Below are 121,896 nucleotides of genomic sequence, written 5' to 3' on the forward strand. Positions count from 1 at the left end.
GCCTAACCTTTTTCGTTGCATTAATCTTTGGCGCTCGATAGTGGCTCAATAGTCATGTTAATATCAGGCATATTGTTTTTCCCATTAGCCATTTTGAATTCACAAGGTGGTCACATTCTCGTGGTGCGCGTCTTGAATTCTTGTTTATTGCTTGGTAATTGTTTCATATATATTGCCTATAATGCTTCCACAGAGGGGGTGATAGCACTCTTGTTGAACTTGGTTTACGTAGCTTCAGGTTGACATTGTCTGTACCAGAACTTTTAGGTCTTCACCATTCAAGATATATTAGCCATTTGACAGATTCATCATAGGCTACCGGTTCACACCTCACACCACTTGTCTGTCTTGTGATTTAAATAGTCAAGTGGCACGAGCATTCTTACTCTAAACATCTCCAACAGGAATTAGGTCAACTGACCTAATGCTAGCCGTGCAGCGTACAGATTGGTTTGCATGCTTTCTTGTACTTAATGTTGCAAATCTTCTATCAGATGCCTGTCGCTTACATCTATGTGACTGAGTCACTAACTTCAGTAGACCTCCAATGCCTACATGCGGAGTAACGATACACCGGGCTTCAGCGTCACCTTGATATATGAATGGAAGCTCTTAAAGTGCCAAGAGTATGGAAACTGTTGTGTCTGTCGTATGACAAGTCTTGAGCAGGTTCCAATATTTATTCAGGAATGTTACAGTCGTGCATAACATCTAAGATGGCTGACCCCCGGCGAGCACATGTGTTATATCACACGTGAAGTTCCATACATGTGACACACTTTGTTACCCATGAAGTTACCCAACAGACTGAAGTCCCCTATACCATGATGTGACTGCATAGCACCACCCTCTTCCTTCCTTAAATTGTATGTTCACTACTTCCTATGAATCAAAAATTCTCAATACACATTTGAGTATATCTATATTTAACTAAATAGAATGTCATCATAACAGTAACTGTAATGAGATAATCTACCTGAAGATGTCCACACTCAACAACTGAGCAGTTCAAGTCACAGGCTATCAATCAGTCTCTCAGGTGGTCGACTAACCCTTGTTGACTGTCTCGATGGAGTGTCTTGCTTCACCGAGATAGTGATGCCGGTGGTTGTGACATTGGCAAAGCTTCTAAATGTTCTGTAATCAGAGCTTCTCGTTGACCTGGTATTTCTTGCAAAGGAACCGTACTAGGAACATGATCTGGTGCCATCACTTAGACTTGGTGATTGTTTTTCGGTGTCCTCCTGTGACATGTCACCTTGAAAGCGCAAATGATCTACATGCCTCTTCCACACCATACAGTCTTCTGGCACAACCACATAAGACTTTGGAGCTGTGCGCTCTGCTACATTTCCTCTACACCATGTGTCCTCTCTGCGCAGATCTTTGATCATAACTTGGTCACTTGGAAGAAACTCATAGAGACCCCTTCCCTTATCATGATACAGTTTCTGATCACTCTGCGTGTTTAGAACCTTCGTTCTAACTCTGGTCGAACCAACCACAATGTAGTGCGGATCTCTCGTGCAATGAACAAACAAGCTGGTGTTCTACCTGTTGTCGCATTAGGAGTAGAGCGATAGGTGAACAGAAAACTGGGAATACACTGCTGTGTTGGCTGTCAACTTGTCGGTCAACTTGTCAACTTGAAACCTCTATATATTGCTCTTTGACATGTTTGCTCTGGACCTGTTGTCGAAGCGTGTGTCCAAGATAAAGAAAGATGCAATAACATTGCAGGAAATAGTAAATAAGTTTAGATCTATTGATAAAATATGATAAATTAAAATAAAATACATATTTTCTGATTTTGTGAAACGTGATAGATTTAAAACATGAATGATAGGACAGGTAGGTTCATGAAACTATATATTATTTGACATGGCTATAGTGTGGCCAGTACGCCGGCCTGCAGTGTTGAAAGAGTTAATGAGTACGTTGAAGCTGGACCCTGTTTCACCAAGCAATCTCAGTGTTATGATTCATTTACCATGTTTACAGCTCAAACTAAACTGCAGGCAGTAAAGGCCTGCTGAAATTTAAAACTATTAGCCCAAGAGAAAACTGTTGGGCCAACGTCTATTTCGAACACTGATTCCCCCAGGGCCAATAACCCTCACGAGATCAGAGCCATTGCCTCCACCATGGTCCTCCACAGCAACTGCTCTGTCGGATCCATCATGGAAGGTTGCTTTTGGCGTCCTGACACAGTCCTTGCCAGCCACTACCTTAGAGATGTAGCCTTAGCGGACATGGAGGGCGTTCACAGCTTTGGCCCATTGGTTGTTACCCAGCAGGTCACCAACCCCAAATGCCATTTACTCTTACCAATGCCCAGAGCTGTCCTTTCGACCTCTCTGGTGTTTGTCACCCCAGACTAGAGGGTTTTCATGCTACTAGCGTCAGCTCGGTACGTGAGTTCTGGACCTAAGCTCACACTTTTTTCTATAACTGTACTGTTACCTGGATATCCTGCATCCTTCACACTCTCGGTTCTTTTTGACAAGGATGGTCACATGGCTCTGGTCATCACAAAGGATGCTTTGATAGTTCTTTGGACATTTTGACAAGGGTCTCTTGAGGATCACTTCTGAAGGTATGCCCCCTACGTACTGTCTGATAAAGATGCATTAAGTAGTGATGCAGAATAAATAAAAATGTTTAGTAAAAAAATATTTTTTACATTTGTATACTTATCCTACATCATGTCATCTAAGTGCCCTCTCATCGCAGTGCTATGTCCCCATGAAGTCTTCAGATGTTATGTTCAAGCAGTAATAATTTTTTAATTTGAAGTCACATGACCGCGAAATTGACGTTTATAACTGTATGAACGACACAATTTTTTCCGGAGACAGTTTTCTTGGAATGACGTAAACACTGACAGACTACCTCCACATTCCTGGGGAAACCCCTGGGAATTCCCTAGCACGAAAACATACATAAGCGTTCTTTCTGATCATTTAGAACCTTTCTTCTTGGTCTCAGTTTTTCAGGATACATTGAGAAATGTCAGAGGGCGTGACTGCATGATTGTTCACGAATATCCTCGCTACTGCCTATCCTAATGAACAAACGAAGAAATGCACATCTAAACTACCGTCTCCAGCCATCTATGAATTTACCTTAGTGTCTGTTTGACGCTTTTTTTTAACCTTTCAATGATCGGCCAGTTGATCATTAACAACTTCGGAAATCTCTCCCGTCACGTTTTTCGTGTCGGCCATTTTGACGTCTTGTACTTGATGTAAATGTATTACGATGCGATGTCATTGTGACTGACTTACTGAGTTAATTCTTTACAGAACTTTCTCATCTCATGAGGATATGATTTGAACACATGTGCTGCGTAAGATGTTTCTGAAGAGCAAGTTGTGCATCCATACGCTCATGTCACCTCTCTTTTTGAGGAACTATTTCACTCCGTGATATAGCTGGTTGTTGTATGGCTGTCAGTGTAAACATGAAGTCATACATACTAAATAACATTGTGTTTATATCTTGGCCTACATCCTTTGAGGTAAGAAATTGTGATAATTTGTTTTTAAAATGTACTCATACAAGACGTCTCCACTTCCGAGGTCACATGGCAGCTGTGTGAGGGTATTTGCAGCTCCTTCTTCTGCAGCTGGACCTCTTGTAGTTTCATCTTTCTGTTAAAAAATAGCAAATAATGCATTAAGGAGTCATGCAGGATCAGTATACAAATGTAAAAAAATATTTAGATTTTACTAATATGGATCAGGTAAAAGAGAAAGTACAGAAGGAATCCTCAGGAATAAGAATAATGAAAAAACCCTGGGCAAGACAACATAGAAATAATAAACAGCAATATTTCCAAAACACAGAAGAAGAAAATTGATGATATCTTGAACAGATGATATCTTTAGCAAAGTTTTTTCGAAGACAGAAAAAGATTTAGGCAGTACATGTACTAACATCAGAAAGAACAAAATTGATACTGGATATCATCAACAGTTCATTATGTACCATGGAGAGTTCCTATTCAGAAGAGACAGGAAGTGAAAACACTGGTGGAAGATATGTTGGATCGAGTTGTGATTCAGCCTTCATCACGTCCATGGTGATCTCCAGTAGTGCTGGTTAAGAAATCTGATGGTTCAACAAGGAATGTGCCGCTTTTAGTTCTGTGAATGAACTCTGTGGCAGGGACACCTATCCAATTCCAAGGGTAGATGATGCTTTAGATAGATTTGGAAATGCTAAGTGGTACAGTACACCGAATCTATCTTCAGGATATTGGCAAGTCTCCCTTGAGGAAGATGATGAGGAGAAAACAGCCTTTTCAACACCATATGGACTGTATGAGTTCAGTGTTATGCCCATGGGATTAAGTGCAGCACCTGCAACGTTCCAAAGTTTAATGGAACAAGTCCCGGAGGCTTACAATGGGAAATGTGTGTTATATATTTAGCCGATAACATCGTGTTCAGTGACACGTTTGAGGAGCATTTGAAGAGGCTGGAAGAAGTATTTCAGAAGCTCTTGGAAGCAGAATTGAAGATGAAGCCTAAGAAATGTAAGTTGTGTGGGTCTAAAGTTAGCTTTCTAGACCATGTCATATCCGAGAGAGGGGCGGCAACTGATCCATCAAAAATTGACTTTCGCAAAATGGCCCACACCAAGCAATGTAGCAGATGTACCCAGGTTACTTAGGCTTTCTGGATATTATAGAAGATTCATTAAATATTTGGCAAGTATAGCATCACCACTGTACAGATTGACCAACAAGGGGGAAAACTTCAATTAGAAAACTTCCTTGTGTGAGGAAGCATTCTGTTCTCTGAAACAAAAGCTGACAACTGCAGAAGTGTAAGCATGTCCAAACTTTGATTTCCCTTTCACACTGGGCAGAGATGCCAGTGACTTTGGTCTAGGTGGAGTGTTGTCTCAGAGAATAAATGGAGTGGAGAGGCATTTGCAAGCAGATCTTTTTCTAAAGCTGAAAGAAGATGCTCTGTGGTTTACATGACACTACACATCTTCTTAGTGGGCTGACCATTTCCAGAGCAGAAACAGTAAGCAATAAATTGGTATCTGAATTTGTGTGTATATATGGCGTACCAGAATCTCCCCACTCTGATCAGGGAAGAAATTTTGAATCGGCTGTATTCAAATCACTGTGTAATACTCTTGGTATAAAAGTCCAGTTTCCACCCTTGCCGAACTAAGCTGGGATTATGGAGTTACATTTTGGCTGGACTAACGAGTCTTTGCATAATCCAATCAAAATCGCGTACCGAAATCGAAATCCGGTTCATAAACTGTCATGCAAGGTCCAGTCGATTGCAGGATTTGCAAAGCATGCGCATCGCCAACTTGTTGTCAACAGATATTTTCCAAATCTTTTCATGTTTTTAATCAAGGTGCTCACGTGATTTGATGTACTTCGCGAAGTAAGAACCGTTCTATCACAAAATAGATCTTGATGGTTGATCAGATCGTCTTGACTGGGCGCCGCCATTTTGTTTGAAGCAAATGCACGTGATACGAGAGGTGGAATCTGATTGGTCCATATGGGAGAGGCATAGAATGGACATAACTCATAATAGCCACTGGTGGCGTTTGGATCGAGCCCAGGAGATCCAGCCTAGTTCGGCAAGGGTGGAAACTGGACTTGTAAAGTCAGTTAACGCTCTTGCCTCGGGAAGATGTACACTACACTTTACACATTATCTGATAGAACAAAAATTCTTACACAAACCATACAACATATGAATGCTGATGCTATGTCAAGACTACCATCTGTCCCCATTTTAGAGGATGGAGGTACAGTGACTGGCCAAGAAGTCGAGGTGGTTATTGAAAATGTAATCACAATGCCAACTCAAGGGACAGACTTTCCATCTCATTTAAAGATATCTGAGAGCAAGGATTCGTTTGAAAGGAAGAGGTCTGGTAAATTAAACAAAGAAATGACCAAGTGTTGAGACAGGCCATTCAGTGGATGGAAGATGGAGACCACAGCTGGACACATGGGAGCAATAAGAACCATTGAATGAGGAAGAAATAATTTTTACTGGCTTTTGAAGGATATTGAAAGATGGTGTGAAGCTTGTGATACCTGTGGCTGGAGAAATCTGGGTGGAAGAAAACCAAAAGCCCAACATGTTAGTGGAGAGACTAGCTACAGATATAACAGGACCACTGCCAACTACATCAGAAGGAAACCGATACATCCATGTGGGTGTAGATTACTTCACTTAGTGGGCTGACCATTTCCAGAGCAGAATGTATTCAAATCACTGTGTAATACTCTTGGCATACAAAAGACACACACTACTCCCTACCATCCTCAGTCAAAGGATTAGTGGAAAGACTGAATAGGACAGTAGGAGACATACTGAGTAAATTTGTAAATAATCAGCAAAGAGAATGGGATCAAAAATGACCCTTCATGATGATGGCATACTGGTCCAGCAAACACAGTTCAACTGAATTCTCCCCAAATTTGCTCACATTTGGTCGTGAAATTAGAATGCCTCCAGACATTGTGTATGGCAGTCTAGAAGAGATAACTGTAGATGCTGCCAAATATACAGATAACATAAGGAGAAAGATGAAAGCAGTGTTTAAGGAGGTGTGAGAGAATTTAAAAGTATCTTCCCAAACACAGAGAAAAACCTACAGACAGTACATAGTGGCCTTTTAAAAGAAAGGGATAAGGTGTGGCTTTATAAGCCTATTCCTCGCCGAGGACAGTGCAAGAAACTACACAAGTGGTGGGAAGGCCCATACGAAGTGCTATCAAAACTGTCAGACGTCCTGTATCGAATCCAACATATACAACAGAGGTAAAAGAAATAGGTGGTTCACAGCATAAGTTGAAAATCTTCACTGGGGCACCTGTACAAGTACTAGACATACAGGAGCAATATCCCAGGGAACTAAACATGAAATTACATTAAGTAATGTGACAGCACAGAGATCACTAATGGGGGGTTCAACTGTGATTTGTGACGATTTCTTTGATGATGACAGCAAAAGTGATGTGTGTGTTTCATCAGGAGAGGCTCCATTGCAGTCAGACACATGTGACGGTTTGATGGCACATGCCAGCCCGGGCATAGTTGTCAGAGGACGAAGTGTCACCTGGGCTAACTGTTCGAGACAGGCATCCTTCAGCCTACCTGGACTATGACTGTAAACTATGATATGGTTAAAAGTTAAATGTGTATACATTGTATCAGCTTGTTTCAAGTTTTAAGAAAATACAGAGAAATTTGCAAGTTGACAGAACCTTACATAAGCTGTTGTTCATTATTAATACTTTGTATACAGGTTAGCCTATTGGATTAATTAGGGTACGTTACCATGGTTTTCAAAAGATTCAGACATTTGCAAGATGACAGAAATATGAACATGTTCTTTAGGGGTGGGTGCAATGTGAAGTTATATTCTTATGATATTTTCTAGTGGTCTTTATGTTATCCCATGATGGAGTTATCTCCCTTCCACACAATACTTCTGGTTTCGTTTGAGGCTCAAGGTTTGTTTGTATCCTTGCATTTGTTACAAGCTATGTTGTGTATGTATATAAATTCTATGAGATTGTGATGTAATGGTGTGACATAGGGGGGCAGTTAGTTTTGGGTAATGCTTGAGAGAAGTATGGCGTGTTACGGAGGGCTGAACCGATTGTGTCTGTGTGTGTGCTATTGTAGGTTGTTTCGGTTGATTTGACTGCAGACTTATATATACGTGGAAAATATATACAGATTGCTTCATCCTCTGTTTCCGGTGTAATTCCAACACACGTCTGGTTAGAACATCCCCTTATTAAATGACATGACCAGAAGACATCAATAGGACTGCCATTTGTGGGTGGCAATGTTTAAAGTTGGAGCAATGTTTCAGCTTTATTTGCAATCGGGCTTTAGTTCAGAGAAGTCAAACATTGAAGTTTCCCCATATGCCTAACAATTTTGTGGGTCAGACATTAAAATACCAAACATTGGACACACTGATTATTCATTATAAGTAACAAACAGATTATTCAAACCACCATATGGACACACTGATTATTCAAAACATTATATAAACACTCTGATTATTCAAACTACCATATGAACACACAGATTATTCAAACCACCATATGGACACACTGATTATTCAAAACATTATATGAACACTCTGATTATTCAAACTACCATATGAACACACTGATTATTCAAACCACCATATGGACACACTGATTATTCAAACCACCATATGGACACACTGATTATTCAAACCCACTACATGAACACAGTTGCACCGACTATTCAAACCCACCATGTGAATGCGCCGACTATTCAAACCCACCATATGAATGCGCCAACTATTCAAACCCACCATGTGAATGCGCCGACTATTCAAACCCACCATGTGAATGCGCCGACTATTCAAACCCACCATATGAATGCGCCGACTATTCAAAGCCACCATATGAATGCGCCGACTATTCAAACCCACCATATGAATGCACCGACTATTCAAACCCACCATATGAATGCGCCGACTATTCAAAGCCACCATATGAATGCGCCGACTATTCAAACCCACCATATGAATGCGCCGACTATTCAAACCCACCATATGAATGCGCCGACTATTCAAACCCACCATATGAATGCACTGACTATTCAAACCCACCATATGAATGCGCCGACTATTCAAACCAACCATATCACATTGATGTTGATCATGTTGAATCAAGCAGATCCATGTAAATGCATGAAAGGTATTGCCTGAATTAGACAGCCACCGACACTTTCATTTTGAATCCATGCAGTGCGTGGACATCTCAAGAATATCGTAGCATGTATTTCTTCTTTATAGCCTTGGAAAAGTTATTTTTACCTGTCATAGCCTGAAAAACATTTGTCTACCACCAAAGTCAAGAAGGATTTACTGTAGGTCAATGAAGCTTTGTATGCTTTGTAGGACAGGGCCAAAATTGGAAATGGTCATGAGAGACCTACATAATTTTAAGGTTGTGGTCACAGTGAAGGTCATTCTTAAGTGTATTTGCCTTTTCACTAAAATGCCAATTTCTGCAGATAGTTTTGAAAGATGAGTGCATGTAGTTATTTGAACACATGTTTGACTATTGACAAGTGATGGCAGGTCCAGTGACCTTCCTTCAATGAAGAAAGCATGTGCCATATTTTTGTTATGTTGAATTCCACCAGGGGACATCCTATTTGGTTTATATGATGCACAGCCCTTTGAAATGTTCTTGAAATACTTGCAACTGGACCCATGAAGTTCCAGTTGGATCTTCAGCAAACCATGCTTGGTGAAAGAGGCGACTAACAAGATTGGGTGGTCAGACTACGTTGATGCATGTCATCGTATACCAATTGCGTGATGTCCATCACAGGATTGTCTGCTCAAGCCTTGATTATATAAAGACAACCTTCACATAGCTGGAATATTGCTGAGTGCGACATTGAAGGATAAGTCAAGAAGTGGTCACTGTCATGAAAACTGGTACATATCATCCTGCATGTCAGCACCACTCATTGTCAGGTAGAAAGTAAATCCACAGAATAAATGTGGGATAAAAACATAGTCAAGAATGTAATTTTTGTATTTTTGTTTATTACAAAATAATAATAAATATGTCTCAATATCATTGGTGACATTCACAGACCTGCATATCAGCTCTCAATTGCATTCAAACATCATACACACAACCTCCATGCAGCTGACACTATAACATGTAAGCTGGTTGAGTGGAGTGAGCCCAGACACTGCCACTGACTGTAGGGGATCACAACTGACTCCACACCAACTGTCTACCCTCAACTGTCAGGTCTCAATAAATAAAGTTCTTGTTTTGGTATAGTTATGTAAATAAGTTCCTCTTATGCCAGTTCCTTACTGTAACATTCTATAACCTATGCCAGTTCAGTGAGGTTTGTAGAGTACATTATGCTCAAATCATTGTTTTCTTCATCATTATGGCAAGTTTTTCAAACACATCATAAACATTTTGATCCTGTCTTTTGTCAATCAATTTCATACCATATAAGTCATACATACTTTTTATGTAAAAGTTTACTTACAAAATGTCGAATATTGTAAATCTATTAAAAAAATAGGCCATTTAAAATATGGCAAGGCGCTACAATAATGCCCTGGGCAAATAGTGTTGTCAGTACTGGATGTTGCTGTACAGGAACTCATCAGCTCCGCTCTGTGCTGAACATAAAACATTGGGCACAAATACTTCTTCCAAAAGATATTTTGATTATGGCATCTATGTGAAAAATCTAATTTGTTCAAGAAATCATGGTATGCAGAGTTTGCGAAACCTTTGATAATTTTCTCAATGATTTTACAAGGTAATGAACATATGCAACTTGACAACAGAGGGTGTGTAACTTGTGCTGCTCAGGATAACCAAGCTCATATGGACTTCTCTCAGAAATTCCAACACAACAACTATTTACAGAAATAAACAAAACAGTATTTTTTTAAATACTGATGGATGATTCATAAATAATACAACTTAATGTACAAATAAACAATATGCTCTTTATAATTTACACACATAGCACTTGTAACAACTAGTCACTCACGATGGAGGAATAACACAAGTTGGGATGGTAATTTCATTCCGTCCATCTGTCAACTTGAGGCATACCTCAGGAAGATGTAAATGTCATCCATTCACTCAAAAGTATAACATATCACAGGCCAGGAGATCATATGATCAATGAAAGTAGCAGCCTGTCAATTTCATTGAGTTAGCACCTGAGTTATGAACATGGGATATGTTCAATCAATGATTATGACCTTGACATATACCACATGGGATTTTATCACATATAGGATACTGATTCAGGAAAACCTGGTCATGATTGATTTGTGAGCAAGCTTACTTGAACATGAAAACACTTTGTCAGTGAATTATCTGTAATGCTGTATTCTTTCCACAATGCATTGGGCTGTTTAGTTCAACATATGGCATGGATATTGTTTCTAGTGTTCGATCTGCAGGTTGACGTAACATGCATGCACCTTGGCAGGCCATCTAGGACATGCTGTTTCCCACAGTGTTACTTGATCTTTTACGACTCTTTTTTTTTAAAGCATTTGGTGATGTCATCTGTGTTGCAGTGCGAGGACTCTTTCTTGTGGTGAAAGAATCCTCAAATGGACTTTTTGTGTCATAGTCACTATGAGACATGGAGTAAGAAGAGAAACTGCGGAAATTGCACTTTGAGCGTTTTGTTTGTGGTGAGGGACTAGACTGGCTGCTTGGGGAGGAGGATACCCCAGAGGAGGAGGACTGAGCACAACAGCAGCTGGTGGGGAAGGTGATGCCAGGAGAGGCGGAGGAGGAGGAGGAGGCACCCAGCAGCTTCACTTTGATTCCTCCAAAACTAGACTCTCCATTGCAGAAGCTTGAAAGACATGCAGTGTAAGTGTCACTGTCGGAGTCAATGGTCAGGTCAGAGCTGTCACAGGTCACCATACTGTTGATGGAGTCTGAAAGGGACAAGAAATATTTATACCTCAAGATCAACTTACAAGGAGTACTGCAGAAGCATATGTTTTGATCGATAGATGCTAGTGATTATGTTTAAAGATGAAATGTTTACAGCATCATCCAAGACAAATGATCCAGTAGTTACGTTCATATCCTCACCATTAAGTTCCATGAATGATTCTTCATCATCATCTTCATGATCACCATCATAGCCTGACATCACTGCACTCTCTGGAAACTCCCACTTTTCAACAGTTGGAGTTGAGGCCTTCTCACGTTCCATACTGCGCTTGATAGTTCTGAGTCAATAAACAAGGACAATATACCAACATGTCTTCAATCCAAACTAATAATCAACTAAAGATCCATATTTATTTTAAAATTAACCCTCTCAAGTCATTCACAGCATTAGCCTGCTCAAGTCATTCACATCATTTACCTGCTCAAGTCATTCACATCATTTACCTGCTCAAGTCATTCACTACATTTACCTGCTCAAGTCATTCACAACATTTACCTGCTCAAGTCATTCACTACATTTACCTGCTCAAGCCATTCACATCATTAGCCTGTTCAAGTCATTCACAACATTTACCTGCTCAAGCTATTCACATCATTCGCCAGCTCAGGGTAGCATTGAACTAAACAATGTAAAATGTGCATACCTGTGACTGCGACTCTTGCCCCGTGATGGTGAGACTATGAGTTCATCTGCATTTTTGAAGCGGAGCTTCACATCAGTTCCATGTAGGATGTGTTCTGTCACCCCCATGATGGAGCAGAGCTCTTCATAGCTCATTATCTGTAATCAATAGCAATCTCCTTTAAACCGAAGCTCTCACACCTTTTATTCATGTTTCTATTGTTCTGTGTTTTAGATGTTACAAGAATGATGTCCCAAACAAAGCAAGGACATTATTTATGCTTTAAGTATTCTATGACTTACATCAATGTCGCTGACACAGTGGTATTTCTCGTCTGAGTATCGCTGTTTGACCGCTTGTAGAGTGATGTCACGATGGTCGACAACTGACCCCTCCATGAAGCTGAAGACAACCATAGCAAATTTTTTTGATATCATTAATATACGGTACTTGTAAACATGTTAACTATTAATTCAGGGATTTAGTAATTTAAGAATTAAGTACCCCTGGTTTTCACAGACAATATCTGCACCATCAATGGACTACCTACTTGAGGGTAATTTCAAAATGATTAGCATGTGCGAGATCCACCTAAAGCAGGGAGATAACACTCACCATTTCTCATGGACATGGAAGGCACACCTGCTGATGTCATCAACTGAAAATCCAGTGAACTCTTCCATGATGGAGGGCCAGGGAGTTTCTGAAGCAACAAGATAATACATCAAACTATGGTCCAGGCTATACTTTTTCAAACAACATTGTCTTTTTTAAGATTAATCTTACCAACTTCTGTTAAAAGATAAGATATCTTAAGTTTATGATAAAACGACAACTTCAATCTCAGAGTATTCATGGATTTCTTATCAATCTTTCATCATCATTAAATATATCTAAGTTGCAATCTTTGATGAAGATAAGAATACATTACCGGTATCTTTGGTCTATGATAGTTTCGAAAGTAGGCTACGACTGTATGATGTCCTTATGCTAGCTTCATGATAATCTTAGCCCCAAGATTCTTTCAAAAGTCTAGACCCAGATCTTTAAACAGATACACGCACTTACAGATAGTAGTGTTAGAGTGGCCACGTTACAATCTCCCATGTTTTAACAGCATGTGCAAGTATATGTATGGCTTGTATTGTTCTCTTGAACCACTCTTATTATAACAAAAACATCCACCTACCCATTTTGACTAGAATACGGGCTAGGAGAACACAGCTAGAGGCAATCTCAGCTGTGCTGTACTGTCCCATCTCGGCCTGCAGCAAGCTCAGTTCACAGATGTACTCTGCCAGCTTCATGCAGCGCCGGTCCATGCCTGGTGCCAACACTGTCAAGATGTTCACGTAGTCCAGGCTGGTGGCCACACGAATGTTTCCCCGCACCGTCGCCGTGATCTCTCCCATCATCCTCACAACATCCTCATAGCTGTAGGTGCTGTCAGTGAGCCAGGCTGCCTCACGGATTGTAATGATATCCTTGCCAAGGAATCTGTACATACAACCACACAATCATATGAAGATGCTGGCATGTAAAGAAGTAGCAAAAACATTGTCATACCAAAATGTGAAAGATCTGATAACAGTCTGCTCACATGTGTCTTCAATCCACAACATGGAGGCAGTGAGACATGCTTACAAGCGGACGGATGACAGAATAACCAAGGCAACAGAGCAGTTTTTATTCAAATTTTTCCTCAGTTTTTTTGGGCATGTTTTGTGAGTAGCGAGTGAATGTATTTAATGCCACAGTCAGCAATATTCCAGTTGTGTCTGGGCAAGACAAACCAGTGGTTGCTGTCCTGAGCAACACGTCATGGTGTAGGGTACAATGACATGCAATCAATCAAGTCACATGACCACCAATCCATTTTAGTTGCCCATTATACAAGCATTGGTTACTGGGGACCATTTTAATCCTGGAATCGCCACAGGGTCTTTGAATTAATAAGTACAGATTGTCATGACGACTGAAGGAACTGACCTTGAGCAAATGACCATAGCTGCAACTCCCAGGAGCTGTAGCTGAGAGCGGGGGACAGTGTGCACCTGCAGGAATCGATCCACCAGGTTGACGGCAGCGTGGAGGGTGAGGGTGGAGAAGTCCTTCATGCCCGCTACTTCTACCAGCCAGTCAACAAGGATGTATCTGAAGAGGACATCCAAACATTATACATGTGCTACCAACATGGACCTGCATAGTGTTATAAAGCACAACAGGTGGCTTCATTAATTCCACTGATCTTGTCCTTCATGCTTACCTCATGGACGGGGTGAGGTCTCTATGGTTCTGGAATGTCTTGTGAGTGCCCGTGGGTGAGGTAGTTTGAAAGACTTCTCTAAGGAATGCTGCCACTTGAGAGCGAGATATGCCACCATATTTTCCTGATGCATAATACTTGCACAAATAGAGTCGGGCGTTCAGACTCCCCATACTGGCCACATCTCGCAACTGGCGCATACTTGCTAGTTCAGAGGCTTTATCTAATACCTGCACAAGAAGGAGAACAGAACATTTGGAGGTTATTGTTTTGAAAAGGAACTCTTTTTCAGATATAACTTGTGAACATATACATTTAAGAAACAAATTGTTTACACATAGCACTTTGAATACCTGGTATGTGAGAAAACATCTTACCCTCTCTGAATACTGCAACTCCCACAATGCAAGTGCAGCATCAGCTGAGCCATGTTTGGCAGCTAACTGCAGGTAGTGGATGGCGGCCGTCTCGGTACCTTCCCCATCCAGGAGCTGCAGCATCTTCCCCACACAAACACTGATATCTCGGTTCACTTCCTGCAACAACACAATACTACATACAGCTCATACAACTCCACTTACAGTAATTTCTTTATAATAACTACTACTGCATTCTCAATTTGTTTGTTTGTTGTTTAAATCCGCACTCAGCAATATTCCAGCTATATGACAGTGGTCTGTAAATAATCGAGTCTGGGCCAGACAATCCAGTGATTGGTATCATGAGCATCGATCCAAGCAATTGATATATGACATGCATCAAAGTCAGCAAGCCTGACCACCCGATCCCATAAGTTGCCTCTTACAAAAAGCATGGGTTGCTGAAGACCCATCTCTCCAACAGCATAACATTGTTTGATTCCTATATTTTCTTCTAACATTTTCGTAAAATATTCAAATACTTTGATATTGTTGACACTGACTACATAAGAGTGCATCCTGCAAGTTATATGGTGTTGCAAAGAATAGCAAAGCATAATTACCTTCTTTAGGTATTGTTTCATGAACTGAAAGACGCCCTCCTTACAGCAGGCACCGCTCATGGACCATGGAGGGCGAATAAAGAGCCAGGTGAAAGGGACTGTGTTGGGGGTGAGAGCCTCAGTCTTGCAGAACAGCTCTGCTGCACGATTACCATTGGATGGACACAATTCAGGGGTAGCAGGACTTGGCACTGAAGTAAACAGCTATATAAATAAATCTTGACATGTCAGAAATGGAAAAAAATTGTCACTGTCTTCATCATTACAGAGCAACTATTTGACTGACTACATTAAATTTTTCTGTGGAAAACAACCTCCAATGTTATCTGACATTGAACATGAATACAGATTGAAGAGATACTTACAGCCCTCACTGTAGAGGTATGCGACAGCAAGTTTGATTAAGGCTTCCAGGTTACCATTTTCTTGAGCTCTGTACAGCGGAAAGAAACATTGTCATTAATAGCCCACAGACGTAACACACTAAACTTCGTTTGCCACACTCAGCAATATTTCAGCTATATGACAGCAGTCTGTAAATAATAGAGTCTGGACCAGACTACGCAATTGGGATGCGATGGCATGCATCAACCAAGGCAGCGAGCCTCATCACCCAATCCTGTTAGTTGCCTCTTACGACAAGCATAGTCGCCTTTTATGGCAAGCATGGGTTGCTGAAGACCTATTCATATTCAAACCATGTATTTGACATTTGGTATATTGTCAATATTGTAGAAGTAATTTAAATATTAACTCTCAATCACATGGAATTTACTGCTGTAAACTGTATGGAACAGTTTCTCTGTGAACACTACACTCACCTTTGGAAATGTTGTAGATTGGCCGGGGACGGCCAGCAGTTGTGGAATGTAACTGCTGTCCAGACAGAGGTGTGTGTGTCAATCAGTTGCAGGAAGTAGGGATGAACCTGGCAAGCAACATATTCATCATTCAAACATGCTACTAAAAAGGAAAACAATTGCATCCCAGCAAAATCAGGTAAAAGAAACATAGTAAGTACTTTGCATATATTTCCACTGAAATGATCAAAAGTATTTTCTTTGAATGAGCAGAATTAAGCAGCACCCCTGTTAAGGAATACAGACCAACCTATCAACCTATACAGCCACTGTATATGTGTGCATTAGAAACCATCGCAATACAATTGATAATGAAAATACTTTTATATTATAAGCAACTGGTGATTACATCATGACACATTTGAAAGCATCATAATATGAAAACCAAATCAAGTATGTTATTCACCGTACATTAGACAAAATTAAAACTGTGGACTTACCACCCTCATGTTCAACAAATCTTTTATCTGAAGACCTTTGAGAAAATGTAGGAGTATTTCCTCCGGAAGATGCCATATAGTGACACTGCTGCGCGTACGGGGACGCAGGTGTGTGTGCACAGGGATGAAGACATTTTCAGGTGATCGCTGCAGCCTACTTATACTCTGTATCACTGAAACCAAGAAAGCAAGTACACGTTTATAGATACATGTAGTATAGTTATATGAACTGTTACAGTGCCTTGATCAGTAATATCCCAGTTATATCGAAGTTATCCTTTCTAAAAAATAAGAAGAAACTATTAGTGTGTACAATAAAATAATAATTACCAAGCTCAGTTGAAAGCAAATATATAGGCCTAATTGTTCAAGATATCCATCAGTATTTTTTTAAGTAATACGTAAGCACCTGTCTAAATCAGAGTTTTCACAAAATTGAAATTCCACTGAAACACAAATGTATTTATAAACATAGGAGACGACTCGACGCATAAGAAGGATGATGGTGGTCGCCATGGCTGATTTACAAATTGCAGTCTTGTAGGCCTATACACAAGGAGATGACCCGTTTCTTGTTTGATCGCACGGAACTATGTAAACCATTACATAAATAGCTGTGGATTATGAAAATCTACTTACAGTTTTGCCAAAACATATCTACAATAGACATATGACCGATTGGTAAGACACTGTGGATGGAACTGACGCTAACAGTGATTCACGGTCCTATTTCAAGTCGAGACACGACCCGATCGCACTTGCCATGTGCGTAGCTAAAATTAGCACCGCGTGGGGGCAACAAAGCCTAGCAACCAATCAAGACACGTTGAATTTCATATTAGCCAATCAGAGCGCAAATATTTAGAACTTGTTAACAACAGTAACAAGTAGATTGATATACTTGTCAAAACATTCCAGCAGTACATCTTCAATGGTTCTTTAAGCTTTTGTTACGTTAATTAATGGGTTGTTAATTAAAGAGATTAAGTAGTTAATGAACAATATGCTGCCAATGGGAAGATATTATGTCAAAATAAGGACCTCGCCACATACTTCTTCAGGTTAATATTTGAATTTGATAACACATTTACCCATAGGCCTGTACAATGATTAAACAATTGTGATAACACTTGTTTATTTCTTCACTGTGCACGTTGATATTTCTATTGTATTTGTCATTACATTGCAGATTCAAATTGGCCGACATTAGCCTGATGACATCTAGTAGCCAAACTGTTGATCTATATAGCTAGTGTTTCACGCACGATTATGAAGCAAAATATTATATAGCCTATTTTGTATATTTATCAAGTACTCTCTTAATGTACAAGTATCTGCCTACTTAAACCAATAATTATTCAGGTTAGCTTATAACTGACTGCATGTGTCAGATTCGCAATTGCATAATGCTTCATATTATCTACAGCCCTAGGCCTATTAGCATTGGCCTGCTGAATATTTTGCCACGTTTTTCCTTCGGTATCATATCAACATCGTGATGTAAATAGACTGCACCTTTCGGTAATGATATGTTACTGGCACAACATAATCAGATATGTTTGCAGGAAAGCGCTGTATAATAAACGTCCCTTAAAAATTCGGATGGTTTCAACAAGAAATTGGCGGACACTCGAACAGTTGAATCGGGTCTCGTTCGCTGACCATTGCGCCAAAACGAATGAGAAAATGGCGAATATAGCCGTGAAAAGGAGAACTGGTGACATTGGACATAATGCTAACATTGATGAGTTTAAACTACCTGTCTACTTTACTAAAATGTACACATATTACAAATTATTACACATGATTGAAAATGAACCTGGCGAGTCCGCCTCTATCAAAACAGGCTCCGGCTTAGCGGTTGGGAGATCCCGCCCCCTCGATCAAAACAATACGGCTTATTAACTGTATAGATTAATTAGACTTGAGCTGCATTGTTCACGTGTAGAATATATAATTAACTTACCTTTCATATCGTAAAATTTGCCAAAGATGAATCCAGATTCATGCAAACAGACAAGATAGTTGACTCTGATCGTCAGGTTTAGTCTGTCGCCACTAAATCGCTACGAACCAACGGTCCGCGTCGCTGATTGGTTGAGAGTTGTGACGTTTCTAAACGATTGAGGGTTCTTCCCAATCATTCCCACAATGCATAGCGTTTTGTTGTGTGAGGGGCACGCGGCTGAGCGTGTTTATGTTTTTGAAAATTTGACATTTTAACGGACTGACATCTCTTTTTATTTCAAATCCATAACTCAGTGACATTAATGAAATAATTTGGTAATAATTGACTTTAGACTTTTTGTACCACCCAATCTTATATGGTAGAAATCCATGTGACGCAGAGGATAAAACGGCAGATATACATAGACCTTGTGTATAAGATGTACCTATATATTTCGTGAGCAGTATATTTACCCTCCTGGGAGATTACACATTACTTTCATCATATGTATTTTGGTATTGTGTCAGAATGATGCAGCATTCGCAAAATAATGATGACGAAATAACATATTTCGTTTATATATTTCATATATTATTAAAATATGCACTATTCTTTTATTGTTTATTCACAGTGTACATGTTATCAATAAATACTGAACGATCAAACCACATATGAAGGTGTCAAGATATGTAAGGATTTTCAAAGGAACTATATTAGATGTCCACGAATTAACACTTAAATGACAGGTGTGTATTGTGCATGTATCTGTGTTATAATTTAATGCCACAAGACAGTACAGATCCCTATAGAGTATATAGCCATAGGGGATGCCCGACACACCAATCACTGCCGGTACCCTTTCTATCATTACTTTTTGTTCTATGTTTTTATATTTGACACCACCATTGCCTCGGGGGGGGGGGGGGGGGGGGGGGGGGGGGTTGAACTGGCAATGCATCAACACATGGAAGTCTATATATGTGCATGTGTATAGACAAAAGAAATGTTTCTAAAAAGGAGCATAAATCATTAACTCGCTGTAAGAACACGGGTGGCTGCTTATGCTCAGATGCTTGCTGTGTTAATGTATAATGTCAGAGTCGGTCAAAAAACAAGCTTTTCGGGGACTGTTTAACAATTTGAAGTATGCACTTTGGTAGATAGATGTGTGTAACAATATGGACCGGTTATATCTCCATTGAAACTGCTCATCGTTAGAAATTAGAGTTGCGAAAAACAATGTTGTTCCGAATATACAACTTTCAGTAGTTATTTCTAGTCATTTGACTCATTTGTGTTCTGCGCATTATTCTTGGCGGGTATCAACAAATTGTTAAAAACACGTTTGCACTTACCAGGGACAATAATATCCCCCTAAATACAACTATAAAGTACTGTGTCCACAACACAGTTATTTAGAAGTTAATGATGCCTTTGGTTGTTCACGAATCAGCTATTCTGAATAACTCTAAAAAAACACATATGGAATTTAAAATATGCAATGAGACGTGAAATTACTAATTGCTTTAATTTGGATGGACAATTTGTCTGAAACAATGAAATTACTGCATACAGTTTCTATCATTTGTTTTGACTGCATGGCCTCTAATGAACCAGGGACTGAGGAATTGACCTCTCTTGCTCTTTTGAGAACTCTTTCCCCAACCGTAACCGCGCGGGCCATGTCTACCCCCACCCTCTAATTATCTCGATAACAGGTTAAGCCAAATACTGACCGTTAGGGGCCAGCAGAGATCAAAGGGTGACGCAACTGACCGCTACATGTCCGTGCTTGGACCTCCACCAGGTGGAGACTGACGTAATGACCCTCAACAATCGGCGCGGGACTTATGTCGGTCATCATCAGGTCTCTGATGGTCATTTGTTAAATAAATTTGTCTATGTTACTCAAATTAGCATGTCCTAAAGTGATTAATGATTGCTTCATGTACTGGTCTGCACATTGACGTAGAATATACATCGAGCGTACAGTCAATCATTGCAGACATGACTAATAGGTATATATACTGAATCTACAATTTCTTCATGTTGTAACACCAAATACACTTGGATGGATGGGAGGGTGGATGGATAACAAACAAGGCATCGCAAAGTGTCTAGCTTGTTAATGCCAATCTGACAAGACAATGCATATGCCTTTCACACAACAGTGGATTATGTTATTTCCTAAAATGTGGGTTGATGACAACAGCCCATCTGCCAATACAGTATATTGTATCGTACTCAACTCAGCTTGCGTCAGTACTGGCGTACGATTGGATTACCTCATGATACATCGAGGTTATGCAAACAAAATGTCAGTACTGACACAATGGCCAATCGAATAATCCAGTAACAGACAATGTATGGTGATGTCTAATTCTGTGTTAGCATTAATACTTAATAAGGGGTTTTAAAATGTTAGATATTTTTATCAGTTATTTAACTACATGCACTTTGTGCATTTTTATTGTTATCTTAGTGACACGAGTCTCTCGTGGGCCTCTTTGGCCGCATGTTTTTTTAATATGAATAAAATGTAATGTATCTGCTTATGTACAACATGTGACACTTTATTAAAATATCATTTATTCTAATATGTCAACATATCAGTTCCGCGATGCAATACGTCTGAAAATTGATGTAGAATATACATCGGGAGTAAAGTCAATAATGGCAGACGTGACCATAATCGGTTTATACACTGAATCTACAATTTCTTCATGAGTCAACACCAAGAACATGTGCACCGAGATGGATTGATGGATGATGGTTCTAACATAACATCTTTTTATGCATAGATTGCGATTATACAATAGGAATACAAATACTTCTGTTACTGCGTGAACCTCAGAGCGCATGTTTTCACAAGACTGAAACGAATTTGTTTGTGGACTCAAGTTTATGTCAACTTTACCAAGAACCTGAAATCAACTTGGTTATACTTTACACACCAGACAGATGTCGTTCGTGACAAACAGTGGACTATATATAATAGAAGGCTAGAGTACATCTGGATATATACTTGATGAGGTGTGAGGCCCAGCAAACGTGTGATATACACGCAGCAATCACCGCCGTGTACAACACTGTCCCATGCAGATGGCAGTTTGCTTGACTTTCACGCTTTTGTACTCTAGTTTCATTTTAGTTCTGAAAATCTATGCATGGCATGTTTATACATGTATGTAACAAAGTCCTCATAAAACATTGATGTATATGTGTAGGCAGAGCCTTGTAAAGACTAACCTGAGCAGCATGCCATACCAGTATGGTAGTAACGTATTTTATACAGGACTGGTGATATGGCCTCATCTACGAGGCATGACACCACTTTTGATATGCTTCTTTCAAGTTAAGTACACGCCAGTTCCCACGTAATATTTATGAACGTGGTAGATACTTGTGCCTCTAAGATGTCAAGATGTTGTGTGTTTCGACTGGAAGAGCCTATCGCGGGCGTATTGCATCTTTAGTCATGACACTTACAACTCTGCTCTCCATGCACAGAGTTTTAGTTGTTACAAATGTGAATAAACACAAACTCACACACACACACACACACACACATACACATATATGTAAAACATATTTGCATATATATATATATCGTTTCAGTTATAAGATATGTCTTGTAACTACATCTAGTTAACAGTTTTACAAGTTGCATTATATACGTAATTTTATTTCCAACATACATGTCCTAATTAGAATTGCTCGTGTAACCAATACATGGAGGTCAATATCTCTATATAGATATCAACATGAGTCTCCCCCGCAACAAGGGAGAGAGAGGGTTTATTTACCTGTCACGCGTTACAGCTGTCATGGTTACTAACACAATAGGTAGGTTACATATTAAAGTATTAAAGTAACGCCCAGCAAAAAGACACGGGTACAACATTAATACAAAATGACATAGTATATGTAATATGTACTATTTCGGGATCTTAATGAATAAAATAGTGTTACATATTTTATATATAAATGCAACCACACGATCAGTGTATACAAAATAAAATATCAGTAGTTGCGATATATAATTATGACATAAAAGAAAGTTTTCTTTTATACATGGATATTTAAACAACGTTCAAGATAAAATGTTTACTGAATTATTCTGTAAAATATGTATTAACAATTCTGTCTCGTTAAGGCCGTTAAGATTGGGTACACCATTACGTGCATATATTAAAAGTTCATCTCTTCAGTCAGAATAAAAAGGAAATGGAATTAAAAAGTGCCTCTCATCTTCAACAAAGCGGACATTATAAATACTAAAAGAATGTGGGCAAATGCTATCATTTAAAAGGGTTGGTGGTCAAGTATAACGACCAGTTTCTACTGCAGTGGGAAGGGAACCACATCTAAACATGGCCAAAACTGGGCGCTGGTCTCTAAATCGGACATTTAAAACATATGGTATTACAACAACATAAAATATGACAATTTTTTAGCTTACAAAACCAAGATTTACTATATTTTTGGAACAGTTTACATATTAATTCATGCTGTTGGTGTTCGTACTTGACAAAAGCCTGACAACGTTACTGTGCATATTTACAGGTGAGTTGATCCTCATGTCGCCATAAACAGCGAGATTATTTTTCACACGAAGGAAAGAACGACACGCCATATTTTGTAGGGTATTAATCTCTTTGTATTTAACAAATGTTATATTTGGGATTCCAAACCACACTTGCCAGAGTGATGCACCTAATCGTCAGCACACAAAGTCAGCGATCTAACCCACTCAGCCACCGAGGCTTCCACAAAATGAAAGTCCGACAACTGGTAGTCTAGATCACGTGCTTTGAGTACCCCTCTGACAAGTGTTAACACCCCCATATTGCTTCTACATAAACATTATAGGTTCAACCAGTGTGTAAATGTAAACCAGTGTGTTCAACCAGTGTGTAAATGAGTTTTTGCGTGTAAAACCTGTTTTTTCATGTCTAAAAACTCATTTAACCACGATTCTAGATATGTGTAACAAATCAACATATTGAATGTGATATCACCACAAATAAAATCATAATCGTATGTCGTTACAGATGAGCATCTAAAATGCACTATATTTGTCTTTCTATTGTTTATTGACAGATGCCAATGTAGTTACACCATTCACTTAAAACATTTTAAGCATGGATTGTAGCGACGCTTCATCAGGTGCAGTTAGAGCAATATCCTCGGCATATAACACCATTGACAACATCACAGCATCCATTTGAATACCGCAGTAATGTTTGTTTATATCATCAATCAGATCGTTAATGCACATGGCAAATTATTGAGTCTGGACTAGACACTCCAGTGATTGACATCATGAGCATTGATCTACGCAATAAGGAAACGAAGACATGCACCAGCTAAGTCTGCGAGCCTGACCACCCGATCCCGTTAGTCGCCTCTTACAAGAACAGTCACCCCAACCACCAGCATGGGCTGCTGAAGACCAATCATAACCCGGATGTTCACGGGCCTCCTTCGATGTGAAGGGGCGTAAAATTAAATATGAAATGTGTATTAGTATATGAGTAGTGATTCCATTTGCTAACCATTGAATAAACAAATATGCACGCAGTTGCATGTGCAGTAAATCATACAGCAGTCACGTATGCTTAATTTCTTTTCCACAGCAGGTGCATGGTTACGGAGTTAAGTTGTGAGGGTACTATGTACAAGACACACTAGAAGCAGGTACATCACTTTGTATCTATATCACATATTTATTGTTGTTTTAAGGGAATACCACATTACTATTCTTTTCACGTTAATTAAAATGGATGGTAGACGTTGATGTGTTCTCTTAAAACTATAATCCACGTGCATGACTGGACCACAATGAGTTTAACGAAGCAGCGAGACTTGCATCACTAATGAGATACACTGTTCATATCATATGTGAGATTTGGATTAAAGATTGACTTAAACGCCATAATTAGGCTATAAATAAGCTCGTCTCGAAAACAGTCTGTTCACTGATTGATAACAAGTAGATAATTATGTATTGAGAGGGAGTTTCAACTGTTTCCTTTGAAAATCTCAACTTCGCCGTGTGACTATACCGACAATACTTGTATGCCGGCGCCGACCGTCCGTATACTGTCGGAGGGATATAAGTTATTCCCCCAATTCGCCTGTGTACAAAATGTACACAATATGTCACTTGTACCAGCATTACAATGTGTTCATTGCATTTCTAAATGATATACACGTAGGAAAATAAACACAAACGAAAGAGATCGGTAGACAGAGACTGATCTGACATCTATGTAAATATGTCTTGCTTTCACATTTCCTGGCGGTGAACCATGCTTTGTAAATGCTGTAATACATGACTCAATTTTTGTTCAATTCAATTCTTCGTTGTATGAAAGGCCACAGGCCCATATACAACGGAGGTACATAACATATTTTATAAGATACAAAGTCAAGGTAACAATTCACATCGTAACAAAAACGCATGATATATATACAAAGCCAGTTTATGTTGTATTAGAGGATCCTTACATGATAGTAATGAAGACAATCTTATAGCATTAACATGGGATAAAGACCACTGCGGTAAGTACTTGTTTCTTAGATTTTCGAATATAGGGCAAATGAAAATAAAATAAAATGGTATTCATCTTCGACAACAATGTCACAGAATGGGCATAACATAAGGGATTTCTCAACAGATGAAAATCTTTCTGGGTTAATTTTTACATCATTCAGACCAAGTCTAAAACGAATAATGATATTAAGAAAATTCTGGTACCGTAAGTTTGATAAATAAGATTCTGGTTCAAGCAATGACTTGAACTGACGATAAGTATCGTAGCTTGAACTTTCGTAAATATATATACATGTATAATATGCCAAGGTATTTGTATTCATTCACAGCATTAATAAATTCACAATAAATTCACCATTAAAAAATAGTTTCTGTCTTGCAGCCACTCGACCACCTCTATGAAATATAACAATATTTGTTTTATCAAGATTAACACTAAGTTTCCAATCATCTGAATATTCCGAAAGTATGTCAAGCTGCTTCTGTTGACCAATAATAGTACTAGACATCAAAATCATATCATCGGCAACAAGTAGCATGGAAAGTTGTATTATGTCAGGGAAGAGCTGGATGCCATGCCTACCAGACTGCATGATATCAACATATAAATCATTTATAAAAAATGAGAAAAGTATAGGACTTTAAACACATCCTTGACGTAAGCCAATCGGACAATAAAGAAGTCACTTTTAATACCACCACAGCGAACACATGATTTTACATCTGCATATATAGTTTCAACAGTGGCAAACATTTTGCCTCCTAAACCCTTTGTTTTCAAACAACTCCACAATTTAGCTCTATTTACATAACAACATGCAATTTTAAAATAAAGAAAATCCACATACAACTCGTGTTTGCTGAAGGATGAATATTTCTGAATGACTGCATACAAAGTAAATATGTGGTCAATAGTCGAATAGTCCTTTTTATAAATCCCGCCTGAGTTTCAGGAATCAAATCTCACAGGTTTGACCACTGTGTTAATCTGCTATTGATGATAGAAGTAAATGCTTTACCAAAATACCAGAGAGAGATATACCCCGGCAATTGTCCGGATTGTTTACGTTTCCATTCTTGAATAACGTAATAATAATAATAATAATAATAATAATAATAATAATAATAATAATAATAATAATAAAATTCGACCGGACAGAAAGAAAAACACATGTATCAAAAATTCGATTGAAACATTTAACCAGAAAAGGCATGATATCGGAAAATAAGTATTTAAGCTATTTAGCTATAACACAATCAACATGCACCAACAGATTTACCTGTTTTAAAAGGCGATATATAGAATTAAATATTTCCATTTCCGTGATAGGCGATTCCAGCAGAAGCATTTCAACATCACTAGACTCATTGTCTACCAAATATAAAGAATAACGTTTTGAGAATAACTTCTTGAAATGATGTAGTCATTCTGTTGTCGATGTATACTCACACGCAAAAGAAACCCAAGTCGAGTATGCAGTATACATGTTATTTATTTTCAACAGTAAAGACAAGAAATACTAATAGGGCAAGATTGACAAAAGTTTGACTGAAGACAGTTAAATGGATTAAAAGGCAGATGACATAATTGTTTTTTTCAAATGTTAAGGGCTTACACAGTTTCGGGTCAATACCCAAAATGTCAGTCAATACCTGGTGTGACCAACATTAGCATTGATCACTGCCACACATCTGTACATTGAGTGGATCAGACGATTTGTGAAGGCCCTAGGGATCCTTCTGCACACATCCAGAGCAGCTGTGCGTAGTTCATCGGCAGTTGTAGGGACTGGGCGCACATTGGGCAGACGCCTTTCAACCTCATCCTACAAGTGTTCGATGGGGTTCCGATCAGGACTGAGAGCTGGCCACGGTAGAACACGGATGTTGTGTTGCTGCAGAAAGGCCATGGTAGCTCTGGCAACATGGGGACGAGCGTTGTCCTGCTTGAAAATGTGTTGTTGATGTTGTGCAAAAAATGGAACAACGTGGGGTCTGATCACTTGCTCGATATACCGCTGAGCAGTGACGCCGTATCCCCGACCTTGACCAACATTCAGAAAGCACATGGGTCCAAGTCTTGCATTAAGTCCAATCCCTGCCAATATCATGACGCTATGTCCACACCATGGATCCCTTTCCACGACGTTACTGTCAGCGAAAAGATCACCTCGACGCCGCCAAATTCTGACTCTTCCGTCTGCATGGGAGACACAAAAGCCACTTTCATCAGAGAAGATGACACACCTCCACTCACGATGACGCCATTTGCGATGACCCTGTGCCCACTGAAGTCGTGCTAGCCAATGCCATGGTTGAAGAACAGGACGACGTGCTGGTCGGCGACATCTGAGGTTGTTGGAAAGGAGACGTCGGATCACAATGTCCCGGCTAATGTGTCGATTATGTGTTATGGTCTGTCGAGCACTTTCACTTGCAGTTAGGAACGGATGTCGCTGGTGTTGACGGGTAATCTGCCGATCTTGTGACCCTAGGACGACCGCTCCGAGGAAGGTCATCTGTGGTCTGTGTAGCATTGTATGGATGCAGGAGACGGTAAACTGTGGTTATGTTAACGTTTAAATTACGGGCAACATCTTGGACAGACTCTCCAGCTTCCAAACGTCCGATAGCCTGGTTTCTCTGAATTGGAGTTAGGCGTGGCATTGTTGACCAAGGAGTGGTAGGTCCAAGAATCGGCCACAGTTTTATACCCACTACAGATTGTGACAGTTCCTGCATTTTCGATTTCGCGAGAAATGGGTGCATGATACCCACAGATTCATTGAAATGGTGCGTTTTGGCGATTCATTTTTTATGTTGCGTTTTTACTCGGGGCTTCCAAAATGCAACCAAAAATATTGATAACATCATCAGGCTTCACTACATGCTAAAACTCGTATCAATTCATGGTTCCGTGTTTGTTACCTATTTGCTTAAAACCACTTGCGTTTCTTTTGCTAGTGAGAATAGATCCTCTAGGGGTATAATGTTTCTGAAGAGAACGTTTCCGGAAGAAACTGTATACACAAGCTCACTTTCGTCTTTAATATCCAATATTGAAACTGGTATAACATTGTAGAAGGAGCCTCTTGACATGAATATTATATGGAACAAGCTAGAGAGAAAATAGGCATCAACGGGAAGATGTTCCCAGCCATGTTGTCTCTGTATAAGGATGTAAAGTTTTGTGTGCGACTAAATGGACTTGAAACGCCGCGGTCTAGTGTAACTCGTGGACTGAAACAGGGATGCCGCCTTGTTTTGTCAACGACCTGCTCGAGATTCTGAACAGCATGGATTTTGGCATCTTCCCGAGACAAGGACTATAAAAGTCCAGTTTCCACCCTTGCCGAACTAGACTGGAATTCCGGAGTTACTTTTGGCTGGACTAAAGAGTCTATATGCAATCAAAATCGCGTGACGAACAAGACATCCGGTTCGCAAACAACATGGATTTCAGCGTGCAGATTTCGGTCGATTGCAGGATTTGGAGAGCATGTGTGCCGGCAACTGGGCGTCGACAGATATTATGCAAATCTTTTGATGTTTTTAATCGAGGTGCTCAAGTGATCTGATGCACTTTGTGACGTAAGACCCGTTTTGTTAAATTATAGATCTTGATTATCGATCAGATCGTCTTCACTGGGCACCGCCATTTTGTTTGAAGCAAATGCAAGTGATATGAGAGGTGGAATCTGACTGTCAATAGTAGGGACATAGAAGGGACATAACTCGTAATAGCCACTGGTGGCGCTAAGATCGAGCCTGGAAATTCAGCTAAGTTCGGCAAGGGTTGAAACTGGACTTTTATAGTCAGTTAACGCCCTTGCTTCGGAAAGATGGCATTATAAAACTGGCTTCAGCCTAGACGAATATATGCACAAACATACATACACACGTCGCTATATACAGTAATTTTGGACGCGACGATAAACACAATTTTGTCATGGAACATGTAAAACGCAGAGAAACTGATGTTCACTAATGCACCGTATCCATGCACTTCTATACATAAGCATGTATATTTGAGTACGTGAGTATACTTGTCATGTGAACACATTTACTCATGAACAAATTGGCAACAGCATTGTATTCTGAAGTTGACGCTGTTCAGGATACAGCACTAGCAACTATTATGCGGACATTCATAGCTGGTCGGACAGTGTTTTCTTTGGGTTTAAATTACTAGAAAATTTGTGTACAGATAAAAATCAAACACATGTTGCTTCATGCGTAAATTTCTTAAAGGTAACTCTCTTCTCATTCGACTTGGATTGGAAAACAACCTGTTTCATGTTTCAAGTCGTGAACAGGCACCACTTTAACCGTTCGCATACCTTATTTAGCTACACACCTACTTTAATGTTCATGTGAACGCATAGTACAGTTACATAAACACACGTATGTATAGTTACACGTGTGTAAAATTACTTAGTGTGTAAATGTGCATGTCAACGGGGTATTTTTTATGGGTTGATATCAATCACGCAATCGTGAGTGTTACCTCAAAGTTAATGGATAAGTTTATAATAATACAAACATAAAATATGTATTATAGCATATCTTGAGGAGGCAACATGCAACTGGAATGAATAATACACTGGCATGTTCCCACAAATCCTGCTCAGACTGAGCAGTGGCCGTCAAAAGGTACCAGCGAACATATGGCACCGTGTGTTGATCCTTCTTGTGGTTGTTCGCGATTAAGAGATAGAGTTGTCTCCCTGACATAGCTCTTCCGTCAACATCTGGAGGAGGAGGGGGCAGATCGATCAGTTGTGAAACATATTATGTGAAACTTATTTCCTTTTTAAATATGATACCATGGTATATTTTAAAATTTTACGCCCAGAAGCATGTCAAGTTCACTTCTGGAACAGTTGTGTTGCTTATTCTCACACTGATCTTCTACAGGTATGTTGTGGTTTTGAAATGTGTTGGGCAGCAGCACGCACCTGTCAGACACTGAGACAGGTGATGTAGAGATTTACATGACTCAAAGAGGTTGGTTCATGCTGCATTTTCGTTGTGATAAAATATTGTAACACAGAATGAGATAATCATTCACATGTCTTCTTGAATGTGTCAAACAACCTGGCACAAACTCACCAATTTCCAAACTAGATCATACTCAGGGGCGGAGCCACGATTTTACATAAGGGGGGCTTCCACTAGTGTCATTTGTAACTTCAGGGTTTGGTGGGGTACCTACCCCAATTCCTAACCCCCAAATCACAAACACTATATGTAAACTATTATTCATAATGTTACTTTAACTCAATCAACATTATTGTAGGAAATGTGCATACAAAATATCATCAGATGTGGCCACCCCCAGAACCCCGCCACTGGATCTGCCAGGGATACAAGGCTACCAGGGGTAGAAACTAACATTTTTGGTCCACTAGTCCTTATAATATTATAACATAGATCTATAGCAAAACCCTTAAAAATGGCAAATATCTACTAGGCCTTATGATACCTTAAGGGGCACTGATCTAAAGCAATTCCCTGGGACTGCTTGTTGCCTTTGTTATTGTTTTTTTCCCATGAGCACCCGGATGATATAGCAGAAACCTAGACTATTTCGCGACCTGTGCTGCGCAATTCGTAAACACATTTGTCACTTTTATTGATAGTATGGGCGTATGGTCACATTGATCAACAAAATGAAATACAGTTTTGGAAATAATAAGGAAATGTAGGTATCTTTGTGGGTATATAGCATCGGTAATGGTGACGAAGTTTTGATAAGTCATTTGCTTGGTAATTGTGTGATTTTCGTTTACTCTGTTTTGACTTGCAATACAAAGTAAATATTTTTCCTGAGCATTGCTTATTTTATCGTGTTTATATTTTTACAGTCAAAATGTGCAAAATTTTCACGTAGGAAATTTATTAAACGCCTCAATATTCAGTTATTTTACAAACTGACTGAAAAATATGTCCATCTGTATCACTATGATAACGAATTCCAAACATTTTTACGTTTAATATCATCACCATGAGGCTGAAAAAATGTTGCGATGAAAAGTACATTTCTATATTGTTTGGCTTCTAATCCTACATAATAATCTATTGTGATGTTTTAGGCCCTTTTGATCGTCTTAATCAATCTTAATCATTCTGTTAAAGAAATGGACACATTTTTCAGTCAAAATGACTGAAAAATATTTACACATTTTATAAATTGCCTGAGAGAATCACATTTTACAAATTGACTGTAATATATACACGCTTTCAAAGGAAAGTCTTTTGAAAACAATGTCTATTATGCATCGAAGAATTTCCCAACCAAGACGTAGATGAACAAGAATCTGTCCAATGCTACAGCAAATGAAGGAAAACAAAATGCAAATATCATAATTACAACCTACCAAATTTATGTGTATATTTTTAGGCAGCTTCCTTGTTCGCTGAATGTATCCGTGAATATCCACACAAAGGAACAATTTCCCACATGTCAGCTGCTGTATATAGAAACTAATTCGATGTCACGTTTCTCTGTAACAATCAAATATTTTAAAATATATATATCGTTTCGGGATATTATAAACCGCGTTCGTTTCTGAACTGATCACTTAGATTGTTTCAGGTGTTTCACATAGGTGTCAAGTCTCAAAGGTCGGCTGAGAAAACCCACGTGACAATTATTTTCATAACGTCCACGGTTCCGAAATAAAATCCATTGAGTTAGATAACTATGAGCAACCAATCAACGTATTATCGGTTAACCCTTTGAACAAAGTATGTTGTGTTTACATCGGCACTTCACGCCATGATATGAGTGTATTCCCTTTGTTTTAGTAAACTTATACTTGTAAACACTTACTTTTGACATATTCACTGTGCAAGATAACAGTGATTAATCAATCAATGTATATTCTGTTTGATGACTAGGAACGATTCGTTGATTTACAAAAATGTAAATCAACTGATCAATCATCTCTTGCTGGGCTGCCATGTGCATATAACATAACACACATTTTACCTCACTTCAGACCTGGATTTAGTTGAATAATTACCCCAGACACAATAAATGCCACATTGGAACCTTTGTCAGGTATTCTGAGTGGTGCTACCACTAATTGTACCTGTAATAGATTCATTAACAGAGAATCAAGTGAATGACGACAAATACACAAGTGTAGGGTTATACCAGAAAACGTGGATGACAACAAGGGAGTAGTAATCGTATTGACGCAAACTGAAATCTGAGGATGCTTTCACTGCATGGATACTTTTTTAATATTATAAAGCTATAACAATAAGGGGTATTTCCAAATGAGCTCCACCTTTCTTTTTGTCTGTTTGTTTAGGCTGAAGAAATTAATTAACATGTGCCCTTTATCGAAATCTTTATGGATCACGGTTAACCAATCAGTGTTCAGACATGAGTAAAACAAACATTGCCTCCAAGTTTATTTTGCTGTCCTTGCAGACGGTAGCCCAGTCTCTTGTCACGTTCAGTTGCGTTGCGTATCATCCGGGTACTCACGGGGAAAAAACAATAACAAAGGCAACAACCATGCAGTCCTGGGGAATCGCTTTAGATCAGTGCCCCTTTAACTATTTGGCAGATTGGCAAGGACTATAAAAATAGGACTAGTGCCACTTTGTAACCCTTGGCTAAGCAGTTTTGTGAATATGGAAACAGAATGAATGCTCATGGGGTGGTGTGTATCTAGACATGTAACCAAGCAGCATGATCCACTTTAGCCGAGAGCGGCGATGGATCCTATAGTCAAGACATGACATGTCTAATTGACTGCAGAATCCCATTGCGGCTCTTGGTTAGATCCACTTTTTATTTTTATTTTGTTGGAAAAGTCTCAAAGTCTTATTTCTGTCATGAAGATGGGGGCACGGGTGGCTCAGTCGTCTAAGGCACCTCGATGCGCTGTGCAGAGTTGCGTCCCTTGAGAAACCTATGATTGTGTGTTCGAATCCTGGTTCGCCCTGATTATGTTTCTAGGTTTGTCAGCACCATACCCATGCTTGTGGGTTTCACCAAAGTGGTTAACGTCTGAGACCTGCATCACTTCGGGCTTTCCTCCCACATTAAGCTTACACGCCATGATATAACTGGAATACTGTTAAAAGCGGCATTAAACCCAACTTACTCACTCACTCACTCTCATGAAGATACCAGATTTATTTGCTCGCAAAGCTGTTTGATGAGTAAACACTATTGGCAATGTGAATGTTGTAAAAACTCTCACAGTACAAAAACATATGTGAGGTGGATGTAAAAACCTTCTAGCGCCCTTGAGCAGCAGCTTGGGTTGTATACTCCACAGGGAGTTGACCATGGTAATTGGAATGCCAAAGTATCAACTGGTCGGGGCACAAATAAAAACACATTTGAGCAGATAATAGTACCTACATACATACATACATACATACATACATACATACATACATACATACATACATACATACATACATACATACATACATACATACATACATACATACATACATTGGACTAGGACTAGAAATTGGCACTAGTCCTGTGCCAAACTGTCTAATAGTTAAGGTATCATAAGGACAAGTAGAAATATGTCCTTCTTAAGGGTTAGTATTTGCACTATTGGTTATGTATGAAAACATATTTATTTCAAATATATAAGTCTTAAGGCTTAAGATTTCACAATTTTTTTGGCATAAAATTCAATGTAGGTGTATGAAAATAATATAAATAATGATTTCAACTTCCAAATACTACTGTTGCTAGTGGAGACCTCTTTTTTTCTCTGTAGAACTTTGTGATCAATGATTTCCCAATTATTTCACAGAATGTTTTAGGGATATTTTCCAGATTAATGTTGATAACTACCTACATGTCAGTGTGATAGCATACATGGTCTTGAGGCTGTTTCAGTGTTTCACAGGAGATCTCTCTATTATTGAATGCAGAAAATAGGAAAATATTATTTAAGAATTTTGATAGTTTTAGAATTTAACTAATTCTCTAGACTGATATTTCAACTTTCAATGAGTGAGAACTTTGCATATGATGTTCAGATATACATGATGGTATGATATTTTGTTTTTTATTTTAGTTTAGTCAGACATGATGATCTAACATTGGTACAAATAACGAATGTGTGAGAACTGAGCAATCATAGAGATAAGTGTTTCTTCTGTTTTATCACCAAGAAATATGTAGAATGTATGAATATTTGATTTAGGAAGCCTACTGACAAGACATGGATGAAATCAGCTAATTGAACATCACCAGTCTTTACTTAGCTGTTGATATCAGGAATGTTCATGTTGTTTATGTTTGTCATTAAAACAAATGTGCACTTTGTCATTGCAGCTATCTGAAATGGTTCCTGGCAGTATGGTCATTTGTGGTTGGCATGGCAGTGACCTATGTGTGTGTCAGTCCCAACACACTGCTGCCAAACCTGTTGCCTATGTACAGCAGGAAGAAAAAGGTGAGGGTTATTATTTTGACTTTTCGATAGGATGAATTCATGTTCATGAATATTATTCCATCAGCATACACATGTTACATTTTTGTATATACTATGGCATCATGATGACATTATGAAGATATATAAAAATGCACGGGCCTAAGATTGTGATGTAAGAGGAACTCTGTTAACCATTGTCTCCAGTAAATAATCCCATATGAGAATTTGAAGTATGAGTAGAATTTCCAGTACTACCAAATCAGTTTGATGTGAAACATTTATCCAAGCGTGACGATGCAAAGTCATATTTACAGCTGTCCTCCCAGTCTGACGAGCTGACTCTCATGAAGACAGTGTGTACTGTCTGCGGTCAGAGGAAGTGCCCCAGACACAGGTAACACTCTAGTTACATCTCATATTTTGTACTTATCCTGCATTACTCCTTATTGCATATTACTGCTTGTTCCTGACAAAGAGCTGTGTGAAGGTCTTTGCTTGAAGAAGTTGTTCCAACTAGCTGAGAGGCCAACCCATCACGCAGCTCCCACGTGACCAAAGGAAGTGACGTCATGGATTACTCTTGTCACTTGCTGAGTCAAGACCTGTTTTTTGCTGTAGCATAAACTTGTTCAAACCCTCATGTGTTTGCTATTTGAGTTAATGTTTATTGTCTTTGTGTTGTGCCTACAGTTTGTATTGTACATTCTATGTTTTATAAACATGTGCATAACATTTTTTGATACTTACTGGTGTTTTCTCAAAAGAAAACAATGGATAATGCCAGGTGTCTTGTTGTTTCAAGTAGCCGTCTTTAATATTTTCCATTGGCGTACCCTCGCAAGTATTTTGTCTTCGTTTGTGTGTTGTCTTACGTTTGTTGTTATAATTGTTTCATAAACCCACACAGTGGAATAAACAAATTATAGCATACATAATCGGGCAGGGACGACTTGTGATTTTACACTGCTTCATGCAGATATCATGCCCTCTTGCTCAAAGTGCCGGCGTAATATGTCGGCGTGGGATCCCCACCCCCTTAATTGTACATCTCAATGTCTCCAGGGTCATCAGTAAAAAGACTGTCTCCCGCTTTCCAACAGCTTTTAAACAGTACCTCCATGTGTCCAGCAAACAGAGAACGCAACAGGCAAGGAAACAAGATGTTGGACCATTCCGAGAATTCGCCCACCAACAGATCGGCCATCTCCGACGACTAGCCCCCCTACTATCTTGATTGTCGGGTACCATGGTCTCAGTCTCTATCCAGAGCATCTGACGACCACTACCGTGTCTATCTTTACGGTGGCAGCCACCACCAGGACGCCCGGCATGGTGTTCGCTTACCAAAAGACGCCTATACTATCCACAGGACAGACACTCAGTCTCCCACAGGCGCCCCCGCCTACGGCACAGACACCCATGATAGACACCTCTCTCTTTAAAAACATATCTGTCATCAGGCATGAATGTCCCCATCTTCCCGAGGCAAGAGAGTTAACTGACTTTAAAAGTCCAGTTTCCACCCTTGCCAAACTAGACTGGATCTCCTGGGCTCGATCGGAGCGCCCCCAGTGGCTATTACGAGTTATGTGGCTTCTGTGCCTCTCATATGAACCAATCAGATTCCACCTCTCGTATCACTTACGTTTGTTTCAAACAAAACGGTGGCGCCCAAGTCAAGATGATCTGATCGATAATCAAGATCTATATTGTGATAAAACGTGTCTTACATCGCGTAATGCATCAAATCGCGTAAGCACTATGATCAAAAACATGAAAAGATTTAGAAAATATCTGTTGACGAGTTGCATGAGTGCACATGCTTTGCAAATCCTGCAATCGACCAAAATCGGCTTGATAGTTTACGAACCGGATTTCGATTTCGGTGTGCGATCTTGATTGGACTATGCATAGACTTGTTAGTCCAGCCAAAATGTAACTCCATAATACCAGCCTAGTTCGGCAAGGGTGGAAACTGGACTTTTTTAGTCAGTTAACTCACTTGCCTGGGGAAGATGGAATGTCCCCTCTACCTCTCGTTACTCTGTGGACTTTGCTTCCCCAAGTACATCTTCACGTCGGAGTGACAGTCGATCATCTCGTCGGGGTCTGCCACCAAGGAGCCGCTTGCCTGTTCAAAGACGCTACAGTGGCTATCATTCCGACTCCTTGGAGGGCGCCTTTATCCCTTGTTATGATGACACCCCCTCAGACTGGGCCTAGACCAGGATGCACACTGGTTGGCGGATAGATTGGAGACAGTCGATCCCTCTCCTGGCCAAGAGGTCGATAGCAAGACAGCCATCTGGTTTGGATCCTACCTTGATCCAAACGAACCCGCTGATCAGGGACGTGACCTCCGCCCTGGATGACTTCAGTAAGCTCACTCCGTCCTTCAGGCCTCCACGCTATATTCGAGGCAAGTACCCAGTCCACTCTCTCCAGGTCGCGGACCACGCTCATACCTTAGATGCACCGCATCACTGGGTCTAACCGCTCCACCTCAGTACGAGTTTCTGACAATAAACTCGCCTACATGGAGACCGAGATTCGCCATACTCTCAAGCCTCTCTCACTGATGGCGTTGTCCTCCAGAGCCATTCTTCAGGACTTGTCGGAGGATAACCCTGATAGGATCAACCACCTAACCGCCGTCGTATCCTACCTCCAGCAACAAGTAGAACATATGCACTCCCACATGTGCGTCGCCCTGATTGAGCTCACTACCATGAGGCGCCTGGGCTACCTTGCTCTGTCGGACTGGGACCCAGAGTTCAATAGAGACCTCCTGCATCAACCATGGTCCTCCTCTGACCAATTTAACGGACAGATCTCAAAGACACGCTCCCGAGTCTCAGCCATTTCCTGAGACGAGACAGCTCTCAAGGTGCTGGCTAGGGTGTCACATCCAGCCTTCGCTAAGGCGTCCCAGTCTGGCTCATACCAGCCTCGACGCAACACCCTCCAGCCCCAGGGACAGGGTGCCACCTCAACCTCTCAGGGCAGAGGCAGAGGAAAAGGCAAGTCCTTGGTCGCATACCAGTCCCGCCGCAGCCACCCCAAGGGAGGTAATGCTGACCACAGGACTTCAAGTGAATTGCCAGACAGGCACGACTAGGACCTCCAGTTGTTGACACTCCAGTAGGTGGAAGACTGGGTCAATTCTGGCAGCATTGGGAGATCCTGGGGGACCCTTATGTCACCAACATCATCCAACACGGGTACAAGCTGACGCTTATGGATGACCCGTCACTTACATCGTCCCCCATAGCGGACACCTACCCCCCTACCCCACATTAGCTACTAAGCCAGAACATCACGGCGCTGCTAGACAAGGAAGCAATAGAGGTCATACACGCCCCAGCCATAACATCAGGCTTCTATTCACCTGTCTTCCTAGTCCCCAAGAAGGACTCAGACAAACACAGGATGATCCACAACCACGCCGCTTTCAACAAACGCTACCTGGCACGTCCACCTTATTTCAAAAGAAAAGGATGACCACCCTCAGGTTACTGTGATCCTGGATCCAGGCACAGGATGTACTCATCGGCCTGGATATCGAGGATGCCTACCTACATGTCCCTATACATCCCGACGACCAGAAATTCCTTTGCTTCATCTTTATGGGAGTCCATTATCAATGGGTGGTCTTCCCATTTGGAATTTCTTCGGACCAGTGGCTATTCACACGGCTTACCAAGCCAATAGCCTCTTACCTCCATCTCCGGGACATTCAGTTCGAGGCATACATAGACGCACCTCCTCTCTGTACCCAGAGACTAGTGGGAGCGCATGCAGTTGCACCAGACTCCAGGCCTCCACCTACCACGAAGGACTTGACCTACAGAATAAGGCTCCAACTGCGCCCAGTTCAGATATTCATGGCTCCCTACATCAGGTGCCAGGACCCCTCGGTATCCATCGTCCTCCCAGATCACCTCAAGCAGCATCTCCGGTGGTGGACGGTACAGGGATTGGGTACACACCTGGAGGAACAGGTCGCCTCGGGTCTGTGGTCCGCCAATCAGCTCCTAAGGCATATCAACAACCTCGAACTGGAGGCACTTATCCTGACCATCGCTCATTCTGACCATATCTCCTGACCACTTATCCTGACCATATCTCGGCCAGGCAAGGTCGCTCCCACAGAGTGGAAACTTCACCCAGAAGCCTTCGCTCTTGTTTGTCGAGACCATCGCTCATTCAAAGCAGGCCCTCAGACATGCCCGGCTCTCTATCTTGACGGACAACATAACCGTCATATGGTGCCTACAGAACCAGGGAACGACTCGCTCGACCTCGCTCCTTCAACAGACGTTCCAATTGTTTCACCTGGTGGAACATCTGGGGGTCCAGTTCGTTCAACACAATCCGGGGTGCCGAAACAGCCTAGCTGATGCACTATCTCGGCCAGGCAAGGTCGCTCCCACAGAGTGGAAACTTCACCCAGAAGCCTTCGCTCTTGTTTGTCGAGACCATGGTCTCCCCAAGAGCCAGAACTACTAGATCCCGACCTACATATTGCCGGTCCCGGATCCCCAGGCTTGGGCTTTCAGCGTCCCCTGGGAAGGATTAAGAGTGTACGCTTTTCCGCCACCTGTACTCCTTCCCAAAGTCGTCCAGAAGATCAGATCGACACAGAACCTTGATCTGACTTTAGTCACGCCCTGGTGGCTGGCGAGGGCTTGGTTCGTCGACCTCAGAGAGCTATCCGATTCCAACCCACTCCCAGATTGGCCAAACCTGCTGATCCACCCTCACAGAGGACCAGGACCAGACAAGTTATATTTTCACGTCTGGTCCATTTACAGAGAGCACTGAACGCCAAAGGCTACTCGGACAGAGCGGCTAGGGCCATCACGATGGCGCATCGTCGGACCACAAGGAGCCTCTATGACGACAAGTGGCAATCCTTCGAGAGCTTTTGCAGGGGCAAACAACAAGACCCCACATCTGCATCGCCTCAATTCCTGTCCGAGTTCATGCACTATCTTCGCTACAAGCGTAAGCTTGAGGGTAGTACCATCACGACCTACCTTGTGGCGTTCAACTCCGTCCTGGCAGTTCCGGAAGATCGGTGCATGATGAAAATCTCAGATCTCCAAGCAGGGAGCACACGGAGCCGTGCATCCTAGACTGTGATGGGACTGCTTTACCAAGAATCAATTCCCATGACAGCCAGATAGATCGTTCCTCATCTGTCCACTATCTTCGATTGTGGGCGCGGAAGATGAACAAGAGCTCCATCTATATCAGGTTAGAGCACTCAGTTGCTATGTCAGACTATCCAAGGAACGCCATAGACAACGACGACGCCTCTTCATACCGGTACCTGCGACCTCGCAAGCGGAAGACAGAAGCAACACGATCGCCCTCTGGCTTCGAGCCATCATTCTCCAGGCCTACGAGGCCGTGGGATTGGACCCCCCAAGCTCCATCAATCCGCATGAGACCCGGGCGGTTGCCTCCACGATGGCGCTACACAGCAACTGCTCTCTACGTGCCATCTTGGAGGGGTGTTTCTGGCGACCAAACACAATCGTCGCCAGTCACCATATGCAAGACGTTGCATTTTAGGATGTGCAAGGCACACACAGCTTTGTCCATTAGTAGTGGCCCAACAGGTAACCACGACTACACATCACTACCCTCGCCTCCAGTCCAGAGCCGGCATTTCCACCTTCCCTGGCGTAATGCCCTGGACTAGAAGGTTCATGCCCCACTTGCATGCGACTCGGTACTCCAGTCTAAGGCCTTAACTTGAGGGTTATCGTCGATGGCTGTGTAGTACCAGGACACAACGCTTACCTGACTCTTCCCTTCCATGTTATGGTCATTGATGCCGACCATACAGCCAAAGACAGGCTGAGGGAACAGAGTCTGGAAAAAAAGATGAAAGACCACATCTGAAGGTATGCCCACTACCGATTCCGCATTACTGCATCTAAAGGGACCCACCCATCGCAGAGCTGCCTCCCCTTAATGCCTTCCGATGTCTGGACTCCTGAGTAATGTGAGGATGCGTGACGTCACTTCCTTTGGTCACATGGGAGCTGCTTGATAGGGTTGGCCTCTCAGCTAGTTGGAACAACTTCTTCAAACAAAGACCCAGCTCTTTTCTCTGTCGAGAACAAACAGTAATATGCATTAAGGAGTAATGCAGGATAAGTATACAAATAAAAAAGATATCTAGGATTTAACTAGAATTGATAAAGAATACTTTATTTTGGATTATTCATTTTCTGGTGTTTCAATATGCTGATAATTTACATTATATGATGTTATTCTTGTTATTTTTTATCTTATCCTGCATCACCACCTCAATGCTTCTGAACAAGGAGACGGGAGGTGTGAGAGGTCCTAGCTACAGAAGTTGTTGTACCCACTAGTTGTGTGGCTTCCTTCCTACCACAGCTATCACGTGACCGATAGTGGCGACATCACACACAATCACATCACTGCTAGTCATCGCCCTATAGATGAATGAGAACTAAGCTCCCCAGCTTGAAGAACCAGATAGCATCCTCTACCTATCCTTTTGTTTATCCTTTGATTGCCAATATGTTCTCAATGATGTAGTTTATAGTCTTGTGGACTAGGGTGGTCCTTTCAGGCTTAGGTTAGTGTAATTATTACCTGACTCTGGCTCTTTCCTGGCGCTTACTTTGCGTGTGTTGTACCATCTTGTTTTTGCCACTTTGTCATCTTGACATGTCTTTGATAATTCAATATGTCTATCTTAACTCTTGTTTAATGGGCTAAATACCTTTCTTTCTGTGCTTTCTAACTGTGTGATTATACTCTTTGTATCATATTTTTTCTCATAAACCTTTCTAAAGATTTAGAGTTACAATTACATGCCTATATTTCTTTGATGACATGTGTGTCTATTCTGCTTACAACACTTGTCTAATCCTTTGAATTTATACTCACACGCAAAAGAAACGCAAGTGGTTGTAAGCAAATAGGTAAATAATTGATACAAGTTTTAGCATGTAGTGAAGCCTGATGGTGTTATCAATATTTATGGTTGCATTTTGGAAGCCCCGAGTAAAAACGCAACATAAAAAACGAATCGCCAAAACGCAACATTTCAATGAGTGAGTATCATGCACCCATTTCTCGCAAAATCGAAATTGCACGAACTGTCACAAACTGTAGTGGGTATAAAATTGTGGCCGATTCTTGGACCTACCACTCCTACTGCTCGACAGACCATAGGAACACATAATCGACACATTAGCCGGGACATTGTGATCCGACGTCTCCGTTCCAACTACCTCAGATGTCGCCGACCAGCATGTCGTCCTGTTCTCCAACCACGGCATCGACTAGCACGACTTCAGTGGGCACAGGGTCATTGCAATTGGCGTCATCATGAGTGGAGGCGTGTCATCTTCTCTGATGAAAGTGGCTTTTGTGTCTCCCATGCAGACGGAAGAGTCAGAATTTGGCGGCGTCAAGGTGATCGTTTCGCTGACAGAAACGTGGAAAGGGATCCATGCGGTGGACCTAGCGTCATGATATTGGCAGGGATTGGATTTAATGCGAGACTTGGACCCATGTGCTTTCTGAATGTTGGTCAAGGTCAGGGACACGGCGTCACTGCCCCCACACACCCCCACACACCCCCCCCCTCATGACTTCGCTGTATATATCAGGGTTTTGAGAAAATGACACACCCAACATGCCCACAGGCATTCCTGCTGTCTCAGACCTTTCATTTCTTCCAGTTAGTGGATCGACTGCACATGAGGTTCATCATCCAGCACATCTCCGGTTGTACCAACATCCTGGTGGACACACTTTGCAAACCAGACAAAATGGCTCCCATGGAGTGGATGTTCCACCCCAAAGCCTTCACTCTGGTGTGCCAGCGATTCAGCCTGCCATTTATCGACCTATTCGCCACCAGCTTCAGCCTGCCATTTATCGACCTATTCGCCACCAGCGAGAATTATCAACTGCGGACCTACATCTCCCGACCCTCTGGCTTGGGCGGTCGATGCATTCAGCGTTCCCTGGACAGGTCTAAACGTGTATGCTTTTCCGCCACCTGTACTACTTATTAGGGTTCTGCATCAGATCAAAAACACACCGAATCAAGCACTGCTTTTGATCGCGCCTTGGTGTATGGCTCAGAATTGGTTCATGGATCTTTCGAGATCTTGCCAGTTGCGACCCTCTTGAACTCCCAGGGTGGCCACACCTACCGGTTCATCCCCAAAGTCTGTTGCCACTCCCAGCTCGTTACTAGAGTGGCGAAGGCTATTGCTTTAGCCCATAGACCATTGACACGCTTCCTTGATGATTTTAAATGTGTTTCATTTGGATCTTTTCGTAAGGATAAAAAACAGGATCCTATGTCTGTGTCACCAAAGTTTATGTCTGAATTACTTCTCCACCTCCGCAATAAGCATCACCTCAAGGGTTAGTTCAATAACTACATATCTGGTAGCCCTCAACTTGGTGTTGGCAGTTCCAAAGGAACGCAAAATGACTGCGATCCCAGAATTTCAATCTGTCTTGCGGCCTTTTCATCTGGAAGATCAACGTGCCAAGTTTCATCCCTCAGCTTGGGATTTGAATGTGGTATTGAAGTCTGCTAAACATCAACTCCCAGGACAGCCGGATAGATCATTCATCCTTCCCCCTTTATCAACAATAGTGGGATCCGAAGACGAGGATGAACGACTTCTCCGTGCACAGTTTGAGCCTTAAGAGTTTTCCTCTGTCAGCACCATGCTGTGACCATCCCCGTGGCTGAGGGGGTGACTGCAAGCCCAAATACGAACACTTACGACTGGGAACTCCCACCCCCAGCCGTTCAAGGCGTAGAAACCCCTGTAGGAGAGAGAACTTGGCAGAACTTGGCTAGAATGGGCAGAACTGGCACATCCTGGGGGACCCATACATCACAAACAGCGGCTACATTTATATGCTGCTAGACTAAATGGCCACAGAGATTACATACATGCCGACAATAACGCCAGGCTTCTACTCACTGATATTCCTGGTCCCTAAGAAGGACAAAGACAAATATTGTATGATTCATACTTTCGGATGACCACTCTCAGGCTACCTAAGAAGTCCTGATCAGCCTAGACATCTAAGACGTTTACCTGCATGTACCAATCCGACCCATTGACATGAAATTCCTCCGCTTTTTCTTCGCGGGAGTCTACTACCAATGAGCAGTCTAAGATTTGGAATTTCTTCGGCCCCGTGGCTATTCACATGCATTACGAAGCCAATAGCCACCTACCTTCATTTGAGGGGTGCCCAATTTGAGATGTACATCAATGATTGCCTCCTAAACAGCCTCCTTCATTAGTTGGACTGGATTATCAATTTCCAGAAATTGGAGCTCACCCCTGCATACTATCTCCAATTTATCAGACGCCACTTTCAGACCGGCTGTGACCTCTCTGTACCCAGGGTCATGAGGCGCTGAATCCAATGCCATCTCCTCGCTGTGATACAACAACTCTCCACTAATGACCGGCAGCTCAAGCATCTCCTCACATCAGCGCTGGACCTGACGTCAAGAGGATGGCTTCACCTCCGCCCTATACAAGTGTTTCTCACCCCTTACATCAGGAGCCAGTACCAGTCAGTCTCCTGTGTCCTCCTGGACCACCTAAAGCCACATCTCCATTGGCGGACAGTCTCAGACTGCGTCTCCTTGACCGAGCGAACAATTTCATTACACCTCACTCCAAGGATGGGGAGCACCTCTGGAGGGTCAAGTCACCTCGGGGCTGTCGTCTGCCACTCAACAACAGTGGCACATCAACAACCTACAACTGGAGGCGCTCATCCTGGGTGTCTCACTGGATGCAGATCCTCGATCTGACCTTGATAGCGCCTTGAAGGCTGGCGAGAGGCTTCTTCTCAGAGCTCAGAGAAATCAGACCCTCTACCAGGGCCTCTAAGACAACAAGTGGCGTTCCCTCAAGAGTTTCTACAAGGAATAACACCAGGTTCCTGCCACTGTGTAACCCCCAATCTTGGTGGAATATCTACTATTCCATCACACAAACACCATCTGAAGGTTTGTACTCTCACGACCTACCTTGTGGCCCTTAACTCCATCTTGGCAGTTCCAGAAGATCGGAAAATGACCAAGGTTCTGAAGCTACAGGCGCTATTACGCTCTTTCCGTCTGGAAGATCAGAAGGCCAAGTTCAGACCTCCTTCCTGGGATCTGACAGTGGGGTGCTGAGGGGTGCACCGTTTGAACAGCTTCACTCAGCTTCATACTACAACCTCATAAAAAAGACCATCTTTATTTGGGCTCTAGCAACAGTGGCACAAGTGAGTGAGCTATATGCACTCGACATCACTTGTGTCAGATTTGAGCCAAGAGCACATGGAGCTGTTCATCTTAGGCTGTGCTGGAAATTCATTGCCAAAAATCAGCTCCCAGGACAGCCTGATCCTTCATTATCCTGTCTCTATTATCGATAGTTTGGCTAAGGACGAACAGGAGCTCCTGCTATGTCCGATAGCGGCTGAATTCAGTCCTAATACAATGGCCCTGTGGCTATGTGTCCTCATCCTCCAGGCCTTTGACGCATTGGCTCGGTAAGTCAGTATTAGATTTTAATCCTGTTTAATTCTTTTACTGCAATGATACCTGGACATCATGAATAACAGCCCTCCGCCATACGGTCTGATTTAGATGCATTAAGGTGTAATGCAGGATAAGTTAAAAAATCTTGTAAAATCCTAGATATTTTTTGTTTGTATACTTATCCTGCATTACTTCATCTGGAGTGGCCATCCCATTGCTGAAAGCTGACACCCCTCAGTGCCTTCAGATGCACTGTTTTAGCAGTAATGTGCTGTTCAGTGATGGCACTACTTCCGGGGTCACATGAGAGCTGTGTGATAGGGTTAGCCACACAAACAGTTGGAATAACCTCTTCTTCAGCAAGACCTCTCACAAGCTCTTTTTCTCTGTCCAAGAACAAGCAGTAAATGCATTGAGAAAATAAGTATACAAATATAAAAAAATATCTAGGATTTTACTAGAATCCTGTGGGACAAAGGGTTTTAACATTTGTCTTTTAAACATACATTTTGAGTAATTTATGAATGAAATAGATCTACACATTATAGAACTTTGCAATGTCTTTATGGGTTTTTTTCTGGCAAAAGAAATTATATTTTGTTTTAAAAAAAACCAACAGGAGTATCTAAATTATTAAAAGATAATTATTTGATACCAAGTGATTAAATGTTTAAAAAGAAGAAACTGCTGAGATAAACAGCATGGAATCTTCTGGGTTTTATTTAAAGTATGCTTATTTAAAGAATGAAATAAATAAATGGAGTTCCCAGCTCATTTGAGTCGTTAGAATGTAACTTATTTGGAATATGTTGAACATTGTCCAAAATCCACTGTCCACATTTTTTGCAGTTAACATTAATTGATTTAAGTTTACTATATCAATATGAAAGAGATGTACATTTTTACCACAATAATCGTTATTAATCTGTTGCTGGTGTGAATAGCATTGAGCTGCTGGCTCATCTGAGGCATCTAGAAGGCACATACCCTCTCACCACATTTGATTGGTGTGATGGAGTAGACCCTTTAATACATCATTGATATTTCAAGAGATGGCGCACATTACCGATGTTGCTCATATGTCAGTTACATGGACTTCCATTGAAAGTCTTGAAGCAATGTACACTCCAAGATCGTTCACATTAGCAATGAAAGATATAGGTACCCAATAATCATAGAGTTTGCATGAACTTTAGCATGATTTACAAATAAACCAGCCAACAAAATCCTGTGTTTTTGTCATTCAATTTAAATTTGCTGAGCTACACACCTACAGGTGTGGGCTGCAGCCAAGCAATGCATGAGGGGACACAACTGTTTCTGTTCATGATAACATGTTGGTAATTGATCTGCAGACCTGAGCTGAATATTCTGGCTTTTCAACCATGGACCAACCTCGAGATACGACAGAAAATTGATCAGTCCTTGGAAGAGGTAAGCAGGTTTTTGTAAAATGAACCAACACATGCAATTTAGAGCTTGCTACATTGTTATGTTATGTTTCAATGATGTTTTTAAGGCTTTATATTTCCACTTATCATGTACGCTTAACGGGACAAAATGCACTCACTAACCTTTAGGATTATTTGTGTTCTCTATTTCAGGTGTCATTAATTTTATTTTAATATGCATATTTTACTGATTAAAGTTCATTGTTTACATAAGTCGCGCCGAGTAAAAGCCGGGCCTCGCGCTCAGTTTGACAAGGGAGAGTGACAGAGTACGGTATATGGGGAGATGATACATGGGGAGAGAGGTATATGAAGATATAGTATATTGGGGAGAAAATATATGGGAGGGAGGTATATGTGGATATGGTACCGTATATGTCCGCGTATAAGCTGGATTTTGAGGACCAGAAAAAAGATTCTGTAGAAAGGGGTCAGCTTATCCACGGGATACATTTTCATGATAGTATTTTTCAGATCGTGATCTGTCAGAAACATCGCCTGAATGACGGTCCGATTACAACTTCCAGACAGTTTGGAAGTTGCCACGACTAGAGCCATTATTGTTATAAATTATCAATAAAGTCATTATTATACACCAATGTTGTCATTATTAAAAAAATATTATGCATGTTACTACTTCCGATAATAAGTTTTCAATTGAATGTTCAAAGTTTATCGTTCTTCATAAACTCCACAATCTTTACATGTATATATCTAACAATATATGTAATTCACAGCTATAATATATAATCCCCAGATGAAAGTGCCAATAGCTATATACGTACGTTTTGCAAAGTTCATAAATTGATAGTGAACAAGTGTCTACCTTTATTGAAAGAGGCAAATAAACAACTGTATAGGCGAGTTATTTCGTTCACCATTCTCAAAAACATGTGATCAGCTGTTTCCTGTGACGTCACAAACGGTGACCACTGTGTTTAAAAAGCAACACGGTACACAAGGAAATGAGCACTGGCCGATTGGTATCGTCATGTTGTTTACACAAACATTTTCAAGTTGTGGGTGCTTAGCGATCGTGTTGGGAGTAGGGGCTTAATTCCTTTGATTTCGAGAGATTAGTTTAATAAACTAATCCTAGCCACAGGCTCAGCGACAGGCACCTCACTAGAACCGGCAATATTATCGTTCTGGGGACAAACATCAAACCCTTTGGTTAAAAAGATATGGCAAGACAAAAACACTTGAGATGAAGCCCTAGCTCGAAAAAATCCCTCACTAAAGCCATCTGGGATATTAGTACGTGAACTCATTCGAAGTCACAATTGCGATGACATTCAGCCTCCAGAAAGTCACTACAAAGGTTTACACCCTCCCTGGACTTTAAAAACTCACAAAGTTGACACTGCTTTAACATCAGAAGTCACTAAAAGAGAAAACCCAACCCTACTACGATCAGTAGCTATCACTAAAATTCAAACTACCTGGGACAGCTGGGCCCATATATACACTGATGGATCCAAGAATCCTATCAACAACAGTGTTGGTTACGGGATCCATATCCACAGCTCCAAACCCCAAGCACATTCAGTTCGCATGCCTGATGGTCAGTCAGTATTCACGGCTGAATTGGAGGCAATTCATCATGCACTCAAACTCATACCGGAATTCCCGGAAGCAAAGGCAGTCGTCCTATCAGACTCGCTAAGTGCACTTCAGGCCATCAGTAGCAGAAACTCAAACTCCAGGCCAAACACAGTCAACAATATTCTATACGAATATGCAAAACTATCGGACCAAGGGCAACAGGTGGATCTGTGTTGGATCCCCTCTCACATAGATATTCATGGAAATGAAAAAGCAGACTCACTGGCGAAGCTAGCTCTAGACAAAGCGTATATACAGCCTATTCCCTTTAGTAAACTAGAAATAAAAGGCAAAATCAAAGCCTTCATAGCAGAAAGATGGCAAGCCGAATGGGACGCAAGTAAGATCAGCAGATGGCTATACAAAATTCAACCCAAGATCCAACAAAAGCCAAACTCATACTCAAATGAAAGGAAAATTGAAATTGCTATCTCACGCCTCAGACTTGGTCACAGAAAGCACTATGACAAGGTTTGTTCATCTTGCAATCAGGCTGAAACCATCGACCACGTGTTACTAGAATGTCAAGACCATGCCCCAGCCCGGGCTAGGTTAAAACAAGAATTGCAGTTAGATCCGCTATCTGTCATAGATCTCTTAAAGCCAAGAGATGCAATAGCGAAGGCCAAACTAACTCTATTTCTGAGAGATGGACAGCTGCTCGAACGTATATAAACAGAGCAGCCAAGGATAAAAATGAAATCATATCAATATAAGAAAAAAGAAATCATATCAATGCAAAAACAGAAATTATGTGAACACCAAACTCACAATAGACATGTGAACCCTTCTCACACACAGGAGTCCCAAAGAGGGACAGGTCAGCCGAAATTGCCTAGGCAGAAGGCGACCTCTTAAACACCTAATGCAACAACAACACTGACTGACATTCTCATCATGAGTTTGAAACGAAAACCCCATGCTTAGGATGCTGAATTCAAACTGCGAGTCTTCGCTCTAGCTGATATATTTTCTCACGGGTTATTATTCTATATACACCGATTCACAAAATGGCGCTTGTTGTTGATGGCAACATATAACAATTATTATGAGATTAAAAAAAAACGTGAGAAAGAGCTTCCCACATTATGAAAGTGGATGACTGGTTTGTTAAATATTTATTAGCAATAATAATGACTTTTTCAATATAATTACAACGTTTTTCATCTTATATTTTTGAATATCTGCTAGTACCGGCACATGTCTTGCAGTCCAACTTTGCAGTGTTTTTTGCCTTTCACTTCCTGGTTCGGCTTATCTGTGGGTCACATCATTTCAATGGTCAAGTAAACACCTCGGCTTATCTACGGGGTCGGCTTATCCGTGGTCATATACGGTACATGAGGAGGGAGGTAGATGAGGAGGGAGGTATATGAGGAGGGAAGTAGATGAGGAGGGAGGTAGATGAGGAGGGAGGTTTATGAGGAGGGAAGTAGATGAGGAGGGAGGTAGATGAGGAGGGAGGTATATGAGGAAGGAAGTAGATGAGGAGGGAGGTAGATGAGGAGGGAGGTAGATGAGGACGGAGGTAGGTGAGGAGGGAGGTAGATGAGGACGGAGGTAGATGAGGACGGAGGTAGATGAGGACGGAGGTAGATGAGGACGGAGGTAGGTGAGGAGGGAGGTAGATGAGGACGGAGGTAGGTGAGGAGGGAGGTAGATGAGGACGGAGGTAGATGAGGACGGAGGTAGATGAGGACGGAGGTAGGTGAGGAGGGAGGTAGATGAGGAGGGAGGTAGATGAGGACGGAGGTAGATGAGGACGGAGGTAGGTGAGGAGGGAGGTAGATGAGGAGGGAGGTAGATGAGGACGGAGGTAGGTGAGGAGGGAGGTAGATGAGGAGGGAGGTAGATGAGGACGGAGGTAGATGAGGAGGGAGGTAGATGAGGAGGGAGGTAGATGAGGACGGAGGTAGATGAGGAGGGAGGTAGATGAGGAGGGAGGTAGATGAGGACGGAGGTAGATGAGGACGGAGGTAGATGAGGACGGAGGTAGATGAGGACGGAGGTAGGTGAGGAGGGAGGTAGATGAGGACGGAGGTAGATGAGGACGGAGGTAGATGAGGACGGAGGTAGGTGAGGAGGGAGGTAGATGAGGAGGGAGGTAGATGAGGACGGAGGTAGATGAGGACGGAGGTAGGTGAGGAGGGAGGTAGATGAGGAGGGAGGTAGATGAGGACGGAGGTAGGTGAGGAGGGAGGTAGATGAGGAGGGAGGTAGATGAGGACGGAGGTAGATGAGGAGGGAGGTAGATGAGGAGGGAGGTAGATGAGGACGGAGGTAGATGAGGAGGGAGGTAGATGAGGACGGAGGTAGGTGAGGAGGGAGGTAGATGAGGAGGGAGGTAGATGAGGACGGAGGTAGATGTGGATATGGTACATGAGGAGGGAGGTAGATGAGGACGGAGGTAGATGAGGACGGAGGTAGGTGAGGAGGGAGGTAGATGAGGAGGGAGGTAGATGAGGACGGAGGTAGATGTGGATATGGTACATGAGGAGGGAGGTAGATGAGGACGGAGGTAGGTGAGGAGGGAGGTAGATGAGGAGGGAGGTAGATGAGGAGGGAGGTAGATGAGGACGGAGGTAGATGAGGACGGAGGTAGATGAGGAGGGAGGTAGATGAGGACGGAGGTAGGTGAGGAGGGAGGTAGATGAGGAGGGAGGTAGATGAGGAGGGAGGTAGATGAGGACGGAGGTAGATGAGGACGGAGGTAGATGAGGACGGAGGTAGATGAGGAGGGAGGTAGATGAGGAGGGAGGTAGATGAGGACGGAGGTAGATGTGGATATGGTACATGAGGAGGGAGGTAGATGAGGAGGGAGGTATATGAGGACGGAGGTAGATGTGGATATGGTACATGAGGAGGGAGGTACATGAGGAGGGAGGTATGTGAGGACGGAGGTAGATGTGGATATGGTACCTGAGGAGGGAGGTAGATGAGGAGGGAGGTATATGAGGAGGGAGGTAGATGTGGATATGGTACCTGAGGAGGGAGGTATATGAGGAGGGAGGTAGATGTGGATATGGTACATGAGGAGGGAGGTAGATGAGGAGGGAGGTATGTGAGGACGGAGGTAGATGTGGATATGGTACCTGAGGAGGGAGTTATATGAGGAGGGAGGTATATGAGGAGGGAGGTATATGAGGAAGGAGGTAGATGAGGAGGGAGGTAGATGAGGACGGAGGTAGATGTGGATATGGTACATGAGGGAGGTATATGGGGAGGGAGGTATGTGGGGATGTAGTTCATGAGGGAGGTATATGGGGATATAGTACATGAGGGAGGTATATGGGGATATGGTACATGAGGGAGGTATATGGGGAGGGAGGTATGTGGGAATATAGTACATGAGGGAGGTATATGGGGAGAGAGGTATGTGGGGATATGGTACATGAGTCAGTATATGAGAAGGGAGGTATATGGGGAAGGAGGTAGATGAGGACGGAGGTAGATGTGGATATGGTACATGAGGGAGGTATATGGGGAGGGAGGTATGTGGGGATTTAGTTCATGAGGGAGGTATATGGGAGAGGGAGGTATATGGGGATATAGTACATGAGGGAGGTATATGGAGAGGGAGGTATGTGGGGATTTAGTTCATGAGGGAGGTATATGGGAGAGGGAGGTATATGGGGATATAGTACATGAGGGAGGTATATGGAGAGGGAGGTATGTGGGAATATAGTACATGAGGGAGGTATATGGGGAGAGAGGTATGTGGGGATATGGTACATGAGGGAGTATATGAGAAGGGAGGTATGTTGGGATATGGAACATGAGGGAGGTATATGGGGATATAGTACATGAGGGAGGTATATGGAGAGGGAGGTATATGGGGATATAGTACATGAGCGAGGTATGTGGGGATATAGTACACGAGGGAGGTATATGGGAGGGAGGTATGTGGGGATGTAGTACATAAGGGAGGTATATGGAGATGGAGGTATGTGGGGATATAGTACATGAGGGATGTATATGGAGAGGGAGGTATGTGGGGATATAGTACATGAGGGAGGTATATGGGGGAGGCAGATATGTGGGGATATGGGACATGAGGGAGGTATATGGAAGGGAGGTATGTGGGGATATAGTACACGAGGGAGGTATATGGGGAGGGAGGTATCTGGGGATTTGTACATGAGGGAGGTATGTGGGGATATAGTACATGAGGGAGGTATATGGGGAGGGAGGTATCTGGGGATATAGTACATGAGGGAGGTATGTGGGGATATAGTACATGAGAGGGGTATATTGGGAGGGAGGTATGTGGGGATATAGTACATGAGGGGGGTATACTAGGAGGGAGGTATGTGGGGATAAAGAACATGAGGGAGGTATATGGGGATGGAGGTTGCTCACACCTTTCCAAAAGCAGGAACGAGTCAGTTGCTCAAAGGATCTTTTGGACATGTGCCAAATAAACCAGGCAATTTTTTTTGACAGACTTATCACACAGGATGAAACATGGGTCCATCACTATGATCCTGAGACTAAAGTTCAGTCGATGCAATGGAAGCATGTGGTGTCACCACCCCAAAGAAGGCACGTGTACAACCCTCTGCAAGCAAGGTCATGCTTACGGTGTTTTGGGACCAGCACGGAGTAGTGATAATGGATTTCTTGGCAAAGGGTACCACAATTACAGGAGCTTATTATGCTTCACTGCTGCTGATTTTGTGGGACGCTATCAAGCTTAAGAGGCTCGGCATGCTGACCAAGGGTGTCAGTCTCCTGCAAGACAATGCTCCAGTACAGAAGCGCGGTCCTGTGGCTATGAAATCCTTCCACATCCTCCTTACTCTCCTGACCTTGCACCATCTGACTTCCACCTCTTTCCAACCATGGAAGTCATTTTTGAAGGGAAAACGTTTCACAGATGATGAAACACTGATTTCTGAAGTCAAGTCCTGGTTTGAGACGCAAAATAAGGGCTTTTACAAGCGAGGTCTCCATAGTTGCATAAAACGATGGGAGAAGTGTGTAAATCTTGGTGGTTCCTATGTGGAGAAAGACTAATACCTATGCCAAGTTTCATTCCACTAGGTCCATCGGAAATGGGTCAGGGGAACTCTTTAATGAACACCCCTCGTATGTGGGGATATTGTAGATGAGAGAGGTATACTCGGACCCGTAGTACTGCAGCATTTATAGTATCGCAGCATTTGTGATTTCCGGAAGTTCACGGGGGACTCGCCTCTTTGCGGCTGTCTATTAATGCAAATCAGTAACCAGGAAGTGCTCACTTCGTAAACAATAACAATTTCCTCGGAATGTTCCGTTTGCTGTAAGTAAGGTGTTGTTAACGCGATGATACTTACTTCTGGCTTCTTTTTTAATATTGCCCGACCCCCATCTATCAATGGATAATGATATAACCTGCAGTTCCCCAAGGAAACTTTCTCTATCAACCTGAACAAGATCATCTGCATATTCATGGCGACAACGGAAGTTACATAGTCCTCACATATTTTCTCCTCTGTGGCTCTATTAGGAGAACATAAGGGACATAATGCCATACTGAGAAATATGTTCTTCACTAGTAGCCAAATGATTAATACTTTTGGCATATGAGATGCTTTTTTATATATTTATTCTGAACTTTTTACATTTTTTGGACAAATTAATGTCATCCAATTTTTAAACAAAAATCTTAACTATCAATTCTGATATACTGAACAACAAAAGTTCCTGTGACATTGAATAAGATTTAATGCAAAGTTATGTGTTTTACCAAATCTGAAACAATTTTGGTTTGCAACAGATAAAAGACTCCTGTAAGTGTTCAAATGGTTTAATTTGCCATACTGACTTCAGAAAATACGTGAAAAAAACATGAAAATGCCAAAATGTCAATTTGCAAATCAATAGCGTGTGTGTCCACCTCTGTAGCAGTTCCTTTTTTGTGACTTGATTCCATACATGTACTACAATATTGAAAATCAAACTTTACTTGTTTGAAAAATACACTAAAATATTAGTGTCACAGGAACTTTTGTTGTTGAGTATATTTTGTTACTTTTTAAAAATATTTTTTTCTTACTTTTTAGTAAATATGCCTTGGATCCCATTTACTGATAACACATTCAGAATTTTACCTGTGCTGTCTTTGCACTTGTCTGGAAAAATCACAGAAGTCTGGCATCATCATATTTAGTGGTTGGTAGAATTATGTCTGTTTTTGTCCAATTCGGACCTTCATACATAACTTTTCCCTGTACCACGATACGATGGAGTTCTCTCCCATGTCAAACTGAGCGCGAGGCCCGGCTTTTACTCTGCGCGACTTATGTAAATAATGAACTTTAATCAGTAAAATATGCATATTAAGATAAAATTAATGACACCTGAAATAGAGAACACGAATAATCATAAAGGTTAGTGAGTACATTTTTTTCCGTTTACCGATACCACGAGGTTGCAGGATATGGGAAGGGAGGTATATGGGGATATAGTACATGAGGGAGGTATATGGGAAGAGAAGTATGTGGGGATAGATGAGAGAGGTATATGGGGAAGGAAGTATATGGCGATATGGTATATAGGGAGGGGGGTATATGGTATATGGGGAGGGAGGTATATGGGGATATAGTAGATGAGGGAGGTATATGATGGGGAAGTAGGTATATGGGGATGTATTAATGAGGGAGGTATATGAAGGGGGTATGTGTGGAGATGACATATGGAGGAAGTATGTGGGGAAATGGCATATGGAGGGAATATATGGGGAGATGTATATGGAGGTAATATATGGGAGATGGTATATAGAGAGAGTATATGGGGGGGATGGTATATGGAGGGAATATATGGAGAGATGATCTATGGAGGGAGTATGTGGGGAGATGGTATATGGGGAGGTATATGGGATGATATATGTGGGAGAGATAATATTGGATGGGGAGCTATATGGCGGAGATGATATTGGATGGGGAGGTATATGTGGGAGAGATAATATTGGGTGGGGATGTATTTAGGAGAGATGATATTGGATGAGGAGGTATATGGGAGAGATGATATTGGATGGGGAGGTATATGGAAGAGATGATATTGGATGGTGAGGTATATGTGGGAGAGATAATATTGGATGGGGAGCTATATGGCGGAGATGATATTGGATGAGGAGGTATATGGGAGTGATGATATTGGATGGGGAGGTATATGTGGGAGAGATAATATTGGGTGGGGATGTATATAGGAAAGATGATATTGGATGGGGAGGTAAATGGGAGAGATGATATTGGATTGGGAGCTATATGGAGGAGATGATATTGGATGGGGAGGTATATGGGAGCGATGATATTGGATGGAGAGGTATATGTGGGAGAGCTGATATTGGATGGGGAGGTATATAGGAGAGACGATATTGGATGGAGAGGTATATGTGGGAGAGATAATATTGTGTGGGGATGTATATAGGAGAGATGATATTGGATGGGGATGTATATGGGTAGATGATATTGGATGGTGAGGTATATGTGGGAGAGATAATATTGGGTGGGGATGTATATGGGTAGATGATATTGGATGGGGAGCTAAATGGCGGAGATGATATTGGATGGGGAGGTATAGGTGGGAGAGCTGATATTGGATGGGGAGGTATATGGGAGTGATGATATTGGATGGGGAGGTACGGTATATAGGAGAGATGATATTGGATGGGGATGTATATGGGAGAGATGATATTGGATGGGGAGGTATATGTGGGAGAGATAATATTGGGTGGGGATGTATTTAGGAGAGATGATATTGGATGGGGAGGTATATGGAGGAGATGATATTGGGTGGGGATGTATATAGGAGAGATGATATTGGATGGGGAGGTATATGGGAGGGATGATATTGGATGGGGAGGTATATGTGGGAGAGATAATATTGGATGGGGAGGTATGTGGGGGTAATGATATTGGATGGGGAGGTATATGGGAGAGACTATATTTGATGGGGAGGTATATGGGGGTGATGATATTGGATGGGGAGGTATATGGGAGAGACTATATTTGATGGGGAGGTATATGGAAGAGATGATATTGGATGGTGAGGTATATGGGGGTGATGATATTGGATGGGGAAGTATATGGGAGAGACTATATTTGATGGAGAGGTATATGGAGGATATGATATTGGATGGGGAGGTATATGGGGTTGATATTGGATGGGGAGGTATATGGAAGAGATGATATTGGATGGGGAGGTATATGGGGGTGATGATATTGGATGGGAAGGTATATGGGAGAGACTATATTTGATGGGGAGGTATATGGAGGATATGATATTGGATGGGGAAGTATATGGGGGTGATGATATTGGATGGAGAGGTATATGAAAGAGATGATATTGGATGGGGATGTATATGGGGGTGATGATATTGGTTGGGGAGGTATATGGAAGAGATGATATTGGATGGGGAGGTATATGGGGTGATGATATTGGATGGGGAGGTATATGGAAGAGATGATATTGGATGGGGATGTATATGGGGGTGATGATATTGGATGTGAAGGTATATGGGAGAGACTATATTTGATGGGGAGGTATATAGAGGATATGATATTGGATGGGGAGGTATATGGGAGAGACAATATTTGATGGGGAGGTATATGGGAGTGATGATATTGGATGGTGAGGTATATGGGAGATGATATTGGATGGGGAGGTATATGGGGGTGATGATATTGGATGGGGAGGTATATGGGAGAGACTATATTTGATGGGGAGGTATATGGGAAGAGATAATATTGGATCAGGAGGTATATGGGAGAGATGATATTTGATGGGGAGGTTTTCAGCCCTATGTGTCTTTGAATCATTGTAATAATTGTATATCTTTGAATTTCAGTTTTTCAGTATTATTTTCAAGGAGTTTGTCTACACATGGTATAAGTAAGTTGTTGTTTTGTCCTCTGTCAACATGTTATAACTAACTGATAGCGTAGTAAAACTCTGTAATAAATATATCCCACAATGTATTCAATATTGGAATCAAATACTTAATTGTCACTACTGGGGTCCATCTATTTGTAATGTTAAGATGACTAGAAACAGGGTTTCACCAGGAATAACTTTTGCAGCAGCGACCCATCACTAACATCATTACGTTGGTGAAACTGGTATGAAGTACACCTCTTGTATTGCTGGAATAGGTCTTCATTTGAAAGATAATCATGCTTCAGACTTGTTCATTTCTTGTTCGTTTACGTGAAAGATTGTAGGTGAATCAGGTGTGGGTCTCCTGGTGTGTTGTAGGGACCTCAGCATAGATGAGGAGTTTGCAGATGAACTGCGGAGCAACATCAGATTTATTGCAGCTGTGTTTCTACGCAGAGCTAAGAAGGTAACTCCCTCTCAGTTTGTATTACTTTTCTTAAATCCCGACACTCGTTAATCCGACAATCGGCTTTCTACAACAGTAATGATGGCAACCGATTATGTCAGTGTTATTTGGACCCGTTAAATCCAACAGTCTCACACATCTAATATGCAACAAATTACAAAATTACTCATTAATGAGTCTCGTTAATCTGACACAGTGATCACTGTACTCCATGGTCATCTGCCTGCAAGTACCCAGCCCGTGTTTTGATGTGAGACAAGTCGGCTGGTAGCTGCATTTTACAACGGCTGTAGAGATAAGCTTGCTTAACAATAAATTAATTCTTTAAATAAACAAAACAGGGTTAATCACATGCTTAGATTACCTTAATCTCATTAAAATCAGATACAAGTTCTCGCTCCCGCTGAGAACATCCAATTACAGGTCACATCAGAAAAACCTTCGTGAACTTTGACCAACCAATGAAATGACTAACAGGAAGTCGACATAGCCACTAAGAAAGCAACTTTCTTGAGCTTTGCGACACTGGTTTCAAATTGGCAACTTCCATTCCAGACAAGTATTTTGGATCAGTCATATACCCTGTAACAGTAGTTTTGTGCCTTTAGAGGCTGCATGATTAGAAAACATTTTCCGTTAACTAATTTAATTCTTTTATTACGTGTTTGTATCGTTATCTATCGTGTAGTCTTTCGATTTTCAATCATGAACATTGATACTACTTTGTTTCGTTTATCTGACATACTTGTTAATCCGACATAATTATAGGCAACCAACCATGTTGGATAAACAAGACTTGACTGTATGAACCATGTTGTTTCATATACTTTCAGATTGATATTCCTAACCTTGTAATCCATAAACTGGTGAAGGCAGCGATAGAACACCTAGACTGCTGTATACGGGCCAAGGTACATGGTGAGTTAACTGTTGTATACAGACCAAGGTACATGGTGAGTTTACTGTTGTATACAGACCAAGGTACATGGTGAGTTTACTGTTGTATACAGACCAAGGTACATGGTGAGTTTACTGTTTTTATACAGACCAAAGAACATGGTGAGTTTACAGTTGTATACAGACCAAGGTACATTGTCAGTTTACTGTTGTATACAGACCAAGGTACATGATGAGTTTACTGTTTTTATACAGACCAAAGTACATGGTGAGTTTACTGTTGTATACAGACCAAGGTACATGGTGAGTTTACTGTTGTATACAGACCAAGGTACATGGTGAGTTTACTGTTGTATACAGACCAAGGTACATGGTGAGTTTACTGTTTTTATACAGACCAAAGAACATGGTGAGTTTACAGTTGTATACAGACCAAGGTACATTGTCAGTTTACTGTTGTATACAGACCAAGGTACATGGTGAGTTTACTGTTGTATACAGACCAAGTTACATGGTGAGTTTACTGTTGTATACAGACCAAGGTACATGGTGAGTTTACTGTTGTATACAGACCAAGGTACATGGTGAGTTTACTGTTGTATACAGACCAAGGTACATGGTGAGTTTACTGTTGTATACAGACCAAGGTACATGGTGAGTTTACTGTTGTATACAGACCAAGGTACATTGTCAGTTTACTGTTGTATACAGACCAAGGTACATGGTGAGTTTACTGTTGTAAACAGACCAAGGTACATGGTGAGTTTACTGTTGTATACAGACCAAGGTACATGGTGAGTTTACTGTTGTATACAGACCAAGGTACATGGTGAGTTTACTGTTGTATACAGACCAAGGTACATTGTCAGTTTACTGTTGTATACAGACCAAGGTACATGATGAGTTTACTGTTTTTATACAGACCAAAGTACATGGTGAGTTTACTGTTGTATACAGACCAAGGTACATGGTGAGTTTACTGTTTTTATACAGACCAAAGTACATGGTGAGTTTACTGTTTTTATACAGACCAAAGTACATGGTGAGTTTACTGTTGTATACAGACCAAGGTAAATTGTCAGTTTACTGTTGTATACAGACCAAGGTACATGGTGAGTTTACTGTTGTATACAGACCAAGGTACATGGTGAGTTTACTGTTGTATACAGACCAAGGTACATTGTCAGTTTACTGTTGTATACAGACCAAGGTACATGGTGAGTTTACTGTTGTATACAGACCAGGATACATGGTGAGTTTACTGTTGTATACAGACCAAGGTACATGGTGAGTTTACTGTTGTATACATACCAGGATACATGGTGAGTTTACTGTTGTATACAGACCAAGGTACATGGTGAGTTTACTGTTGTATACAGACCAAGGTACATGGTGAGTTTACTGTTGTATACAGACCAAGGTACATGGTGAGTTTACTGTTGTATACAGACCAGGATACATGGTGAGTTTACTGTTGTATACAGACCAATCCATGTCTTGGAATCTCAGTGGGTTGGCATCACTAGTCTCGACTAGTTCACACAAACGTGCGTGCATGTCACTGTTTAAATGCAATGTGATTGTGTGGTGTTCACCTAATGGTGTTTTATCAGTTGAGGTAACTACACCACTCATGATACTTCTGGATACTGTTCAGTGGGGCAACACTGGAATTTGTACAGTATGGATGTGCTGTGTTTCAGCTGAAGGTTCCACTGACTTCCAGCAGTGTGTGATTGACTACCTTGGGCAAGACACTCACGTAGCAATGTGGAGTCGTAAAGCAGAACTGGAGTATCTCAGAAGAATGGCAGAGAGTCTCTTCCCCTATATCCTCAGACCTCAGGCCCTGCACTCTAAGTAAGTAACATTGATAGAATCTCTTCCACTATGTCCTCAGACCTCAGGCCCTGCACTCTAAGTAAGTAACATTGATAGAATCTCTTCCACTACGTCCTCAGACCTCAGGCCCTGCACTCTAAGTAAGTAACATCGATAAAATATCTTCCACTATGTCCTCAGACCTCAGGCCCTACACTCTAAGTAAGTAACATTAATAGATTCTCTTTCCCTATATCCTCAGACCTCAGACCCTGCACTTTAAGTAAGTAACATTGATAGGATCTCTTTCCCTATGTCCTCAGACCTCAGACCCTGCACTTTAAGTAAGTAACATCGATAGAATCTCTTCCACTATGTCCTCGGACCTCAGGCCCTGCACTTTAAGTAAGTAACATTGATAGACTCTTCCTCTATATCCTCAGACCTCAGGCCCTGCACTCTAAGTAAGTAACATCGATAAAATCTCTTTCCCTATGTCACAGACCTCAGGCCCTGCACTTTAAGTAAGTAACATTGATAGAGTGTCTTTTTCCCCTTTTCAGACTTCCAGTGAACACTGGTAGATCATTTCACAGAAATGTCCGTCCTTGAGTGTGCATGTCATTATGTTTATGGCTTAAAGGCAAGGTAATCTGTATATTTTGTTTGTTTCCAGAAGTACCTGTGCACTGTTGAGGGAGATGCTGGCAGGCTCAGTGCTGTTGCCTGCAGTAGATGCTGTTGCTAACCCAGTTCGTATGATGACTGTATTGTGATTCTGTTCATGTAATATAATTATCTGTGACAGGTGTACATTCATCATGATTGATACTGATTTTCTGAAAATACAAATATTCTAAAACATGGATTTGAGTATTAAAGTTACAACTGAATAGATTTGGGTGTTCATGTTTAGGATATTTCCTTCCTCCTTGCAGGACCTGGTAAACAACTTGATTCTCATCTTCCTGGATAATACTCCTGTGAGTAGCCACCATGTCTCATACTTCACACATGTGTGTTGAAGGAAGGTGCAATACCAAATGTCCATGTTATATCTTACATTCTGGGTCAGCCTTAGTTCTTGTTAAACATACTACCGGTATGTGGTTGTTCAAAATATCTCAAAATGAGTGATTGACTGGACACGGTATTTCTCTGTCAGAATATGCAAACAATACACTTGCCATAAAGAAATACAAATCTTATCTTACCCCTATAAATAGTCCTGAGAGAACATGTTACAATCTGATTTAAAAGCTGCCATCTTCTTTGTTGTAAGATGGAAAGTTGTAAACTATCGGATTGTTTGTTCTGTTATATTTCATTGACTGACTGTCACTGCTGTACTTTCAGCCCCCTGTAGCCAAGGAGCCTCCATCTCCCATGGTGCCTTATCTTGAGGCTTTTGCTCAGCCCCTCAACCAGAACAAATCTGTAAGTGTAACTGTACTCATTATCAATCCAGTTGTGCACATACCCCTGGCAAACACCAGGCCTGGGGCCCCCTTTCACAAACTGTCTTAGATCCAACTTTAGTAAGTCTGTGTCAGGTTGTGGGAGTTAGGACAGCCGTAGGAATATCAAAACTCTGTAAAAGAGGGCCCTCTGGTCATGAAGTATTCATGGAGCTGTACCTATCCTAAGACTATGTTATAGCGTGAGAGTTAGGGACTGAGTCGGCTTATGTATGTGATCTTGTGATACAACATGTCTTGTCTTTTGTTAAGTACATCTGCTACAGATTTCTAAGATGAGGAAATGGTGTTGTGGTGGCAATATTTGAGATGTAAGCTCTGATAATAATCGAAACTTGTATTTTTGTGTACTGCCTGAGGCTGTGAAGCAATATATATGTATTCATATTTTATTTATTAAGGTATTTATGTTTTTATCAGAAAATTACACAAATTTGTGAAAGAGTGGTGATTGTGTGTCTCCAGCACTTTTCTATTTTGATTTGTCATATATACAGCAGACTGGATATTCTGTTTCTTGCATCACATAAGAAAAAACATTATGCATTAAGAAGCGTTGATGAGAGTTGAAACTATGTGTAACATATATGTAATTTTTGTGTTTATTCCATGAAACAATATTTCATTTTGTTCATCCTCAATATTATGCAGAAATAATTACATACCATTGCTGATGGCAAATTTTGTTAAGTTACTGTAAATGTTGACTTTTATACGGTTGACTCCTTATCCAGGTGAGCTACAGTGCCATGGCAGATGAAATTGTACTAATTTATTGTGGCCTAAGGCAGCTTGTGATGTGAGCAGCTGTGTTGTGTGAAGTATTGCCTGTCTGTTCAGTGTGTGAAGTATTGCCTGTTTGTGAAGAATGGTCTGTTTGTGCAGTGTTTAAAGAAGTGTCTGTTTGTGCAGTGTGTGAAGTATTGCCTGTTTGTTCAGTGTGTGAAGTATTGTCTGTTTGTGAAGAATTGTCTGTTTGTGCAGTGTCTAAAGAAGTGTCTGTTTGTGCAGTGTGTGGTGAAATGTCTGTTTGTGCAGTGTGTGAAGAATTGTCTGTTTGTGCTGTGTGTGAAGTATTGTCTGTTTGTGCAGTGTGTGAAGAAGTGTCTGTTTGTGCAGTGTGTGAAGTTTTGTCTGTTTGTACAGTGTGTGAAGTATTGTCTGTTTGTGCAGTGTGAAGAATTGTCTGTTTGTGCAGTGTGAAGAATTGTCTGTTTGTGCAGTGTGAAAAATTGTCTGTTTGTGCAGTGTGTGAAGTATTGTCTGTTTGTGCAGTGTGTGAAGAATTGTCTGTTTGTGCATTGTGTGAAGAATTGTCTGTTTGTGCAGTGTGTGAAGTATTGTCTGTTTGTGCTGTGTGTGAAGAAATGTGTTTGTGCAGTGTGTGAAGAATTGTCTGTTTGTGCTGTGTGTGAAGAATTGTCTGTTTGTACAGTGTGTGAAGTTTTGTCTGTTAAGTATTGCCTGTTTGTAAAGTATTGTCTGTTTTGGAAGTATTGCCTGTTTGTGCAGTGTGAAGTATTGTCTGTTTGTGCAGTGTGTGAAGTATTGTGTTTGTGAAGTATTGTCTGTATGTGCAGTGTATGAAGTATTGTCTGTTTGTGAATTATTGCCTGTTTGTGCAGTGTGTGAAGTATTGTATGTTTGTGCTGTGTGTGAAGTATTGTCTGTTTGTGAAGTATTGCCTGTTTGTGCAGTGTGTGAAGGATTGCCTGTTTGTGAAGTATTGCCTGTTTGTTCAGTGTGTGAAGTATTGTCTGTTTGTGAAGTATTGCCTGTTTGTGCAGTGTGTGAAGGATTGCCTGTTTGTGAAGTATTGTCTGTTTGTGCAGTGTGTGAAGTATTGTCTGTTTGTGAAGTATTGCCTGTTTGTGCAGTGTGTGAAGTATTGTCTGTATGTGCAGTGTGTGAAGTATTGTCTGTTTGTGAAGTATTGCCTGTTTGTGCAGTGTGTGAAGTATTGTATGTTTGTGCAGTGTGTGAAGTATTGTCTGTTTGTGCAGTGTGTGAAGTATTGTCTGTTTGTGAAGTATTGCCAGTTTGTGCAGTGTGTGAAGGATTGCCTGTTTGTGAAGTATTGTCTGTTTGTGCAGTGTGTGAAGTATTGTCTGTTTGTGAAGTATTGCCTGTTTGTGCAGTGTGTGAAGTATTGTCTGTTTGTGAAGTATTGTCTGTTTGTGCAGTGTGTGAAGTATTGTCTGTTTGTGAAGTATTGCCTGTTTGTGCAGTGTGTGAAGTATTATCTGTTTGTGCAGTGTGTGAAGTATTGCCTGTTTGTGCAGTGTGTGAAGTATTGCCTGTTTGTGCAGTGTGTGAAGTATTGCCTGTTTGTGCAGTGTCTGCGCCTGGAGCTGAAGGAGGTTATCAACAAGGACACCCCAGAGTTGCTGTACCCGTTCATGCAGTTCCTCAAAAGCGAGGCAGCAGTCAATGTTCTACAGTTCTGTCTAGCTTGTGGTGAGTCACTGTACTGTGCCTTGGTCATTTACAGCATATAATCGCTTGTGTTACCTGACAAGGAATTCAGATTTCCTGTTCATGTGTGATTTTGTTATTAAGCTTTAACTGATTGTTTTGAAGAATGGCTTTTGGTTATTAGTGTACATGGTATATAACTATCGGCAGACCAGTGCTACAATATGAACTGTCCATTTATCAAAAGGGGATATCAACCTTAGGTATTTGACAGTCTGTCATATCATATCAGTCAAATAGATCCCTTGTGTGGTTGGTTCTTTGTGTGGTAATATGACTAAACAACAGATGATCATGTATGATGGCCAAACATCTTTCAGTTGTGTAGACACCTTTAGCATCAATATTTGACAATTGTTTGCGCTACTAAACAAGTGTTTACATTCCCTATTATTTCTGAGTCTCATCTCCATATCTGGAAACAAAGATATGTTAAATCGCGTTGCATGAAAAACATGGGAGATTCTATGAGTCAGAACAAATCTTGTGAACTGACTAGATGAATATCTGATGCTCCTGGGAAGAGAGACTGAATGTAGTCATGTAGTCAGCAACTCGGTGTGGTGAAACTTGAAACCTCCTAATTTCTATACATTTACCAGCCAATGAGAAAGCAGCATCTCCCATCAAGTGGGAGAATGTTATAGGATTGATTGCCCTGAATGTTATACAAGATATACATAGTAAGTAAGTAGTGCTTGGAGAGTCCACCTACTTAAGGTTTTACAAAGATTTCACTTCTGTGGTGTTGACTGCATGTATGTTATTGAAGCACTGTACATGTTTTATGCATGTACACAACTCATAACAGTACATGTATTATTAATCTTGTGAGATTATGATTCATATCAATTTATATATGAAAATGTAGCACATGTACATGATGGTTATTGCTTAGAAGTATATATACTGGTAGCAAAATTATTATTAGATTACCGGTATAATAATCCTGAACATTGATATTTATGGACAAATAATAATATTAATCTTATTTCACAAAAGTGCGAAAAAAATATTATCTCTAGAAATGGCATTACTCTCATAAAAATCACATTCATTCTGGGTGATTTTCTACCATAAAGACTTTCCGTGTAAGGCCCACGGTCTGTCAGGAATTGAGTGACCAAGTCAATAGGCCTTTACCACCTGATTCCTGTATTTAGCTTGTGCAACAAACAGCTAGGTTGCTAGGGACGTACTCTAACATGGAAGGCCCATGGGATTCCACGTGTCTAGTTGGGGCTCCATGCACATGTATTCAGGTTGTAATATACTGTTGATGTGAAATGATAATATACTCTCCACAAACAGTAGGAGATCATGCAATAATTAGTCATCAGAAGAAAGATCACCTTTTAAAAATAAATGCTAGAGATAAAAGGATTTCGGAACCAAAACATTCCAACACACCCGAAACACTGCACGTGGACCATGCAGCTCCTCCGTGCAGTGAAAGGTTGTCAAATCACTGAACCATTTGTATTGTTGATTTTCATTATCCACAGTAATACATAAGCTCTCTATGCAGTATTTGTGCTCAGATTGGGAACTCATCATCTATAGCGCGTGACATGATTACCACTGATGAATGACTATATGAATAGCAGTGATAACTGATTAATAACAGTGAATTGTGGTGAATAGCTCTGAAATTGCTGATATATAGTAAAACAATTTTCAATCAATGTGGTGAATTAATTAGTATGTATTTTAGATTAATTACTACAACTGTACAAATCTACATGTGCCTGCAGATGACTTCAATGAGCGTATCCTGAGTCCCAGTGTGTCCCAGAGTGAGTTAGTAGAGCTGCACAACATGGCCAAGGATCTCTACAACAGCTACTGTGCTCCCACTGCCTTGGATAGGATCAAGTTTGATGAACAAATTGTCAAAGAACTTGAAGGAGGTTGGTGATGTTTTCATGAGGAACACTGATGTCATACTTTGGCCCAAACCATCATAAACTACAATTCTGAATTAGCATTGGGATTTGTATGTCAAACCAGGCACAACTTGGCACATATAACATTAATAATGAGCCAACTTCATGAATCACAATGACATGTATTTCTGTCCAACCTTTGTATTTTTTATTTGTTGTACAGTCATTAAAGGTCCTCCTGATGGGGTGGTCAAACTGCGGACATCCACACCACTCTTCAAGTAAGTCACATGACTATCTCTTTGTTGCCTAAGCAACTGCACCCTACCATTTTCAAGCTGGTATCACTTCCACATAAGAATGGTTAAAAAAGTATTCGTTTCCAGATAATTTACTTTTTATGAATCACATAAACTCAGGAAGTAATTTCCCTTTGTGTTTCTTTTGATTTGAGTTCAAGGCAAACTTGCTCCTAGTTATCTCGCTCTTCAGTCACTTGTCCTTCCTTTAGTGCAGCAGCATACATGACCTACTCCCTTGTCCTTCCTTTAGTGCAGCAGCATACATGACCTACTCCCTCGTCCTTCCTTTAGTGCAACAGCATACATGACCTACTCCCTTGTCCTTCCTTTAGTGCAACAGCATACATGACCTACTCCCTTGTCCTTCCTTTAGTGCAGCAGCATACATGACCTACTCGTTTGTCCTTCCTTTAGTGCAGCAGCATACATGACCTACTCCCTTGTCCTTCCTTTAGTGCAACAGCATACATGACCTACTCCCTTGTCCTTCCTTTAGTGCAACAGCATACATGACCTACTCCCTTGTCCTTCCTTTAGTGCAACAGCATACATGACCTACTCCCTTGTCCTTCCTTTAGTGCAACAGCATACATGACCTACTCGTTTGTCCTTCCTTTAGTGCAACAGCATACATGACCTACTCCCTCGTCCTTCCTTTAGTGCAGCAGCATACATGACCTACTCCCTTGTCCTTCCTTTAGTGCAACAGCATACATGACCTACTCCCTTGTCCTTCCTTTAGTGCAACAGCATACATGACCTACTCCCTTGTCCTTCCTTTAGTGCAACAGCATACATGACCTACTCGTTTGTCCTTCCTTTAGTGCAGCAGCATACATGACCTACTCCCTTGTCCTTCCTTTAGTGCAACAGCATACATGACCTACTCCCTTGTCCTTCCTTTAGTGCAACAGCATACATGACCTACTCCCTTGTCCTTCCTTTAGTGCAACAGCATACATGACCTACTCCCTTGTCCTTCCTTTAGTGCAACAGCATACATGACCTACTCGTTTGTCCTTCCTTTAGTGCAGCAGCATACATGACCTACTCCCTTGTCCTTCCTTTAGTGCAACAGCATACATGACCTACTCCCTTGTCCTTCCTTTAGTGCAACAGCATACATGACCTACTCCCTTGTCCTTCCTTTAGTGCAGCAGCATACATGACCTACTCCCTTGTCCTTCCTTTAGTGCAACAGCATACATGACCTACTCCCTTGTCCTTCCTTTAGTGCAACAGCATACATGACCTACTCCCTTGTCCTTCCTTTAGTGCAACAGCATACATGACCTACTCCCTTGTCCTTCCTTTAGTGCAACAGCATACATGACCTACTCGTTTGTCCTTCCTTTAGTGCAGCAGCATACATGACCTACTCCCTTGTCCTTCCTTTAGTGCAACAGCATACATGACCTACTCCCTTGTCCTTCCTTTAGTGCAGCAGCATACATGACCTACTCCCTTGTCCTTCCTTTAGTGCAACAGCATACATGACCTACTCCCTTGTCCTTCCTTTAGTGCAACAGCATACATGACCTACTCGTTTGTCCTTCCTTTAGTGCAGCAGCATACATGACCTACTCCCTTGTCCTTCCTTTAGTGCAACAGCATACATGACCTACTCCCTTGTCCTTCCTTTAGTGCAACAGCATACATGACCTACTCCCTTGTCCTTCCTTTAGTGCAGCAGCATACATGACCTACTCCCTTGTCCTTCCTTTAGTGCAACAGCATACATGACCTACTCCCTTGTCCTTCCTTTAGTGCAGCAGCATACATGACCTACTCCCTTGTCCTTCCTTTAGTGCAACAGCATACATGACCTACTCCCTTGTCCTTCCTTTAGTGCAGCAGCATACATGACCTACTCCCTTGTCCTTCCTTTAGTGCAACAGCATACATGACCTACTCCCTTGTCCTTCCTTTAGTGCAACAGCATACATGACCTACTCCCTTGTCCTTCCTTTAGTGCAACAGCATACATGACCTACTCCCTTGTCCTTCCTTTAGTGCAACAGCATACATGACCTACTCCCTTGTCCTTCCTTTAGTGCAGCAGCATACATGACCTACTCCCTTGTCCTTCCTTTAGTGCAACAGCATACATGACCTACTCCCTTGTCCTTCCTTTAGTGCAACAGCATACATGACCTACTCCCTTGTCCTTCCTTTAGTGCAGCAGCATACATGACCTACTCCCTTGTCCTTCCTTTAGTGCAACAGCATACATGACCTACTCCCTTGTCCTTCCTTTAGTGCAACAGCATACATGACCTACTCCCTTGTCCTTCCTTTAGTGCAATAGCATACATGACCTACTCCCTTGTCCTTCCTTTAGTGCAACAGCATACATGACCTACTCCCTTGTCCTTCCTTTAGTGCAATAGCATACATGACCTACTCCCTTGTCCTTCCTTTAGTGCAACAGCATACATGACCTACTCCCTTGTCCTTCCTTTAGTGCAATAGCATACATGACCTACTCCCTCATCCTTCCTTTAGTGCAGCAGCATACATGACCTACTCCCTTGTCCTTCCTTTAGTGCAACAGCATACATGACCTACTCCCTTGTCCTTCCTTTAGTGCAACAGCATACATGACCTACTCCCTTGTCCTTCCTTTAGTGCAGCAGCATACATGACCTACTCCCTTGTCCTTCCTTTAGTGCAACAGCATACATGACCTACTCCCTTGTCCTTCCTTTAGTGCAACAGCATACATGACCTACTCCCTTGTCCTTCCTTTAGTGCAACAGCATACATGACCTACTCCCTTGTCCTTCCTTTAGTGCAATAGCATACATGACCTACTCCCTTGTCCTTCCTTTAGTGCAACAGCATACATGAACTTCTCGTTTGTCCTTCCTTTAGTGCAACAGCATACATGAACTTCTCGTTTGTCCTTCCATATGTGCAACAGCATACATGACCTACTCGTTTGTCCTTCCTTATGTGCAACAGCATACATGACCTCGTCCTTTGTTTTTCCTTTAGTGCAACAGCATACATGTCCTTCTCCCCGTCCTTCCTTTAGTGCAACAGCATACATGACCTACTCCCTTGTCCTTCCCTATGTGCAACAACATACATGACCTACTCCCTCATCCTTCCTTTAGTGCAGCAGCAAACATGACCTACTCCCTTGTCATTCCATATGTGTGGCAGTATACATGACCTCATCTCTTGTCATTCCATATGTGTGGCAGCAAACAGGACCTACTCTCTTGTCATTCCATATGTGTGGCAGTATACATGACCTCATCTCTTGTCATTCCATATGTGTGTCAGTATACAGGACCTACTCCCTTGTCATTCCATATGTGTGGTGGTATACATGACCTCATCTCTTGTCATTCCGTATGTGTGGCAATATACAGGACCTACTCTCTTGTCATTCCATATGTGTGGCAGTATACAGGACCTACTCTCTTGTCATTCCATATGTGTGGCAGTATACAGGACCTACTCCCTCCCTTGTCATTCCGTATGTGTGTCAGTATACAGGACCTACTCCCTCCCTTGTCATTCCGTATGTGTAGCAGTATACAGGACCTACTCTCTTGTCATTCCATATGTGTGGCAGTATACAGGACCTACTCTCTTGTCATTCCGTATGTGTGGCAGTATACAGGACCTACTCTCTTGTCATTCCGTATGTGTGGCAGTATACAGGACCTACTCCCTCCCTTGTCATTCCGTATGTGTAGCAGTATACAGGACCTACTCTCTTGTCATTCCATATGTGTGGCAGTATACAGGACCTACTCTCTTGTCATTCCGTATGTGTGGCAGTATACAGGACCTACTCCCTCCCTTGTCATTCCGTATGTGTGGCAGTATACAGGACCTACTCCCTCCCTTGTCATTCCGTATGTGTGGCAGTATACAGGACCTACTCCCTCCCTTGTCAATCTGTATGTGTAGCTGTATACAGGACCTACTCTCTTGTCATTCTGTATATGTAGCAGTATACAGGACCTACTCTCTTGTCATTCCGTATGTGTGGCAGTATACAGGACCTACTCTCTTGTCATTCCGTATGTGTAGCAGTATACAGGACCTACTCTCTTGTCATTCCATATATGTAGCAGTATACAGGACCTACTCTCTTGTCATTCCGTATGTGTAGCAGTATACAGGACCTACTCTCTTGTCATTCCATATGTGTGGCAGTATACATGACCTCATCTCTTGTCATTCCATATGTGTGTCAGTATACAGGACCTACTCCCTTGTCATTCCATATGTGTGGTGGTATACATGACCTCATCTCTTGTCATTCCGTATGTGTGGCAGTATACAGGACCTACTCTCTTGTCATTCCGTATGTGTAGCAGTATACAGGACCTACTCTCTTGTCATTCCATATGTGTGTCAGTATACAGGACCTACTCCCTTGTCATTCCATATGTGTGGTGGTATACATGACCTCATCTCTTGTCATTCCGTATGTGTAGCAGTATACAGGACCTACTCTCTTGTCATTCCGTATGTGTGGCAGTATACAGGACCTACTCCCTCCCTTGTCATTCCGTATGTGTAGCAGTATACATGACCTCGTCCCTTGTCATTCCGTATGTGTGGCAGTATACAGGACCTACTCCCTCCCTTGTCATTCCATATGTGTGGCAGTATACAGGACCTACTCCCTCCCTTGTCATTCCATATGTGTAGCAGTGTACAGGACCTACTCTCTTGTCATTCCATATGTGTAGCAGTATACAGGACCTACTCCCTCCCTTGTCATTCCATATGTGTAGCAGTATACAGGACCTACTCCCTCCCTTGTCATTCCGTATGTGTAGCTGTATACAGGACCTACTCTCTTGTCAATCTGTATGTGTAGCTGTATACAGGACCTACTCTCTTGTCATTCCGTATGTGTAGCAGTATACAGGACCTACTCTCTTGTCATTCCGTATGTGTAGCAGTATACAGGACTTCTCTCTTGTCATTCCGTATGTGTGGCAGTATACAGGACCTACTCCCTCCCTTGTCATTCCGTATGTGTAGCAGTATACAGGACCTACTCCCTCCCTTGTCATTCCGTATGTGTAGCAGTATACAGGACCTACTCCCTCCCTTGTCATTCCGTATGTGTAGCAGTATACAGGACCTACTCCCTCCCTTGTCATTCCGTATGTGTGGCAGTATACAGGACCTACTCCCTCCCTTGTCATTCCATATGTGTGGCAGTATACAGGACCTACTCCCTCCCTTGTCAATCTGTATGTGTAGCTGTATACAGGACCTACTCTCTTGTCATTCCGTATGTGTAGCAGTATACAGGACCTACTCTCTTGTCATTCCGTATGTGTAGCAGTATACAGGACCTACTCTCTTGTCATTCCGTATGTGTGGCAGTATACAGGACCTACTCCCTCCCTTGTCATTCCGTATGTGTGGCAGTATACAGGACCTACTCTCTTGTCAATCTGTATGTGTAGCAGTATACAGGACCTACTCTCTTGTCAATCTGTATGTGTAGCTGTATACAGGACCTACTCTCTTGTCATTCCGTATGTGTAGCAGTATACAGGACCTACTCTCTTGTCATTCCGTATGTGTAGCAGTATACAGGACCTACTCTCTTGTCATTCCGTATGTGTGGCAGTATACAGGACCTACTCTCTTGTCATTCCGTATGTGTAGCAGTATACATGACCTCATCTCTTGTCATTCCGTATGTGTGGCAGTATACAGGACCTACTCTCTTGTCATTCCGTATGTGTAGCAGTATACAGGACCTACTCTCTTGTCATTCCGTATGTGTAGCAGTATACAGGACCTACTCCCTCCCTTGTCATTCCGTATGTGTAGCAGTATACAGGACCTACTCTCTTGTCATTCCATATGTGTAGCAGTATACAGGACCTACTCTCTTGTCATTCCGTATGTGTAGCAGTATACAGGACCTACTCTCTTGTCATTCCGTATGTGTAGCAGTATACAGGACCTACTCTCTTGTCAATCTGTATGTGTAGCTGTATACAGGACCTACTCTCTTGTCATTCCGTATGTGTAGCAGTATACAGGACCTACTCTCTTGTCATTCCGTATGTGTAGCAGTATACAGGACCTACTCTCTTGTCATTCTGTATATGTAGCAGTATACAGGACCTACTCTCTTGTCATTCCGTATGTGTAGCAGTATACAGGACTTCTCTCTTGTCATTCCGTATGTGTAGCAGTATACATGACCTCATCTCTTGTCATTCCGTATGTGTGGCAGTATACAGGACCTACTCTCTTGTCATTCCGTATGTGTAGCAGTATACAGGACCTACTCTCTTGTCATTCCGTATGTGTAGCAGTATACAGGACCTACTCCCTCCCTTGTCATTCCGTATGTGTAGCAGTATACAGGACCTACTCTCTTGTCATTCCATATGTGTAGCAGTATACAGGACCTACTCTCTTGTCATTCCGTATGTGTAGCAGTATACAGGACCTACTCTCTTGTCATTCCGTATGTGTAGCAGTATACAGGACCTACTCTCTTGTCAATCTGTATGTGTAGCTGTATACAGGACCTACTCTCTTGTCATTCCGTATGTGTAGCAGTATACAGGACCTACTCTCTTGTCATTCCGTATGTGTAGCAGTATACAGGACCTACTCTTTTGTCATTCCGTATGTGTAGCAGTATACAGGACCTACTCTCTTGTCAATCTGTATGTGTAGCAGTATACAGGACCTCGTCCCTTGTCATTCCATATGTGTGGCAGTATACAGGCCAACTTTTCTGCGCAAGGTTCACAGGTACCAGGTAACAGTTAGATTTGCAACTTCTGTTTCAGGGCGTATGAGCATGCTTACAACCTGCTGGAAAACAACTTCCTTCCCTTGTTCCACCAGAGTGATGACGTAAGTCTGAGACTGTCACTGATTCACAATTATTACGTAGCATTGAAACCTTCTTGTCGCTTTTAAGCCTAACTGAATGTATATTAGACACAAGTTACTTTCTAATGATCTATACATATCAACTCTCTTATATTTGGTGTGAGACTCATTTTTTTGTCACAGATCATCTCACACGATCTCTATGAGAAATTGTGCCAGGGGTGTGGAAAATCAATGCACAACTTGTTACATGAGTTTGCAGGACCAGCCAAAACCCCAGCTTCATTTGTCAGTGGACAAGCTTGTAATTTGTAACAACTGTATGTACTTGCGTATTGCGTGTTGACATGCTATTTCCGGTTTTTCATGCTCATGGAAATCTTTGGGCATTTGGTAAATATTCAAAACTCATTGTATGTGTTAATTATGCACACCCACCTTCATACAGACACATTACTGGGGACAGTTGTGCACTGTACAATATACACTATACAGCAATATACACTATACAAATGCCCCCCCCCAGTATATGTAACAGGGCGTGGAGTCATTCTACAGATGACATCCTTCCCTTGTCAACTTGGGTTTACCCCTTATGTCATGTTGACAAGGCCGGATCTCGCATCAGAAGCTCCATGGATCGAATCCCATCAAAGGACTGGGAAATTTTATGGCCGAGCACATTCATTTAAAGTTTGAGCAAAATAAGTCTCAGTACCTGCTATACGGGTCTGGGACATGCCTTCTGTTGACACAACATTAATGATGACCATCTTCTAAGCTGTTCCAGTCAATTCAACTGGTTTCTTGGAATGGACGTCTTCAGTGGGGCTGTCTGAATAAGCCTAATGCCTGCCCCTCGACATCGATTCTCTCCCTTTTTAAGATCCACTCCTCATATGGTCTATGTTGACACAGCTGCTCCTAATAAGGAGACCATTCTGTACACACCTATAGCACTGGACGCCAGACAGTAACATGAGGTAAATGTGCTGGGTTATCAGGGAAATATGGTCCTTTGTCTTGTGTCTGAGATGAGGTAGAAGTGAACTGATCAATCCATGCCTCCATATTATCAATCTTGGAAGGCAGTTTGTCAGTGACCCCCATCAACATTGATACTTCAGATGTTTCCTCTGTTCCTAGTCATACTCAATCTTCCTTGACCAGCGAATCAAAGCAGGTTAAAATCCTGTATGGTGTCAATCTTCAGTGTTGAGTCCTTCAGTTCTTGTCTGAGTCCTGACCAGAAGACTGTCCTAACACCTAGCTTGACCTATCCTGCTGGATGAAGCCTTGTAAGACAAGTCTGTCTAACATGTCCTTGAGTCTGCAACCCCATGCTGGAGCATCCTCGTTTTCCCTTGGCGTGCACCATAAAAATGGGCCATAAGGACTTCACCTTGTTCCATGACTGATGGACAAAATACATGTTTCAAGTCTATTGAGAACTGACGTGATTGAAGCAGTGTGTCCTAAACTCATTATGACACAGGCAGCTTCACTCCTGATGGCCATCCTGAACGCCTGTAAGATCTCATCCTCAGAATGAGTCTTACTGCAAACAAACCTTTCAACCTCATAGTGCCAAACATCTAATGATGTTTCACCTTCAGCATTTTGAACATTTGGTCCTCATCCAGGTATATAATTGGGTATATTGTGCCTCAGAACTAGTACTTGTGGAATATTGATTTCTCCAGAACCAGTGTTCAGGTGGATCATATTTACCCTCACATACAGATTCAAGTGTCTCTGTTGACAAGTGAGGAGAGTTCATGTACACATATTCACACATATTTACACATGTCCCTCGGTGTCGGGAATGACTTCATACAGTGTCACTGCAGGGGCTACTGATGATGTTCATTTCTGTCTCATGGCTCGATTCCAAATTGATGTCATTGTAACAGTGGTATTTATGACTTCTCAAAGACAAGTGATAAAACGTGGAGTGGGATGTGAAGATCTTTGCAAGGTAGTTGGGATATGCCCTAAAACATGCATAATTTAATAATAAACATGATATGGATAGTATAATGGTTCTAGATAATAACAGTAATTTGTTTGACTTTCTACCTTCACATGTCCTTATTGAGGTATTATCTGAACATTGCATAAAGTAAATCTTCATTTCAATGTGTAGAAGATGCTGGAGAATGACACACGCCATATTCTCTTACAACCAGAATAAAGAGAGGACAGCACAAAATGTACTCCAAACTACAAATAAACAGCTATAGGTCATTATTCAAAGTTTTAGCGAAATTATATATGAACCATAACATGGTTAAAGCCAGAGGAATATGTTGATCCGCATGATTTCTCCATGACGGAAATTAGATCAAGAGGTAAAGCATGAAAATGAAGGGGTGAGAATCACTCAAACTATAAACCTATCAAACCAATACTCGTCATCAGCCTATAAAGCACTGGAGGTACAATTCTGCAGTTTGTGTTGTTTTTTTAGCGCTGATAGTTTGACAAGTTGAAATGATCGTATGTCGTAAAAATACGGAAAAGGTCAAATGAAAATAAACAACCAACATGCTCCCAAACATTTTATTACCCCCGGTAGTGCATGCCATAGAAACAACTCCTGTGCAAACTGTGACTCAACTGAGTGCTGATGTGATTCACATACTCTTTATATGCAAATAACACTTCTTGACTGATAACAATTGTTTTATTACTGTTTACTTGTCTCAAATTTGATGTTTCCACACCCCAGCATGCACATTTATAGATTATGTCTTCTTTATATCATATTTATTCTTTTTGTCGCTGAGCAGTGCAAGAAAATACACTTGTAACCTATCTCTCTCTTGAGTCCGTTTGGTTGGTTAGCGTATGTTAACCAATTTGTTTGTGTAAACAATATGTTCAAAACCTTGAACCAGGAGGCTCCAAATACAACTCCAAAAGTGTGATAACTTTTCCCTGGCCCTGAGTATATCCCCAGCCCATGGCCCTGGCTCATACCCAATGTCAAGCATTCACTCAGTTAGGGCTTGCCAGCTATTGACATGTACAGGCATTTCAGGGAAGGTAACTCATCCCTCTTTAAGAATAAATTAAAATTTTCAACTTGCTGCAGTCTTGCTTCCCCACTCAGTATCCAGCCCCTAGAACCCACACAGTTTCCTCCTAGTCACAGCTGACACATTGGCCTCCTCTGACAAAGATGGAGGTACTGGAACATGTGTAATGTATGTGCCTCCTTGTATTGTGTAGTATTACCGCATGGTGTGTGGAGGTCGGCCTGGAGCTCTCAGCAGGAACCAGTCAAGGTAAACTGCTCTATTGTACAAGTTCTTTCATTTTCACAATTTGTCAACTATCTTCAATTATGAATAACAATTATGTCTTCTCTCATTAGAAGTTCCTTGCGCTGAATCATATGCATGTTTAATATTTGATAAAAAATGTGAGTATTGATATAAGTTTTCCTCTTGACGATTTAGCACACTTTGTGCAGTGCCATGTGACATCTGATTTGTGCCAATATTCAGTCTGAACAGTTCAAACTTTGCACTGCATGAACCATGAACTTTACTGGTTTATATGATGATAATGATATGAATAATTGTTTTTTTTAAAATTGACACATAGTTTATTTCTTTACATGGAGTAGTTTGACAAACTCAAGAAATAACAACAGCCATAGGTATGCTTGCTGTATATTGTGTGTAGTGTACTGTTTATCACTCACCTAGCTGTGTGGACACTCTGTGGTCCTAGACGGTTCTAGGTTACATGTTGTCATCACTCACCTAGCTGTGTGGACACTCTGTGGTCCTAGACGGTTCTAGCTTACATGTTGTCATCACTCACCTAGCTGTGTGTTTGCACTGCAGTTCTAGACGGTTCTAGGTTACATGTTGTCATCCCTCACCTAGCTGTGTGGGCACTCTGTAGCTGTGTGGGCACTCTGTAGCTGTGTGGGCACACCATATGTGGTCATCACTAGAGAGGACAAAGTAGCCAGGTACACAAGGCTTTCAAAACTGGTACTCCCACTTGATTCTTTATAGAAATAGAAGTCTAGACCTAACTTTGAGTTCAAAGGAGCAAATTTGTCTTCTGGTCAGTTTTTGAACCTTTGAACTATAATGTGTATCAAGAAACTTGACCTAGAAAATTTAATTTGACTGAGACATGGGATGAGTATTCAGCATTCACAGACAGTTGTCCCTTAGTCACCACATGCTATATGTCGAATGAGAGGTACAAATATGTGTCATTTGACATGTATCGGTAGATAATACAAGTTTTGGAAGCCTGACAATACTTATGTGAAATGGAATGATTTTGTGATCTTAGTAAGCAGTACAGTTTCTAAACAGTCACCAACTGAGGCAGGTCCACACAAAGGTACATGGAGATCCTGTGCTGTGTTCCTGGAAGTGACCTCACACTCCAGTACATGGGGGTCCTGTGCTGTCTTCCCAGGAGTGACCTCACACTCCAGTACATGGAGATCCTGTGCTGTCTTCCCTGGAGTGACCTCACACACCAGTACATGGAGATCCTGTGCTGTCTTCCCAGGAGTGACCTCACACTCCAGTACATGGAGATCCTGTGCTGTCTTCCCAGGAGTGACCTCACACACCAGTACATGGAGATCCTGTGCTGTCTTCCCAGGAGTGACCTCACACTCCAGTACATGGAGATCCTGTGCTGTGTTCCGAGGATTGACCTCACACACCAGTACATGGAGATCCTGTGCTGTGTTCCGAGGAGTGATCGAGGAGATCCTGTTCTGTGTTCCGAGGATTGACCTCACACACCAGTACATGGAGATCCTGTGCTGTGTTCCTGGGAGTGACCTCACATTCCAGTACATGGAGATCCTGTGCTGTGTTCCTGGGAGTGACCTCACACTCCAGTACATGGAGATCCTGTGCTGTGTTCCTGGGAGTGACCTCACACACCAGTACATGGAGATCCTGTGCTGTGTTCCTATGATTGACCGCACACACCAGTACATGGAGATCCTGTGCTGTGTTTCTAGGATTGACCTCACACTCCAGTACATGGAAATCCTGTGCTGTGTTCCAAGGAGTGACCTCACACTCCAGTACATGGAGATCCTGTGCTGTGTTCCTGGGAGTGACCTCACACACCAGTACATGGAGATCCTGTGCTGTGTTCCTGGGAGTGACCTCACACACCAGTACATGGAGATCCTGTGCTGTGTTCCTGGGAGTGACCTCACACATCAGTACATGGAGATCCTGTGCTGTGTTTCTAGGATTGACCTCACACACCAGTACATGGAAATCCTGTGCTGTGTTTCTAGGATTGACCTCACACACCAGTACATGGAGATCCTGTGCTGTGTTCCTAGAAGTGACCGCACACTCCAGTACATGGAAATCCTGTGCTGTGTTTCTAGGAGTGACCTCACACACCAGTACATGGAGATCCTGTGCTGTGTTCCGATGAGTGACCTCACACTCCATTACATGGAGATCCTGTGCTGTGTTCCTGGGAGTGACCTCACACTCCAGTACATGGAGATCCTGTGCTGTGTTCCAAGGAGTGACCTCACACTCCAGTACATGGAGATCCTGTGCTGTGTTCCTGGGAGTGACCTCACACACCAGTACATGGAGATCCTGTGCTGTGTTCCTGGGAGTGACCTCACACACCAGTACATGGAGATCCTGTGCTGTGTTCCTGGGAGTGACCTCACACATCAGTACATGGAGATCCTGTGCTGTGTTTCTAGGATTGACCTCACACACCAGTACATGGAAATCCTGTGCTGTGTTTCTAGGATTGACCTCACACACCAGTACATGGAGATCCTGTGCTGTGTTCCTAGAAGTGACCGCACACTCCAGTACATGGAAATCCTGTGCTGTGTTTCTAGGAGTGACCTCACACACCAGTACATGGAGATCCTGTGCTGTGTTCCGATGAGTGACCTCACACTCCATTACATGGAGATCCTGTGCTGTGTTCCTGGGAGTGACCTCACACTCCAGTACATGGAGATCCTGTGCTGTGTTTCTAGGATTGACCTCACACTCCAGTACATGGAGATCCTGTGCTGTGTTTCTAGGATTGACCTCACACACCAGTACATGGAGATCCTGTGCTGTGTTCCTGGGAGAGACCTCGTACACCAGTACATGGAGATCCTGTGCTGTGTTCCTGGTATTGACCTCACACATCAGTACATGGAGATCCTGTGCTGTCTTCCTAGGAGTGACCTCACACTCCAGTACATGGAGATCCTGTGCTGTCTTCCTAGGAGTGACCTCACACTCCAGTACATGGAGATCCTGTGCTGTCTTCCTAGGAGTGACCTTACACACTACACCAGCTGTCCTTTATGCTCATTGTACTGTTTATTCTTGTATGCCCACCAGTCACCTCTGTTGTCTGTGGTAGTAATGTTGTTATGGACGTTGTGCTTCAGTATGTTACCCCCCACCTGTGCCCCAGCCCCAAGGTAAACCATACCATCATTACCAGTTCATGTGGGAATAGGGGAACTGCATGGCCTATTGGCACCGGCTGTTGGGATATGCAACTAATGTATACTTGACCTCCTAATCTTGCCACTGCATCTAACATATGTCACACACTAGCCTGGGTTGGACAGCAGCAACACATTACTATGAAGACTAATGTACGAGGGCCATTCAATATATAACCAGCCTAAGCTATTTATCAGATCTTAATTGTTGCATGCTTGTCACGTGCTGTGCACCAATGTATGTCACGTGCATGGACAAAGTTTCACTGAGTAAATTGTATTTGAAGTCACACACGTGATCTATAAAGATGGCAAGGGTAGATTCTGCCAAATTTTCGTCAAAGGTTGAATACAGGGCTGTTATTAGGTACCTCTACTTAAAAGGGAAACCGGGAAAGGAGATACATGATGAATTATCAGATGTTTATGGTGGCAGTGCACCTTCCGATGCACAGGTCAAATTCTGGGTTGCAGAATTTAAAGAGGGGTCGGGTGAACCTGGAAGATGAGCCACGCCCTGGCAGACCTGTAGAGGTGACCAATGACTAAACCAGTAAAGCTGTGAGACAACTGGTTGTCAAAGACAGGCGAATGAAGGTGTCAGGTGGCCAAGGCCTTGGACATTTCAGAGGGAAGTGTCCACACCATTTTGCATGATCGTCTGGGTATGAGGAAGCTGTCTGCCCGATGGGTCCCGAAATGTCTGAGTGATGATCAGAAGGCTGTACATGCGTCAATGTGTCAGGCACTTTTTACGCAATGCAGTCGGGATGCAGACAACTTTATGGAGAGAATTGTTACTGGTGATGAAACCTGGGTACACCACTATGACCCAGAAAGCAAAGAACAGAGTAAGCAGTGGACTGGCTTTGCTTCACCCCGTCCCAAAAAGTTTAAGACTCAACCATCGGCTGGCAAAGTCATGGCAACCATCTTTTGGGATACCAAAGGGGTCTTGCTCATTGACTACTTGCCACGTGGCCAGACTATTACTGGAGAGTACTACTCCGATTTCCTGGACCGTTTGCGGACTGCTATTCTTGCCAAACGTCGTGGAAAGATCACAAAAGGTGTGCTGCTCCAACATGATAATGCCAGAGTGCACGCCTTGACTTGCGGTTGCCGCAGTGAAGCGTAACGGGTTCAAAGTATTGCCTCATCCACCTTACTCACCAGACCTGGCACTAAGCGACTACTTTCTCTTCCCAAACTTGAAGAAAGAACTGCGTGGACGTCATTTCCGGTCTGATGATGACCTCACGACAGCAGTGGAGGGGTGGTTACACGAACAACCCCATGGTTTCTATCACAACGGGCTTTTAGCTCTCACACATCGCTGGAAAAAGTGCATAGACCTCAATGGTGGTTATGTGGAAAAAGAAGAAGTGAGGAGCAGTAGCAAATAGGTTAGGCTGGTTATATATTGAATGGCCCTCGTATATACTATGCATGCTGGATGTATTACATACTATATCTAAACACAGTAACAGACCTGTTTACTCCCATGGTTTTGAATAAAAAGCGGACTATGAAATCAGGTGAAAAATATATGGCTTTTAAGAATGTCATATAAATCAATTTCCTAACCATGCTAACTGATGAAATCATATTACTTCTAAATCAGAACATAATACATTAAATACCAGTGCACAAATGCATACAAAGCTGTATCGAAAAGAATTTTGAAATCGGTATCGATTGTTGTCTGTTTTTCCATGGGCGCCAGCCTTTTTGAACCAGGTTTGCATGACTAAAATAAAAGGTGTAATAATTATCGAACAGATGATTGTGCTGGTGACTTCACTTGCTCGCATGCTTGTAAAATGCTGACAAATAGCTGAAACTACTGCAAGGTTCTTAATGAACTGTAACTGGTAAGACAAGTTAAGGGGGAAACAGGCCTGCAGTAACCTATACATCACTGTATTGAGCAGACTATATATATATAGTGCATGCTGGATGTATCACGTAATGTCATATATTGACACAGTAACCTATACAACACTGTATTGAGCAGACTAATATATATATAGTGCATGCTTGATGTATCACGTAATGTCATGTCATATATTGACACAATAACCTATACAACACTGTATTGAGCAGACTAATATATATATATATAGTGCATGCTTGATGTATCACGTAATGTCATGTCATATTGACACAGTAACCTATACAACACTGTATTGAGCAGACTAATATATATATAGTGCATGCTTGATGTATCACGTAATGTCATGTCATATTGACACAGTAACCTATACAACACTGTATTGAGCAGACTAATATATATATATATAGTGCATGCTTGATGTATCACGTAATGTCATGTCATATTGACACAGTAACCTATACAACACTGTATTGAGCAGACTAATATATATATATATAGTGCATGCTTGATGTATCACGTAATGTCATGTCATATTGACACAGTAACCTATACAACACTGTATTGAGCAGACTAATATATATATATATAGTGCATGCTTGATGTATCACGTAATGTCATGTCATATTGACACAGTAACCTATACAACACTGTATTGAGCAGACTAATATATATATATATAGTGCATGCTTGATGTATCACGTAATGTCATGTCATATTGACACAGTAACCTATACAACACTGTATTGAGCAGACTAATGTATATGTAATGCATGCTTGATGTATCACGTAATGTCATGTCATATTGACACAGTAACCTATACATCACTGTATTGAGCAGACTAATATATATATTGTGCATGCTTGATGTATCACGTAATGTCATGTCATATATTGACACAATAACCTATACAACACTGTATTGAGCAGACTATCATATAATGCATGCCTAATGTATCACATTGTGTCATATCTGTCGTGTAAATATACAGTATACATCACAATTGTAGCATTTTATGTGCATGAGACAATTACTGCTTAAAAGATTTTTGATAGATGTAATAATCAATAATAAGAATAAACATACTTGAATGTAAGAGCTCGATTTAACTAAAAAAACAAAAGACGTCAAATATGAAGAAAGAACAATGTACTGAAAAATGTCAGTGCACAAAAAAGGACACTAAAATGCTAACAGACAACGTTGGCAATAAAGAACTCCAGATACCGCTGCAATTTATAAAACATTCCAAGTTTAATCGGTGTGTAACGTCAAACACAAAGTCTTATATGATGCTGATTTTTTTTTCGTGATGCACATTTTCATAAGATCTAAAAGTGAACATTGTTCAAGAATATTGAGGCACTTAGTCTACCTCAGACTACCATGACCATAATGTAATTGAGAAAAGTGATATTTACTGACTGATGGTGTAAATGTAGCTGCAAATATTAACCCGATTTGAAAAAGTCGCTACTAAATACTGTCCAAGATTTTGTTGTGCGTAAAAACAGCGAATTTCGACACACAGATACGACTTGAACGATTTGAACGACATAAATATAAATTAAGCGTCAAATGAGTGTTCATTTAAGGTTTTGTACTAAATACATGTACTAATTAGACAGATGACGTTCTTTAGTACTTCTTTCTTTACATATGACGTCTTTTGTTAGCAAGTTGTTCTTTGGTAACATTTTTTATTTTGAGTTCATTATTCATATGTTAATAATGACCTTCATTTGTAACATTCATTCTTTATTTGACTATTATTGTGTCCAAAACATGAAACAGACCAAAAAAACTATTTTTTTGTCATATGAACTTATCTGATATTTGTCAAAAGAACATTTAAAAGTTTTTCTCCAATTTTAAAATGTAGCCACAAAGGGCCCTTATCACCCCTTCTCCTTGGTTTCTGCTCCAACACAACTATTTGTGGTATGGGAGCTGCCATCTTCCTGTCTTCACATGGGTAGTACTGTTTGGCTCCTGGGACCTGGGGGTCAGGTGAGCTGCCATCTTCCTGTCTTCACTTGGGTAGTACTGTTTGGCTCCTGGGACCTGGGGGTCATGTGAGCTGCCATCTTCCTGTCTTCACATGGGTAGTACTGTTTGGCTCCTTGGCCCTGGGGGTCATGTGAGCTGCCATCTTCCTGTCTTCACTTGGGTAGTACTGTTTGGCTCCTGGGACCTGGGGGTCAGGTGAGCTGCCATCTTCCTGTCTTCACTTGGGTAGTACTGTTTGGCTCCTGGGACCTGGGGGTCAGGTGAGCTGCCATCTTCCTGTCTTCACATGGGTAGTACTGTTTGGCTCCTGGGACCTGGGGGTCAGGTGAGCTGCCATCTTCCTGTCTTCACTTGGGTATTACTGTTTGGCTCCTGGGACCTGGGGGTCAGGTGAGCTCATGTCATGGCAAGGTGCATGTCTATATATTCACATCAACAAGGTAAATGTCGGTGCTTCAGACAGCTGACCCGTCATGATGTGATTCAGTTGACTTTGGCCTAACATGTAGATGTGAAGATTTTCCTGTTCTCTTCATATAATAAAATGTGGTCACCAGTGATCTCTTATTTAAAAAAATAAAATTGTCCTTTACCAAATTGAAGTTTGGTTTCCAGGGCAACCAAATTGGGAAAAGCATTTGGTCTGTAGACAAACATATCATTCATTGAAACTTTAGGATAGTTAGGGAAAATGAAGTCAGTTAGAAGTTGGACTAGCAGGTTGTCAAGGTAATTATTAGGTAGTCCTAGAGTTTGATATATTGCCAGTATTGTGCAAAACTATCAGTTTGAAAGTCACACTTTCTGGCAGGAACTAATAGTTCATTTTTTTACATTAATTATTTGGTATATTTCATTTTTGTCTTTTATTTCAATTCATAACATGACTTTTAGTTGCTTGTTAAATTAATATCTAAAAGAATCACACTTAGTTCCTTGTTAGTCATTTAAAAAGAAACAAGGTAAGTTCTTTGAGAAATAATAATACACTTCAGAACAATATTTTTGGTTGTTGACTTATGCTAATAATTGAAACTTCAAATGGCCCTGTGGTGATGGGATAGCCAAATGGTTAATACTTAACCAGGTTCCATATTCCACCTAGTGAACATTTTGGGATGTAAGTCTACCAGATGCTCACTGTAACAGCCAAAATATTCATACTTGAATCTGAGCCTACTTGTAGTTTGATATTCTTCTTCTCAAATTGTGTATGGTTGTGTGTTAGTACTAGATTGGAATCTCAGTGTGGACACCATGTAGCCATATTTGATTTAAGATAAAAAAAACCCACTGCTGCACATCAAGCTTTGAATTTTTTATCTTATCCTGCATTACTACTTAATGGTTCTACAGCTATTTTCTTGGCCCACGTTACAGAGCTCTGAGAGGTCCTGGCTACAGAAAAAGTTGTATCTAACAAGTTGTGTGATTTGCACCCTTAAGGCTGACCCCATGTGACTGGGAGTGACATCACGTAATATCACATCACTGCTTGTCACTGCTACTGCCAGGGTGGTCCATTTAGGCATGCGACAGGATATTTTTGCCTACTTTATATTTTCCCTTGCTTTTCACAAGCATGTGTGTTGTACTTCCCACCATCTTGTTTGGCCACGCTGTCGTGTTTACATGTCTTGTGCTTTGATAATTCAGAGTCTATCTTAGTTTCATGTACTAAATACCTTACAATCAGGGGCCTGTTATAAGTGTTTATTTATACTCTTAACCTTGTCATTGATCTCGTTACTTTTTCTAAAGTTTTGAGTTACAATGCCACGCCATTTATCTCCTTGTATATAGTGTGTCTATTCTAATTACAACGTTTATATATCCTTGTGAATTGTTTGATAGGCATTACCTGATGGATGACAAAGTAGACACAATTTATGGATAACAATTTCTTTAATTACTGTAAAGGCGACGTTTCGGTATAGATCCTTATACCGTTGTCAAGCAAGACTGAATGAGTTGTTGTTGTTGTTGTTCTTGTTGCATTAAGTGTTTAAGGGGTCGCCTTCTGCCTAAGCAATTTCGGCTGACCTGTCCCTCTTTGGGACTCATGTGTGTGAGTAGGGTACACATATCTATTGTGAGTTTGGTATTCACATAATTTCTGTTTTTGTATTGGTATGATTTCTATTTTCTTATATTGATTTAATTTCATTGTTATCCTTGGTTGCTCTGTTTATATACGTTCGAGAAGCTGTCCGTCTGTCAGAAATAGAGTTAGTTAGGCCTTCGCTATTGCATCTCTTGGCTTTAGGAGATCTATGACAGCAGATCTAACTGAAATTCTTGTTTTAACAGAGCCCAGGCTGGGGCGTGGTCTTGACATTCCAGTATCACGTGAGCAATTGATTCAGCCTGATTGCAAGATGAACAAACTTTGTCATAGTGCTTTATGTGACCGAGTCTGAGGCATGAGATGGCAATTTCAACTTTCCTTTCATCTGAGTATGAGTTTGTCTTTTGTTGGATCTTGGGTTGAATTTTGTATAGCCTTCTGCCAATCTTACTTGCGTCCCATTGGGCTTGCCATCTTTCTGTTATAGAGGCTTTGATTTGGCTGTATATCTGCTTTGTCTAGAGCAAGTTTTTAAAGTCCAGGGAGGGTGTAAACCTTTGTAGTGACTTTCTGTAGGGTGAATGTCATCACAATTGTGACTTCGAATGAGTTCACGTACTAACATCCCAGATGCCTTTAGTGAGCGATTTTTTCGAGCTAGGGCTTCATCTCGAGTGTTTTTGTCTTGCCATATCTTTTTAACCAAAGGGTTTGATGTTCGTCCCCAGAACAATAATATTGCCTGCTCTCTTCTTAGTTTCAGTGGGAGTTCTCCCGTTTCTACTTGTAGTGCTTCTAGTGAGGTGCCTGTGGCCAGCATTAGGGCTTTGTATTGTATTCTGTGCATGCGGCTCAAGACAGTATTTGATGCTGAGTGAAAGGCCTCACAACCATAGTCCATTTTTGATCTGATAAGTGATTTGTAGAGGTCCAGCTGAGTGTCCAGCTGAGTGTCCCTCGATGTGCACCAAGATGTGTCTGAAATTGCCCGTGATACGTTCAGGTCTTTTTGACATCTGTTTTCCACATATTCTATATGTTTGCGCCAAGTGAGGTATTGATCAAGGATCACCCCAAGAAATATGTGGATTTTTCTAATTTGATTGGTTTTGCCTTTTATGGAGACACAGGGTGTCATAGCATCTTTCCTCTGGTGTTTGAATAGAACAGTTTTTTCACTTGAAAGGGTGAATCCCCATTTATTGCATTATTGATGTACTCGGTCCAGGGCTGACTGGATTTTCTGATTTATGAAATATCTCTGTGCTTTACCCATATTCCTCCGTTATCAGCGAATTTAGAAGTTTGGGTAGGAGAGTTGACTTGATCAATCATTGATCATGATGTTTAACAGGGTTGGGCTTATAATGCTGCCTTGTGGCGGGCCATTGTCCAGTGACATAGGATCAGATCGATTGTTCCCTATTTTAACTGATAGCGACCTGTCTTGCAGGAAGCTGTCTATGAAGTTTGCCATGTTTCCTTCTACTCCATTTTGTGCTAGTTTTGTCATGCCATACCATGTCGACGGCTTTGGTGAAGTCCAGAAATACTGCAGCTAGGTATTGTCTGTTTAATTGAGCTTTCTTTATTTCATTTTCCAGTCTTAGAATATGATCTAGACACGAGTGTCCCTTCCTGAAGCTGCTTTGGTCAGGTTTGATTTGGTTTGCCACTTTTAAGGTGATGCATGCGCCTTTTTGTAACCATGGCTTCCATAGCTTTGCACATGTCTGAAGTGAGTAAGATAGGTCAATAAGAATTTGGTAGGGCTTCGTCTTTACCTTGCTTTAGAAGCAGATGAACTGCAGTATGTTTCCATGCTTTTGGGACTTCTCCTTTGGACCTTATCGTGTTATACAACTCAGTGAGTAAGCTTTTGGTTTGATCAGGTAGGTTTTTCAATATCTTAAGCATAAGCATCTTTTCCCTTTTGAATTCTTTGCTGCAATCTGTGTTGCTGCTGATAGATGAGAGGTGCTTGGCTAGAATGTTGGCCTTTTCTTTGACTGTGTGGACGTTGGCTAACCCGGAAATATTTTTGGGTTTACGCTTACCCCTGATTGCGTGTATTTTGCTCCAGACTGTTTTAGCATTTGTTTTCTCATTTAGAGATTTGCAGAAGGTCTGCCAGACTCCTTTTTAGAATCATCTATGAGCTGTCTTACTTTTGTCCTGTCTGCTCAGACTTGGGCGAAGGCTTATTAAATCCTTTTTGACCTATTTAGGGCTTCTTTCTCACTCTCCTAGCTTTTGCTATTTCCCTTTTCCCCCATGGTACCGGAGTTTTGCCAGTTTTGTGGTCTTTTTGGGGAATTGATTTTTCAGCAGCGACAACTGAATGAGTACTTACTTACTTACTTACTTTGGAGATTTAACGTGCGCTTTCCGACTGATGGGTATTTCGCCCACGGGCCCGGCCAGGCCATATAATGTGTTTCCCAAAGGGGCGAAGGTGGCCTGTGCAACCCTAAGAGGGGGCTTTAGGGGTTGCTTATATATAATTTGGGAATTTTGAGATTTGGAATAGATGCCGATGGGGTTGGGGAGGAGAACTAAGGGAGCTGGGTATGGTGGATGTTTGTTTATTTATGTGATTTTGATTTGGTAGGTTATTATGTTTTTAGATGCGTTTTATTAGTTCCGTTTTGAATAAGGATACGCCTAAGGCCTTGAAGTTTTCTAGTTTATTTTGTGGGTTTAGTATTGCTTCTAGAGAGAGAGCCTTGTTTAGATTGAGGGTGGTTTGTAATGCGGTTCAATGTGTGAGGTAGTGTGTGCAGTGGATGAGTGCGTGTTCTGGGGTTTCTGGTTGTTTGCAAAGTGGGCAATTACCTGTAGTGTGTTTTTTTAGTTTTTTTAGGTGGTTATTTAGGTTGGTGTGTCCTGTTTGGAGTTTAGTGATTACTCTGTCGATTTTTTTTGATGGATGGAGAATTTTTGGTTTGGTTAGTGGTTTGCTGAGCACTTTTTTGATTTGGCTATTTGAGTTTAGATAAAGGTTATGCCATTTTTTTGTGATTTTTTGCTTGTTTACACTTTTAATTTCTGATTTTGAGATGGGTAAGTTTAAGCTTATTTCTGGGATTTTGAGGGATAGTTTAGCTGCTTTATCTGCGTTTTCATTACCGTATATTCCTACGTGGGCGGGGATCCACAAGAAGGTTATTTGTTTGCCTGCCTTAGTTAGGTCGTTGGAGCTTTTAAGTATTTTATTAACTGAATGAGGAACATGGTACAGAATATATATTGCAGGTGGAGGATTAACAGTCAGAACAATTGCGTACATGAGTGGGATAACACGAGTAAGTAATGACAACAGAAGGATAATACTGTCACAACATGATAGACAGACAACACAGGTGGAAGCCAATGAGACATGAAGCCAATTAAATAAGTTAGCATAGGTGTGGTGATTATTGCTTAATGAGTTCATAGTAGGCGGATGGGATGAAATAGCCTTGATCTCTGCTCATTGATGGCTTGTAGTGGTGAATGTGGACTGCTTCTGTTAGTTTTCTTTTAGCGAAGTCATGGAGGTTGTTGGAGAGGATTTGGATGTTTTCCCAGTTGATGTTGTGATTGGGGCAGTTGATGATATGGTCTGAGATGGCTGATTTACTGTCTGATTTGATGGTTAAAGTTTTGTGCTCATTGATTCTGGTGTTGATGGGGCGGGATGTTTCACCTACGTTGCATGGCCACAGTTGCAGTCAATTGTATAAACTACACCTTTTGGCTCTTGAGGTTTGGTTGTGTGATATTTATAGATCGCGTTGTTCTCGATCCAAAATCAGCCAAGGATCTGCACCCCCATTGCGCCAATTGTACTTTGCCTTGTTCCTTGTCGTCGAGGTGTGATTTTTGTCACAATCTCTCACTTAGTAAAGTTTTGAGAAAGAGATACACCCTACATGTCCCCAGACGACACCAAATGACTGACCAGAGGGACACTTCTCTGACTTTGGCGATGGCTGTTCATGACAACACAGAGGTTTTATCTGCAACGATGCTGGAATCTTCACTGATGGAACAGTGCCTCTCCTCACCCCAATTTCTTTGATTTGCATTCAGAAGCTGGAGTAATAAGTAAGGATTAGAATTTATGGATGAATAACTTCTTTATTACAATTAAGATCATACTTGTATATATACCGGTACTTGTCAACCACACTCTGTATATCACTTGCTTGATAACGATGTTACAACCTACACCGAAACGTCGCTCTTAATTGTAATAAAGAAGTTGTTCATCCATAAATTCTTATCCTTACTCACCCCCATTGTCTAATGCTTTCATGCCTGACTGCAGCTACAGTTACCTGTGTCACTTATGTCATCACACCAGCTGCAGGAAGTTCCTCAGGTTCTACTTCCAGGGTATCCACTACAAGTGGCAGGTCTGCCCATTTAGCATTTTTATGGCCTCGTGGTTATTTACCTGCATCATCAAGCTAATTACCACATACCTACACCTGAGGAATGTTCAGTTCGAGTCTTCGGAAACCCTTCTACGTCACAGGGATTTCACGCGTCGTCTGCTCACACAGCTGGGATGGATCATCAACGAGCCAAAGTCAGAACTCACCCCGTCTTGCGAGCTCCAATTCATAGGTGGCCTGTTTTGCAAGGACCAGGATCTCCTCCTAGTACCGGACGACAGGTGGCAAAAAATTCCACACCATTTACTACCTGCCCTTCCCCAAGCTTGCACTCTACGGCAGTGGCAGGTGTTGTTGGACCTTCTCAAGTCGGCTCAGGATCTAACACCCAGAGGCCGACTACATCCGCTTCAACAGTTTCTAGCCCCGTTTATTTGTCTGCAGAACCCGTGGATTTAAATAGTACTCCCAACTCACCTCTACCCGTACCTTCGATGATGGACAGTGAGATTGGCAGTGCACAAGGTCTCTCTCCACCTGTTTATCGAAACATCACGACAGGGTTGGGGGGCACATCTGGAGGATCCGACTGCCTCTGGGCTGTGGTCAAACGAGCAACTCCAATGGCACATAAACAATTTGGAGTTAGAAGCACTCCTCCAGGCCATCTCCCATTGGAAGTACCGGTTTCAACGTCAAGTGCTTTCCATATCCACTGACAACATTACAGATGCTTGGTGTCTGTGCAACCAGGGGACTCATTGTCCCAGACCCTGCTGTCACAAACCTTCCGTTTTTCCAGCTATTGGACCAACTAAACAAGAGGTTCATCGTTCACCACATCCCCGGTTGTCAAAATATCCTGGTGGATGCCTTCACCCTGGTTTGCTAACAATTTGGCTTTGCCTATTATCAACCTATTTGCCACCAGCCAGAATTACCAACTACGGACCTACATATCCTCGGTTCCATATACTGGGAAGTCAATGGTAGCCCTCAATTCGGTGCTGGCAGTGCCCACATATCGCAAAATAACCAAGATCTGAGAACTTCAATTACTCAGTCCTCCAGTTGAAATCATCGCAAAGGTCAACTTGAGGATTAACGTGCCAAGTTTCATCCCCTTGTCTGGGATTTGAACATAGTACTCAAGTCACAAGGTACCACCCCCTTTGAACCACATGGCTCAGTGTCTTTCTTATCTTACCAAAAAGATGGTATTTCTACTTGCCTTGGCTACAGCGGCTCAAGTCAGCGAGTTTCATGCGGAGCGCACACTGCTTTCAACCTCGGTCTATGCTGAGATTTCATTGCTTAGAATCAACTCCAAGGGCAGCCAGACAGATCTTTCACCGGTTCCTCTTTATGATAGAGGGATCCAAAGACGACTATGAACTACTTTTGTGCCCTGTGTGCGCCCTAAAAGTTTTCCTTTGTTGATCCAAGACACAACGTGGATCTCGGAAACAACTATTCATTCATGAGAATCGAACAATCGCTTTGACTATGGCCCTTCACAGCAATTGTTCCATTCAGTCTATTATGGAGGGTTGTTCCTGGCTCTCGGATACTGTCTTCGACAGCCATTATCTCTGAGGCGTGGCTCTTGAGGATATTTTTTATGTTTGGACACTTATCCTGCATGACTTCATCTAAAGTGTCCTCCAATCGCTTTGCTACCTCCCTGTAGAGTTCAGATGTCCATACAAGCAGTGATGTGATACTATGTGACATCACGTTGGGTCAGCTGTGAGGGTGCTAGCCACACAACTTGGTAGATACAACTTTTGTCTTTAGCCAGATATTACTAATATCAGCTCAAAAACAGGGACTCATGAAAGTTAGTAGTGGGATCTTTCAAAATACAATTGGAGATCTTTTTCAATCTATCTACCCTTTACTAACCCGCTAGTTGTGCTGACCTGGACGATCCAACCTTAAACTGACGGCGCATGTGGTATGCGTGTAACGAGTAGTACAGGTTACTATCACACCTATGGACAGTTAACCAGTTTTGCCTTCATGGTCACGCAGGTGTATGGACTAAACAATGATTTATCTATTGTCATGTCCGGAAATAGATATTCCGGGATTCAATGATACATCAGGGATGACCACGACTGCTTATATTGTATAGTATAGATAGCGGTTTGAAGCGAGTCGCATGCCAGAAACCTATGATTGATGGTTTGAATCCCGCTTCGCCCCGATTATGTTTCTAGGTTTCTCAGCACCATACCCATGCTCGTGGGTTTTACCGAAGTGGTTAACGTCTGAGACCTGCATCACTTCGGGCTTTCCTCCCACATTAAGCTGACACTCCGCAATATAACTGTAATACTGTTAAAAGCGGCTTTAAACCCAACTCAGTCACTCACTTTTCTTAAACTATTTGTATAGGCAAGGATGTACTAACTACAGGTCAGTGGTTTACAAGGCCTGTCAAAGATGTCTGTGTGCTGCAAATGTAGACAAGTCTCCAATTTTATTACATTGAAGTCCATGGTCGTATGAGAACTATTTGTTAAGATTTGAATGCTTGAATGCTTGGAAACTGCAGCTGAAAGTAACACAAAGGCTGATGAATAAATGAGTTTGCATTATTTCATCAATGCGACACGCTAGCCCAGATTGACAGAATGTCTCGCTGTTTTCTGACGTAGTTAATACCATGGCAATATACTGTTGTTCATGGCGTTTTTCCTGCTATCTTCCATCGTGACAGTTCGTCTTTCAGTTGATGACTCAGCAAATGCTGGTATTCTTAGCTAAAAATCATAACTAAATGTGTGCTAGTTAAAAATATTCAGTTGTAAACGACCGTTTTTGAATGAAGATGCAACAGGGTAACACTTTAGCTTGGCTCTGTCTCTACATGTTACCAGTTGTACTAGTTGTCGTAGTGCACATTGATCCAGGAACCAGACCGAAAGCGACAGGTTGGACCGTTGCTTATATCATTGCAAAAGGAGAGTTATTGCCCTTTGGAACAAAAAGATCACCCATTGTCTCCTTAGAAACCACTGATACAGTGAGGCTGCAATTTCAGAGGTTTGTTCCCACCAATGATGACAACCCAATTCGTTTCCAAGCCACTTTTTCAATATGGCAGTCTTTTTGAATTTATTTTTACATCAGATTCAACACATATTTCTGTTTTAGGCATTTTTTTCAAATTTTGAACTTGTTTCAAACATTCTCCTAAAATCTCTTGAAGTGCACATTTGGCCCTGTAATCCTTTTTTCCTCTGAATTGCCAGACGAGGAAACTGGACTGCAGGTATGTATCTCTGTATGATGACACATTGTGCTGAAATCAGAAGGATTATAACGTGTAGTCAGTATACAGAAAATATTTGAATATCAATGTTGACAGTAACTTTTGTTATATGCCTGTCAATTTGTTAATATTCTAAACCCTTGGCTACATATCCAGGTGAGCTACATGCAGTACCATGCCACTGTTGTATTTGAGTGGTACAAAGAATGTTGAAAACATTTTTATTCATCAATGTCCCCTGGAAAGTGTGAACATGATGAGGTAATTTAAAGGTGTTTGTTAGAATTGTTTATGGTATCTAAGTGTTGGGTGATGTGATTCAAAGACAACATAACTAGTTTAACCCATTCCAATCACACAAGTTTTATGTCATCTCGTGAAGGGGAGCTTCTGTACGTACACAGTAGCTACTTACATGTAAACCTCAGTGTGTCTAAATTGTTGCCCTTTCATGGAGTGAGCATTTTTTTAGTTTCAGTAACAGTCAGTAAGGAAGTCACGTTCATAATGGATATAGTATCAGATAATGTAGTCACATGTAACTGTTACTGGTAGCCTGTAGTAGGGAACTGATAATAGTACAATTGGATTATGTGTACATGCAAGAACTGATGGGATTGTGCTGTGTCATTTCAGACAGGCAAAAAAGAAAGAATTTGGACTCTCACACTTTGGCAATAAACTGAAGGAGGTCTTCAAAACTTCATCAGGTATGTCAACATGATTCACAACATGCATTTAGATTGGCTAGGACAACATGTCAGTAGCACGAATGCATCAGTTTTTTACTCATAATTCCAACTTTGTTTTCTTACTGTAAGTGGAACAGTTACATGCTGACAAACTACAGGCAGTTGTAAGACAGTGTGAGCAACATTATACATACTCTGGCCTTCTACTTGCAGAGGACAAGACAGGAAGCATGGACAGCCTTGACGACCTTGACCTTCCACCAGCTATGACTGTAAGTGATACAGACCTGTCTGCCTGTGGAGGGCTCAGTATTATAATCAGTTCCTTGTAGGAGAGGCTACAGCAGTTGGAATGGTTGAGGGTGGGGAAACTGTCTGCTTGTGGAGGGCTTAGTGTTATAATCAGTTCCTTGTAGGAGAGGCTACAGCAGTTGGAATGGTTGAGGGTGGGGAAACTGTCTGCTTGTGGAGGGCTCAGTATTATAATCAGTTCCTTGTAGGAGAGGCTACAGCAGTTGGAATGGTTGAGGGTGGGGAAACTGTCTGCTTGTGGAGGGCTCAGTATTATAATCAGTTCCTTGTAGGAGAGGCTACAGCAGTTGGAATGGTTGAGGGTGGGGAAACTGTCTGCTTGTGGAGGGCTCAGTATTATAATCAGTTCCTTGTAGGAGAGGCTACAGCAGTTGGAATGGTTGAGGGTGGGGAAACTGTCTGCTTGTGGAGAGCTTAGTATTATAATCAGTTCCTTGTAGGAGAGGCTACAGCAGTTGGAATGGTTGAGGGTGGGGAAACTGTCTGCTTGTGGAGGGCTCAGTATTATAATCAGTTCCTTGTAGGAGAGGCTACAGCAGTTGGAATGGTTGAGGGTGGGGAAACTGTCTGCTTGTGGAGGGCTCAGTATTATAATCAGTTCCCTGTAGGAGAGGCTACAGCAGTTGGAATGGTTGAGGGTGGGGAAACTCTGCTTGTGGAGGGCTCAGTATTATAATCAGTTCCTTGTAGGAGAGACTACAGCAGTTGGAATGGTTGAGGGTGGGGAAACTGTCTGCTTGTGGAGGGCTCAGTATTATAATCAGTTCCTTGTAGGAGAGGCTACAGCAGTTGGAATGGTTGAGGGTGGGGAAACTGTCTGCTTGTGGAGGGCTCAGTATTATAATCAGATCCTTGTAGGAGAGGCTACAGCAGTTGGAATGGTTGAGGGTGGGGGAACTGTCTGCTTGTGGAGGGCTCAGTATTATAATCAGTTCCTTGTAGGAGAGGCTACAGCAGTTGGAATGGTTGAGGGTGGGGAAACTGTCTGCTTGTGGAGGGCTCAGTATTATAATCAGTTCCTTGTAGGAGAGGCTACAGCAGTTGGAATGGTTGAGGGTGGGGAAACTGTCTGCTTGTGGAGGGCTCAGTATTATAATCAGTTCCTTGTAGGAGAGGCTACAGCAGTTGGAATGGTTGAGGGTGGGGAAACTCTGCTTGTGGAGGGCTCAGTATTATAATCAGTTCCTTGTAGGAGAGGCTACAGCAGTTGGAATGGTTGAGGGTGGGGAAACTGTCTGCTTGTGGAGGGCTCAGTATTATAATCAGTTCCTTGTAGGAGAGGCTACAGCAGTTGGAATGGTTGAGGGTGGGGAAACTGTCTGCTTGTGGAGGGCTCAGTATTATAATCAGTTCCTTGTAGGAGAGGCTACAGCAGTTGGAATGGTTGAGGGTGGGGAAACTGTCTGCTTGTGGAGGGCTTAGTATTATAATCAGTTCCTTGTAGGAGAGGCTACAGCAGTTGGAATGGTTGAGGGTGGGGAAACTGTCTGCTTGTGGAGGGCTCAGTATTATAATCAGTTCCTTGTAGGAGAGACTACAGCAGTTGGAATGGTTGAGGGTGGGGAAACTGTCTGCTTGTGGAGGCTCAGTATTATAATCAGTTCCTTGTAGGAGAGGCTACAGCAGTTGGAATGGTTGAGGGTGGGGAAACTGTCTGCTTGTGGAGGGCTTAGTATTATAATCAGTTCCTTGTAGGAGAGGCTACAGCAGTTGGAATGGTTGAGGGTGGGGAAACTGTCTGCTTGTGGAGGGCTCAGTATTATAATCAGTTCCTTGTAGGAGAGGCTACAGCAGTTGGAATGGTTGAGGGTGGGGAAACTGTCTGCTTGTGGAGGGCTCAGTATTATAATCAGTTCCTTGTAGGAGAGGCTACAGCAGTTGGAATGGTTGAGGGTGGGGAAACTGTCTGCTTGTGGAGGGCTCAGTATTATAATCAGTTCCTTGTAGTAGAGGCTAAAGCAGTTGGAATGGTTGAGGGTGGGGAAACCAATGAAAGACAGATTGATCTCGAAACAGTCAAACTCTGTTGTGTCCATTTTGAAGGGATGAATAAAGAAGGTATACACAGGGACCAATTTTTACTTCGAGACAGCTGTAAGTTGGACACATCAAAGTTTGACGGTGTTTGACTGAAGTTAAGTTTGAGTTAGCATGAGGGGAATGTGTTACTTGACTGACCTGCTAATGCCATCAAAGGACTGTAGACGAAGGTCCATGTGTCTTTTACACACAGATGCATCCTGGTTGTTAAGAATAAACTGGGCCACTAATTAATGAAGTATAACCCTTTAGAAATACACTGGTAGCTTTAAATAACAAATGTTTAGAGTAAATTGAATACCGTACGACAGGTGTATACAGATGTCTCCAGCTGTACCACAGGTAGGGCATGCATGGTCAGTGATGTATTTACCTGTATGACAGGTGTATTCAGATGTCTCCAGCTGTACCACAGGCTGGGCATGCATGGTCAGTGATGTATTTACCTGTATGACAGGTGTATACAGATGTCTCCAGCTGTACTACAGGTAGGGCATGCATGGTCAGTGATGTATTTACCTGTATGACAGGTGTATACAAATGTCTCCAGCTGTACCACAGACTCGGCATGCATGGTCTGCGATGTACTTACCTGTATGACAGGTGTATACAGATGTCTCCAGCTGTACCACAGGCTGGGCATGCATGGTCTGCGATGTACTTACCTGTATGACAGGTGTATACAGATGTCTCCAGCTGTACCACAGGCAGGGCATGCAAGGTCTGCGATGTACTTACCTGTATGACAGGTGTATACAGATGTCTCCAGCTGTACCCAAGGCTGGGCATGCATGGTCTACGATGTACTTACCTGTATGACAGGTGTATACAGATATCTCCAGCTGTACCACAGGCAGGGCATGCATGGTCTGCGATGTACTTACCTGTATGACAGGTGTATACAGATATCTCCAGCTGTACCCAAGGCAGGGCATGCATGGTCTGCGATGTACTTACCTGTATGACAGGTGTATACAGATATCTCCAGCTGTACCACAGGCAGGGCATGCATGGTCTGCGATGTACTTACCTGTATGACAGGTGTATACAGATATCTCCAGCTGTACCCAAGGCAGGGCATGCATGGTCTGCGATGTACTTACCTGTATGACAGGTGTATACAGATATCTCCAGCTGTACCACATTATGTTTCAGTCAGCCACCAATGTGGATGAGGAGATGGATGACCCACTGGACCTACCAGACCCTCCCAAACATGACCTGAGCACCTGGCGGGTCACTGTCCCTCGGATCGGTGCTCGCCCAGACCCAGACAACCCTAAGAAACAGTTCTTTGTATTCATCATTGATGTCAGACGTGTTGATGTACCGGAAGGTAGGACTGCAGACATAAAACACAGTTAATTTCAGAAACATTTATTCCAGCAGCAAGGCAACCATGGAAACAGTATTGTCAACACAGCCTTAAACACTGCTGCTTTGTCTGGGCAGTACCATCTTGTGTGTAGTGTGCACTACGTAGAACACACCCACCCCATTATTAGGTACATCTTTAACATACTGTTTTAGGTGAACAAGCGGGAGATAATAAACTTGATAAATGAAAATGTAGATATTACAATAAAACATCACTAGACATAAAGTTCTACAATTTCAGTTGTGTTTTCCTAAATATTGTTTTATGTGCAGAGATTATTGTGAGTACTTGTCTCATAAAAGAATCCAGAAAAGCAGTTAGCTCGACCCAGATTTTCTCCCAGATCTATCAGTGATTCAAAGATACCCACTATTTGAAATGAAAACAATGTCAATGCATGATGTGAAATTGTTTCCGAAACTGTTATTGTAGCAGGAATAGTTGTTACATTTACTCTATGTTGTTCAAATAAAAACAACCATAAGTGTAACTCTTTGATATGTGCTGGAAATGTTTTATATGAACAGTTTGACGAGTCACCATTTGGGGGTTCCTGTCGCCTTGCTGTTTTGACCGCGAAATCAATATACTCACAAACAATAGCCAAACAACAAAAGACTTTTACAATTCAAAATGTGGCATTTATGATATATGTATCCATTCTCTGACAAATAAGATATGTATCGAGGTGTCAATAGTTATAATGTGATAGTGGTTGCAGTAAATAATAAATAATGGTGGGTTTGTGTGATTTGCAGATGTCTTCTAACATGGTTTGGCAGAAATGAATGTGAACAATAGTGAATAAAATTTTAAATGAAAATTAATATAATAAATTAAAGAAATAAGGCCATATAACAGTGTAATAACAGGACTAACTTGTGTACTTCATAGCCAAATTGTTGAATGCTCTTTCCTGTGTTACATGTTCATGTTAATGTACATTTGGAACAATAATCAAAACTCATTCTTTGCATGTATTGTGCTCCCCCATTTACTTTCCTTTTTAAAGCAGTGGACACTTTACACAAGAAAATACAGTCACTATCTTGATTGTTAGTAAAACACCACAAGGCGACAATGGACCTTCTTCTTTTTCTGGGGTCACGGGTGGCCCAGTCGTCACAATTTACTGTGCAGAGTTGATTCCCATGAGCACACCAAAAACCTCATCAGTTCGAATCCCAGTTCACCCTGATTATGTTTCTAGGTTTGTCAGCATCATATCAGTGCTTCTGTGTTTTACCAAAAACTGGAATACTGTAAAAAGTAGAGTGAAACCAAACTCTCTCACTCTTCTTTTTACGTCACGGACAGCGACATGGAAGAAATTCTGTCTCATGAACAATAAAATATTTCCTAACATCAAAACTACTTGTTAATCTGTTGATGAATGGATGTTTTTGTGTTTTATTTTGTATGGTCTTCTATACATTGACCCTCCGGGGGCCCATCAATATGGACAAGTTATGTGCTTGGTAAATGTGTTCCAGCCTGTGTAATGTTGGAAGTGCGAACTGGCATTGCATAACCCAAGCTCCATGCCTCGGACTTATAACAAACCATTTCAACAATTAGACCCCAAGTCCCTCTGCTCTAACCAAGACATTATACATCATTATTTCACGTGTGTCTTAGTCTGTTGGATGTAAAGGAAGAACAGTAACTATTTCATGTTATTGACAGACAAATATGATTTTCTGTTCAGGTGTGTCTGAGAGGTCCAACTGGATTGTAGCAAGGTAAGGTGTATTTCCCAAACTCCATCCCTTTTGTCCAGTGTATTATAACTTCATTCTATTAGGATAAATACCCTGAACTATAGCTTTGTGTTGAGTCTGGCTTAATGACAAGATGCTAAACACAGCTAGCCAGTCAAATTTCTCTGTTCTTGCATTAGCCAAACAAGAAGCCGTGTCCCCAGTACTCGTTGCCTTGTTGCTGACATTCACAACTGGGTGCCCCGTGGTAGCATGAGAACACACGCCCCTCTTCATACCAACACTATTACACATTCTTTTATAACAGTCTGTCTATTCATTTTTAACATTGAATCAGGCCTCAACGTTAATTGTAGTTCCATGCTCAAATCTCATTCAGAGGAGTCCTTTTCATTCCTTGTTGAATTCAACCTTATGGTAAGGAGAATCCTGTACTAAGTCAGTGGGAGTAAGATGGCACTTGAGAAATGAAGGTTTTGTGGGGATAGGGTATTTATCATAGAATGGAGATATAATAATAATCACAGATTCCCATAATGTAAAGTGAGGGCTTTTTAGGTAAGAAGACATATGAGGAACAGAGCGTATGTTTTGAAGTACCTCAGAGAATAAGCAGTCTTGGTCTTAAAAGATATATTCAAGTTTAATTAACACCTGAAATAAACAAGGCTTGCTTGTCTAATTTGCAGACGCTACACAGAGTTCTATGTGCTGGAGCAAAAGCTGGTAGAATTCCATGGAGAATTTGACTGCCAGCTGCCTCCCAAAAAGACATTTGGTACTAAAAACCAGGAATTCATTGAGGGAAGGAGAGAAGTCTTTGAGCTGTATGTGCAGGTGAGATAGGAGGTATATTGTATGTGCAGGTGAGATGGGAGCAAATGGAAAGTATTTATTGTATATTCAGGTGAGATGGGAGCAGATGGGAAGTATATTGTATATTCAGGTGAGATGGGAGGAGATTGGAAGTATATTGTCTGTTCAGGTGAGATGGGAGGAGATGGGAAGTATATTGTATGTTCAGGTGAGATGGGAGCAGATGGGAAGTATATTGTATGTTCAGGTGAGATGGGAAGTATATTGTATATTCAGGTGAGATGGGAGCAGATGGGAAGTATATTGTATATTCAGGTGAGATGGGAGCAGATGGGAAGTATATTGTATGTTCAGGTGAGATGGGAGCAGATGGGAAGTATATTGTATGTTCAGGTGAGATGGGAGGAGATGGGAAGTATATTGTATGTTCAGGTGAGATGGGAGGAGATGGGAAGTATATTGTATATTCAGGTGAGATGGGAGGAGATGGAAAGTATTTTGTATGTGCAGGTGAGATGGGAGGAGATGGGAAGTATATTGTATATTCAGGTGATATAGGAGGTATATTGTATGTGCAGGTGATATAGGAAGTATATTGTATGTGCAGGTGATATAGGAGGAGATGGGAAGTATGTTGTATGTGCAGGTGAGATGGGTAGTATATTGTTTTTTCAGGTGAGATGGGGAGTATATTGTATGTGCAGGTGAGATGGGAGGTATATTTTATGTTAAGGTGAGATGAGAGGTATATTGTATGTTAAGGTGAGATGGGAGGTATATTTTATGTTCAGGTGAGATGGGAGGTATATTGTATGTGCAGGTGAGATGGAAAGGTATATTGTATATTTAGGTGGGACTGGAGGTATATTGTATGTTCAGTTGAGATGGGAGGTATATTTTATGTTCAGGTGAGATGGGAGGTATATTGTATGTGCAGGTGAGATGGAAAGGTATATTGTATATTCAGGTGAGATGCGAGGTTATATTGTATGTGCGCCATCTACTAGAATGCCAGTCAAACAGTTCGTAATAATGAGTTGTTAAGATTTATGCTGTATTCTCAAATGTTCAACTGAATATGTTTGCAGAAGCTACTGACAAAACCGCACCTTAAGGGGAGTGAACTGTTGAAGAGATTTCTGTCTTCAGACAAGGAGGAGTTTACCACAGGCCTCTTCACTGACATCAACTTAGGTAAGCATGGACTGAAACCTGAGATCTCATGGAGGAATCATGGATTCCTTGTAACCCATTCAGTGAAAATGAGCCTTCACTTGCTGGCCATGTTACATTGATGTACTGCATGCACATCCGATACATACTGCTGCATTTCCTCTATTTTGTTGTTGCAGGCAAACTTGTCAAGGCAATGCCAATGAAACTTGTCAAAGAGGTATGGATTCAACAATTTTAAATTCACCTGACTGCAGGAGAAATGAACTTATGTTCTAGCCTGCTTGTCCAGGGTCTGGCACCTGTAAACATATTCTCCCCAGAAACCACGAGAGTGACGCTGAAACTTCATGTACTTGTTCCTGCCAATAATGGCATATGTTTGTTTGTTTTAGAGATTTAATTCCAATTTTCAAAATGGCCAACATTTTATAACAAGCTGTTAATGGCCACCACTTGGTCACTATTTAACAGAAGGTAATGAAATTTGGTGGAGTTAGTAGTTGGGCCTTACATTATATGTTTCCTGTTTGTTATAATATGATATACTTATCCTGCATTACTCCTCTACTACTTACCATACGACAAAGAACACATCACCTAGCGATGGTCCTTGATCGCTTTTTGTGTATTATTTGTATGTTTTCCATGTTTTCATTTTCCCGCCATTTTGTAATTTGGTTACACGTTTGTCTCCTATATTCAGGGCAGTCATTATTGTTTACAATTCTTGGCTTGGTATTACAAGGCGTATGTGGAAATACCTTTTGCCTTTTTTGGCATTATCTAAAGTTTTCACGTTTGTATTTTAATACAATTTAAATTCAAAATTTTTCCGATATAAACATTGGTTTATTTATCGGTATGCACAAGTCTACTTTCACTACAACTTCAAGTTTTTCGTAACTTATGCTTGTGCGGTGCATTAATTGTCGTGGCACAAAATCATCTAAAGATTCTCATCAAAGTTGTTTGGTTTACAATTAGGTGTGCACTCCAAATGTAAGATGTAATTTTTGTTCACCTCTTTGCCCCATCAAGTTTCAAAAGTTACAGGAGTATAAAGGTCATGCACAATCATATTCTAAAGCAGTCCTCTTGTTTCGAGAGGAAGATGTCAGGTTCCCAGGAGGTTTCCAGACACCTTTCCCTAGTTATCACCTCTCAACCCTCAAGTGGGTGGGGCGGTACCTACAGTTCATGGGACTACCAATGTTCCTTTGCTTTGACATTGTTGTGAGTATCTGTCTCTGCCCATCGACTATGACCACATCATCAGGGCATCCAGCCACACGCTGGGTCAGCATGCCGCTGTACCGCCTGCCTACCCAGTAGGGCAATCTATGTACGCCCAGCCTTCGGCACCGTACTTAGATACATCACAGATCTACCAGGCGCTTCCATCAGCAGCAGCGACGCCTCACCTCAGACAACCCAAACGCTCCATCACTCGGGCCTGGGTTCAACAAGAAGGACTCCGTTTGGTCGCACCCTATGGTGACACTACCAGATCCCAGACTCGGGAATATGGTTGAGGCATAGATTTCTCCAAGCTGACACTTACACCAGCGTTTGAGATGCGGAAGTTTAGGAAAGATGACTCTCCTATTCATGCGTTTGAAGTGGCTGACCAGACGCTTATCTTGGAAGAGGACCCCCAGAAGATGACTGGCTCATCCAAGATGTTAGGTTCGCCTCATTCCAGGCCTTGAGGTCTGATTTTCCTTAACCTTTGGCAGTGCCTGGCCTCATGCTAAGGGATCTGTGAAAGTTCAATTCTCCCATCTAGCGGTGTACGCTCAGCATTTGCCAAACGATTCCACGGAGAGACGTTAGTACTTTTGTTGAATTTGTTTCATGTGATGTCTGGTACCAAACTTAAAAAGCTTCACACTTTCACACAAAATTGGTTAGACATTTGACAGAATGATCATTGACCTGTTGGGATCATCGTACACAGGACAGCACCAGGCGTCACAAATATCATAGAGATCAATTTGCGGCTTACCGGCCAAGTCACACATCCTATACAGAACTCGGAAACACCACACAGTTCACAATGCACTTTCCGTGTGTGGAGCTTGGATCTCACCTCTGGCATACTGTGAGATTCGAGGCTACTGCAGAGGGTGATTTAAATATCATGGATCAAGAACTCTGACTGTGACGTCCCGACTACGGTCAGCTGAGCCGTGCAGGATCATTGTACCAGATTGGTTTGCATGCTTACTAGGGCTGGGAGTCCCAGGCGTCAAGATCAGTCATAACTCTACCATCTCACCTAGCCACAGAACTACACCTGTTAGTAGATGCCGCCTTTCAGGGGTGGGGTGCACACCAACAGAACCAGACAGCCTCAGGGCGGTGGTCCAATGTACCTGGCACATCAACACCTTCGAGTTGGAGGTGCTCATGCTGGCAAGTTCACAAGTTCTATGGAAAAACTCCACGTTTCAAGTGGTGCATTAACGCTTCAGTCAAACCAACATCGACCTCTTCACAACACATCAGAACCCCCCAACGCCTGGGCAGATTTCATCTGCGTGCTTGGTTCTTCTTAAAAGGGAGCTAAAGGCTATTTGGCATGGGCCGCAAAGGCCATTGCTTTGGCACATCGTCCTTCTACCTGGGGCTTATACAGTAAAGTCCCGTTAATCCGATATCGATGGTTGCATTTGATTATGTCGGATTAACGAGTATGTCGGATAAACGAAATTAAGTAGTATTAACGTTCGTGATCGAAAATCGGACAACTACACGACACATAATAAAAAATATAAAATAAATATTCATATTGTTATGTTACATTGTTGGTGGAATATGTTTTCTAATCATGCAACCTCTAAAGTTTAACACAAAACAACTGTTACGGACTGTATGACTTATTCAAAATACTTTAAAAAGCATAGTCTGGAATGGAAGTCGCAACTTTGAAACTGGTACCGCAAAGCTTAAGAAAGCTGCTTTCTAAGTGGCTGACGTTGACTTCCTGTTGGTCATTTCATTGATAGGTCATAGTTCGCAAAAGGTTGTTCTGACGTGACCTGTAATGGATCCTCGTCGATAGCGAGAACTTGTATCTGATTTTAATAAGATTGAGGTAATCTAAGCATGTGATTTATCCTGTTTTCTTTATTTAAAGCATTAATTGTTTATTGTTAAGCAAGTTTATCTCTGCAGCCGTTGTAATATGCAGCTACCAGCCGATTCGTCTCACATCAAAACACAGGCTGTGTACTCGCGGGCAGATGACCACGGAGTACGCTGATCACTGTGTCGGATTAACAAGAGTGATAATTCGTTGCAAATTAGGTGTGCTGGAGTCGGAGTGTGGTACTGTTTGATTAACGGGTCTAAATAGCACTGATTTAATTGGTTCCCATTGTTAGTGTTGGATAAAGCAGACTGTCAGATTAACGAGTGTCTGATTAATGAGACTTGACTGTATAATGACAAGTGGCAAATGTTTGAAACCTTTTGTTAGGCAAAGAATCAAGATCTCACTACAGCGTCCCCTCAATTTTTAGCCGAGTGCTGGGATTTCATTGCAAAGAATCAGCCTCCAGGACAACCTGACCGGCCTTTCACCATTCTCTATGATTGTGGGGGTCGAAGATGAGCGTGAAGTCCTCTTGTGTCCTATATGCGCACTACGAGTTTTCATCCACCGCTTCAAAACTAGGTGTGGCATGAGGACATGGTTGTTTATTCCCGTATTCCAGATGTCCACAACCGAAGTTCGTCACAACACCATGTCATATGGTGTCCTGCAGGCTCATGACATCGCTAACCTTGATCCTTTGAGAGCGAATAATCCTTACCAGATCAGAGTGGTCACCTCAACCATGGTTCTACATAGCAACTGTTCTATTAGAGCAATCATGGAAGGATGTTTTTGGAGGTCCGACACTGTCTTTGCCAGCCATAATCTTTGAGATGTGACACTTGAAGAAGTTGAAGGTGTTTGTAGCTTTGGCACTTTTGCACCCCCATCGCAAATAATGAACTCTTCCAGTCCGGAGTCTTACCCACCTCGAGGAGCGTTTTTTGTAGATGCATGTTAGGGGGAATTATCAGGCTTTTTAGCTTTGGCTCGGTAACAAAGTTTGTTAGATTTTAGCTTAAGCTAATTTCTTTTTACTGTTTGTTTACGTGGACTTTTCCTCAATTCTTGTTACTTTCAGATGGATAAGAATGAACGATTATAACCGTTTGATTTGCCATATAGTTCATTTGACAAGCATGTCGCTTAAAGAGCGTATTTATATTGAGGTTTACATCTGATGGTACACCCTCCACCATACCGACTGATACAGATGCTTTAGGGAGTAATGAAGGATAAGTAACAAATTTAGTCAAATCTATATAATCTTTACATTTGTATTCTTATCCTGCATAACTTCATCTGAGGGCCCGCCCATGGCAGACCTGCCTCCCCACTATAGCTTCAGAATTTCTTTAGCACGAGTGACAAGCAGAAATGTGACCAGATGTGACGTCATGGCAGACGGTCACATGACAGCGGCGATGGGTCCTTGCAAAAGCAGACTGAAAGAGAAAACAAAATGTGTTCTTCATCAAGGACCATCACTAGGTGCTATTTTCTTTGTCGTAAGGTAAGCAGTAGATGCATTAAGGAGAAATGCAGGATAAGTGTACAAATGTACAAAATATTTAGATTTTACTCATTTTAACTTAATTCAATCTTTACAGCCTTAAATTCTCTTGAAAAGCAAGCATGTTACCGTATATGACCGTAGACAAGCCACATTTTGAGAACCAGAAAAAAGATTCTGTAGAAAAGGGTCAGCTTACGTGAAGGTTACGGTACACTTTCATCAAACTCCTTTTCTGTTGGTTAAAAAACTACATCATATAGTTTCAGGTGAATGAACAACTCTATAACAAACTTTGTCAATGAAAATGTGAAATTTGCGATTAAACATCACTAGACATGATGATTTACCAATTTGATTGTATTTCTTGTTATGCTAGGCATTGTTTTATGTGCAGGAATAGATATTACCATGTGTATTGTCATGTTAACTAAGGAGGAAATAGCAATCGGCTCTGCACACGTTTTCTCCCATTCTTCCAGTGATTGGGGGCACGGGTGGCCCAGTCGTCTAAGGCGAGTTGCGTCCCTTGGGCACGCCAGAAACCTATGATTGTGGGTTCGAATCCCGGTTCGCCCCAATTATGTTTCTAGGTTTGTCAGCACCATACCCGTGCTCAAGGGTTTCACCGAAGTGGTAAACGTCTGAGACCTGCATCACTTCGGGCTTTCCTCCCACATTAAGCTGACATGCCGTGATATAACTGGAATACTGTTAAAAGCGGCATTAAACCCCACTCACTCACTCACTCTTCCAGTGATTAGGTTAAAAATGACCCAATAATATATAACGGTAAAGAATTTTGATCCAGTGATTGAAAAAAATAGTATCTTACACTGCTAATTTACTATATTACTCTTTACAATATTCTGATATCATGTTATTTTAATTGCAGGTTGTACTATTTATCATGTAATGAATAGGTTTCTTGGCAGGATAAAGCAAACGGATAAATATGATATCCATTGGTGTTGGATAGAGATGCAAATATCAAAGGTCAAGTAGGGACTACTTTCAGTGTTTGCAAACAAACATGGCGTCGCCCTTGTCATTCGGCAATGGAGAAACTACTGGGATTATCAAAAGAAAAGTATAATATACTGAAAATCAGTGACTAACTGTGACGTAGCTAAACAAACGTGACGTCTCATAGACTAGGGTTAGAGTAGCTTTCCCTTTGATAAAGGGCAGTTACTCTAGCGGACAGGCGGCGGTCGGGTAGCCTTGTGGTTAAAGCGTTTGCTCATCACGCCGAAGACCTGGGTTCGATTCCTGACATGGGTACAATGTGTGAAGCCCATTTCTGGTGTCCCCCGCTGTGATATTGATGGAATATTGCTAAAGCGGCATAAACACGTACTCACTCACTCACTCTAGCGGACTGACCGATTGATTGCTCAAAAGGTAAGTGGAAACAATTTAAGGCAATTTAAGAAACAGGTTTCAGTTGACTGTTGTCACTGTGCGACTGACGCATCACTTTCCTTCTGATTAATGCGTACATTCCCGGAAACTTGCAATGTTTGGACAATGTTTGTTAGAGATTGGAAGAGATTTCAAGCACAGAATTGAAGAATGACATTGTATTATAAAGAAGTAAGGAATAAACACATGTATTTAGCTCACCAAGGCTCGCTAAATACAATGTTTATTCCTAATACAGGATATTTACCATCCCCAAACACACTCCCGTGATAACCTCTATATATCTTTAAAATGAAGATAATGATAACCATAACCAGGGTTATGCTGTAGCACTTTTGTGTATGGCAGTTAGGATATATGCATCCATTCTCTGTCAACTAAGGTTTGTTTCAAGGTGTCAAAAGCGGTAATATGATCGTGGTTGCTGTAAATAACGAAGAGTTGGTGCTGTCATGGTATGTGGTAAAGTGGACCTTATGGAACGGGGAAAACAGAAGTTGAAAGTCTCGGAGGGACACATGATTTTGCCGAACTTAATGCAAATATTATTGAATTATTTTTTATCAAAATAATATAACAGATTACAAACGTGTCCAGATATACAATGAATACTTTTTACAACTGATAGTGTATCGACATGATTAACTTGCGTAATTCAGTACAGATTTGTTGATATTCTATTTCCAATGAAGGGTACCGGTATTGATGAGACGTATTTTTAGATTTGGGGTCCGGCTTATCTACCACACATAACATTTTGATACAGATTTCAAGGACCAAGGTAATACTTTGGCTTGACTTGTGAGATTGGCTTATCTACGGTCATAGACAGAAGGATTCTACAGGGAATCATAATAGTCTTCCCATCACAATGGTCTTTTCTCCTATTTAATTGACATACCACCATATTACTGCAGTACCAAAAGCAGGGTTAAAGTCAGCTTGCTGGTCTGGGAGAAGATTGTGGACTGTTTGTATTTATGTCAGTTATCTTTAAATTTTTCAGAGAGGTCAGCACCTTGACCCTTTCCTCCAGGCATTTTTCCAGTCAACTGAGGCACCTCGTCCTCGGCCCAGGTAGGTACAAGACTGTCACTCTTCCACCACCTCTCTATACAGGACTCTCACTCTTCCACCACCTTTCTATACAGGACTCTCACTCTTCCACCACCTGTCTATACAAGACTCTCACTCTTCCACCACCTCTCTATACAGGACTGTCACTCTTCCACCACCTCTCTATACAGGACTCTCACTCTTCCACCACCTCTCTATACAGGACTGTCACTCTTCCACCACCTCTCTATACAGGACTGTCACTCTTCCACCACCTCTCTATACAGGACTCTCACTCTGCCACCACCTCTCTATACAGGACTCTCACTCTTCCACCACCTCTCTATACAGGACTCTCACTCTTCCACCACCTGTCTATACAGGACTCTCACTCTTCCACCACCTCTCTATACAGGACTGTCACTCTTCCACCACCTCTCTATACAGGACTCTCACTCTTCCACCACCTGTCTATACAAGACTCTCACTCTTCCACCACCTCTCTATACAGGACTCTCACTCTTCCACCACCTCTCTATACAGGACTGACGCTCTGCTACCACCTCTCAATACAGGACTCTCACTCTTCCACCACCACTCTATACAGGACTGTCACTCTTCCCCCACCTGTCTATACAGGACTGTCACTCTTCCCCCACCTGTCTATACAGGACTCTCACTCTTCCACCACCTCTATATACAGGACTCTCACTCTTCCACCACCTCTCTATACAGGACTCTCACTCTTCCACCACCTCTCTATACATGACTCTCACATTTCCACCACCTGTCTATACAGGACTCTCACTCTTCCACCACCCCTATATACAAGACTCTCACACTTCCACCACCTGTCTATACAGGATCTCACTCTTCCACCACCTGTCTATACAGGACTGTCACTCTTCCACCACCTCTCTATACAGGACTGTCACTCTTCCACCACCTGTCTGTACAAAACTCACACACTTCCAATACCTCTATATACAAGACTCTCACACTTCCACCACCTCTCAATAATTGAGTTGTCCTTTATTTCTCCAGTCTACAGGGGTATTTGAGCCCTGTAGGTAGCACACTGCTTGTGTTCTTGCTATTGTAAGTAATGAATGAGTGTGACTATTGTGTCTTTCAGTAAACTGGAAAGGAGAGGATCTGATGCTTCACAGAGGTCCACATCCAGTGAGAAGGTGAGTGTGTGGGTGTATGAAACTGTAACAAATCTGCCGAAAACTACGGTGGTTGTGACAATCAATGTTGATTGTGTTGGATATCAGATGTGTAAAACTTTCCTGCCAAAAGTTACCCAATAACATTAGCTTACCTTGTGATGGATGGGATGGAATAGGTTCCCAGGACTCTAGGTCTATTATTTGTTGGAAGAGGTGAGTAGGTCAGGCTTTGTTACTTGGTTGCCATGGTGTCAAGCTATTGGTTTCCTGTGCATGCACTCGGCTGTTTACAATCCATCTTTATGTCAGTGGAATATGCTTGAGTACAGCATGAAACAATAAACAAATGAAACAAGCTCATGTTGTGTGCATGAGGTGGACTTCTCCATAGCAGATGTACCAGAAAATGGAGCATGGAGTTATGTGGCTGTCTCTTTACAGATGTACTCCTCCCTGTACGAGAACAACGCAGGGTGTGGCTTCAGCGGGATGACACCCTCCACCGCAGCACCACCCATTGTCACCAGGGAGGTGGAGGGTGTATTTGATTCCCTCATCTATGTGGGTCAGTTTCACTTTTTGTGCACATTCTCTATGCTGGGGTCTTGATTGCTTCCCTTTTCAGATACATATCATCAGACTTACTAGAAGTCTCATTAGCCACACAACCAGTTGGAACAACTTCTTCTTCAGCAAGACCTCTCTCAAGCTCTTTCTCTCTGTCAAAAACAAGCAGTAAATGCTTTAAGGAGTAATGCAGGATAAGAATACAAATATAAAAAATATGTAGGATTTTACAAGAATTACTTTCTAAAAGTATTATTGTCATAGTGAGGATATATCCCCTGAGTTTCAGCACGTCATGTGTACAAGGTGCCAGCATGGTTCCACCATATTTTGATGACCATAAAAATTGTGGGCAAGAACACCATTGAGTCTTACATGGAGTGGTACTTGGACAACAAGATCGAGAAGCTGAAGCAAGAACATCGCGTTGTGAGCCTCATACACCTGCTCAGAGGTAACAACGATATTATAGGGGGAACACTACTTGGCTGGTCCTTTGCGGGACCATGATAACTGCTAGTAACTGCCTGACGGAGGAGACCAACTGCTTCTGCAAATGATAATACAGTGTTCCCTCACTATTGCGCCCTTCAATGTAGCACAAACTCAGTTATAGCATGTGGAAGCCCTTAGCTCCCAAAATTTACATACATTTTTTATGAATACAAGTTTTACATTGACTCGATGTCTTCCCAAGTGAGCTTTCTGAGCACAAATTATAAAGCACATTGACATTTCTTCTTTGAGTGGCATTTAGAAGTTGGGATGGTAACTAAAACAAAATTGTTATGGATGAGCAACTTCTTTATTACAATTGGGCGACGTTTCGGTGTAGATTCTAACACCGTTATCAAGCAAATGATGTACAGACTACTTACTTACTTACTTACTTTGGAGATTTAACGTGCGCTTTCCGACTGATGCGTATTTCGCACACGGGCCCGGCCAGGCCATTTAATGTGTTTCCGAAAGGGGCGAAAGTGGTGTGTGCAACCCAAGAGGGGGCTTTAGGGGTTGCTTATATAGAATTTGGGAATTTTGAGATTTGGAATAGATGCCGATGGGATTGGGGAGGAGAACTAAGGGAGCTGGGTATGGTGGATGTTTGTTTGTTTATGTGATTTTGATTTGGTAGGTTATTGTGTTTTTAGATGCGTTTTATTAGTTCCGTTTTTATTAAGAATACGCCTAAGGCCTTGAAGTTTTCTAGTTTATTTTGTGGGTTTAGTATTTCTTCTAGAGTTAGAGCCTTGTTTAGATTGAGGGTGGTTTGTAATGCGGTTCGATGTGTTAGGTAGTGTGTGCAGTGGATGAGTGCGTGTTCTGGGGTTTCTGGTTGTTTGCAGTGTGGGCAGTTACCTGTAGTGTGTTTTTTAAATTTTTTTAGGTGGTTATTTAGGTTGGTGTGTCCTGTTTGGAGTTTAGTGATTACTCTGTCGATCTTTTTGGATGGATGGAGAATTTTTGGTTTGGTTAGTGGTTTGCTGAGCACTTTTTTGATTTGGCTATTTGAGTAAAGATATAGGTTATGCCATTTTTTTGTGATTTTTTGCTTGTTTACACTTTTAATTTCTGATTTTGAGATGGGTAAGTTTAAGCTTATTTCTGGGATTTTGAGGGATAGTTTAGCTGCTTTATCTGCGTTTTCATTACCGTATATTCCTACGTGGGCGGGTATCCACAAGAAGGTTATTTGTTTGCCTGCCTTAGTTAGGTCGTTGGAGCTTTTAAGTATTTGATTTATTAATTTAGGTCGGTTTTTGGTATTTTTGTTTTGGAGGGCTTGCAGTCCACTTAGGGAGTCGGTAAGTATTAGGATTTTTTTGTGTTTTTTGGATTCTTGATTATGGAGGGCTGAGGCCATGCCCATTAGTTACAGACTAGGTGTGAGCATAATATATATACATAACAATAGATAGATGTTTATATAACAGATAAGGTTGAAGTACACTGATTGATAGGTAGTTATGATAAACAAGTTTATACAAGAGATAGGGTTGATGTACATGCAGTGATTGATGTGTATGGGATTAACACAAGAATTACTAAGAAGGAATGTATGGGAAGCCAGTGGGGAGATAATCTACACCGAAACGTCGCCCAATTGTAATAAAGAAGTTGCTCATCCATAACAATTTTGTCTTAGTTCACATTAACATTGTAATTGATATTGCAATGATGGGCAGTGCAATAAATTGAATGGGAGTCTGCAACAAAGGTCAGAGTATCCTTATACTGTCTTATCATTGCACTTCACTGTAGTGTTCATTTTAACCTCAATCTGCAATCTTTCAAGTTTTTATCCGTTTAAGTTGGTATTGTTTCCCCAAAATGTGTATGCATGGTGCATCATAGACCCATATATATCATCACCAGAGCTGTGCCAATATAGTCAGACGCCATGTTTGTTTACATTAGTGTACAAATAATATAACTGAACTGTGACACCTCATGGCAATATTGATTGATAGTGGTCCATCATTTGGACGCTGCTCAGCCTGCACTTTGTCTGATAACTTTCTTGTAGTTTTATGATAATTCTATACATTTGAACTATAGTGGCAGTGAATGAGCAGGCTTCACTACATCAGTTGGACTGACAACCCATTACCAGTGGGATGTTGATGGGGTGCTTGCTGGTATGAAAGCAGTTTAGTTCTATCTCAGTACAGCGTGTTGACTCATTTGTCTTTTTGTTTTCAGACACCTTGTTCTATGACACAGATCCTCCAAGGTACGTAACTCCTACTGTCTGACAGATGCTGTAACAAGTAATATAAGATAGCTACGAGATAAATCGCAAAGAACAATGAAGAAGGAAGCATGGTTTATTTCACGTAAAAACATTGTTCTATCATGACTGGAGACTGACTGGTCATTTCTGGAGATATGAATATGGGCTCGCAACCTGATAACGTCATATATTGGACGATGTTATTATACCCCCGTTTACGAAGTAAATCGAGGATATACATGTGTATAGCCTTCCGTTCGTCCGTCATTCCGTCCGTCTTTCCGTCCGAGCTTTTGTACGGCCCATAACTTTTTAACCATGCCTTCTAGCTTCACCAAACCTGCTTCACACATTTACCACAATGAGTACTTGTGCCTTTTGCTAGTTTGAAGATTCTGAATTTTTTAATTTTTGCCGTTTCCATGGAAATATTAGAAACTTAAACTTTTAGGGTGGGTGTTTTGTACGGCCTATATCTTTTTAACCATGCACCCTAGCTTCACCAAACTTTCTACACACATTTACCACAATGAGTACTTGTGCCTTTTGCTAGTTTGAAGATTCTGATTTTTTTAATTTTTGCCGTTTCCATGGAAACATTAGAAACTTAAACTTTTAGGGTGGGTGTTTTGTACGGCCCATATCTTTTTAACCATGCATCCTAGCTTCATCAAGCTTGCTACACACATTTACCACAATGAGTACTTGTGCCTTTTGCTAGTTTGAAGATTCTGAATTTTTTTATTTTTGCCGTTTCCATGGAATCATGGTAAAACATAAATTTTGGGTAGAGTTTTTGCACGATCCATGTTTACAATATTATGTATCCTAGCTTCAGCAAACTTGCTACATTAACCACTATGATTGTTTTTTATCTTTTATAAGATTCTGAAAGTTTTCCCTTTTGCTGTTTTCAACATGATGGAATTTAGAAATTTTGATGACTGGTTTTGTATAGCTAATATATTTTCCAAAATTGTTTCCACTCATGTAGATCATCATAAGTATCTGTGCTTTGTGTTAGTATTTATTTAGTAATTCTTTACCATATCTGTTAAGGCTAGATGGAAATTATTAATTTAATGATTTTCTTATATGATATTGTTCCATTTTTTATGTGTTTTTATATCAACAATTTTTGGTCCTTTTGATAATTCTTCTTATGTAACTCCTCAAATCAAATTTTTATTCAAAGGTGTTCATGGTGATCTACTTCCTCGTAGTGAACACTGGTAACATGGGAGATTGGGGGGGGGGGGGGGGGGGGGGTGTCAATTGTAACTGGAACTCAATCTTAATTTTTAAAACATTGAAGTTAAAATCAGTTAGAAATATGTAATATTTCATTAATTAACAAACTATTTACTATTTGTTGTTGACCAGCGGGGATAACGTGGGTATGTGAGCTTTGCTCACTTCTTTCTGGTTTTAGTTTCCAGTGATTTGGACTTGTCTGACATTGCCAAAGTCGGATTCTGTTCAGGGAATCATCATTGTTAAAATGCGGGTAAATATTTTTAAAGGTTGTACATTTTATCATCATCCTAAGAGACTGGACATTTTGTTGATATCTCATATAAGAAATAAATGACTAATGGTGACTGTTTATCATACGATAAACTCCCATTCGTCTTTTATTTCTTTAAAGAAAGGCTGACTGTTTAATTTATCTGTAATGTGTCCCTTGCTAAACCTATGATTCAACTGTTTGTACAGGACTGAGGCCCAGAAGCGAGCTCGGTACAAGGAGGTAGTGGCTGGGAGTATTGACTACATTCCAAGTAAGTACAGCATTAATCAGGCTAGAGAGTGTATAGTGGTGCCCTACCAATGAGCGGTCTTTCACTTAGTGTGACATGGTGCCCTACCAGTGGGTGGTCTTTCACTTTGTGTTTAGTGGTGCCCTACCAATAGGTGGTCTTTCACTAAGTGTGACATGGTGCCCTACCAATGGGTGGTCTTTCACTAAGTGTATAGTGGTGCCCTACCAATAGGTGGTCTTTTACTTAGTGTATTGTGGTGCCTTACCAATGGGTGGTCTTTCACTTTGTGTATAGTGTTGCCCTACCAATAGGTGGTCTTTCACTTAGTGTATAGTGGTGCCCTACCAATGGGTGGTCTGTCACTTAGTGTATTGTGGTGCCCTACCAATGGGTGGTCTTTCACTAAGTGTAAAGTGGTGCCCTACCAATAGGTGATCTTTCACTTAGTGTATTGTGGTGCCCTACCAATGGGTGGTCTTTCACTAAGTGTTACATGGTGCCCTACCAATGGGTGGTCTTTCACTAAGTGTGACATGGTGCCCTACCAATGGGTGGTCTTTCACTAAGTGTATAGTGGTGCCCTACCAATAGGTGGTCTTTCACTTAGTGTATAGTGGTGCCCTACCAATGGGTGGTCTGTCACTTAGTGTATTGTGGTGCCCTACCAATGGGTGGTCTTTCACTAAGTGTAAAGTGGTGCCCTACCAATAGGTGATCTTTCACTTAGTGTATTGTGGTGCCCTACCAATGGGTGGTCTTTCACTAAGTGTGACATGGTGCCCTACCAATGGGTGGTCTTTCACTAAGTGTGACATGGTGCCCTACCAATGGGTGGTCTTTCACTAAGTGTATAGTGGTGCCCTACCAATAGGTGGTCTTTTACTTAGTGTATTGTGGTGCCCTACCAGTGGGTGGTCTTTCACTTAGTGTATTGTGGTGCCCTACCAATGGGTGGTCTTTCACTAAGTGTATAGTGGTGCCCTACCAATAGGTGGTCTTTCACTTAGTGTATAGTGGTGCCCTACCAATGGGTGGTCTTTCACTTAGTGTATAGTGGTGCCCTACCAATGGGTGGTCTTTCACTTAGTGTATAGTGGTGCCCTACCAATGGGTGGTCTTTCACTTAGTGTGACATGGTGCCCTACCAATGGGTGGTCTTTCACTAAGTGTGAAGTGGTGCCCTACCAATGGGTGGTCTTTCACTAAGTGTATAGTGGTGCCCTACCAATAGGTGGTCTTTTACTTAGTGTATTGTGGTGCCCTACCAGTGGGCGGTCTTTCACTTAGTGTATTGTGGTGCCCTTCCAATGGGTGGTCTTTCACTAAGTGTATAGTGGTGCCTTACCAATAGGTGGTCTTTCACTAAGTGTGACATGGTGCTCTACAAATGGGTGGTCTTTCACTAAGTGTGACATGGTGCCCTACTAATGGGTGGTCTTTCACTAAGTGTATAGTGGTGCCCTACCAATAGGTGGTCTTTTACTTAGTGTATTGTGGTGCCCTACCAATTGGTGGTCTTTCACTTAGTGTATTGTGGTGCCCTACCAGTGGGTGGTCTTTCACTTTGTGTATAGTGTTGCCCTACCAATAGGTGGTCTTTCACTTAGTGTATAGTGGTGCCCTACCAATAGATGGTCTTTCACTTAGTGTATAGTGGTGCCCTACCAATAGGTGGTCTTTCACTTAGTGTATAGTGGTGCCCTACCAATAGGTGGTCTTTCACTTAGTGTGACGTGGTGCCCTATCAATGAGCGGTCTTTCACTTAGTGTGACATGGTGCCCTACGAATGGGTGGTCTTTCACTTTGTGTATAGTGGTGCCCCACCAATGGGTGGTCTTTCACTTAGTGTATAGTGGTGCCCTACCAATGGGTGGTCTTTCACTTAGTGTATAGTGATGCCCTACCAATGGGTGGTCTTTCTTTTAGTGTATAGTGGTGCCCTACCAATAGGTGGTCTTTCACTTAGTGTGACATGGTGCCCTACCAATGGGTGGTCTTTCACTAAGTGTGACATGGTGCCCTACCAATGGGTGGTCTTTCACTAAGTGTATAGTGGTGCCCTACCAATAGGTGGTCTTTTACTTTGTGTATTGTGGTGCCCTACCAATAGGTGGTCTTTCACTAAGTGTGACATGGTGCCCTACCAATGGGTGGTCTTTCACTTAGTGTGACATGGTGCCCTACCAATGGGTGGTCTTTCACTAAGTGTGACATGGTGCCCTACCAATGGGTGGTCTTTCAGTTAGTGTATAGTGGTGCCCTACCAGTGGGTGGTCTTTCACTAAGTGTATAGTGGTGCCCTACCAAAAGGTGGTCTTTCACTTAGTGTATTGTGGTGCCCTACCAATGGGTGGTCTTTCACTACGTGTGACATGGTGCCCTACCAATGGGTGGTCTTTCACTAAGTGTATAGTGGTGCCCTACCAATGGGTGGTCTGTCACTTAGTGTATTGTGGTGCCCTACCAAAAGGTGGTCTTTCACTTAGTGTATAGTGGTGCCCTACCAATGGGTGGTCTGTCACTTAGTGTATTGTGGTGCCCTACCAATGGGTGGTCTTTCACTAAGTGTATAGTGGTGCCCTACCAATAGTGATCTTTCACTTAGTGTATTGTGGTGCCCTACCAATGGGTGGTCTTTCACTTAGTGTGACATGGTGCCCTACCAATGGGTGGTCTTTCACTTAGTGTATTGTGGTGCCCTACCAATGGGTGGTCTTTCACTTAGTGTGACATGGTGCCCTACCAATGGGTGGTCTGTCACTTAGTGTGACATGGTGCCCCAAAAAAGGGGGGGTCTTTCACTCAGTGTATAGTGGTGCCCTACCAATGGGTGGTCTGTCACTTAGTGTATTGTGGTGCCCTACCAATGGGTGGTCTTTCACTTAGTGTATTGTGGTGCCCTATCAATGGGTTGGAGCAGTGACAGAAGTTTGTTGAGGTGTTTGTTCTGAGAAGAATGTATACCAGGTGATCACTTTATGTTACTGTGGTTTATTCATGATAATGGTGTTTCTTCCATGCCCTTGCAGAAGCATTTGCTGCAGTAATTGGCACCAAGAGCCATGTAGAAGGGACCAAGTTTATACTGGAGTGTCTCCAACAACCCAAGCTCAACAAGCAGGTGAGAACATTGTACAGTGTCTCAGAGATTCACAAAGTGGTTACATCTGACACACTTGTCATTTTTCATACATGCAGATTATCCTGTAATGTTATATGTACATTTACATGACCAAATAAAACAGTTAGTCTCAGACTAGAGTTTCATCATACATGTATGTGTTAACTTTTCACTGTTTATTCCGGAATATTTATTTGTAGATTATTGCATTTCAGCTGACTTTTGTGTTTCTGGACATCGTAGTACAAGAATTGTTTCCTGAACTGCGGGAGACCACACCCAGCCCGACATGAGCCATCATGTCCTGCCTCCTCTGTGTTGTCTGCGGTAGCGGCCTGCTGGACGCACTCACTGTCCCTGACATTACCTGATGCTGTGTGCAGCCTCACTGGAATACTCATTCAACATACAGACAGACTGCCTTCTTGTGGACATTCACCCAGTGCAAGTTTGTGTGGATGTGTATATGTACAAGCAGTAGACGGATTTGAATATGTCCAAGTCAATGTCACACAGCTATTGCCTATTTTTTGCTCTGTGGAAATTCTATCCAATTAACTGACAGGAAATATCCTCAACATTGTTTTTTCTAATTGAAGAAACTTTATTCATCACTTTCTGAATGTCCCGACTGTGTCTGCACACCATCACATGGCAGAGGGACAGTGTGTACAGTGCCCATCATGTCGTTCACTCCCTGCACATATCTCTAACTCTAACGGTTTCAAAATAGATGTATTTACATTAGCATCAGTAGAAACTAGGACATCAGCTGTTGCAACTAGCATGCTATGTTTGTGCAGTTTTACCCCCTGGATGCCACAGGGACATAAATGCCCCTCCTCTTCAACCAAAATGTTCAAACTACATCACACACACAAATACACATCCCAGTTTTGAATTCTACAGGAATTCTGTGATACCATCCTCTGTCATCTAGGCTAAGTGAAATTGCTGTAATCTGTCATCTGGGCAAAGGGAAATTGCTGAAAACAACCTCTGAAAATTAGATACAACATAAATCTGTTTTGACATTACCATTAATGGTGTTATTTCGTGTATGTTTTGAAATATCTAAATATCAGATATTTACTCAATATCTGAAGTCAGTAACAAAAATAGAACATTAGTGAAATAGTGATCAGCCTTATCTGTAATGTATCAATACACCAGTGATGATTGTGAAACCCTAGAATCGTAAAGCATGCTGTAGAAAATATGTAGTAAATTTTCGGCTAATGGATAGTGTTTACAAAATCATGTAGCAAATCACTAATAATCATTCAAAAATGTTGCCAATAACCCAAGGATCGTTTTGCATGTTGTAGAAAATATGTGAACACAAATGCTGAAGTAAATTTTCAGCCATATTGGATAGTGTTTACAAAATCCTGCTCCACCTATGGTGTTTATGCGCCACCTATTACACAACATATATTTCACTCTCAGCTGTGATACATACATCCCTGCATTCCTCATACATTTCATGATCAAATGACAAATGGTCTATCACCAAAATACTTACAATATTTGGTAAATTCATAAGAAATTGTGAAAGTTTCCGTTCTGTTTACTTAATTTCCATAAGAATTGTAAAAAATGAATATAAAGCGTGCCATGTACCCCGTTGATATTATATGGAATATTGTACCATGATCCTGATAATTCTGAGATGATATGAAGAGAAATAACCACATAATAATGAACAAATAGATGTAAAAATAAGATTTGTTGCACAGTACTTACAGTACAGTGTGTATAATAAACAGTGGCAAAATTTGCATGAAAAAAACACTTTGCACTGTCAGACGAAAACCCAGTGTCGCGCATCCGCAATTTTCCAAAAATATTCACTTTCCAGGTCTTATGACAATGTGCATCAGAAAAATAACTTGGCATCCAGGGGGATAAGAAGAAGAGTCGAGATGATCTCTTTTTAGTTTCATAATGCTTGCATGAAATTTGGTTGTACAATTCTTGTCAGATGGCAGTCTGTGTTATCTGTCAATATCCCAGCTAAAGTGTTACGTTGATGCAGCCTTGTTGGTTGCAAACTTCTTCTATATATATTTATTGTTGTTTTGGATGCACTTTCAGTGCACAGCTGTTTATTGCTGTCTGTTTTTTTGTTTGGGATTGGGGTACCCATATATGCAGATGATGTAAGTACCGGTATTGTGAAAATAAAATATCAACAGTGAATGTGTGGTTGTTGTCTCAGACTGTGTTGTTAGGAATCTCATCCATAACATTGGACTGGAACCAGTCCCTGTTTCCAAAATAAATTAATGACATTATTTTTAGAATTCAAAGTTTATTATATTTCTCATCACTGTAGTGAGGTAGTCTCTTCAAATTGGATTTTTTAGACCCTTAACTTCGGCTATTACTCTATATTATATCTGCAATGGATGATGTATTCTTTTCATATTACCTTCACTGTTTGGTGTATTAATATGTGAGTGATTTGTGTGTAAAAAGACTGTCTTTTTCCCGCCACGTGGCTCATTGTTTCCTGCCATTTTTGAATTTGTTACAATTGTTTACCTGCAACTGTTATCTTCAGTTGGTAATATGGCTTCTGTAATAGTGACTGCAGATATTCACCCTCCTCCAAATTCAACAATGTTGGAGGCTACTGTGAGTATCATACCTGCTTCTAATTTTCAGCCATCTAGGGCCTTCAGTGCTACAGCCCCTGCGACGCTGGCGCTGCGTCTCACGATGCTTGGATTTGGATAGCGCAGACACATGCCATGATCCAGTCATCACTGATGGACATTGGGCTGGGCTTGGGCTGAGCCCAGTGCCTGCCTTGGCTCCAGGCGCGTCCACGATTACATCAGCCTCTGGGCTTCCAGCGTACCCAAATACATCAGCAACGCACGATCAGCTTAGCGCTGTTCCAACTACTAATACAGCAGTGCAGCATTTGTATGATCAGCCGTCAGCACTGTACCAGAACAGCAATGGTGGTGTGGTGCCTGGGCAATAAGGGGACAACACACTCCCACTCCCTTCTTCAACAGACATTCAAGTTCTTTCATCTAGTGGATTAGCTGGAACTACAATTGTTAGTTCAGCACATCCCCAGATGTCGGAACATATTGGCCGATGCCTTATCTCAACCAGACAGGGTGGCTCTGACCGAGTGGAAACTTCACACAGAGCCATTTCATTTAGTGCTTCAGAGGTTCGGGCAACCCTCATGCATCCTCTTATTATGATTTCACCAAGAAAGCAATATAATTCCTTTGTAAAACCTACCTCAATTACATCATTACCATAAATTCCTCTTTGTGGGACTGGAGTGGAAGGGGAGATGTGAGGGACCCTGTGAGGGACTGGAGTGGAAGGGGAGATGTGAGGGACCCTGTGTGGGACTGGAGTTGAAGGGGAGATGTGAGGGACCCAGTGTGGGACTGGAGTGGAAGGGGAGACGTGAGGGACCCTGTGAGGGACTGGAGTGGAAGGGGAGATGTGAGGGACCCTGTGTGTGACAGATGGTGGAAGAGGAGATGTGAGGGACCCTGTGTGGGACTGGAGTGAAAGGGGAGATGTGAGGGACCTTGTGTGGGACAGTGGGTGGAAGAGGAGATGTTAGGGACCCTGTGTGGGACTGGAGTGGAAGGGGAGATGTGAGGGACCCCATGTGTGACAGTTGGTGGAAGGGGAGATGTGAGGGACCCCATGTGTGACAGATGGTGGAAGGGGAGATGTGGGGGACCCTGTGAGGGACTGGAATGGAAGGGGAGATGTGAGGGACCCTGTGTGGGACTGGAGTGGAAGGGGAAACGTGAGGGACCCTGTGAGGGACTGGAGTGGAAGGGGAGATGTGAGGGGCCCTGTGTGTGACAGATGGTGGAAGAGGAGATGTGAGGGA

General features: G+C 41.7%; 3 protein-coding genes across 7 annotated transcripts; 1 reads left to right on the plus strand and 2 right to left on the minus strand.

Moving 5' to 3' along the window:
• Positions 1-9,637: 9,637 nt before the first annotated feature.
• LOC139469141 (cyclin-F-like) lies at positions 9,638-18,753 on the minus strand. Of its 2 annotated transcripts, none has more exons than XM_071251277.1 (14): positions 18,662-18,753; positions 16,696-16,868; positions 16,217-16,323; positions 15,761-15,828; positions 15,396-15,586; positions 14,791-14,949; positions 14,414-14,643; positions 14,137-14,301; positions 13,337-13,644; positions 12,763-12,850; positions 12,450-12,549; positions 12,169-12,305; positions 11,663-11,802; positions 9,638-11,502 (listed from the first exon to the last, which is right to left on the minus strand). In XM_071251277.1, exons 1-14 carry the CDS (start codon positions 18,666-18,668, stop codon positions 11,045-11,047), a joined length of 2,331 nt encoding a protein of 776 aa, XP_071107378.1. In that variant the 5' UTR covers positions 18,669-18,753; the 3' UTR covers positions 9,638-11,044. The 2 variants fall into 2 exon arrangements, with proteins under 2 accessions (XP_071107378.1, XP_071107377.1); XM_071251276.1 differs by lacking the exon at positions 18,662-18,753 and adding an exon at positions 17,335-17,377.
• An 11,204-nt stretch (positions 18,754-29,957) lies between these two features.
• On the plus strand, positions 29,958-120,340 carry LOC139468128 (sorting nexin-14-like). Of its 4 annotated transcripts, XM_071249886.1 has the most exons (33): positions 29,958-30,119; positions 34,531-34,651; positions 34,945-35,024; positions 46,565-46,643; positions 57,099-57,142; positions 57,506-57,593; positions 58,427-58,511; positions 60,194-60,350; positions 60,988-61,063; positions 61,250-61,294; positions 61,668-61,748; positions 64,126-64,246; positions 66,019-66,174; positions 66,374-66,431; positions 73,256-73,322; positions 76,536-76,591; positions 76,936-76,968; positions 79,732-79,764; positions 94,063-94,136; positions 94,332-94,390; positions 97,626-97,806; positions 99,557-99,590; positions 100,259-100,406; positions 101,474-101,579; positions 101,738-101,778; positions 108,606-108,676; positions 109,791-109,845; positions 110,269-110,392; positions 110,684-110,848; positions 113,098-113,128; positions 114,845-114,909; positions 117,922-118,013; positions 118,229-120,340. In XM_071249886.1, exons 1-33 carry the CDS (start codon positions 30,022-30,024, stop codon positions 118,304-118,306), a joined length of 2,802 nt encoding a protein of 933 aa, XP_071105987.1. In that variant the 5' UTR covers positions 29,958-30,021; the 3' UTR covers positions 118,307-120,340. The 4 variants fall into 4 exon arrangements, with proteins under 4 accessions (XP_071105987.1, XP_071105989.1, XP_071105988.1 ...); XM_071249888.1 differs by lacking the exon at positions 79,732-79,764 and having other exon boundaries at positions 118,229-120,339; XM_071249887.1 differs by lacking the exon at positions 76,936-76,968 and having other exon boundaries at positions 118,229-120,339.
• Positions 120,341-121,293: 953 nt separating this feature from the next.
• On the minus strand, positions 121,294-121,665 carry LOC139467618 (submaxillary gland androgen-regulated protein 3A-like). Its single transcript, XM_071249148.1, has one exon. It carries the CDS (start codon positions 121,663-121,665, stop codon positions 121,294-121,296), a length of 372 nt encoding a protein of 123 aa, XP_071105249.1.
• Between the last annotated feature and the right edge of the window lie 231 nt (positions 121,666-121,896).

The sequence above is a fragment of the Haliotis cracherodii genome, unplaced genomic scaffold (assembly GCF_022045235.1).
Source record: "Haliotis cracherodii isolate W230 unplaced genomic scaffold, xgHalCrac1.p SCAF_2, whole genome shotgun sequence".
Taxonomy (NCBI): Eukaryota; Metazoa; Mollusca; class Gastropoda; order Lepetellida; family Haliotidae; genus Haliotis; species Haliotis cracherodii.

What these genes read in the sequence shown, in the direction of transcription:
- LOC139469141 (XM_071251276.1), bottom strand. Translation starts at nt 17,365, where the DNA reads ATGTCTATTGTAGATATGTTTTGGCAAAACT. An exon ending in GCTATGGTCATTTGCTCAAG is followed by an intron (nt 13,645 to 14,136) that starts GTCAGTTCCTTC and finishes TTGTATGTACAG; the next exon opens with ATTCCTTGGCAAGGATATCA. An exon ending in ATCATTCATGGAACTTAATG is followed by an intron (nt 11,503 to 11,662) that starts GTGAGGATATGA and finishes TGTCCCTTTCAG; the next exon opens with ACTCCATCAACAGTATGGTG.
- LOC139468128 (XM_071249886.1), top strand. Translation starts at nt 30,022, where the DNA reads ATGATACCATGGTATATTTTAAAATTTTACGCCCAGAAGCATGTCAAG. An exon ending in TGTCAAAGAACTTGAAGGAG is followed by an intron (nt 66,175 to 66,373) that starts GTTGGTGATGTT and finishes TTTGTTGTACAG; the next exon opens with TCATTAAAGGTCCTCCTGAT. An exon ending in TCTTTGAGCTGTATGTGCAG is followed by an intron (nt 100,407 to 101,473) that starts GTGAGATAGGAG and finishes ATATGTTTGCAG; the next exon opens with AAGCTACTGACAAAACCGCA.
- LOC139467618 (XM_071249148.1), bottom strand. Translation starts at nt 121,665, where the DNA reads ATGGGGTCCCTCACATCTCCCCTTCCACTCCAGTCCCACACAGGGTCC.